General features: G+C 45.2%; 3 protein-coding genes and 1 long non-coding RNA gene across 10 annotated transcripts in view; 2 read left to right on the forward strand and 2 right to left on the reverse strand.

The window, feature by feature from the left end:
* The first annotated feature begins 21,540 nt into the window (after positions 1-21,540).
* CUNH11orf53 (chromosome unknown C11orf53 homolog) lies at positions 21,541-70,548 on the forward strand. Of its 3 annotated transcripts, none has more exons than XM_045077546.1 (9): positions 21,541-21,629; positions 24,787-24,884; positions 27,278-27,451; positions 33,439-34,285; positions 37,121-37,233; positions 47,053-47,162; positions 65,734-65,776; positions 68,249-68,553; positions 69,758-70,548. In XM_045077546.1, the coding sequence occupies exons 5-9, from the start codon at positions 37,224-37,226 to the stop codon at positions 70,157-70,159; spliced, it is 870 nt and encodes a 289-aa protein (XP_044933481.1). In that variant the 5' UTR covers positions 21,541-21,629; positions 24,787-24,884; positions 27,278-27,451; positions 33,439-34,285; positions 37,121-37,223; the 3' UTR covers positions 70,160-70,548. The 3 variants fall into 3 exon arrangements, with proteins under 3 accessions (XP_044933481.1, XP_012910266.1, XP_012910267.1); XM_013054812.2 differs by having other exon boundaries at positions 34,021-34,285; XM_013054813.2 differs by lacking the exons at positions 21,541-21,629; positions 24,787-24,884; positions 27,278-27,451; positions 33,439-34,285 and having other exon boundaries at positions 36,700-37,233.
* Positions 70,549-79,452: 8,904 nt separating this feature from the next.
* On the reverse strand, positions 79,453-85,710 carry LOC106005543. The gene is made up of 3 exons (XR_001178968.2): positions 85,577-85,710; positions 82,445-83,576; positions 79,453-79,775 (listed from the first exon to the last, which is right to left on the reverse strand). It is a non-coding gene; the product is annotated as an uncharacterized LOC106005543 (long non-coding RNA).
* Positions 79,570-89,404, forward strand: COLCA2 (colorectal cancer associated 2). Of its 4 annotated transcripts, none has more exons than XM_013054815.2 (5): positions 79,570-79,697; positions 81,578-81,672; positions 85,558-85,740; positions 87,119-87,348; positions 88,739-89,404. In XM_013054815.2, exons 1-5 carry the CDS (start codon positions 79,570-79,572, stop codon positions 89,108-89,110), a joined length of 1,008 nt encoding a protein of 335 aa, XP_012910269.1. In that variant the 3' UTR covers positions 89,111-89,404. The 4 variants fall into 4 exon arrangements, with proteins under 4 accessions (XP_012910269.1, XP_004749830.1, XP_044933482.1 ...); XM_004749773.3 differs by having other exon boundaries at positions 79,603-79,697; positions 85,686-85,740; XM_045077547.1 differs by lacking the exon at positions 79,570-79,697 and adding an exon at positions 80,709-81,105 and having other exon boundaries at positions 85,686-85,740.
* Positions 89,405-122,403: 32,999 nt separating this feature from the next.
* POU2AF1 (POU class 2 homeobox associating factor 1) overlaps positions 122,404-143,680 on the reverse strand; it is a 24,605-nt gene continuing 3,328 nt past the window's right edge. The window contains exons 2-6 of one of the 2 annotated variants that reach the window (XM_045077548.1): positions 129,781-129,902; positions 128,449-128,579; positions 127,950-127,992; positions 127,601-127,866; positions 122,404-124,484 (exon numbers count right to left, since the gene is read on the reverse strand). In XM_045077548.1, the coding sequence (XP_044933483.1) occupies positions 124,170-124,484; positions 127,601-127,866; positions 127,950-127,992; positions 128,449-128,579; positions 129,781-129,859 (834 nt within the window). In that variant the 5' untranslated portion in view covers positions 129,860-129,902 and the 3' untranslated portion in view covers positions 122,404-124,169. The remainder of the gene's footprint in view (positions 124,485-127,600; positions 127,867-127,949; positions 127,993-128,448; positions 128,580-129,780; positions 129,903-143,680) is intronic. The other variant, XM_004749777.3, reaches the window with a different exon arrangement.

Genomic DNA, 143,680 nt, shown 5'->3' on the forward strand with positions numbered 1-143,680 from the left:
GCTTCCTGCAAGCTGCAGATCACACTTTCATCAAGGAAACATATTTGCATCATATAGGTTTGTTTGCCAACTTTCTTATAAAATAAGCAGGGCTCAGCAGCACAGAAGACCTGCTCTTCGCATTTCCCCTTTCCTGTGCAACACTTAGCAGGTATCTTCTTAATTGTTCTACAGCCTCCCGACCAGCAGAACCTGGCTGGCCTGCAGGTTTAATGCCGTGCTTGACATACTGCCTTTTGGGACATGTGGAGCAGCCAAGAGGACCCCAAGATGAAGGGTATAAAGCTTGACCCCAGGTAACGTGACCACACGTCTCTTTGGCTTTCAGGGTCCCCACAGTGAGGCCCACTATGTTTTCATAAGGTCCTCATCTCACGAAGCGACAAATTGACCCGCTTTTCCTTCTTATCCATAACTTCATCACACACCAAGAAGTGTCCTGTAGCACTTTCTCAGGCAGCCTCGTGTATAGATCGGTGAATGTCCCCATTTTTTCCTGGATGGACTGCAGTGGTGATGCATTAATGTTGAACTCACAGGCACCCACTTATGCCTGGATGAAGCTTATCTAACACATATGTGTCGTCTGTTGGGCACGTCACATCCCTGTGGCACTTAGGAACACGGGAGAGCACTTCAGCACTCTTCTTCGGGCCATTTATAAACCACGTTACTAATTTATAAACCAAGTTACTAATGAGATACGCACAAAAATGCAAAAAATTGCATGGCACTAAATAGACTGAGAAAAGGAACTTGTTTATAGTATGAAAGCTGAAACCTGAAACAAGAGGGCAGACTCCTCCTTGCTTGACCTCAGCTGGGAGGTGCGTGTGTCAAGTGGTTTGAATTTTTCTCCACTCTGAACATGTCGAAGAATGACCCGATAAGAATCAGTATTGGTTATGGGATTAGAAGTAAAAGTGAGTGGGGGGATTTGCAAACAAGAAATCCCAAACAGGAAGAACTACAGGACTGTGGGGATGAGGTCCAGATGAGGGACCTACAAGTTTGCCCTATAGTTAGTAGCACATGCTAACCCTATGGTTAGCAGTCAATAAATTCGTATTCTCTGACTGGTAAGATGAGGTCTCACCTCAGAAAGGAGGTAAATTCGGGGTGCCTGGGTGGCTCAGTGGGTTAAGTCTCATTTCGAGACTTAAATGAGACAATTCAGGGTGCCTGGGCGACTCAGTCAACGAAGCGCCTGCCTTTAGTTCAGGTCATGAGCCCAGGGTCCTGAGATGGATTCCTACATCAGGCTCCTTGCTTGGATGGGGGGAGGGGGGGCCTTCTCCCTCTGCCTGCTGCTCCCCCTGCTTGCACTTGCTTGCTCTCTCTCTCTCTCAAATAAATGAAATATTTTTTAAAAAATATAAAAAATAAATGAAATAATCCATATAGGAAGTTCAGCACAATGCCCTACAGTTAGTAGCACATGCTAACCCTATGGTTAGCAGTCAATAAATTCATATTCTCTGACTGGTAAGATGAGGTCTCACCTCAGAAAGGAGGTAAATTCGGGGTGCCTGGGTGGCTCAGTGGGTTAAGCTGCTGCCTTCAGCTCAGGTCATAATCTCGGGGTCCTGGGATCGAGCCCCACATCAGGCTCCTTTCTCAGTGGGGAGCCTGCTTCTCTCTCTGCCCTGCTTGCCTCTCTGCCTGCATCTCTCTCTCTCTCTCTGTCAAATAAATAAATAAATAAATCTTAAAAAAAAAAAAAAAAAAAAGAAAGGAGGTAAATTTGGAGCTGGCCCCTGAAAGATAGAGATGGTCAAACATAGATGCGCAGAGAGTCGGGACATTAAAAAGTCGGGAACTTGGCAATGAAGAATTTGAAAAGACAGGTCAATTGATAGAGTCCCTGACGTTCCAGGCTGAGGAATCTGACTGTAATTCTCCATTCAGCGAAGCTGCCCTGTTATTCTTTGATCAGGAAAATAGTGACGAGAGCTGAATTTCCAGACGAATAAGCTGGTGATGTGTACAAAATGAATGGTGGGTTGAGAGCAGCAACCAAGTAACCATTCAGAAAGAGAGCATCGTTGATGGCATTGAACTAGTCGTAATGTGATTTTAGAGAAATTTAATAGGAATTTTTTTTTAAAGGAAGAAGGGAGCTGCTTCGAAGTGATATGTTTGCTTGAACTTCTTGATGAATAAAATTACTTGAGGTTCTCATTAATAACACAAATTCCTGGCACCCAACCCATCTCTATGAAATCAGAACTTCCAAGATGGTGGTCTGGGGAAGCCATCTATCTTCCAGGCATTTCCTGTTAGTCTTCTATCAGCAAGTTTGGGAAACATCGTCTCCAAGCTGTGGTAACTGATAACAGCTGCTCTTTCTGCTCTAGGTGGGATCAACACCCCCCTTCCAACCCTAGATGTCATCCACAAGGGCATATTTGAGACAGAGACTAAATGCCCAGTTCCCGCCATCACCACCGTTGACTGGTTTTGTCAAGCAAGTCTCTCTACATCCTAAAGAAAGAAGCATAACGAACTATCATGGAGTCGACCATCCAGTGAGGTGTGCAAATGGTTTCATGAGTAAGTCCACCTCTGAGAGGAATTTTATTAAAAAACAGAGACAACGGACTGTATTAATTTGAAATAAGTTTTGTACTTTCTAAACTCTGAGGACAAACTCCTTAATTTATAATTCTTTTTAAAATTTGATTTGTATAAGTTTATGAATAGTATGAACTCCAACTTCTAATTCTAAAGCAGGAATATAAAGCATTTTCTATGCTTACACTTAAGTAAACAGGTATGAAGAAAGTAAAAGTCTGTCTGAAATGATTTGGAGTCTACTAATAATCTATGAAGATCTTTTTTATGATCCTTGACTTAACCAATTATATGGAACATGAAAAGAACAAAAAGAACAGATGAAAATTTTCTATTAGTAGATATTACATATGGTTAGAAAGTCACCAGAATCCAGTGTATTTTTATGGATATTATTACCACATTAGTTGAATAGATTACACTATACTTAAGAAGGCTGTGGAAAATAGACCAGAGATTCAAAACTACTTTGAGGACTAAATTAGAATTAATATATCTTTTTAAAGTTTTCCCTGATATTATTCATGTACTATTTATTCCTCCCCCAAAAAATGTTAAAAGTCACATATCATTAGTACCTCAAAATTTAAAGATAATCTAGTCTAATCTCATGTTCTAATTAAGGAAAATGGGACCCAGACAAATTAAATGACCCATGATTACATAATTAGTTAATCCGGAGTAAGAATTTTAGTCTACTGCACCACCTTGCCTATTAGCAAAAGGGAAGAAATCCTGATTGCCACTATACACAATCCCATTTGTATCTTAAGATAAAATGAGTTAAAAATAAATAGACAATGTCTTATAATAATTAATAACAGCCATCACTATAATGAATGAATGAGAGACAACAATGGATGTTTGTGTTCAAAACTTAGCAATATCACGGACCACTGATCAAAACTTTGTTTTGTGAGCAATATTACAATCAAATATATTCTCCGTGCATGAGTTTTTAGAGACTATCAATCACAGATCCCTGGTACTCACAGACTCCTAGAGGGTCCAAAATCCAAATAAAGAAATACCCCCAGAAATTCCCCATACCTACAGGATACTGACACATTCTCAGCCACCAGTTAAGGACTGTGGTCTGCATGAAAGATCTGTGCACAGCCCGCAGGGAAGCTGGAGGTCTCACACATCCCTGAGACAACATCTGGCAAGCTATGGGTATCTGGAGTCTCCACTGAGAGGTCCCAGTCCATCTTCTGGAGTTAGCGGCCAGTGGCACACACATACCCACCCCATAAATCTATTTCCCATCATTAGTTTACATGGAAACTAGCAGTCTCACTGTAGCAAACGCTTAACAGTGTCCAGGACTGGAGTTCGGCTGTTCACAATGGATCAGCATCTAAGACGCAACGGAGAGCACTGAAGAGGAAGGAATTGAAAATGTGCAGGCAGAGCACTGAAGAGGAAGGAATTGAAAATGTGCAGGCAGAGCAGATCAACAACAAGGCCTGGCAGGTCACCGTCAGATGCTGGCTGAGTCTTACCCACTGTCCCAGCAGTATGTTGTCCCAGCACCTCACATGGGAACGGGAAGGCCCGTGACACCAAACCCTGCAACACGAGAGCGCATCCTGCCCCGAGGAAGTACAAGACAGAACAGGGGCCTTTCCTGCCCCATGCCAGGGGTGGTTGACAGCACTCGTGGCTAGGATGAACCAGCAGGATCTGGGCCTAACTGGGGTGGAAGCCTATGCAGGATGAACAAAACCAGCTGTAATCACAGGGGCTCTAATAGGTGTGGCAGAGTTAACTAAGAGTGACCAGACACATGGTGCTGGTGAGACACCCCCTAGGGATCTGCAGAAATACTTGAGAGAAGGGTTTTTAATTTTTTTTAATTTTTTTTTTTTTTTGACAGACAGAGATCACAAGTAGGCAGAGAGGCAGGCAGAGAGGGGGCGGGGGGAATAGGCTCCCTGCTGAGCAGAGAGCCTGATGTGGGGCTCGATCCCAGGACCCTGAGATCATGACCTGTGATGAAGGCAGAGGCCTCAACCCACTGAGCCATCCAGGTGGCCCAAGAGAATGGTTTTTAACATCAGCAAGGACTCAGCCTGAGTGTGTGTGTGTGTATGTGTGTGTGTAAATTGTAAGTGAGCAATCACAAATCCTCTCTGCTCTCTTGGTTCTTTCTTTGGTCCAAACTCTTCCTCCTGGTTCCATTCTTGCCAGCCTCCTAGTCCAAGACACATAAGAGTCTTGAGCCAGTATTCTGGACTTGAATCCCAACTCTGACAAGCAGTGCTGTGACACTTCTGCAATTGTGTTAACTTTCTGTGCTTCATTATTCCAGCATTAATGTCAGTATGATCCCATTCATAAACACCCACCCTGAAGACTTGGGGCATTCAAGAAATAGATGTGATACAAAAGCTAGAGTCAGAGTCACATATGTGCAAAGAAGAAAGAGCCATTTTGCAGAAATTGAGAAGAGTGATGTTGGTGGAGCCGGGGAGGTGCGGGGGGAGAGGAGGCTGACTGCGCCTCTTACCCTTGGTTCAGGGAGGTACTCCTGTATCTTTTCAGTGATGTTCGAACGTGCCTAGGCTGACCACATGGCATTCTGATTCTTGGAAGCTGTCTCAATCTGTTTGGCCCACTGTAACAGGAGTATTATGGACTGGGCGGTTTAAACAATAAACTATTATTTCTCATAGTTCTGGAAGCTGGGAAGTCCAAGACCAAGGTGCCAGCAGATTCCGTGTCTGGTGAGGGCCCACTGCCTGGTTCATAGATGGCCGTCTGCCCACTGTGCCCTCACATGGATTTGACGGACCTCTCCGGGGTCTCTTTTATAAGCTCACTAACCCCATTCAGGTGTGTTCCACTCTCATGACCTGATCACCTCCCAAAGGCCCCACCCCTAATACCATCATATTGGAGGTTAACTTTCAACATATCAATTGTGGAAGGACACCAAAGTCATAGTACCGAGCAAACCCCACATGGGAGCAGACAGGTTAGTGCCTCTCCAAGGGTCATCTTTAAACAAGTTGTGACCACAGACAAGACCAGAAGCCAGACCGCAGATGTCCCAACTTCTCACACTGTTGCTACTCAAATAGTATGAAGTTGGAAGTTCCAGATTATCTCAGGGGGCCAGTAGGTAAAAGTCATATTGTTCTCTAGTTCAGACTGAAGAGCCTCTGGACGGTCTTCAGGGTGACCCTGTACATCATCAGACCAAATTACCCAAGCCCTTCCATTCGTTTGTATTTTTTTTTTTAAGATTTTTATTTATTTATTTATTTTACAGACAGAGATCACAAGTAGGCAGACAGGCAGGCAGAGAGAGAGGAGGAAACAGGCTCCCTGCTGAGCAGAGAGCCCGATGCCGGGCTTGATCCCAGGACCCTAGGATCATGACCTGAGCCAAAGGCAGAGGCTTTAACCCACTGAGCCACCCAGGCACCCCTTTTCCTTTGTATTTTAAAGCTGGCTCTTAATGATCTGTTTTAAAGTGTATTGTAAATAGCTACAACCAAAATTACCACATTTCAGAATTCTTATTTTTAATCTATATTTAGCTTTAAGCTAAAAAAAATCTATAGATGAGAAAAAATATCAAAGCAAGTGTGATGACACATTGTTCCTATTTTGGCTTCCCAGGGTAACATCAGGATGCTGTTACTGGAAATGGGAGGGTTTCTTCAAAGGCAATATCCTGCTGTGCCCTTTACCGGCTGTGTGTCAGGGAAGGGGGGGCATGCATGTGTGCATATGTGTGTGCACATGAGCATGTGTATGCATGTTTGTATGTGGGCGTGTGTATACATATTTACATGAGTGTGTGCGTGTGTGTTTATGAGCATGTGTGTGTGCATGCATGTGTGTATGAATTACATGTGTGGGTATGTGAGCATGTGTGCACACATGTGTGCACACGAGCATGTATATGCATAGTGTGTGTGATCGTGTGTGTGCATACGTGTGTACATGTGTGTGCTCAAAAGCATGAATGTGTGTACAGGAGCATGCATGGGTGCATACATGTGTGTGCATGAGGCTCAGAGGCAGTGTTCTGGGTTCTAATCCACATAGGCCTATGACTTTGGGCAATTGTTTTAACTTTTCTGTGCCTCAATTTTCTCATCCATAAAAAGCGGATACCAATACTTTACCTACTTCATAGTTTTGTCAAGATAAAATGATATGAGACCATTAGAACCATGCTTAGTACTGAATAAATACTCAAAAATTCTAAGTGTTATTGTTATTAATCATACCCTTTATTTGTCAGAAAATAGTTTCTTCTTTGACTGAATCCCAGATAAACGCCTCAATTTCAGGTTGAAACTGCTCTGTTTATTCGTGAAATCCTGGCTCAGTAAACCCAGATTTAACATAAGATTTTCTGGTATTAAGCCCTGCTTTAAGGATCTGTTAGCTCCTAGGGGGTCATCATCTCAGGGATGCCCTCACTTTTAAGATTTTACAGGTTGGCCTCTGCCTCATGTAAGCCCCAGCATTCCAGATTATCTACCTTTTCTCTCAAGAGCTTTACCTTCTCTTCTTCTGACACCCCACAAGCTACTTTACATCTTCATCATCCTAGAGACTCCCCTCTCTCCTAGAAAAGATTCTCTCTGCTTCTACAAGGAGTAAGTCAGCACATTCCAGGTTCATGCCCCAGTTTTACAACCTATTCTAGCTTATCCTCCCTCTTGCTAGGACAGAGTATTCATGAGGTCCCACTCTGATAATGACCAGGCCTATTATCTTGGGTTACACTTCAATCCACACAGTTTATTGGGAAATTTGAAGACATGATGTCACATGCAAGAATGGACTGTTCGGGAAACAGCAGAAGTTTTGGCATGACTGGGGCATAGCCTGTGTGGGAAGGGTGATAGGAAGAGCTGAAGATGGGGAAAGGTCTTAGTGGATCAGGTCAAGGAGCTCAACATTTGTCTGATTGTCACTAAGGAGGCATGGAAGAATGTTAAGCAGGATGGAGTCATCATCACATCCGCATTTGAGAACTAGAACTCTGATTGGAACAGAGAAGAGGGATAAGAACAAAAGTGACCACATATATGGAGGACAGGTGAAAGACAATTTTCAGAACCACCTTTGAGAAACGGTAAGGAAGTGGCTTTAAGGATAGAGAAGAGGGACAGCTGTGAGAAGTTGGATACACTCAACAGTATTTGAATTTTAAGATTCTGAAGGTGATGAGTGGGAGGAATATGTCTAAGATGACTCTAAAGCTTCTGGCTTCAGCGACTAGAATAGAGATGACATGCCTTTGACTAAAGTGAGCAATATGGGAGAAAAACAAATGACATGAAAACAAGTTCAGTTTTAGATGATCACAGACATCTAAGTGAACATGTCTACTAGGCACTTTGAAGTTCAGGTCTGGCATTCAAGAGAAAGATCTGGAGATACAAATTAATATAATATGCCAATATAGATATTGGCATAAAGATAGAAGTTTGAACCCCTGGGAGTAATGAGATCAACCCAATACATAATCAAATAGGGCAGATAGCATAAGAAAAGAAGGTAGTCAAATATGGAACCCTAAGGAAGACCAGTAGTTCAGGAATGCGCAAAAAAAAATATGGATACTGGGAGAGAATGCCAGAATGGTTGGAAGACAATCAAGAGAGAATAGTAGCTTGGAAGTTTAAGAGATGAACAAGTTCAGGAAGGAGCTGGTCAGAAGTGTGAAATGCTACCAGTCAAGTAAAATGAGTAGAGCAAACACTAGAGGGAGAAATGGCCATGGGATTTGGAAATTACATGAGAAAACTGGAAACCTTAGATGGTGAGTCTCAATAGTGATCCTCTCTTGAAGTGGGGAGTGGGTGGGTGTTTGGATTCTCAGTTGTTTGAGTTAATTTCAACATTAGCTTGTTATGGATGACATTTGATAATTAGAGACTTTAGAATGTGTGTGTGTGTGTGTGTGTGTGTGTGTGTGTGTGTGTAAAATGTCACAGAGCAAAAACCTTAACTTCAATATCTGCTGTGATGCCAGGCAAGTCCCAGCCCTGGAAGGAGTCCAGTGAGCTCAGGATTTAGTTGGATTGGTGCTAACATAAGGTCTTCAGAGTCAAAAATTCTAAATATAAGGAATAATGACTACCTCTAACAAAAAAAAAAATGTGGGTGTTATACTAGATGAACTCACTCTGAAAGGAGAGAAATTGGAACACCACAGCAAGAAGATTGTCCATTTTTAGTATGAAACAAAGGCACATGTTTAAAAGGTGAGAAGTAGAGTGGAATATACCAAGAGCAAGTCAAATACAAGACCTCAACAGCCTGGAGACAAATAATAAATTTGTGTGCATGGCTCCAGGAGCAGTGCCCTGAACATCAATGGACAGGAGACTTATTCTTTATATCTAGATGGCAATAACCAGAAGAGACAACATCTAGGACACCAAAATCAATGAGAGTAAAAATCACATGAGACAAGCGTTGTTGAAAATGAGGACTAGAAAGTCAGTTACAATGGAGTTACAGTGATACACTGTGAACTAAAAAGATCTCTGATAGGGCACCTGGGTGGCTCAGTGGGTTAAGCTGCTGCCTTCGGCTCAGGTCATGATCTCGGGGTCCTGGGATCGAGTCCCACATCGGGCTCTCTGCTCAGCAGGGAGCCTGCTTCCCTCTATCTCCCTCTCTGCCTGCCTCTCCATCTGCTTGTGATCTCTCTCTGTCAAATAAATAAATAAAATCTTAAAAAAAAAAAAAAGATCTCTGATAAAACTGTGACTCTCCCCTCATGGACTGTGAGAGGAGCAAGTGATTTTTGTGGCGACGACTGTGATTTAGATATACTATGAATATAACTGTCTTCATTAACTCAGCATCAGGCTGCTGTTATCCAGGCAAATGTGTGTCATCTGTATAAATATATACTCCTCCATTCAGCGAACTTGAGCCACGCGAGGAGCTGAGTGCTATGGGACAGACTCTGAGTTCTATGAGGCACAAAGGATAATCTGTGTTACCTGCCTTACTATTCTAAGAACAGTGCCCTGTATATAGCCTCTGATGTCAAGGGGCTAAGATTTGGTCAGAAGTAAAGTCTGTGTGGATGCAAAGAGAGAGGTAGAAGGAAGTATAATTGGTGGCTCAGATTTTCATTGGAGAGATAAGAATTGGACAATGCTTATCCAAGGGGTGCTCAGGTGGCTCAGTGGGTTAAGTGTCAGACTCTTGACTTCGGCTCAGGTCATGATCTCAAGGTTGTGAGATGCAGCCTGTGTTAGACTGCATAGAGCGTGTAGCCTGCTTAAGGCTCACTCACTCTCTCTCTCTCTCTCTCATTCTCTCTCTCTCTCTCTCCCTCTCCTGCTCTTCTTCCCTCTCTTTAATAAAAAAAGGAAAGAAAGTGTTGCATAATGCATGAAAAGAGAGAACATTGAATAAAAAGAGAGGACATCATAAAGCACGTGCTGTACCTGCCACATAGTAAACACTCAATAAATGATTGCTATTCCTAACATTAGACAGTGGGTTCATTTTAGGCAACCCCTCTGAAAATAAGGTATTTTGGGGAAATCCTAAAGCTTTCAGATAGATTTGTAACCAGTCACGAATTTGGCTTTGCATACAGTTTCAACCTCCCTAATAGAGGATAATGTAGTCTCTTCAGATGAGCAGAGTGTTTTTAAGACAGATGGTTTAGATCAGTTGCCTTATTATTCAAAAGTCTGCCCCTCAACAGGAATCCAGAGAAGTTTAAACTGAAGATGAGTGGTCATTCTCAGCTAGAGTCATCCCCCACCTTGAGAAATACCTCTTCCCTTATGTTTTGGTTACACTTTCCTTTGATGGACAAATAGCTCCAGCTGTTTCAACCCTTCAAGTGCCTCAAGCCGTTCTGGGCAGACTTTGTATCCCACTCTTCCTATGGAGACAAGGGGATCTGCATTCAGCCCCTGAGGAGTAGAAAGGACCCACGTTTTCCCTCTGATCTTAGCCTAATTATTTTTGTAAATATAAGTACTACCCCTTAGACTGTCCTCTGTGGCTCTAGTTCACCCAGCACAAGGAAACACCCTGGATTTGAGTACTGAGTACAGTCCCAAAAAGAAAAAAATCGGGAATTTTAACACACTAGTTGTTGAATATGCAAGTGTTCTCAGGTGAATAGAGGAAAGTTTGCCAATAGCTGGGGCTTTTTCTATATTCATACTGACAAACATTCCAGCGTATGATCAAATCATTAATGTCAATTTCGTTTTATTTTCTTTCACACACAGTGTTCTGGGTTTTTAAGGTAGTTATGCTTTTTTTTAGCCTTCTGGCCTTGGTTTGTATAAGATCAGGACCAGTTTGTAACCCAAAAAGCAAGTGAGAATTGATTCCCTCCTCAGTGAAGGACAGTATGTTTCGAACATCATAATAAAGACAGATCTGATGCGACAAACAGCAAGACAAAACTACCTTCGAATGAAAAGCCAGTCACTGCAGTTCTCATCCTATGGAATGTGGTAGCCTCCATTTTGTAGTTAGATCCTTATATTTCATTCACCCATTTGATGATTAAGATGAAAGACTCAGATTGAAAAATATATTGTCCATTAGCCATGAACCTGATAGATAGACCTTGGTTCCTTTTATTCAGGTGGAACTATGTGCTGTCTCCTAAGATGTCCAACAGCTCGTACCAACTGTGTCTGCGACATCCCTGGAGAAAAGTGCATTTTTCTTGCCAACAGCAGTTCTACTGGAGCCAGTTTTCTGGCTTGGGTAAAAATAGCTGTTTTCATCAGTCGTCACACTTCCTGCTCAGCTTTTTTATACATACAATTTCTACAAATGGAAATAATGTGGGGACGTGGGGCTTTCAATGTTATGAAATTCATAGGCTGCATCTGTATTGAAGTAGAGTTTATGGCAGAAATTGTAAGGGAATAAAAAAGAGCAAGGACTTTTCAAAAATGTCAAAAAGACTGCCAATTGCAGATGCTTCCCCTGATTGGGGAAGAGACCAGCTCTCACAGGTGCAATGAGATATGTACATCCTGCTCATCACCACCTTGTGATCTCCATCAACAGACATCACTGTTAGGGAAAGAATATGTAGAAATAAAGTATTTTGAGTTCTGATAGCTGCTTTGAGACAGCTAATGAGAATAAAAACAAAAGTGAGAACTCTAAGATGTGGTAAGATGTGGTTACTCAGGGTTATTCCCTCACCCCCCCCCCCAGGGAAAATACTTCTATACTGAGGATGTTTCTCCTTGGTACATCCCATAAAGTTACCAAGATGTCATTGTTTTTAGATAACCTTTTTATTGAGATATGATTTAAATATAGAGCAATGCATGAACCTTAATTGTACAGTTGAAAGAGTTTTGTTGTTTTAATTGAATACATACAGTATTACATTAGTTTCAGGTGTACAACATGGTAATTCAATATTAATGTATATTATGAAATGCTCACCATTATAAGTGTGGTTACCATATGTCACCATACAAAATTATTGCAATATTATCGACTAAATTCCCTTGCTGTACTTTACCTCTCTGTGACTTATTTCTTTTATACCAGAAATGTGTAACTCTTAATCCCTTTCCCCTATTTTACCCATCCCCACCCCCACTCCAATCACCAGTTTATTCCCTATGAGTCGGTTTCTGTTTCGTTTTTTTTTCCTTGCTTTGTTTTCTTTTTTAGATTCCACATATAACTGAAATCATATGGTATTTATCTTTTTTTCTTCTGACTTATTTCACTTAGCATAATAACCTCTAGGTCCATCATTGTTGCAAATGGCAAGATTTCATTATTTTTTATGGCTGTTTTTCACAATGGCTGCATCAATCTACATTCTCACAGCAGCCCACGTGGAGGTTCCCTTTTCCTCACCAACATGTGTTGTTTCTTACCTTTTGTATACTAGCCAGTCAGACAGATATGAAGAAGCATCTCATTGTAGTTTTGATTTGCATTCCCCTGATGATGAGTGATGTTGAGCATCTTTTCATGGAGTCAAGATGTCCTTTTTTAATGTCCTAAAATTACCTAGATATATAATAAAGGTAATAAAGGCAGTTCACACATTTCTGAAACATAGACTTCCTTTACTATCTAGTTTACTTGTCAACCTTTGGCTTAAAACAACAACAACAACACCTGAACAGTTCAGGACGAAATGATCAGACTAGTTGTGTATTTAACAAAAACATATTTCACCCCCAGTTCATGAGGCTAGATGTTAAAATCATGGGACATCAGAGCTGGGGAGGACCTCAGAAGGTTTGAAAAGACTGAAGGTTTGAGAAGCACAGTTGATTCCGACATGCATCTGAGTTTGAGAAAGTGTTCCAAATTAGATCTCAAATTTTTTTTAAATTTTTTATTTTTGATAAACATATATTTTTATCCCCAGGGGTACAGGTCTGTGTAGATCTCAAATTTTAATGGGCAAATAAATTACTTGAGGATCTTGTTGAGGTACAGATTCTGACTCAGTAGGTATGGACTAAGGCCAAAATTCTGTATTTCTAACAAATACCGAGGTGAAGCTGATGTTATCCATAATCACAGAGTGTTATCCATGATCACACTCTGAGCAGTGGAGTCTTGGAGATCTCCCAGCCTAGAGGTTGCCAAACTGTGTTCTCAGAACTCTAGGACTCTGTAGAGAGTGCTGGGCAATTCTGCAATCTCAGATTGCATTTGCTAGATGAGGCTCATCTAAGCTCGAATCTCTCATCCATTCTCCACCATCACAATTCGCATCTCTCATCTGTTCTCGATCATCACCTCTTCCAATTTAAATTGTCTTTTAATGTCATTGTCTTTGACTGACTTTAAAATGTGTAAATATTATAAATGTGAACAGAAAATATATAGAGACATAGTTTACATACAACATTTTGTTTGACAAGAACGCACACTGCTAAAAAGTACTTCTCTGGTTCCTTCCATTATACAGATAAGGAAACTAAGACCCAGAGGAGACAACTGACCTCATGGAAATCACGTCACACTTAAATATAGCCAACACAATTCCCTGTCTCAGCACCTAGTTTCCTTGTATAATTTAAGAAAGACCCATCTAACGAGGCCAAAGCAGTGGGAATGCAATCTGAGTTGCATGTCTGCCTGTTTATATGCCAGTGTTTATGCCAAGGAAGCAAAGAAACTCGGGAATGCCGACATAGCCCTTGGGCATGCTGGGTACAGTTTGAAGGATGGTTCCAACCAGGGCTGTGTTGAAAATGGAAGGAAAACATAGATATGCATCTATTCTTTGGAATTCGTGTTTTTGTATTCTTTGGGTAAATACCAGTAGCATGATTACTGGACCATTTGGTAATTTTATTTTTTATTTCTTAAGGAACCATCATACTATTTTCCACAATGGCTCCAACAGTTTGCATTCCCATCAACAGTGCAAGAGGATTCCTTTCTCTCCGTGAGCTCTCCAACACCTGTTGTTTCTTATGTTTTTGATACTAGCCATTCTGACAAGTGTGAAGTGTTATCTCATTGTGGTTTGATTTGCATTTCCCTGATGATGAGTGATGTTGAGCATCTTTTCATGTGCCTATTGGCCATCTGGATGTCTTCTTTGAAAAAATGTCTATTCGAGTACTCTACCCATTTTTTAATTGAATGACTTAGAGGATTTTGGTGTTGAGTTGTATAAATTCTTTATACATTTTAGATGCTGACCCTTTATCAGATATGTTGTCTGCAAATATCTTCTCCCATTCAGTAGGCTGCCTTTTAGTTTTGTTGATAGTTTTCTTCACTGTGCAGAAGCTTTTTATTTTGATGTAGTCCTGACATTTTATTTTTGCTTTTGTTTTCCTTGCTTCCAGAGACACATCTAGAAAAAATGTTGTTATAGCCTATGTCAGAGAAACTAATGCCTGCACTCTCTTCTAGGATCTTTATGATTTCATGTCTCACATTTAGGCCCTTAATCCATCGTGAGTTTATTTTTGTGTATGGTGTAAGAATGTGGTCCAATTTCATTCTCTTGTGGTAGCTGTCCAGTTTTTCCAACACGGTTTGTTGAAGATACTATCTTTTCCCCATGGCATATTCTTGCCTCTTGTCAAAGATTAACTGTCCCTAAAGATGGGTTTATTTCTGGACTTTCTTTTCTGTCCTATTATCTATGTGTCTATTTTTTTTCTAGTAACACACTGTTTTGATTACTAAAGCTTTGTGGTATAACTTGAAATCTGAAATTGTGGTATCTCAAGTTTTGTTTTTCTTTTTCAAGATTGCTTTGGCTATTCAAGGTCTTTTGTGGATCCGTACAAGTTTTAAGATTATTCTTGTTCTGTGAAAATGCTCTTGGTGTTTTGATAGGGATTGCATTAAATCTGTAGATTGTTTTGGATCGTATAGGCAAAGAATATAAAAACACTAATTGGAAAAGATATGCCACCCCCATGTTTTTTGCAGCATTATTTACAATAGCCAAATTCTGGAAACTGCCCTAGTGTCTACTTGGGTAGATGAATGAATAAAAGGATAAAAAATTATATATACATGTATATAATTTTAAAAAGAAAATAGAAGGAAAACCAAGAGTGACTCCTCCAGAGTTCTGTGACCAAGAAGGAATTTGCGGAAGCAGAGGCCTGACTGCTCAGAGGGCTGTAGAGACCACACCTTTGGCTTGGAACCAGACTAGACTTGGGGGTAAGGCCTTGATTATTCAGACATGGAAACAATAAAGACAGTACTCCAGTTCTCATCTGGTGAACATACTAAAGGTGAATCCAATTTAAAACCACAGGTGCCATTAAAGATCTGATTGTTGCATTCACTTGTGCAAGTTTGCCATGATTACATATCATAACTTTATATTCTTTTATCCTAGGATCTACTTAGAGTTTTTGCATTCTAAGTGGCTGACTGTGAGTGAGCTATAGCACAAGGATCCCTGGGGACAGGCAGCACATGGCTAGTGAAGTGAAATGCAAAGGCACAAATTAAGGGGATAGAATTCTAGGAAAGTCCCCTGTCATTTGTCTGATAGCAAAAAGAATCATTTGGAGAACTTTCTATTTGGGAGCTCCGTAGAGGTTTTCATTGTTCTTACAATGCTAAACATTAAACCTAATGAAAGATATCTTAAGGTCAAAGCATGTGATATAGATAGGTAGATAGAGATAGAGAGATGGAACATATATGTAACACATATGTGTGTGTTTCTTTTTTATTTATCAGTTTCCCCAGAAGGAAGCAGATGGCACGCTCAAACAGGATAACCGAGGAGACTTTAGTGAAGGACTATCCACAAAGAAGGCCACAGGGTCGAGAGAAACCAGGATTAGTGAGGACCTTGGAGCTGGCAATAGCAGAGAGCTGCCCCTAGGTCTGATCAGGGAAGGAGAACACGCCTTTATAGAAATTCAGTGAGACCTACAGCTGAAGACGAGGGCTTCCCAGGGCAACAGCAGCCTTGACCTCTGGTCGAGCCAGTGCCAACCCACAGCCCAGCGACAGGGGCTTCCACGGGAATAAATACCTTGATCTTTTTTTTCTTCCACCCAACTTTCTGTTGCGCATTACTGGTACTCTCATTGGCCGAACATGATGCCAAAGGACAAGGGAGCTTAGTTGATTCAGCCCAGGGAGGCAGCCTCTTCGGACACAGAGTGAGGCAGTAAGTGAATCTGGAGCACCCAGAGACCTTGCTGTTATGTCTGGACACCTGGTCATCACTGTGCCCCTCCCCTTCCCTGGCACATACCCCCCCACCCCTTTGTCTCCGTGCTGGAGTACCCTGTTGCCACCTCTTCTGTGGATCTACATCCTCTCAACCTTAAAGGCTCTGGCTATACAGGTGATTTGCACAGTAAACCTTCCGTCTTGGGTACAACTGTGATGTCCCCTCAAATGACAGTAGGGTTTGGGAAGGCCAGGACCATGACCGTCTCTAGCAGAGAAGGCCTATTTCCAGCAACTTCCTCAACAAAAACCATCATGTGACCCTCATGGCCCAGGGCTGATCCGTTGCAGACAATCAGCATACCATGGAATCAGAGAGAAGGGCAGCATGCCCATGAGAACCCACAGCTGCCTGTTACATTTTTTGTCCCACCTGCTTGTCTCTTATGCCCCCCCGCCCCAACGCCAGTCCCAGGATCCTTGACCATGATGGTATCATTCCAGCCTGCATAGGGACTTATAGTCTCTACAATGCATTAACACTTGTCAATTAGCTGCCGTCATTTAAAATTCAGGAGATGCCACGTAATCTTGGTGTACTGTTTTTTTTAGAAAATGGAACAGTTTGGCAACACTGATTCCCAGTCTCTCGTGATGACAGCCAGCTGGAGCAGCACAGTGATGCTCCTTCAGAATGAGCACATGCTGTCCAGTCCATTCATTATACTCCCCATCTAGCCTGCCTTCCTCCCTGACAGTAGCTGACCTTTCCTCCAATTATGCAAGTTTGCAAGCCCTGCTTTATGGGCATCTCACTGCTATAATTCCCCCTTCTACTCCAAGCCTTCCACCTAATCCTTTATGATTAATTCTATAAAGCCCTCACCCTACTATAAACAAGCTCATCTCTTCCCTCAGCCCCATTTCACAATATCTCTTCCATTCCCTTCTATTGTGGGTTGAATTTTGTTCCCCCAAAAGATATGTTGTAGTCTGAATCCCCACATATGTGAATGTGACCTTATTTGGAAATAGGGTCTCTGCAAAGATAATTATACTAAGATGAGGTCATACTGGATTAGGGTGGCCCTTATAAGGAGAGAGAGGTTTGAAGACATGGAGGATACACAGAGAAGGTCATATGCAGTTGGAGGCAGAGACTGGAGTTATGGTGCCGTGAGCCAGGGAATGCCAAGGATTGCCCATAACCGCCAAAAGCTAAAAGAAGCCAGGAAGATTCTTCTGGAGCCTTCAGGGGGATCAGGGCCTTGCTGACACATTCATTCATACTTCTCGCCTCCAGAACTTAGAAGGAATAAATTTCTGTTGTTTTAAGCCACTGTGTTCATAGTACAGTTGACCCTTAAGCAACACAGGTTTGATCTGCTCGGATCCACTTACACGTGGATGATTTTCATGAACTATAAGATAGTACTATAAATGTATTTTCTCTTCTTTATGGTTTTCTTAACATTTTCTTTAGCTTAATTTATTGTAAGAATACAGTATATAATACATGTGATATAACAAAGTATGTGTTAATCTGCTGTTTGTGTTATTAGTAAGTCTCTGGTCAACAGTAGGCTATTAGTAGTTGAGTTATGGAGAAGCTCAAGTGTTATCCACATATTTTCGACTGCATGGGGGTGGGAATCAGTGCTCCCCCAAGTTGTTCAAGGTCAAGTGTGTTTTGTTGTGGCAGCCCTAAGAATCCATTACTCCTCTTCCTAACTGGAGGTGGGATTTCCTCTTGAGATTCTCACAAGGGTGCTTCAAGGATTGACATTCTCTTGGTGCCAGGGGTCTGAAGGTAAATAATGTGAAAGTATTTCTTGCTCCTTGGTCTCAGACTTTAACCAGAGAAGACTGCTGGAAGCACTAGGGCACTGTGAGAAGACCAGAAAGTAGGTTCTCTGCACAGATACATTTCGGTGTAGAACTTAAGCTTGAAAGCAAACATTCATGAGAGCTACAGTTCTGCTCTGTCTTCAGCATTTCTATAGTGCTGACATAGAGTCAACATCTACTGAATTTTTGTTGAATGAATGAATGGGTCTTAGCAATTAAGGCCTTTGAAAAGCATGCCATTCTGGCTAAGTCTCTAGGCCTTGCATACTGACCAACTTGACCCAAAAGTGTGAGCTAGATGCATGGTTACTCCAGTTGAAAAATGTCATTTCTTTGAAACATTGTAAATGAAAAAACAGTTTCATGATAGAAATATAGGAAAATTGAAGGGTAGAACTGAAGATTAATTGGACTAAGACCTACAGTTCTCAAATGATGGTTCTCTAATTTCTTATAATAGTTTTTATTAAACCAATGTTTGAATATTTAAATAAATATTTAAATACACATTTAAGTATTTAAATAGATGCAGTTACAAAAAATGTGTTATCTGAGTCTGGGGAAAGGCAGCAGACATTCAAGACAAGAGGCCACATGGTGACAGGCAAAATGTGAGAACAAGATGTGCCTTTCCATCACCTGATGTGACATGGGGCACTGGGCCAAATGGGTTCCAGTCTTAACTCCTTGTCTAAAGTCAATCTTGGCAAATTGGAAGTCTCCACTAATTACCAAGAAATTACGAGTACTCTATTGATTTAGAAGGTTTGTGATTTGGCTATTTTTCAAATGCCTACAATTGCTTTGCTGTTACAAATTTGACACAACACAACAGCAGAAACTTTATTTTTTCACCAGCACCAAATTTTGGTAAAATGTATAAAATTTGATTTTCTTATAAACATCAAGTACTCCTAGTAACAGATGTTCCCCAAATACAGACCTTCAATTGTAGATTAATGTGTGTAAAGTAAACACACTCTACTTTAAGCAGTATTCGAAGACAAACAATCTCTGGGTCACTCAGAACTGATGTTTGCATAGAATGTAATCCCAGTGGAAAGCCATGCTTAAATAATAAAAATATTTTCCTGTGAAGTTTCTGATAAAGGCTCAACTCAAAACAAAATAACTCATATTTATATAGCTAAAACAGAAATACTTTTTAAATTCTTTTTGGGGGAGCATCTTAGTGAATTTTATTTCTAAATTCCAAATTCCTTTTGTGAACCCTCTCTAAAAGCAGAGATTATCAATTGCTTCTGACTGAGGCTCTGGGTGTAGATAGCTGGGTCTCTTAGGGGATAGAAAGCATAGGAAGTGTTGGCTCAGCAAAGGCACCATATTTAAGGTCCCACACATGAGGAAGAGCAACAGGCCTAGACACTCTCCCAGGAGCTGGGGAGGACCATCAGGGGAGGATCATCCCACTACACAGGCTTCTACCCTCCTCTAAAAGATCCTGCCATGTTTCATACCTGTTATCCCCCAAATCTCATCTCCATCCTGTTCCCTCTATGACTAATTCTAACCAAATTCTTTAGCCCAGTCCTTGGATCTTCCAGTCAACAATCAGCAAACTCCCCTGTGTCTTCCACTTCTTTTCTTGCCTTAAATGAGAACCTGGCTGTGTCCTAATGAAACTGTCTGGCCCCCAGCCCTCTCAGCCCTCCAGAAGTAGACCCACGTTCCTCTGGTGGCTGGTGCCCCCCGTGACCTGGTGCCCCCTCTCAGACCACTTTTCCCATATCCTTGGTTTTGAGACGTTCCTGACACCTTCTCCCTCTCCTCACTGTTAACGTCTCCCCAACTCGTAGTCACTTCCTCATTTTTTGAAGAATTCGACTTCTAGCCATGGAAACCTTTGCCACCCCCCACCGCAGCTCATTATCATTCCCTGTTGTCTCATATGAGCTTTAAGACACGGAGGAGGCAAGAATATACGGTCAGCTGTTCAATGTGACTAATAGTCAAACAAATGCAAACAAAACCCATCAGTTTCAACACTGTGGGGTTGGCAACATTTTTGATATGATGAGCCTGCTACTGTTGAGTGTGTTGAAGATGAGGATACAGGACAATCTTCGCACACTGAGGAGACCATACATTGGTGCAGCCACAGTAGGAGTCATTTTGTACTAAAAGCCAGGTTGGAGATCAACAAACCCAGAAATAATGCCTCTAGATACATGTGCATGGAAACAAACATTGCAAAGTTGATTTCATTATTGTTTACACCAATATGACAACCCAAATGCCATCAACAGATGGATAGAGGGTTAACTCAGCGTATTCGTACACTGGAATAGTACATAGCGGTTAAAATACACACACAAAACAATCAACACAGAAATTTGGGTGGAGGTTATCTCTGCGGTAAGAAACGAGATAGTGTGGCTGGGGAAGCATACAAATGGGTCTTTATCTATACCTATTATATTTTATTCATTATATTAAAAAAGAGGAGAGAAACATGAAACAGTTTAACCTGAGGAACAAGCAAATTTTTTTAAATGAGAGAAAATGTCCATCAATTCCTCTTGGCAACAAGATTGAAGACCTTAGATGACTTAAGAATTTAGAATAATAGCTCAGCAATACAAATGCTTTCCACAGAGGAAGAAAGAAAGATGTTTGGCTCTTATTCAGCTAATTGTATCAGTGTTAGACATCTAAGCTTAAAATCTGCATGAAATTAATTCATGTGAGGAATCCCTTATTCTTGGGTATTTAATATTGATCGCAATTACCAAAGAGCAGTCAAACCCCCACCACACTTTGTACTATATGGAAACAATCTTATGCAAGTACAAATCTCTGAAAGGGTTCAGGGGGAAAAAAAGTAATTTGTTTCTACACCTGGCCTTACTTAAGGAGAGCAATGCTTTATTTATTCAACATCATTGTGAAATGAAGTGTTTCAAATAATTTTACGCCTTTAAGTGCCAAGACTTTTTTTTTGTTCTTAATCATTTTAACCACTTGGATTGAAATCACTTTTAGAAAGCTGTTACACATGGGGATGATTTTTCTCCCCTTTTTTAATACAGAAGACAGAATATGCTTAAGGTTTTCATGTTAACCTAGGGTCAAGATCAGTTAGGCTTCCTAATCCCATTTTGTCATATAATCCCAGAGCCCCCTTGTCCACCATTGTCTCCCAGAAATATACATGGTAGTGGCCCTTGGGGATGCCCCATGGTGGGAGCGTGTTTTCTCCAGAAAATTGCTCATGTTCATAAGCACTGAAGCCATGACTTTGGTTATCTTCCCAGTGCCTGAGTCACATCTATTCATAAACACACAGATATCAATACCCCTTGATGCCCAGGATGCTTCTGACTTATCTTGTCCATATTTCATAATTATCATCACCAAAATCAATAGCAGCCATCTGTGTGTAAGGACGGTTGATCCCGGCAGTAAATGACTATAGGGCTGAGGGTCTGAGTTGTTGTATCTGTTTGAAGCTCATGTCCTCCTTTTCTTGCAGGGTGTCAGCCTCCAGCAACGGCCTCTCACCCCCCTTTCCTAAGTTGCTGATTTTCATCCATCCAGGACTAAGAAATTAGGTAATGTATTCTAAAAGAACAAAGCCAATCCTGACAGGGTAGAGTCTTTCCTCTGAGGGAAGTGTGCAAGCCTGGGTGTGTGTGTGTCTATTTCTCACTGCATGTTATCATTTTGTCTCTGATATTGAAGTGAGAGAAGAGATAGAAAATACCTTTAAAGTACTTGTTCTATTCAGAGTAAGACATAACCAATGTTAGAGCCACGATTTGGGAAAATTACAAGGCCTGAGGAATGGCTGGTAATTAAAAGGCTATAATGTTACTAAGAAAATCTGAAGTATATACTTTTAAAGAGAACAAAACAGAACCATTATTTGGAACTCCTCACATTGTATTTGCGTTATATCTATAAAACATTAAGAAAAGGAAATTCCTTCCTAAGTGTGACACCAGTAACATAATTCCTTCCTAAGTGTGGCACCAGTAACACCATAACATTTATAATTTTTTATACTTGATGATACATTTCAAGTATTTACATGTTAGAAATACTTGCAGTGTTTGAGCATACATGATTTGACCCATGCTAACCCAAGTGCATGAAATAACTATTTAAATGCTATACGAGTTCTAATGTATTTATGTGTTGGACACATGTGTTCAATAGGCCCATTTAGTGGGATTTCACTGAAACTCAACTTTATTTTTATCTCCCCAAGGCCCTTTGAAACTATTCAGTGAATGAAGTTTTGCCCCTGCACTAGATAAAAACTCAGCAGGTCACCTGAGTTTTGTATTCATTCTAAGGTAACAGACACTGCCATAGTCACTTTAACAAAATACAGTCAAATTTCAAAAGTAAGAGTCCAGGTCAGGACATTAACCAATACTCAATCTCCACTCAAGCTTACACGTGTACCTTATACTCATCTAGTCCCTCCTAAGGACAGGTACTGTGATTCCACCTAAAAAATGAAAAGCTACAATAATCAAAACAGCATGGTGCTAGTGAAGGAACAAGAACATAAAGATCAGAACAGAATGGCAAGTCCAGAAATAGACCCAAACAAATGTAGTCAACTGATCTCTGAAATACAAGCAGCAGTTCAATAGAAAGAGAATAGTCTTTTCAACAAATGGCACTGGGACCATTAGATGTACATGCAGGCGCGCGCACGCACAAACACACACACATGTACACACACCCACTCACACATGCACAAGGCTTGCACAGACCTTTTATCTTTTACTCAGACCTAGACACAGACCTCCCGTCTTTTACAAAAATTGACTCAAGAATAGACCTAAACGTAAAATGGCAAAATACAGAATTTCTGGAAGAAAACAGTAGAAAATCTAGATGACCCTGAGTTTGGCAATGAATTTTTAAATACTGAATCCAAAGCAAAAATCCATGAAAGAAGAACTGGATGATAAGTTAGAACTTACTAAACCTAAAAACTTTTGCTCTGTGAAAGACACTCTTAAGAGAATGAAAAGAGAAGCCAAAGATTGTGGAAAACAAATCTCTGCAAACACTATCAGATAAAAACTTTGTGTTCAAAATAGAAAAAAAAAAATTCTTAAAACTCAGCAATAAGAAAACAAACAATCCAAGTAAAAAATGGGCAAAATATCTGAGCAGACACCTTACCAAAGAAGACATATGGATAAAAAATAAGCATAGGAGTTCAACTTTCTTTGTCATGAGGAAATTGCAAATTAAAATAATGAGATTTAACCAAACATCTATTAAAATGGCTAAAATCCAAAAAACTGACAATACCAATTGCTGACAAGGATGCAGAACAATAACAACACTTATTCATTGTTGGTGATAATGCAAAATTGTAGAGCCACATGGGAAGACAGTTTGGCAGTTTCTTAGAAAGCTAAATATAGTTTTTTTTCATACACTTTACATATTTACCCAACTGATAGGAGAAATGTACGTCTACACAAAGATCTGCACACAAATGTTTATAGCACTTTTTTTTAAGATTTTATTTATTTTTTTGACAGACAAAGATCACAAATAGGCAGAAAAGCAGGCAGAGAGAGAGGGAGGAAGCAGGCTCCCTGCTGAGCAGAGAGCCCGATGTGGGGCTCGATCCCAGGACCCTGGGATCATGACCTGAGCCGAAGGCAGAGGCTTAACCCACTGAGCCACCCAGGTGCCCCGTTTATAGCACTTTCATTTATAATTGTAAAAATCGAAAGTAACCAAGATGTCCTTCCATAGGTAAATGGATAACTAAACTTTGTAACATCTATACAATGGAATACTATTCAATGATAAGAAAAAATGAGCTATCAAGACACAAAAAGACATGGGAGAATCTTAAATGCATATAACTAAGTGAAAGAAGCCAGTGTGAAAAGGTTATATTCTGCCTGACTCCAGTTACATATTTTTTTCTCATATCTCATTCTGGTAAACAGCATTTTGTATCTTAATGCCTTCGTAGAAACTTCAATGTTAATGTCCTGCTATCAATGTATGTAAGAACTTTATTCATAGGCCAAGAAATATTTATCCATAAGATAATTCTAAACATAAACCTCCTAACTTTATATGTTTACATGAGCCAGATTACAGTTGACCCTTGAACAACCCAGGTTTGATCTGTATCCACCACGTATCCACTTACACGCAGATTTTTTATGGTACGGTATTATAAATCTATTTTCCTTATGATTTTCTTAACATTTTCTTTACTGTAGCTTCACTTATTGTAAAAATGTCATATATAATACATGTAACAAAATAGGTGTTAATTGACTGTTTATGTTATTGGTAAGGCTTCTGGTCCACAGTAGGTGATTAGTGGTTAAATTTGGGAGGAGTCAAATTTATACCAAATTCTCTGCTGGGCAGGGGTCGATGCCTCTAACCCCATGTTGTTCAAGGGTCAACTGTAAAAGCTCCTCAAGGGCTGTAATCACATCTTCTACTACTTTGTAGCATACATACATACACAAACACATTCTTGCATGAAGAAATGTCCTTTTTATCCCCAAATCGACTCAATAAATCCTGGTACCTGACTTGTTGATGATATTTCTGTGTATACTTAATTCTGCAAAAGCAATCAAGCCTGAGTCTGTCATTGGGACACATAATTTGAAGCCAGAGCTTGAATTTCTGAGTTGCCAGCTAAATCACGGGTTGATTACTTGAAAAGCTGGCATTGGCTAATACAACTTTCATTAACAGAAAGACCCAGATCAGACAGTCAACGCTGAAGATCAACAGGATGACCAATGCCACAGTCAGAGTCAAGTGAACGTGCAAAGAACTATCATAAGACCCAGGTAAGATATTATCTATAAAATATAATCTGTAACATTACCATTTTTAGTTGAGAGTTTAGCCCCTCTAGAATTAGCAGACATGGAACTTAAAACTCAGGTGAAATGCATTATTTTTACTCACAAGCTAGCAAACCAGCTCAGCTCATCTTGAAGTATCCATAAGATAATTCTAAACATAAACCTGTTTATGTTTAGTGGAACTTCAGTCTTGGTTTCCTTGGGTCAAAGGGAGCTCCAACAGGTTCTAAACAGTTCCTCTTCCGTGGGGGATGAAGTTTTCCCTTTATAACCCCTTCTCTCACAAGGTGTCCCAAATTCTTCACCTTCTGTTCACAAGGCTTGCAGGATGCAGGACTGTGGGACCACCGGCTGTGCATAAGCAGTGGGCGGATTCATGGATGACAAGGACCAACCATTGGCTCCCTCCAGAATGCTCCCCAAACCTGGGTGTCTTCCCCTCCCCCTTTCAAACACGTCTAACTCTCTAATCTGCCTAGTCCCTCCACCTCCTCTTCCCTTTCCTCTGCCTCCAGGCTTACTTTGCCTTTTGGGGGTGGAAACTCTAGCTAAATATAAGTTTGCAGGGGAGTCTCCTCTTCCTGAAATAGGCCAGCAGCTCTTTTAATCTTTGTTTCTGCTTCTGTGTGGGAGGGGGAGGGGAAGACAGCCCCCCTGGGCACCAGTGAGAGAGCAGAGGGAAAAAGATATACTGAATTTATATCAGAAAACACAGATTTAACACTGTGAGATCTAGCTCTGCCATAAATGCTTTCCGACTAGTGTCCTTTCCTTTTCCCAAAGTCCGCTGTCCCTAGTCACCTCCAGTGCTGTGTCCTTAAACAGCAAAATGGGTTGAAAACAAACCGTGACAGTGTGAAAATATTTCACCAAGGCAGACAGCAGAGCCTAACAGCCAGAGCAAAGGTCTCGGCCTAACAGGGGTATTTAGTAAGTTAGGCTAAGTTGAGGTTATGGTCAGGGGCAATGAGAAGGGGAATCTTAGTCTAGCAAAACTCGAGTCAAAACTGATGGCCAGGGGCGCCTGGGTGGCTCAGTGGTTAAGCCGCTGCCTTCAGCTCAGGTCATGATCTCGGTGTCCTGGGATCGAGCCCCGCATCGGGCTCTCTGCTCAGCAGGGAGCCTGCTTCCTCCTCTCTCTGCCTGCCTCTCTGCCTACTTGTGATCTCTGTCTGTCAAATAAATAAATAAAATCTTTAAAAAAAAAAAAAAAAAAAAAACTGATGGCCAATGACCAGGCAAGGAAAGCCTCATAGGCTGAGAGAAGGCGTGCTGAGTGTCCAGGCAAAAGTGATGATCAACACAAGGTAGGTGCCTTTTTCCTGACTTGGTCGCGAGGGTTAAGGGATGGTTACTCAAGTTTTGTAGCAATCATTAGTCCTAAGAGAACGAATTGAAACTCTAGATCCTGAGTATTTGGACTGAACCAATCCAAATGGATGTAGATTCTAGAATAACTCCAGAGATGTTCTGATAATGTAAGCCTGCTCTGAGGAATGTTTAATTGACATGAGTTTCAGAAGCTTGGTGGGTGCTGAGCCTACTCTAACAAGAGAAGTTCAGGCCAATAATCCCTTTTTTTTTTTTTTTAATTGCAGTACCGTTGACACACAATCAATAATCCTTAATCCTAACCCTCAACTCTTACCTTAAAGTGTGTAGAAATCTATTAAGACCTGGAGACTGTCTTCCCCTCCCCAACCAAGTGGCCTTTTATAATTTGCTTTTGATTAAGATATTGATGCTAGGAAAACTTTGTGTCTTATAACAGAAACTTTTGTCGTTTACTGCTAATAAAGGAATCTCTAAATATTTGTCTTAGAGATGCCTCTATCTCTTTTAGGACAAACCATTTCTAAAGGGCTTGTAATTAGTATATTACTCTGTCTCCTCAACTCTAACCTCAAACTGATTTGCATATCACATCTCCGCCCATCAGCATGGTTTTAACCTGAGACCCAAGGTGAGGGCCTGGGAAACACTAAGCCGCCTTCTCGGGCCCTCCAGGGCATGGCCTCTCCAGTATGCTGGCAGGAGGGAGGCAGAGAAAGGGGTCTGTCATTGAACTGGTCTCCGTGCTTCCTCTCCTCAAAGGCTGTTCCTTTTCTTGGGGTGACACCCACTAGCTGTAGACACCCCCCATGTGGTTGGTCTTCAAACCCCTGCTCTTCAAAAAGCCCATGTGGGAGCTCTGGCTGCTCTGACTAGGGAGACCCGACCCTACCTCCACCTCTTCCCCCCGCCTCTTTCTCCCTCATCCCCACCCCTGCCACCCACAGCTTGCACATGCAGAGGACGAGCAGACCCTGTCACAATGCCATGCACCCCTCTCAGAGGCAGCTCTTTTAAGTGACGCAAGCACGCTTGCCTTCCAGGGTGTTCTCCAGGCCCACAGGAGGCACGTGTGTCCTCACCACGGCCATACGTCTCAACACCCGCATCTCCCAATCCGCTGTTCCAGTGAGATCAGATGGGACCAGCCAGTGCATATCAGCAAGTCACCCGCTTGGAGACCAGGATGCCCACCTCCCCTTCTCCAGCTCCTACAGGTAATTTCCTGGGCACCTCCGTGTCACTGGGCTTGAGGAGGGGAGTGGCATACAAGTCCTCCTTCCCTTGCCCAGAGAACAGAGAGGAAATCACTTCTCAACACAAATACTGCCCAGCTATGGCTTCTGTTCTCTCTTTCTTCACTTCTTAGTGTTCTTGTATAGATGTGGGTACAGGAGGTGGGGGGTGCAGGGCAAGTGGCTGTTGGTGGAGGGACTATTCATTGCTTCCTAGTAAGCCTAGAGGAGATGGCTTCCAGGGGCTTCCAGGAGTTGGTGGCTCTCTCCACAATGGCGGATAGTTCTCACCTATTGTTGTCAGCTATGGGCCCTAGTTCCCATGCGGGGTATCAGCAAAAAGATCGCTCACAGACTTCAGCAGCCTTCAACAGAAAAATGCACAGGCTTTAAAACAAAAAACAAACAAACAAAACACACACAATATTTTCAGCACAGAATCCAAGGCACAAATCTGTCTGTCAAGGATGAGAGGGACAGTGCATCTTTTTCGTGTAAGCGCAGAAATCCTCTCTTACCTGAACAGTCATTGTCTTGCGAGCCAGTCAGGAAGGAAGGACTGTGTGCCCAGCTGAAGAAGCCGAACAGCTGCTATGCGATGGAACAGACCCCCAGGGCTTCAGGACCCTCCCGTGCCTCCTCTGATACCTGAGGGAGGTCATGCTCAGAATTCCTGAGCCCATGGAGAATTCAATCTTTCCTCAAACTCCAGTCCCCACTTAAACCCAAATTCGGTGGATAAGCCACTAATTGGATGACAAATCCGAAGGACATAAAACACAGACAATTCAGATAAGTCTGAGGTAAGGAGAATCATTATCAATAGAGAACAGGATATTCCCTCTGTGATTTTCAGAGTAGACCCCTGAGGCGATGTGGGTCTTATCTTACAGTCCGACAGAGAGAAGAAAGGGCTGGTGTGTCAGAGGCCGGTCCTCTCCCTTTGCAGCTCCACATCCCCACGGTCACCCAAAGCGCGAATGACACTGATGATGGCTTTGCTTTCCCTGCTGTTCACTAGGAGCAGAGGGCGGCTAGAAGACACACACTCCAGGAATGGTGTCCCAACAGCTAGAAAACACATTAGCCGGTATGTGGCCGAAAGAGCCATTGAATAAATGTTTTTAAAGAAACTGACTTCAAAAATTTTATATCAACCAGAGGGCCCAAAAATGTGAAGGAAAATACCAACCTAGATACACAACAGTCACAGAGAGAAGTGCCCAGGGCTGGCTGACAGGGGCAGGAGGACCATCCTTGAGCTGGAGCCGTGGCCCATGGTCTGGGCGCTCTGCCTCCAAGGGCACAGACAACCAGAAGCTCAAGAGCAAACGAGCAGGCTCACTGTCTTCCACCAGCCCGGCGCTCAGAGGTAGGGCTCGCCCAGCCCTGGGAGTGGGAGGCTCACCAAAGTCCCCTCTTGGAGAAAAGACTAGAAAAGATCTCTCACCAGAGCCAGCAAGTTGGCAGATCGAAGCTACCAAAAACTGATGTTTGCTTGGTTTGATCTAGTACCTAACCAGACAGTGTTAATAAAGAAAAGCTACAGTACCGCAGTGTCACAGTCCTGCAGCAGGTCGCTCTCTTTATCCCCATTTTATAGATGAGCAGACTGAGGCAGGGAGAAGTTACGTGACTTGCCTGTGTTTCCATTGTTTATAAGTGGAGTCAGGTCTAAATCTGATCCAATAAATGTAGAGCCCGTGCTCTTAACCACTTGGTTTTGCTGTCTCTCCTGAACAAGGGAAGAGTTCCCACCCTGGGGACCACCCAAAGAAAGAGGGCTCCTCCTGAATATGATATTTCCTACTCCCATTAGCCCCAAAGGGCAGGTGGAATGAGTGGAGGGGTAAAGACGGAGAAGTTGGGAAATGGTCTCCTTCTTCCAGGCAGTCGTGGAAGGAATATATGGGTTGACTTCCAGGGTTTTCAGGAAGAAAAGAATAGCATTCCTTCCATCTCCCCGCAGTTGCCCACCCCTCCACCCCCCAAAATCCTTGCTCATAAACCCAGCTAGAGCCAGCCCTTCGGTGAGTGACTGATAGGGTTGAAGCACCACCTAGTGGCGTAAACTGAAAATACCCACAAAGGATGTCCCTTGAGAACCAGAGGCAAGGAGGGAAACTGTGATCTGTCCCAGGAAGGAAAAGGGAACTAGAAAGCAAAAACTACCACCGCTCAAAGACTTTCTGCCTTCCCTGTAGCCCATAGCCACACATCATTAAAAGGCAATGTTTTGCCAACCTGTGCAAGGGTTTACCCAGCATATTGGGAAAAAAGAAAGAGCTAGAATCCAGGAGACCTAAACCCCAGACCTTGGCCATTTACTGTCCAACAAATGGGAAAACCGAGTCTTCTAAGATCTCTCCCCAAGACCGTGGCCCCCTGCATATCTGTGGGTCGCATTCAGCATCTGGGGGAGACTCAGTAGAGAGGTTAGTGACAACGAAGGAGCTGGGAAAGAAAGGGAACATGGGAAAGAGAAGGTTCTTTCTTCTCAAAGAAGAGCTTCTGCCGAGTTTATGCAGAAAGCTCCAAGTCACAGATGGGAGGAAACCTTCAAGTGACAGACGGGAAAGCAGAGGACACTACTGCAGGAGGGACCCTCCTTCCTTGTCATTCCAGGACTTGTTAGTGGGTATCCATCCCTTGTCCCTTACTTCGCACATGTTAAGGAGCCTTCCAAGGGGAACAGACCAAGTGGGAGCACGTTGCCCACATGCCCCTGCAGGAGAGGGTTTGGCAGGTCAGCTCAATGCCCCCAGCAGAGCTCTAGTGTAGATCAGGCTCGTGGAAAGAAGGGACAACTAGGAGGTCCGGTCTGAGGGAACGGGATATAGGGACATCTTCTAGAGTGCTGAGCAGTGTTCATGCCAATTTGGTGCCTGGTACAGCGGAGGCTGATAACTGGTGAAATCAATGGGAAAGGTAGGGCCCTGGCCCAGGAAACCAGCCTGCTGACTGGGCTCCCTCCACCCTGCCTCTAGAAACTTAGGGGATGGAGAAATTCGAAGCAAAGGATCAGACAGGAGAGGTCTGCACAGACCACAGGAAGCAGCCGAATGCAGTGTCTGTCAATGCCAGGTTCAGCCATGGTCCGTCTACACAGATTAGTCCCAAGGCCATTTAGGTTAGCATTGAGCTTGGTATAATAGACTCTTTGACTCATAGGACCTAAGGTTCTGGTACATTTTCTCAGGATGAGCCTCCAAATGATCATTTTAGTCCCTGGGCTTTATTATATATACCTACTCTCAGGTACCCCAGGACAAGCCCAAGACTCACACCTAAGCAGAGGATAATATTTCCCTTATTTGAGCCTTGAAAGTTCTTGCCCTTTGGCACAGCTGAACTGGCATCATCCAACTCTTCACCTTCCTGTTAATCTCTCTGCTGGAGTTCCTGAAGCTCCAGGCTCCCCGACTCCATTCTCTCTCATCTATTTTGGTTCACCTTTATTTTCATCTTTCAGTGTTGTTTCTATCACTTGGGTGAAGCGTGGCTTCTTCACCTGCTGTTCTAAGCTGAGCTCAGGGTTAGTCTCACCAGTGGTCCTGTGGCCTTACTGGTCAGGGATGTCCCCTCAGGAGCCTCTCCCATCTCCATCTAACCCCTCCCACAGCTGCCAGACCACCATCTCTCCCTATTGCAAAGGCTGAGACAACCAAAGAGCTCCCTAAACTCATTCCAACCTGAGAAGTCACCCCAAGGCCATCATCTGTTTGTCCTGCAGAGCTGGTTTGCATGCCCTGAGATCAGCGAATGGATGAGACTTGCTCTGTAGGGGTGGATGGCATCACCTACTTGTATATGTTCCCCCCTGGATTTGTGTGAAAGACTAAAGTGCTGTAGAAAAGATCTTGAATTCCACTGGCTTAAAAATCAAGTTCGCTTCTCTTTCTTGTTACAGTTCAGAAAAGTGGCAAGCCGTTTGCTGCACACAGTCATTTGAGGACTCTTCTAATTTATTTCTTCCCCATGTTTTTGAGAATTCTTACAGATTCAATTAAGTATTTGAGCACTTGCTATTTAAAAGGTGCTGGGTTACATTCTGCAGGAGACACAGTGTGAGCCTCAGAACTCATGATCTAATGAGATGACGAAGCTAGTCAATGAAAAAGTGTGTTCAGAAAAGAGAAACTGTAGAATCTGTAGAATCTGTAGAATTTGTAGAATCTGTAGGAATGAAAGGAGGGAGGAATCACGTTCCAATCAGAGCAACAGGAAATCCTTCACTGAGGAAGCCTACAAGCTTGAGATTAGAAGGACATACAAAATCTCAGGAGATAAAGAAAAAGAGAACAAAATGTCACCAGGGGAAGAACAGGGGGAGACAAAGCTCAAACGTAATGAAACATGGAAAAACCAGGAAGGAGTGAGCATGAGAGTTTAAGGTCCAAACCTAACAAGATTCCAAGGGGGAGGGCAGAGCCCCTGCAGAAGACCAGATGAGGAACCTGTCCTACATTGGTGGGCTATTAGGTATCTTTTGGGATTTGAGGCTGGGATGAATGAGCGTAACTCTGAGGTTGGTTGAAATCGATGGAGTGAAGGGGTAAGCTATGGGTGGAGAAATACCCAGAAAGCCAACACAACAGGCAGGGAGGAAAAAATGGGCTAAAACAGGCTAAAAGTACAGAGAAGAAGCCTGAAGAGAACCCACAAAGGAGGCGGGACTGACAAGACCTGGCAACTGGTTGAACGCACAGGGCACAGTGTCAATGACACACAAAATCGTGGAGGGTCTTATAGTCACCAGTGCTTAGCTTCAGTGAAATAAGATACTTTGTCCAGATAGATGCAAAGACCTTCTCAACACTGCAGGCTATCTATCAGGAACTCCCATGACCCCACCCTTGGATTTACTAATTTGCTAGAAAGGTTCACAGAACCCAGTACGTGCCATTCCTGATTTATTGTAAGGATGCAACTGTGGAACGGTCAGATGGAACAGGTGCATGAGCCAAGGAGTGGGGAGGGTTTGTGCCTGCTCTGCGGTCCCCTCCTCCGGGCACCTCTATGTGTTCACCGGCCCTTCAGCTTCCCGGACCACGTAAGTTAGGGATTTCCATGGAGACATCATTATGAGGGCAAGACGGGTTATTAACTCAGTCTCCAGTCCCTCTCCCCTGCCCAGAGGATGGAGTGTGGAGCTGAAAATTCCAAGCTTCTCATCATGTCTTGGTCTTCCCAGTGACCAGTCCCCATCCTGAGAATATGCAGGAGGCTACCAGGTATCACCTCGAGTAGAGCAAAAGATGTTCCTGTCATCTAGCAAATTCCAAGGGATTTAGGAGCTCTAGGCCAGGAACTGCAGTCAAAGACCAATATTAGAAAAAAGCAAAATGCTCCTAGCACCCCTGTCAGTCAGGAAATAACAAAGGTTTGAGGAACTCTGTGTTAGAACCCAGGGCAGAGACCAAATACATATTTCGCGTTATGTCACAGTACCATTTTTTTTTTCCTCCATTTAAGAAGCATGTGTTGCTAGCACATTTCTCCTCTGTCTCCCAGTAGAAGCCTCCCTGGCCCCTGTAATAAAGGGGCCCCTGGGCTCCTATGCATTATGTCAATGGAGCTCGAACACTGAATCACCTGCTCCCTTCAACCATCCCTCAAAGAAAGGCCAGAGAAATAGGGAAGTCCTGGAATAAAGGGAACAGGGGGTGCCTTGGTCCCCACTCTGGCCTGCCTGCTCCGGGGTCCCTCACACCTGCCACATACACCCACCAGAGCTACCTTATAGCAAATTTATCAGCAAAGTCCCTGCCAAGTTGTCAGGAGCTACCCAACCACACAGCAGGTGCCCAGCCCTGGAGTGAATAAAAAAGCTGATACAGAAACAATGTGGTTGGAATATCTGAGGGGTGTTCCCGATACAAGATAAAGGAGACAAATACTAATCGTGCCTGTGCTATGTGGATTTGTGTTTATTCTACCAAAACATACCCTTGTTTCACCCTCCTTAGCGGGCCACCCCCAGACCATCATCAGACCTCGCTTGGACCCAACAACCTGCTTCTGTCCGTGCCATGTTTCTGAAGCCACCAGCAACTGAAGCAAACACAGAAAAAGCTTATCGCCAACCCACACCCTTCCAGCAACAACCATCCACTCCCATCTGCAAAGACTTGTTTCCTCGGAATAAGAAAACAACCTTTCTGGGAACTTTCTAAAAAGTGTGTTTAATTCTATGTAAACAGTTCTGGAGTTGTATGCAAATACAGCAAGCATCCAAAATAAAGGGTATTTTAAAGCAGAAGCAAGTATCTGTTGCAAAAGAAAGCATTCTAGCTTTTCCAATGACATCTAATATCTGAAATGCCACTGCAGGATTCTGGACATTTCTACATGAACTTTACTCTAGAAAATCATTATGTTGTTGAGTTATGAGTATGGGACCCCCTACAGGGAGATGTTTACAAACTCCAGCGGTGTGTTCAGCTCATGGAAAAAGAGAAGTGTACTCGTAGTGACATTTCTTTACCGTGCAAAATAAGGGGATCCCCTCTGATATACTTTATGTTTTTTGTCTTGCTGCTTGTCCCCAGAAACTATTGTTTCTGATGGATTTTACAACCAGGTTCTGCATGGCCAAGACCTACCATAGCGGCAATCTACCCTTGCAACCAGTCACCGTCTACACAGCTGAGTGCCGTGGGGATATGGAGAAGAAGAGAAAGACGGCCTGGTCGGGGATGAAGGAGGAATATGCAAACCACTAACTGGCATGGAAAGCAGCATGAAATCAGTGCCATTAGAGAGATTCAAGCGAGAAGCACCATGACATGAGCCGTTAAATCCATCTTGGCAAAGGTAGCCTTGGTGTTGAATCTTGAAAAATTTGTAGAATTTCAATCACACAAAGTGAGGGAAGGGTGCTTGGATTTGAGAGAATATACCATGAGCAAAGGTAGACAAATGGAAATGCCGATGACTTATTTGAACACCGACCATTATAGTGAGAGCAGGGGTCCCCAACCTTCAGTATTTATGAAGAATCGCATGGGGGCAGGGAGCTCGCTTAACATGAAGGATGGCCCGGCCTGATCGTCAGATATTCCAACTCAGCAAATCTAGGAGAGACTAGATTTTCTAAGCGTTGCAGGTGATTTTGAGGCAGGTGGCCCAAGATCTTCATGGAGCACTGGGGTAGAGACTGTGAGGAATGCAGACGTGATAGATACAACAAAATGTAGGCCGGACCCGGCTCCTAGGAAGCCTCAAATGCTGTGCTGAGAAGGTTGGGCTCTATCAGCAATGCGTGTTGTAGCCGTGTTTGAAAATGGTTCCATCCTACTCGAAAGGTTTAAAATCTTCCAGTGCAATGTTGACAAGAATCAGCATGCTTGGGGAATTCATTGCAGAAATAGTAGAGTTCACTTAAGAGTGTTTACTTTATTTTACTATGTTACTATGGAGCTATTCAGTTAGAGGAGTAAGAAAGAATGAGTTGGGGTGACCCCTGCCTGGAAAAGAACGCAAATTGCGGGGCTGAAGGATCATGTGGCAATGGCTCTTCCTCGTCTCGTTCACTTAAAGGAGTAAAGGAAACAGGTGCTAGACACTGGGGAATTGAGACAGATTTTGTCCTTTTGGTTTTGTTTTAGAAATAGAGACCCCGAGAGGCGTAATCTGTCCATAAGAGAAGCACAGATACAAAGTTCAGATCTCTGTATTAGAACACTCTAGAAACTCATTTATACTACAGGTTCTCTTCTAAAGGATGTGGTCTCAAACCATGTGGTCTCGGAACTCCTTTACTCTCTTACAAATAATTGAAGACCCTGCTTTTTTAAAGTATGACTTATATCCATATCCATATATATCTATATATATATATATGAATAGTAAATATATATATATATTTATATATCTTATATTGGAAATTTAAGCATTAAGAAAAGATATTTACTATTCATTTAAAGTAACAATAATGAACCATTATATGTTGATGTAAAAAAAACCATTTTAATTAAAAATAACTATGCTTCCCAAACAAACAAATTTATTGAGAAGAGTGGCATTATCTTATGATTTGGCAAATCCCTCCTGAAAGTCTGGCTTCACAGAAAACAGCTAGACTCTCACATATGTTCTTCCATTCATATATACCAAGTCACCTCGCCCCTAGAAAACTCTTCCGTACATTCATGAGAGAATGAGAGAGTAAAAGGCAAAAAAGTTATTAGTTTCTGAAATTGGTTTACACTTCACAGACCTCCTGAGTGCCCTGGACCACTGGGGACCTCCAGATCCTAGTGATCCGAAATGGGGTAAGAGCCTGTGAGGCAGAGCCAGGGCGGAGAGCCACAGGCAATAGCGATTTCAAGCCCTGAAATTGCAAGTCCCAGACCAACCCAGACTGAACTAACTGTTCAGGACTGGGAGACAGAACCAAAGTTAGGTTAAGCAGCAATTCTAGGTCCTTGAAGATGAATAAGGGAAGTGTCAGAAAGTACCTAAAGTTTGCTTGTTTGGGGTTTTGGGGTTTTGTCTTTGGTTTTGCTTTGGTTTTGTTTTGTTTTGTTTTGTTTTTTGTTTTTTTTTTTACTCTAAAGGAGTTCATGACACTGAATATTCCTCAAAAAGACTGTTTTTTAAAAAGATTAATAAGGGGTTTTTTATTTTATTTTTAGAGGGGGAGGAGCAGAGTGAGAGGGAAAGGGAGAATCTTTTTTTTTATTTGAAATCAATTTAATTAACATATCATGGATTCTTAGTTTCTGAGGTAGAACCTGGCGATTCATCGGTCGCATGTAACACCCAGAGCTCATTCCATCAAGTGGCCTCCTTAACGCCCATCACCCAGTGACCCCATTTCCCCACCTACCTCGCCTCCGTCGATCTTCAGTTTCTTTCTTACAGTTAAGACTTTCTTATCGTTTGTCTCCCTTTCTGATTTCATCTTATGAGAGGGAGAATCTCATGCTGGGCAGGGAGCCTTACGTGGGGCTCAATCCCATGACCCTGAGATCATGACCTGAGCCAAACCAAGAGTCAGATGCTCAGCTGACTAAGCCACCCAGGTGTCCCAGTATCTCAGAAACTTCTGAATTAGAATTGGCTGGGGCCGGGCATAGGTATTTTTACCACATCCACTGCTAATTCTGAGGTACTTCCAGGTTTAGGAGCCTCTGGTTTAGATCAGAGGTTTATGTTTTATAGATAACAAGAAGGTTATCCAACTGTATTACAATGTATTCATTTTGTATTCATTTTGATTTTTTTCTTCCTAGAATTCTTTCTATATCTGAAAGATACTTAGCTTTTAAAAATTATATACCCACAATCTGCGAATTACAGGCATAGAACCTATATTTCCTACCAGGATGTAAAAGCTTTCTCATATGCACTATTTTTTTTTAAACCTAGCTCTAAATTAAAGAAATAGAAAATGCCACTGCTATTCACAAAACAAATAATGGATTCCTTGTTTCCATAATAAACTTTTAAGAGAGTCTGTTCCTAATGGAAACTCATTGTTACTAAATAAAAACCTTCTTGGAGAGGAAAAAAGTACCTTATATATAATCTACATCGGGGATGCAAATTGTAGAGAAACAGACACCAGAGGATTTGCATGTAATCAAATCTAAAGCAAGTCATTGCAGAAGCATCACAACCATGTACAGAAGCCTTTCCCATCAGGATCAGGCTTACCTGACCAGAGACCAGGATCCCTTATCACGGAGAACACGACATTCACATACGACATCGCCGCTAAGAAGGAAATTCACCAGAACCATCCAGAATGGAAAGTGGTGAGTCAATGTCAATTATTACAATGTTTAAAAAAATTTCATAGTCCTTGTGTTTATTTTTGACATCACAAAGTCATAACGTGAAGCAAAGAACAAGAACAAATACCCCTAAAATCTGGCTAGAACATGCAGAACTATAAAAACACAGAGCAGAGACTGACAATTTAGGACTCTTGGTAACATTTTCATAATTCTAGTCGCTTTGAATTACTAATTGTTGGGTTCAATTCTACAGAATGTTGTTTTTATAAAACAGAAACTTGGGTATTGCAGCATTCCTTTCCATGATGGTGAAATGTGTGAAATGGAACTTCTGGAAAGCTCTCAATTATAAGGGAAGTGCAGGAGAAGAATATATATAAATGTAGAACCTGAAATACCTTTTATTCATGCATCTTGTTTTAGGTTCTTAGTTTAAGAATGAAGGATTTCCCACGTGCCTGGGATAAGGAAGAGCTTCGGCTGTCATTTCACAAAATTCATAGAATTTCATGTCTATAGATCTTTTCCAATTTGTTCACTTTGAGGATACAGGTTTTAGCATGAACATAGAGTAAAACCCACCCCTTCAGGAACAAATTTGAGATAAAGAAAATGAGAATTTTCAGTGTGAATAAATAATGACCGAATATTTCAAAAATGCCTTGTAAAGGAACTTGAAAGAAAAATTAATATTTTTTAAAATGCCCCAGCTCTTCAAAGTCTGATCTCGAAAAATAAGACGACAGAGCCATCACATAAGAGCCCTGCGGCCTGGAGTGGGTAAATGACAGAAGTGCTAAGTTTTGGATCCAGGTGTGAGACTTCAGGTGGGGGGAGGGTAGCCCTGGTGGGGGTGGGGGGTGCGTTGTGGGTGCCTGCAGCGAGCCAACGAAACCCCCACAGAATCCTAACACACTTAACTAACTTGACCTCACTTTAAAAAGTTTAATCTTTCCAGTGGAAACTTTCATAAATAGTATATATTATTTTCTGCTTAGTAATTAATATTTGCACATTTTATTATTAATCGTGGAACTTGCCTTTCCTGGTATTCTCCTGGAGGTCTCCCATACTGAAACTAGTAGGACATCTACCCCACAGGTCAGAAGTGGAACCACAAACACCAAGCCTCTAGCAGGTGCAGATCGAGCACTTTGTATTCCTATGGGGGCACCTGCCTCCCTTCTCATCCCCAGCAAGGCAGGCTGAGCTGGTCAGCGGGGCAGAGAGGGGTCCTTGGGCGAGAGGGGGGGTAAGCCAACACACCATATTGACACCTGACCATCTGGGACCTCATTCTTGGCCCTTCCCTGACAGGCCAAGACATGGAACAAACATGAACACTGTCCATCAATAACCCGTCATTCAGGATTTTATTCTAATCCGTCTTGAGTGGGAATGTGTGAATCCATACCATGAGGGACTACAATTCAGAGAGACATCACCTATTATCTTACTTTTTCCATTGTCAAATGATGCAACTCAAAACATGAATTGCTCTTTCCTAAAGTTGTGGGAGAGTTTTCGGTTCTATTCTCTTTTTGTTTCAAGCTCTCTCCTTTCCCTTACCGTAGATAGTAAGCACCCTCTTAGGAAATGCAAGGAAGTGTATTTGAATTTAATAACTAGAAACAGTTGATGAATCGCCCACATTTTAAATATTTCAGGGGCGCTTGGGTGGCTCAGTGGTTAAAAGCCTCTGCCTCTGCCTTCGGCTCAGGTCATGATCTCAGGGTACTGGGATCAAGCCCCGCACTGGGCTCTCTGCTCATTGGGGAGCCTGCTTCCTCCTCTCTCTCTCTGCCTGCCTCTCTGCCTACTTGTGATCTCTGTCTGTCAAATAAATAAATAAAATATTTTAAAGAATATTCTATTTCAGAAGATATGGGTTTGCTGTGATGGAGAAAATATTTAATTTTCAAAAGCAATAGAGCAACAGCACTCTTAAGCATACTATGGGCTAAATTCTTTATCAAAATAAACAGTGGAAAGGAGAGGATGTGAATGAGACAGTTCTCTGAGTGTACATAGTCACAATACGGCAGTACAAAATTTTTTCCCAAATTCTAAAGGATAAGTTAATTCTTCTTAATAAATTTGCTTGTGCTTTCTCTCTGGAAACACAGGTCTTTGTTTTCTCAACAACTGATCAGAATGCAAGTTTGTATCTAGAGTATTTGAATAAAAACTCTTAAGCAGCTCCTGGTTTATGCAGGTGTGGGTTCTTCAAATCGACACAATGCACAGGCGGAAAGAAATGTTTGGGGAAAGGAATACTAGTAGAATTTTTAACTCCTCTCTATAAAGGGAGAACAGGACAGGTTAAAGAACTTTCAGATTTCTCAAGGCATAAAGAATACTCTGGGTGATAGTTTAAAGAAATTGTTCCAGGCTCCATTGCTTAATTAAAACGTGCTTGGGATTCATTTTTCGTGCTGTGTCAAATGTAAGGACTTGCTTTTTTTGTAGCTTTGTAGCTCTGCTTCAGAGCAGGACACCGACGTCCCTGTGTCCCCATCTCCTTACCGCCCACACCCTCGTGAAGCCCTAGAGAAAGGATTTCATCCATCCCTCTTATGAAAATGCTATGCCCCACATTCTGAGTATCTCCACCTTTCCAAACCCTATAGTCTTTCTGTGCCTTCATTTTCCTGTAAGTCATTTTATTTACTCCACAAGTATTTATTAAGCATGTACAAGGGGCTGGATTCTTGACAACATCAATAATTCCATTCTCTATGCTGTCTTTCTGCACTTCCGTGATGCTAATGCTCTGATACATTACATACCTCCATTTCTTTTTTTTTTAAGATTTTATTTATTTATTTGACAGATGGAGATTACAAATAGGCAGAGAGAAAGGGGCAGGGGGAAGCAGACTCCCTGCTGAGCACAGAGCCCGATGCGGGGCTTGATCCCAAGACCCCGAGACCATGACATCAGTCAGAGGCAGAGGCTTAACCCACTGAGCCACCCAGGTGCCCCCATACCTCCATTTCCAACCTCTTGTCCCTGCTCCCACCTTCCCAGTCCACCTTCCCCTGGGCATCAGAACTGTAGCGGCTTCCAAGGCTCCCTGCTTGGATGTCTAACTTTCTATTGCCACAAAGTCTTCCTTAGAGAACTTTATTTTTATAATTCTATTTACAGTAGTTTAAAAGGAGTTTCTTAGAAGTGCTGGTCAGAGCCCCTATCTTTTTTTTTTTTTTTAAGATTTTTTATTTATTTTGACAGACAGAAATCACAGGCAGGCAGAGAGGCAGAGAGAGAGGAAAGGAAGCAGGCTCCCTGCTGAGCAGAGAGCACGATGCGGGGCTCGATCCCCGGACCCCGGGATCATGACCTGAGCCGAAGGCAGCGGCTTTAACCCACTGAGCCACCCAGGTGCCCCCAGGGCTCCTATCTTGTCTGTAGGGTATTTGAGTCTGATAACGCCCCCCACAATCTCAACACGTTCGAAACCGAACTCCTATTTCCACATGAAAACTGACTCTCTTCCCTGTCTTGACTTTTTTTCTTAATCCTGGAGGTCATTTTTATTGTGTGTATGGGTGCATGTATGTATGTGTACGTGTATGTGTGTTTTCTTTTGAAAGTTCTCTTAAATCTGTGCTTTCCTGGTCATTTCCACTGTTTCTGGTTAGCCTCTGTTTTACTTTTCCCGTCCTCCCCTTCTTCATCCCCATCCCTTCCTAGGACTTCAGCCCCAGATTAATCTTCTGAAACAGTATTTTAAGCCTTCCCCAAAAGGACAAAGACACAGTACTCTCCTCTTCAAAATGTTTAGTTAAAAAATCATAACTTTCACCCTCTGGTGTTTAATCTTCAGCATGTGCATTAATCTCAACCCCCCACACACAAAAGGATGCTTTCAACAAATAATTACGAGAGCCTACTATACACCAGGTCCCATTCTAGGCATTGGCACTTGAGATGTCTCAGTGAGTGAAAACAAGCAAATATTCCCACCCTCATAGAGCTTACATTCTAGCAAGGAGCAGACAGACAGCAAGCAATGAAACTTAATAAGGAAATTATATAGGTCATTATGAAGTGACAAGTGCTATGTAGAAAGAAAAAGTAAAATGGGGTGAGGGGAATTAGGAATGTTTTATGGGAAAGATGCATCTTTAAATATGTTTGACATTTGAGCCAAGTCAGGAAGGGGGCAAAGGCACGTAGCCCTGTGTATAACTGGGGGCAGAACAATCCAGATGGAGCAGACGGCCAGTGCAAAGGTCCAAAGGCAGAAGCGGTGTGCTTGGTGCGTTTCAGAGACTAGTGGGAGTACCATGAGCAAGGGGAGGTGAGCTCGGCAGGATCACGGATCATTCTAGGGAGTTTGACTTTGACCCTGAGCGAAATAGGGAGTCATTGTATTGTTTTGAGAGGAAAAGTGACACAGTTGTGATTTCCTGTCTGGCTGCTGGGGAGGAGAGTCAGCAGCTTCTGGATCTATTTTGTTGGTAGCCCCATCACGAATTCCTAAAGAATAGTTTGCGAAGCGGGACGGAAAGAGAAAACCCAGGATGATGCTTATAGCTTTGTGACCAAGCACCTAGAAGGGTAGAGATGCCACCAACTGAGAGCAGGGAGGTTTCCAGATAAAGAAAACGTGGAGAGGAGAATAGAGTTCGGGTTTGGACGTGAGGAGTTTTCCATGTCTCCTAGACATCGGAGTGAAGATGAATATCTAAGCCTAAAGTCTGGGCTATAGGATATCGATTTGACATTCATGTACGTGGTAGATGGCATTTAAGCCCATTAACACCATTTATACTTGTTCCTTCCCTTTCCGCATGTGCCTTGTTCCTTCCCACCTCTGCATTTGTTCATGCCATGCCCAATGTCTGCAAGACCTTTGTTCCTGCTCCTAACACATCTACATCCTCCTGCGTCCAACCTGAATCCCATCCGTTCCCACAAAACTGACACCGACCACCCAAAGTGTGCTCTTCCCCTCCCCTCCCCTTTCACATGTGAACATCTCATTTCTCTCCTGAAAATAGGATCTCTTTGAGGACATCTGCTATATGTTCTCATTTATTTTGCATCCCCTGTGGCATTTGGCCCATACTTTGTACCAAGTTGGTGCCAACTGGTACATAAGACTGATTGTTGATGACAAAACTTCAGAAGTTTTGATCTGGTTGTTTGCCGTCTCATAAACTTTATCCCTCTATCAGTTACCATGTGGTTATTTGTTAAACTTATTTAAAATAAGTATATTTCTCCTAGGCTTCTTGGCATGCACACAAAGTATGAATGGATGAATCAGATTGAAATCTTCAACTCAAAAGCCCTTCGGGGGAAAAGTGAAGCCAAGCCTGTCTGGAGACAGACAAGGGATCCGGGCTGGACCTCTTCAGCTCCCCCACCTTTCTCTCTCTCAGACCTGTACCCATGCCCACCGTCAATCACCAGCCGTTCCCACTTTTCACTCCACCAGGAATACCCACGTTAGAGTTGGCCCCCACCTGAACAGGAACCCTATGAAGTCCTCCCTGTTATGTGTACCTGTGGTTCTCAAACTTCAGAAAACACTAGAATCACCTGGAGGGCTTATTAAACTATGGTTTGCTGAGCCCCAGCCCTGACGATTCTGATTGAGTACATCTGGAGTAAGGCGTGAGACTCTGCCCATCTAGCAAGTTCCTAGCAGTGCTGGTGCTACTGGTCCAGGGATCACGCTGTGAGGATACCTGGGGTGCCTTCTCTCTTTGACCTCTCTCTCTGGCTTTGCCACCTGTATTATTCTATTAGTGCTTGAGTCACTCTCCTATCTAGGTTGCTTCCAGGCACACGGGAGCTGTCTCAGCCATGAATCAGGCCACCTGGCCACCACGGATCTCTGGTCTTTATCCTCATCTCAGGGACTGAGAGCCAACCTATGCCCTTGCCGCCAATTTCTTGCTTTATCTTCAGCTTCCTTCCATCAAACTCTCCCCTTTCCTAAATCTTTAATTCCTTCCTCTGACCTGTTCAAATATCCTCAAGTCCCTGCCATCCATAAATTGAGAGACATAAAAATATAAGCAAACCTCTCTGACCCTGTAGCTCTCTCCAATTATCATCCAATACCTGCTTCCCTTTCTCATTCAAGCATCAAGAAGAAATCTCTATCCCTGTCTTGACCCTTGACCTGGCTTCTAGCTACACTTCCAAAGTTTCTCTTGCTAAAGTTGACATCAACCACTGAACTGAAAGCAGTGGAAGTTCTGCTGTCCTTATCTTCCTGGACCACTCGCTCCTGCCTTTCATGCTTTTCCCTTCTTTCTTGAAATCTCTTCCCCTGAATTCTGTGGAAGCCTTATTCCGCTGGGTTTTCCTGGTGCTTCTCCAACTGTTTCTTCTACATTATCTTCTTCATTTCTCTCTTCCTCCTCTGGCAATGCTTCAAATGTGGATGTTGCCCAGGCTTTCATCTGTAACTTCCATCTTTACCGCAGAGCTTCCCCAACCAGTGTGTTGGGAGTTGGCGTTAGAGGAGTTCCCAAGATGTCGATCCGCTGGGGCCTTGGGAACAGCCTGGCCTGCTTCTCCCAGTGTACGAGACACCTAATATTGTTCCTATGTGTGCCATCATGTAACCAACCTTTACTCCCCCAGGTAATTCTATCCTCTTTCCTGGTTTCACTACCAGCACATCATGTTGGCTCCAAAACTTACATACCCAGACCAATTCCATGGGGGAAAATTCGAGAATCACCCTTGAATCTGCCCTTTTCTTTCTCTCCCACACAAAAATAACTTTCAAATGTCTGCTCCTCGCCCTCCTGTCTCCCACTACTCAGAACCCATTATCTCCTGCAGTGGGGAGGGTTCAGTGGCTCAGTCGGTTAAGCATCAGGCTCTTGATTTCAGCTCAGGTCATGATCCCAGGGTCATGAGACTGAGCCCCATATTGAGCTCTGTGCTCAGCATGGAGTTTGCTTAAGATTCTCTCTCTCCCTCATCTCCCATCCCTCCCTCTCTAAAAAAACAAAAAACAAAACAAAGATGACAACAAAAATGAATCTATTATCTCTTGCATGAATTCTTCTAGAACCCTCCTGACTGATCTCCCTGTGGCTTTGTGATTCGTAAATCCACCCCCTACACAGCTGCCAGAAAAGTCTATCTAAAATGCAAATCGAACCACACTAGAGACTTAAAAGCTTCCAGTGACTCATTACCCACAGGATGAAGTCCAAACTCCTTTGCCCACCAGAAACTCCACAACTGAGCCTATTTGTTTCCTCTTTCAGCCTCATTTCCTCCATCACACATCTTGCTTGATTTCTGCCTTCAGGACTTTGCCCCTGAGGTCCTCGATGCCTAGAATGTTCTTGCCCACTTTACCATCAGCCTCCCCAGTCCCTCCCCACCCTCACAGGGAATTGACACGTCTATGTTTTCCAGAATGTCCTAGGCATAATTCTGTTGTTGCCCGAGCACCCTTGCATTGAAATTATCTCCTAAGTTTCTCTCTCCCACTAGATAGCAAATTCTTTCATATCCCCAGTTCGGACGCCATGCCTGACACATAGAAAATACTTCGATAGGGCGCCTGGGTGGCTCAGTGGGTTAAGCCGCTGCCTTCGGCTCAGGTCATGATCTCAGGGTCCTGGGATCAAGTCCCGCATCGGGCTCTCTGCTCAGCAGGGAGCCTGCTTCCCTCTCTCTCTCTCTCTCTCTCTCTCTGCCTGCCTCTCTGCCTACTTGTGATTTCTCTCTGTCAAATAAATAAATAAAATCTTAAAAAAAAAAAAAAGAAAGAAAATACTTCGATAAATCACCAATGGGTAAATGTGGCCTTAGGCTTCTCCAAAAAGGAAAGTATCCCATACATTCTAGAGGCAGCACCTAGATTCCTTCAGAACAAACATAAAGTCCTCAAGCTTTAAACTGGAGGCCAATTTGAAAGAATTGGCCTTTCATTAAAAGATATTTCATTCTTTCATTAAAAGATATTTAGACCAAAATTAGGTCCTGTTGAACTTGGACCCGAGGGACCATTCAAATAACTTTATTTTTGTGAAATCAGGTTTCTATGTGGCTTTATTTGAGCTAAATAATACGTTGCCTTGGAACCTCCATTTTTTTCCCCCTCTTTCATTTTATCCAGGCATCTTGTATAAAATTTGGTAGTTCAGGATATTTTCACATGGCCATCTTAAAAATCTCTCACATGGCTGCAGAGAGATTTTATGGACAAAAAAGCTGGGGCTAAGAGGTTGTGGTCCTCTCCTATCCATGCACAGAGGAACACATGGTCATGGAGGCACTGGCCACTGAGCCAGCAGCCTCCTCCCTCCGATGGGTTCCTCCTTGGGCTGTGTTTCTTTCCTTTCTTCCTGCCTTTTATTCTCTTTGTAGTGAAGTTTGACTCAGAAGTCAAATATATCCTAGAATATCCACAAATTTAACCAGATTTAAGAATTTTTTTGGTAACATGCCCACGCATATACGTGTGACTACCTTTCGCCATACGTACTGATGCTGAATTCTGTACCAGCTGAAATCGCTAGTGGGTACAACAGCTCAGTTAAAATGAACTGAAACCATCCAACCTACTATGGAACCATGATCTCAGAGTTAGAAAGTATCTTCTAGTTCCTGCCGTTCAGCTGCAATTCAGTGCTTGAATGCTTCTGTAGTTGTCCAAACAGAAGGTTCCCCTGTTGTTGCTTGACTGTCCTCCGTGACAAGGAATGCACCATCCCTAAGGGCAGTGTTGCCAATTTCAGAATCTTGGGGGAAATTTCTTCTCTATAGTCTGTTATCTCTCTGTTAATTTCATCACGGTCAAAATAGCAAATGTTCCCAGTTATTAGAGCTACAATCCAACCTAAATCTGGATCCCAACTCCATTGCTTATTAGCAGCTATGAGACAATGGCAAATAATCCAGCCCCAGACCTCAGTCTCTTCATTCATAAAATGGATCAAATGAAATAATATAGGTAAATTAACGAGCATACTAGTATGTTTGCTAAGTACTCAATAAATATTTGTTAAGTCATGAATGTCTCTTCCCTTATCCTTAGGCTAGTTTCAAAGCAGCAACTCTCCGTGTTGAAAGACTGTATTTTCAGGTGCCTGGGTGGCTCAGTGGGTTAAAGCCTCTGCCTTCAGCTCAGGTCATGATCCCAGAGTCTTGGGATCGAGCCACATATCGGGCTTTCTGCTCAGCAGGGGACCTCCTTCCCCCTCTCTCTCTGCCTGCCTTTCTGCCTACTTGTGATCTCTGTCAAATAAATAAATAAAATCTTTTAAAAAGAAAAAGAAAGACTGTATTTTCAATAATAAAAACTGCTTAATTTGGTGCAGTAAACAGAAACAGATGGCTTTCCTCTTAGGAACATAATCTTAACGCAGTCTGGTTGACCAGCACACCCTCATCAGTCTGGTTGACCAGCTCACCCGCATCAGGTAGGAATATGATATGGCAGGAATGCTGTCACTCTGCAAACTGAATCATGCAAATCGAACTTTTGCATCAGGTAGTAAGAAGCATTATTTCAAGGTGCATCCGATTCCTCATCTTGCGACTGAAGCATAAACTGTAAGCCTTCCTGGAATAAATCTTGACAAATCAGGATACAAAAACAGAGACATCTGAAGAGTTGTTGTGTAGAAGGTGGAAGGGGGTGGGGGTGTTCCAGGTAAGTAGAGCTTGGCCAAGTTTCTATCAAAGAAAGTGACTAAGTGACTTCTACTGAAGCCTCTTCAGATTCAAGAAGTCTGTCATTCTTACGAGCAAACCGCACCACAATGATGAGTCCTTGAATACATCCCCTGGGGAGGTTAACCTATCATTTCATCCACCTTTGATCATTGGTTCCATTTGCTTAAGTCCCAGGAGACTACAGCAAACGTGTGTATCAAGGCGTACGAGTGAAGCACACAGTCAAAGATCTACTGGCAGAAAAACGATCCAGGCAGACAAGTAACTCAAGATTCAATGTAAGTCTCGATTTAATTCATTCTAAAGTCTTTGAGAGCCGAAGTCCTCTTTCAAGGTTAGTTATTCCCCTCTCCCTTCTCTAGACACCGGGTCTCCCTTCTCCAGTCTGATGTTAAGTGTCATCGACATGTTATTCTAGATCTGGTAGAGACAGCTTAGAAAAAGCCTCTCTGTAGCATGCAAAATCGGATTAAAACATTCTAATTGCAGACGTCTTCCATCTGAAGCCTACCCTCCATGTCTTCCTGAATAGCTCCGCCCTGCTTCAGATGTTTCAGGAGTTGCACCCAGATCTCCAAAACTGAATCTAGAGTGGGAGTAGTGGTTGGCTACCAAGATGGGTTTGTGATTGCTTAGTCTGTTGATAACATGTAGCCACATGAACGTCATGTGTCGTCGCATGTTGCTGGGTGCAGGACCCAAGAGCAAATATGGCAAGCATGTACAGCATCAAGAACAGGGGCTGGCATAGAAGGCAATGGTTCTTGGGGGCAGGCGGCTCTGCTCAAAATGTGGGCTCAGGCTTCAACACCGCTCCACAATCAAACTGCCGGGATGCATTTCAAGTGAACCAACTCCAGATTCTATTTCCTCCCACCCAAGAACTTTTATTGCACATCTTCTGTCTTCCTTTATTTTGTTTTAAAGTTTTTATTTATTTATTTGACAGACAGAGATCACAGGTAAGAAGAGAGGCAGGCAGAGAGAGGAAGGGAAGCAGGCTCCCTGCTGAACAGAGAGCCCGATGTGGGGCTCGATCCCAGGACCCTAGGATCACGACCTGAGCCGAGGGCAGAGGCTTTAACCCACTGAGCCACCCAGGTGCCCCTGTCTTCCTTTATTTTAAAGCACCTCCTCTCTTCTAGTTCAACAAATGAGTTGATAAAAATACAATTGGAGTAATTTGCTCCTTGTCTGTTTCTAGCGCAGTGTTTCTTCTGTCCGCTCAGAAGTCATGGGGGTGTGCGTTTCAAATATCCATACTAATTTGGTCTCTTGAGGGAGAGAAAGGAGGGGATTCAAACTTATTTTTTTAGATTTTATTTATTTATTTGAGAGAGAGAGCATGAGCAGAGGGGGGAAGGGCAGAGGCAGAGGGAGAAGGAGACTCCCCGCTGAGCAGAGAGCCGTTGCAAGGATTGATCCCAGGACCCTGAGGTCGTGATCCAAGCCAAAGGCAGATGCTTAACCACCTGAGCCACCCAGGCACCTGAGAGAGGGAATTCAGAGGCTATTCCAAAGGAACCACAGCTCTGTGGAAGTAACGTGGATTGGCCACAGCTACAGCCAAAATTGTGAGATCTAAGGACGTTCCAGTCATGGTGTCAATGGGGAAGGCAAGAATCACAGATCAAAGTCGTAGTCAAGGAACAGATATTGTATCTGCCCGGTGTGAGTGAGCTCTCACTCACCCCTTGGCATCATTGTCAATACATCATTCAGTGACAAGGCACAAGGCCAAACACAATTACAGAAAAAGACAAGAAAGAATAGTATTTCTAAATGGGAGCCATAACTATATTCTTCTTTGAAAAATTACCTAACATCTTTTGCTTAAGATCTGTGACTATCACATAATATGTTTTCATTATTTTTTTTGACATTTCACTCTTTCAGAGATGTAACAATATAAACATAATTCATAATAGGCCATATTGTTTAATTTTTTTTTAATTGCAGATTCTAGGTCTCTGTCCCATGTCTTATTAATGTAGAGATTTTGAATGGGAGCCAGAGAATGATCATTTTTAACCTATTCCTTGGGTGATTCCTTTGCACATCTGAGTTTGAGAACTTGACCAGAGAGCGAAGAACAGAGGTTTAAGCCTCACACAGCCAGCGTTCTTATCTCTACCTGGATCACAGTTTGTTGAGCTACTGTTGTGGGCCCAGTGACACTGACAATGTTAAAGTGAAAAAGAGACCAAAATCTGTGTTCAAAAAATACAAGACCGCATAACAAACTCTAGACTAAAGACAAAGGACCAGGCAGCACAGCCATGTGATATGGGGAGTACGGTACTATTTGCATAAAGACAGTTTAAAGTGCACTTCCCTGTGTTGTCACATTGGATGGACACACTAGTCCTGTGAAATTGATATTTACACGGTTTCCCATTTTACAGATGGAAACATTGAGAAGAAGAAGAGGCAGGAAGTGATGGTTCTCAGGTTGCACAGTCAGCAGGTGGCAGGTCTTCTGGCTCCCAATTCAATATTCCTTTAAAAGGGACAGATTGATGCGGACTGTGTAGAACAATCTGTGATTCATGCTGCCTTAGTCCCTTTGGGCGCTATAACAAAATACCACAGATGGGGTGGCTTCTAAGAAGCGAGCATTTATCTCTCACAGCTCTAGAAGCTGGAAGTCCAAGTTCTGGGGGCCAACATGGCCAGATTCTGATGAGGACCCTCTTCTGGGTTGCAGACTGCTGACTTCTGATTACACCCCCACTTGGAGGAAGGGCCTAAGGAGCTCTCTCAGGGCTCTTTCATAAGAGCGCTAATACCATTCATGATGGTTCCCCCTCATGACCTACTCAGCTCCCAGAGTCTCCAGCTCCTAATATCATCATGCTCCGGGTTTGGATTTCAACATGGATTTTGGAAAGACATGAACATTCAGACCGTAGCCCATGCAAACAAGGAAATTAAAACACAGGAAAATATATTGTGTGGAAAGAACTTGCAGAATAAGAAAGGTACAAACCCACCCTAACTATGGTACTCATTCTCGGGAACCAAGTGCATGGGCAACAGGAACTTAACTTTGTCTACAGGTTCATATATATTACCTGAGATCTCAACACTCATGTCTTACTCTCAGCCTTGCTCCAAAGCCCTGTTAAACTCAGGTAATTAAATGCATATTTTCCCAAAATATGGTTATTTGGGCTTACGGTATCTCCATTATAAATTGATTTTACCATCCACCTGTTAACCATTATTCTAGAAGATCTATATATCTCAAGAAGGACACCATATTCCTAGGAAGACCTGTTTCCATCCTTGTGCAAGTGCAACCTGGTGAGCAGAAATCATGGAGAATCAGGTTGCTGGGGGGGCACTCGGGGTTCTAATCACATGGGTAATACTGAACCTCCCTTCTCTTTTTCATGCCAGTGTCCAGGCAACAGTGAGTTGAATGTCTTAAACAAGTTCAGATGGGAAGCAATCCTTAGGCATTTAAACTTTGCTACTGACAGCTCGGGTAATAACAAATGAGAGGCCAGCTTGAGGAGAATGGAGACCCAGAGCTGTATGGTAATACAGCTCTGTCATATAGAGCATTCTAGGCCAAGGGCCCAAATCCTGGAACCTGTACATGTTCCTTTCTATGGCAAAGTCGATGATTCAGCTAAGGAACTTCAGAGGAAGGACCTACCCTAGTTTATCCAAGGAGATACTACCTTGCCTTACGTTGAATGCTAGCACCTGCCCCTCATGAGAGAGGCTTTGAGAGAGAGACATAAATGGCACAGAGGAGAAGACACACAAAACAGCAAGGGGCAGGGAAGTCAGAAGGCAGAGGTTGGAGTCACGCAGACACAAGCCCAGGAATGCGGGCAGCCACAGAAAGCCGGAGGATGCAAAGGGTAGACACTGCCCTTGAGTCCCACAGGGAGCACAGCCCTGCCAACACGGTGACTTGGGCTCCCGGCTCCCAGAACCATACAGATAGATATTTCAGTTTCTTTAAGCCACCCGGATTGTGGCAATGTCTCACAGGAGACCTAGGAAGTCAACACACATATATGATGTAAGTCCCTCCGGATACGTCTTCTTGAGGAAGTATCTACTGATGCCCAAGTTGGTGCTCTACTCTCTGTGACAACACTTTGACAAGCTTACACAGGCTGTGCTAATGCATCTTTACCACACTTTCCTTCCAGAACATCTGTTTTTGATACCATGAAATATTTTTCACATCTTTGCAGTAGGAATCAAAAGGAGAGAAATCCCTTTCACCGAAGAGATTTTCACCAAAGACTGGACTTAAAATCACTTCTGTACATCCTCGCCATGAGCCTGTGGTTTCACACTATTACTGTGGACATCTGGTTTTAAGTCATGGTTTTTCTCTTCCTTTTTCAGTTTTTTCTGTGTTATTCTTTACCATACTACTCGATCTTCAATCAGAATATTTAAAATATGAGCCATTCACCCACAGCTAGTACCAAAAATATATATGTGTATATACCTAATTAGACTTTTGATGTAGATTTTTGTTACATGCTTTTTTTCAATTACATGATTTCAGTTGGGCTTCATAAAAGCAAATCATTGAAAAAGTCTAATAACATCACAAAATTCAGTGAACTCTCGGTTATCTATAGTAAAAAACAAAAAGGGATAACAAGAGGAAGCAATAAGGCTAATAGCCACAATTTTTTCATTTTTCTTTGAAATTGAGTGAATGATTTGCAGGCTCTTGAGCTTTCTAATCAAGTTTTTCTTAAGCTATCATAAAGATTCGTTTAAAATCATTGAGTACACAACAGCTGGCATGAGGGTAGAAATTTTAACTTACAAAGTAGGAAATAGAGATCAGTCTGGAGTAAAAATTATTAGCAGCACAGGGGTTTACAGGGCACTGTGGAGGACATACCGATGAGCCTGGGATCAGCGTCTGTTGTTCAGTTTCTTTGATTGGTTTATGGGCATGCTAATAACTATTGCCCATTCATCAAAATGCTATAGTGAGGAACAATAAGGAATAGACAGGAAAGTTATTTGAGATTAATATTCTACATAAACATGAAGGAAAATACATGAAGTTTTCTAGGTTGTTTGGGAAGGCCTGAACTGAAGAACATGTTAAGACGAGACAGCCCAAGTGGGAAATATGTTTGGATTATATCAGTCTTAAATTATAAATATTATATACACGTACAGACCGAAAGTTAGCTGTTTCCGTTGTCATGATTCTTTTACATCAACCTCGATTGTTTGCTTTCCAAGTCATAACGACTTTCCTCTTCTCTATTTTCCTAAATCATTACACTTAAATTAGCTGCTGAAATCTCCATGCCAAGAACACATAAAATAGAGCCATATTGTCAGCTGGGTTGTCTTGGTTAATAATATTTCCTAATTATTTCTGGAAGGAAAACATTGTAAACACAGAAAGAAGCATGACAACAGTAACTATTGATGGAAGAATCTGGAGGAACAGCAGGTAAATGGGTGCCATATAGTGCATTTATGGCCTAGAGTAATTGAAAGTGTTTGATCTTTTGTTGAGAGATGGCGAAACTCTGTAAGGCAGATGTGTGTTGCCTAGCTCCGTCCGTAACTGTCTGCCTCTCTATCAACACTGCTGGCTACAGGTCTGTTTGTTACATACCCAGCTGCTGTTTTGCAGCTCCAATCAACAGGCACACGTCAGTCACCACCGAGTGCAAACACGGTGATGTCCGTATCTGCAATTTGCATTTGGATTTCTCGTGAAGCGTTTAAAAGAAGTAAGGCAATTGGCAACTGTATATTATAGCAACTCAAGGTGCTCTGATTCCTCTGAAGCTTTGAAAAACACATGCAAGACATCTTTTCTGCACTAAAAGTAAAGGCTCCTTTCTCAGTCTGTTTTAACCCTTCCTTCTGGCTCGAAGTGATCATGGGCAGCTCCTTTCTTCTCACTGGGCCTCAGAGCCCTTGTGAATAGAAGCAGAGAGTTGGGTTCTTCCCATCTCAGGGCTCAGTTTGCCTTGATAGCTTTTCCTGACCTCAGAACATGTTCCACCCACTGCCAACCCTATCCCCAACTTCCAAGGCCAAGCTGAAGCCCTCTCTGTTCTGAGAAAGATGAGTCACCTTTCCGCTAGTTCAAATAGAACTTTGCAGATTGAGTTTTCAAGGGAAACGAGGAGCAGAGAAATCACAGAAAGCACGAGGCCGATTATGGAGAGCACAAATGTTCTGACACTAACTTAATGTCTAGTCGAAGATGGTATCGGTGGCACCACAGAGATGACTTCGAAGCCTGGGTCTCCTCCTGTCACCTCAGTTCTCTCTGGGATAGATAAGAATTCTTACTAATGATAGTTATCATTTATCGTTAGGCTCTGATAGAGGGACTTAAGAGTTTTCATTTATATACTTTACAACATATGCCATTTGTCAACAGGAAGCACAACGGACTTGAGAGGGTTGTTAAGAGGACTTGAGAGAATCCATTGTGCTATCTGAAAAATAGCTATTTTTCAAATGAGGAAAATAAATATCAGGTAGAAAGCAGTGGAGTGTAGATTTGACCCAGGTTTGCTGGATTGACTTTGTTTTGCCTTCTTAATTTACATCTCTGGTCCAAGGAAGGACTAGCACTGGAATAACCACTTTGTCTCAGGCCCTCCACTCAGTGCTCTTGTGACCCTTCAGGTTCCAGGCATGATGGTGAGTCATGACCTTTGACCTCATCCCTTCTGTCCCTGCAGTGGTTCTTGTAGGTTGTTTACAGGATGCCACACCCAGTCTCAGTTAGAACCATTACCCTCTGTGTCTGTGATGCCCAGACATCCTTAGAAGAACTAGACACTATCAGACTCATATGTCTTGATGTCCTTCTAGAACCTATCTCTAGCTCTGTCCTAGAACTTGCTTCCAGACTGTCGTTCCTCTCTGTCATTCCGCACCACTCCTGGACCTCTGATCTCTTGGGCTCACCATGGCACCTGGCCTCTCTATCAAAAGAGGAAAACACTTCCTGAACCAGAGTCATACCACACCACACTGACCTTGCAGACTCTTCTCTGCTGCTCTCCTAGAGATCTCAAGGATCTACCTCACCCAGCCTACTGCTCACTGCCCTTTTCCTCTTGCCTGTAGCTTCCTCTCCTGTGCCTTTTGATAAAGTATGTTTTCATTTTTTAATATTACCTAACTACCTGAGAAGCTGGTATCCCATGGCTCACTCCATGGGAATGGATATAGAACGTCACTTCGCCCTTAAGAAGGCAGAGAGAATATCGGCTCCCTTTCAAGGGCTGGAAGAGACAGAACCCTGAGCCCAGAGAATGCAGAGTTTATCAGGTCAGGTGACCTGCTATCTCTGTTGATTCACCTCTTATATGCTCTCCTAGTCTCCATGGTGTCCAGCATTCTCTCATAACTTCACATACTATCAGACTCATATGTATATTCCTGATACATATAACAGCCACTAAGGAAAGGAAGAGTAATTTCCTTATGCTCTTAACTTCTCATGAAATATTGGGAAAAGATGAAACAAGGTAGACCACCAATGGTCTCATTTCCTAGACACTAAGCCAATTTTTAGTGTTCGATGCTAATTCTGATGCTAATGCGGATATCAAAAGCAGTCTTTACTGATTTTAATCAAGATATTACCCCCCCAAAACCTGCTGAAACTTGGACAATGTATAGGTTGTGCTACTTCTCTTTGGTATTCTAATGGTGGTAACTTAATAATGAAGAGGCTAAAAGAAGAAGACTATAAAATGATTATCCATGCTTTAAATTTAGGGAGTCAGCCATACCTTCCTTTTTCAAGGAAGAAATCCCAGCCGTTGTAGCCATGACTGTCTTGTCAAATCGAAGAACAAAGCACTTGTAAGTGAAATTGAATCCACAGTTAGAAGAAGGATAAGATTTGGGTAGTGGTCCCAAGCTCTGAAGATATACGAGTGCAAAAATGCCTGTACAACCATTACAAGAAATACCCACGCTCTTCTCTGATTTCTTAAAATTTGCTATAAAGATCACTTTTTGCCTCAACTCTCATAAACTGAACCCACCCTACCATGTGATATGGCTTTATGATGATTTTCCTGGTTGCCTGGACTCAACAGATGGTCATCGATTGACCCAGTGTGTGTCTTCCTGCTTTGCTAGTGTTTTGTTTTTCTTATTTTTTCAGAAGTAACTGTCCCTCTGTGTTTGATTGCTAAATCTCTTAGGAAAACTGTTATTTTTCTTTAATAAGTACATGTTACTTTTTTTTCTGAATTGCCGGCAGAAGGATCCTACTTATTTGTAATGTTTTCAAGGGAATCAGTGTCTACCCTGGGAGTGTCTCCCCCACATCTTTTGCTCCCTCTTATATTTCAGGGCTTTGCATATCCTTTTTAAGGTTGCCAGCTAACCCCCTTTATGAGCCCAGAAAGAATTAAAAAAGAAAAAAAAAATGTTTTCTGAGCAGGCAATGCCTTGTCAACTCAAAATGCCCATGTTTGAATACAGAGGTACATATTATGTCCTTGGCATTCATTTGAATGGACGCTTTATCTATGCCTTTCAAAATCGCCCATTGTCTGACTTTAATTAGCCCACTATCCTGCCTTGTTTATAGAATTGAACCACATTTCCAGGGCTTTCCAAGTTCCCCACCCAACCACCTGCTCTTTCACAATTCCAGAAAATTTTTAAAATAATAATAATAAAGGCGAACCTTTTGCAAGCAACTTATTTTTTCAGCTGTTCTAGTAGTTCTGTAGGTTTTTTTTTTTTTTTTTTTTTTTAATACCACGAAATCTAAAATATTTCCTGGTGGTGAATTCTTTCCCGCAGCTTGCAAAAATCATCGAGCTCTGCGGTTAAACAGCCACGGCGAGTCCACGTGGCCAGGCTGAACTTTCTGCATATTCTGTTACAGCTGTAGTACACAGGACCATTTGTCCCCAAGTAGCTAGTGGCTCCTGTTGTCCTTACATGTATTTCTGTATTTTTTACAGAAATACAAATAACATTCCAAAGGCACACCCCGGGTAAAAGAAATTCATTTCACTTTGTAACTTAGGCAACAGAAATCACTTTCTCACAGAGACAGCCTGGACGTCATTTCATGCCAAGCAGGAGAGTTTTAACCATAAAATGTCAAGAAACTGTCAGAAAGTTGGAATTCTGTAATTGTGTTAGCTTTCCAAAGGACATAAAATACTTTATACACCAGAAATGTAAGACACTTGGAATCATAGTTTGTTGTTTTTTTTTTAATTTTGAGATTTACCATAAAGATATGCCCTAAATTCTATTTTTTTAACTTTTATTAAGGAGCTGTTTTAATTACCAAAGAATGCATAGTAAAATTGCATAGTAAAATGCTTACTCATCCCCTCGTCCTACTTTCCCAGGGTCACAACACTGAGTTCCATGTACAATCTTCCAGAATTTCGCTATGACATTTTATTAAAAAGAAATTATGTTGTTGTACCAACAAGTCAATGAACATCAAAATCTATGTTCAATATTTACCCGTACTATTACAAACATGCATAAATTCACATTCTCGTGGTAAATTCCCTTTCCCCAAGAGAGAGTCTAAAGACTTGAGGTCTTCAGTTTTAGCTCTATACATTTGAGGGCTGTAAGCAAATGATTTAACCCTTTTATGTCTCTGTTTCATATCAACTGTGTAGTACTTACTTTGCCAGAGGCTGGTGATAATGAAAACCAAGGGCACAGAACCAGATGAGCGATGTCTTTGTGAGATAAATCCTGGGCAATCTAGGGCTTTGCAGACAAAAGGCAAATGTTTTCAAGCATAGATGTGTCAATATTCCTTCCTCACAAATGCTTATTGGACCTATACAATATACTATTAAACCATTTCAGAATGTAGGGGTTTTCTCTTTATAAATAGTATAATCTGAGGGAGACATACCAGTCCCCTCTTCACACGCAAGCATCAGCAGGGACGTTGGTGATAAAGAAGAAAAGACAGAGAAAGAGCCCTGGGAATTGGTACATCTGGAACAGGTAGCCCCCAGCCCTTAGCAGCACTCACACAGCAAGTGTCAGCCCTTGGCAGGCTCTAAAACAAAGCCACCTCGAATTTGATATAAATGTTACATGCTGACCTCCTGACACTCTGCCCCAAGGACAGCCCATCAGACCCCCTCATCACTGGATCTCTGTTCAGTTGCAACAGCCCCTACACTCATCCATCATATCCATTCCTGACCCACCATATTTAGCACCAGATTCAATTTGCTAGAATGCCAATACAACTGTGTCCACACGGCTAATGAGTTTCTAAAAGACCATTGCCTGCTATAGGGCAAAGTCCAAGCTCCTCAGCATGGCTCATAAAAACCCTTTATAACCCGGCTCCTACACCCTCCACCACTTCTCCTCAGCCTTCTGTCTGCATGCTTCCTGCCATTTTCATGTCCATGACACACTGGCCACACATTCCAGCCTTTGCTTTTCTCCTCAAATACAATGGCCCATATCCTGTCTGCTTCCTGATTTCCTCTCATCCTTCAAAACCAGACTCATATCTCTCCCACAATATAGTGTGTTCAGCCGCCTTCCCCCAGTCCCTCCTCGCACCTGGGAGTCTCCTTTCTCTTGCCTGCATTCCTTCATCCTTCAGTGTCCATTTTAAGCCCTCTATACCTCAGTTTCCCCCCTTGTCTGACTTCCAGAGTGTGTAGAGCATGGGCCACACTCTAGTGCATGGGTGCATGGACTCCAGTATCTCCAGGACTCCAGTATGATATGCTCAGTTGCCTCCCCCCAGGCAGCAACTCACTGCACCCCACCCCCACTATACGATCTAGCCTGCGCCTCCACCATACGATCTAGCCTGCACTGGAGTTCATGAGCTCTGCACTGTGAGAGACTTTGTCCTGGGTGCGTCTGCACCAGTTACTTGCTGCTGCGTGAGAACCCACCCTAACCTTAGTAGGTGACAATAACTATTACCTATATTTCTCACAGTTCTGTGGGCTGGCTGGATGTTTGGCTGATGGTTTCCCCGTGGCTCAGTCATAAAATGGCCCTTAGCTGGAGGTTCATCCATGCTGGGAGTCCAAGATGGCCTCCTTCACATGTCTGGCAGTTGGTACTCGCCGTCAGAAGGAGCACTGGAATTCACTTCCACAGTCACTCATCCTCCAGAATTTGAGACTGACTTCCTTAAGAGATGATAAGGCGGGTGAACAGATGATAAGAGATTTCAAGCAGGAGAAGGTGAATGTTACACGTCCTCTTGAGGCCTAGACTCTGAAGTACACACCACATCACTTCTGTTACATTCTGTTAGAGCAAGTGACAAAACCATCCTAGACTCAGGAGGTAGAGGGACAGACTCCACTTCTGGGTGGGAGAGGCTGCAAGCATGGTGGCCATAGTTAATCTACCACAGACGTCTTGTCTCCCAAAGTAGATCCCAATCTAAGCTCTGGAGTTGCATTTCGTCTCGAACTTGCAACACTCAGCCCCACGCCTCGCCCATCAGAGGTGCCCAGGAAGTGACGTAACTTGCTTGTTACATCACTGAGGAGCAGAAATTCGGTAGTCAGAGACTCTGGGTTGAAATCTGATTCTGGAATTTACTAGAAGGGCAATATTGAGCATAGTACTTAACTTCTCTGATGCTTGGCTTTGGTTTCCTTGTTCATAAACCTGATATGATAATATCTAGTTTATAATAAGATAACCTCATATAAAGGACCTGACACATGGTAGATAGATGCTTCCAACTGTAGTTCCTATTCATCATGAACTGTTTTTCTTATTTATGGTTAAATTACTATGCAGCTCAGATAAGTGGCCCATAAATCAAAACCTGCCTCAAACATTGCAAAATGAATAAAATTTGGCATTGTTCATTCATAGTATAAGATTTCACACCAGTCAGAATGTCCCTGCTCCTACCACATACTTTAACATTAACAGAGGCATCTGATTCTCCATGCCCATTTTCTTCTGGAAAAAGGTATTCCAACCTAACATGGATAACCATGGACTCACTGTGTTACCTCCAGCATTGACTTCATATTCATTTCAAAGTTGAAGGAAAACTACATGACCTATGGTGGGTCTAAATCCAGATCTTAAAACCTGATTTTAGGGGCGCCGGTGTGACTCATTGGTTAAACGTCTGAACTCTTGGTTTTTGGCTCAGGTCATGATCTCGCACTCGTGGGACCCAGACCCGCATCAGGCTCTGCACTCAGTGTGTAGTCTGCTTCAGACTCTTTCTTCTTTCCCTTCTGCTCATTCCCTCTCTCTCTCTCTCTCTCTCTCAAATAAATATATAAATCTAAAACAAGCAAACATGGCTCTAGAATGTTGAGTATAGTATCACCAGCTTGACCCATCTCTCGACCATAGGTGTAATGACAATGAGATATTAAATATATAAAGTGCTACGGATTCCTTTAAAAGGGAGCCCAGCTATTCATAAGGGTCTATGATTGTTATTTTAGCATTAGTAGCAAAAATTAAAGAGACGCTTTCTAAACTATGTCATTAGAATTTAAAAATACACCATATACCAGGATGAAAAACCTTACACCAGTCAGGATCTTTTCCTTAGTACATTACAAGATATTTCTTTAAATAGGCTGGCACCCAAAATATTATAGGGTCATAAAAATGATGATAAATATAGTCAAGGTGAAACTCCTAATCTTATCACTTTACTACCTTGGTGACCCATTAGTTCAAATTAACTCATTTTCATGGAGGGGCTTTGGGGCAGCTGTGAGGCTGCTGTGTAAGCTACAGGAAGTTGCAGACTGGCAAATTTCATTCAAATATAAACCTCTGAATTTGGCTACCTGGCATTGCAGGATCCTGTTGTTTGCAGTATGCAAAATAAAAATTATATACCATCTTGCTTGGTCAAAAGTTATGGGTTCTTCAATATTATTCCTGAAGGATTCATAGAATAAGAAGTAAATGTATGAACATAATATATTGGACAAGGAAGAAAGGAATGTAAGTTTTCCCTTCGTATGTGCAATGACAATTAGTGACATGCTAAAGACTCATATTTTAGGCTCTTCTCTCTCAACCTATAAAATCTGAGAATGAGATGGAATGAGCACCAGCTCTGAAATCTTTCCAGTGAAGTCCTTCCCAGTCCCTACCCAGGGCCTTTAGAACTCAATTCTTTGTTGTTCTTTGAGGCAAACTGACATGATGCATTATCACTGCCTTTTATATTTACCCCCCTTAATATTTCCCAGGCCACCAGAGAGAGGGCAGGTCGCGTTAGAGCTAATAATTTGATGAAAATATTTTATGTCATAATTATAGTAATGGGTCATAGGAGTCTATCAAAGTTTGTCAAAGTTTATCAAATTGTATGTTTAAAATTTGGGAATTTAATTATATGTAAATTGTACCTCAATAAAGCTGATCCCCCAAAATAGTATATTCATAAATATGTGTGTGTGTGTGTGTGTGTGTGTGTGTGACAGGAGAGTATCAATCTCACTAAGTCTTCTTGTCCCTAAGTCTCACGTATACCAAAAAAAATGTTAAACTATATATGATATGTTCATATTTTTGTTTTTGAGATATTAAAATGCATGGGAGACAGCATGGTGCTTTAGTTAAGAAATGAGTTCTGAAATTCCAAAGATGCTTATTGGATCTCACCCACCACTATCACTGTCAGGTCCACCTACTAAATAACATGGGTTATTTCTCTGTTCTCTAGTCCTTCATCATTAAGATGAGAATAATATTACCTATCTTTGGGGATTGTGGTGATTATTAAATGAAATAATATGTATAATACATGTGGGCGTGTGGTTAACAGTTTGCTTATGAAATAACAAGTATGGGTTTATGAATTATTTCTATTATAATTTAAATCCCTATGAGAGAATTCAGAAATTATGAGAAAATAGAATCTTATGCTAGAAATATATCTACATATAGTTGCAATATTTAGCTATTCAATTGTTTTGGTCAGACTAGATGGTCTGGAGGTAGGAAAATCTCATCCACAACAAAACTGGGTACTGCATAAAACACATTTTAATCAGTTGTTGACCTGGCAGGAAATAAGGGAAATCTCTGAAGCAAGAGGGACACTGGGGGAGAAGTGTTGGCATGGGAGTCTGGAGAAAAGTTTGATCAGAAATTAAGCCATTGAGTGATGAGAAGGTGATCACACCAAAAAGGCAAGTTCCCCTGAGAACGGGTGTCCAAATCAGCCTTATGCATGAACTGGTCCTTGAACAGTAACCAAGTTTGGGGAGCTGAACTTGGGACTCCAGGATCAACCTGGGGAAACTGGAAGGGAACTGGCTCCCTAGAAATATAAACATAAATCTTCTAGGGGAAGCAGTCTCAAATTAGGACCCCAGATTTTTACAGATTAAGGTTCATCAGATATAAACTTCAACCAAAGACCACCAAATGCATAAGGAAGCAAACCATTATGAGTGAGAGTCAGCATAAACAGTAAACAAATTAAAATTCCTAGAACTTTTAGATAGTAGAATTACCAAATACAAAATATACAGTAACTTAATAAATAGGAAACAGTCAACTAGAGACTATCAAAAATTGCCAATCAGGTTTTTTAAAAATCAAATGGAATTTATAGAAACGAAAAAATATGTATTCATTGACCATTTTTAAATGCAGTGTATGAGTAAACAACCAACTAACTACATTGAAGAAAGAGTTAGTGAACTGGATATAGATCTGAAGAAGTCTGTAGCCATTTATAGCAAAATACAGAACAGAGACTCATGGATATAGAGAAAAATATTGGGAAGTTTGGGATGAAGAGGATAAAGGTAAAAGGTTTAACATATATCTAAACAGAGTGCTGGAAGGAGAGAATCGTGATGATATAGACAAGGCTATATCTAAAGAGAGGTAAGTTGAAAATTTGTAGAGATAAAATGAGGTTAATTTGAAGAAAACTGAAGACAAAGGGAGTATATTAAAAAGTCGAGATTTTAAAAAATGGGTAGAAGACCTGATTGGAATCTTTTTTCCAAAGAAAATACTACAGATGGCCATTAGACACATGAAAAGATTCTCAACATCACTTATCATCAGAGAAATGTAAATCAAAACCACAATGAGATACCAGCTCACACCTGTCAGAATGGCTACAATCAAAAACACAAAACAACAAGTGTTGGCGAGGATGTGGAGAGAAGGGAACCGTCGTGCACCATTGGTGGGAATGCAAGCTGGTGCAGCCCCTGTGAAAGACAGTATGGAGCTTCCTCAAAAAGTTAAAAATAGAGCTACCCTATGGTCCAGTAATTCCATGACTGGGTCTTTATCCAAAGAATACAAAAACACTAGTTCAGAGACATACATGCTAGAATAGCCAGTTTATGACAGGATTATTTACAGTAGTCAACTTATGGAAGCATCCCAAGAGTCCTTCGGTAGATGAATGGATAAAGAAGATGTGGTGTATATATATACAGTGGACTATTACTCAGCTGTAAGAGGATAAAATCTTGCCATTTCCAGCAACATGGATGGAGCTAGAGGGTATAAAGTAACAAACAGACTCTTAAATACTGAGAACAAACGGGTGGTTGCCATGGGGGAATGGGTAAAATGGGTAAAGAAGATTAAGAGGTACAAACCTCCAGCAACAAAATAAATATCACAGCGATGGAAAGCACAGTACAGGAAACACGGTCAACAATCTCGTAGTTACATTGTATGATGACAGATGGTGACTGCACTCACCACAGTTGAGCACTGAGGGATGTACAGAACTGACAAATCACCAGATTGTACATCTAACCAGTAATAACATCGTGTGTCAACTACACCTCTGTAACAATTTTCTTAAAAAAGCAGTCAGAAAGGGAAAAAAAATTGTCCAAAGTGTAACTGCAAGGTCAACAGCAATCTTGGAAGCCGAAAGACAGTGAGGGGGTACCTTTGAAATAGGGAAAGAGGGAGCCCCTGGGTGGCTCAGTGGGTTAAGGCTCTGCCTTTGGCTCAGGTCATGATCTCAGGGTCCTGGGATTGAGTCCCGCATCGGGCTCTCTGCTCAGTGGGGAGCCTGCTTCCCCTTCTCTCTCTGCCTGCCTCTCTGTCTACTTGTGATCTCTGTCCGTCAAATAAATAAATAAAATCTTAATTAAAAATATTTTAAAAAAAGAAATGGGGAAAGAGGAATAGCTATAAAGTTACAATTGTGGACCTAGCAGTATTATCTTTCAAGTATAAAAGAAAAAGACATGATGTTTTCAGACAAATGGAAACTAAAACATTTTACCACCAACATCACCTACAGGAAAGGAATTTTCTGAAGGATTACTTTAAGAAGATGGAAAATGAATCTTTAAAAAAAAAGTTTTGAAGAAGAGTAAGCAAGAAAATGATAAACATATGAGTAAATCTAATACAGACTTACTTCATAAGATGGTGACAATTATGACATCTAACTTGGGAAGATATAATATAAAGAAATGAGCTAAAATATAAGAGAACACATTCTCATGTAGGTTAGGAGATGCATAGTGAAGGTTAACGTTCTAAGGATTTCGTCAGTGTAAAGACTGAATGCCAGTTTAGTGCTATGAACTGAATGTCTGTGTCCCCTCAGAATTCATGATAGGGATGCCTGAGTGGTTCAGTTGGTCGACCTTCAGCTCAGGTCATGATCCCGGGGTCCTGGGATCGAGCGTCACATGGGGCTCCCTGCTCAGTGGGAAGCCTGCTTCTCCTTCTTCCTCTGCCTGCTGGTCAGCCTGCTTGTGCTCTGTAAGTCAACAAATAAAATCTCAAAAAAACAAACAAACAATCAACAACAAAAAAACACCCTTCTTTAAAAAAAAAAAAAAAAAAAAGCATTCATGTGTAAAGCCCTAAGGCCCATGGTGTTTGGAAATAGGGCCTTTGGGAGTGAATTAGGTTGTGAGGGTGGAGCCCTGGTGAATGGGATTAGTGCCCTCCAAGGAGAAGACACATGAGAGAGATGATCTCTCTTTCTCCCACATGAAGACAGAATGAGAAGCCAGCCATGTGTAAAGCAGGAAGAGGGTCCCCACCCAGACCCCGACCACACAGGCACCTTTCCAGCCTCCCGCACTGGGAGAAATGTTTCCTGTTCAAGCCACCCAGTCTACAGCATCTGGCATAGCAGCTCAAACTGATGAAGACATTTAGGGAAATAATGGGCTCTCTTCAAATATTTGAAGAGCCATATATGGAAGAAGGGATGAACCCAATTGTGTATGGACCAAAAAAGATGAGAAAGAAGAAGGTGATTCTTTTCTGCCTGCTTTGTGACAGTCAGAAGTGCCCAGAGAAGAAGTGGGCTTTCAGAGTGGGCACTGGGCTCCGCAGCCCTGGAAGCTAGCTGCACCCAGTGTTAATAAAGTGGGCTTTGGATTTTGGCCCCGGTGGGAGGTTGCACGAAGCTCTCTATAAAATCTCTTCCAAGGGGCGCCTGGGTGGCTCAATGGGTTAAGCCTCTGCCTTCAGCTCAGGTCATGATCTCAGGGTCCTGGGATCGAGTCCCACATCAGGCTCTCTGCTCAGTGGGGAGCTTGCTTCCTCCTCTCTCTCTGCGTGCCTCTCTGCCTACCTCTCTGCCTACTTGTGTTCTCTGTCAAATAAATAAATTAAATGTTTAAAAAAAAAATCTCTTCCAACTTTTAAGAATCTATAGCTCTGTGAGGGTCAGGAGCGCAGATCCAAAGAACCAGATGTTGAGGACTCTTAATTTCTGCAACAGCTTTTTTCCCTATACCACTTTGTTCCTGGGCATCATGGAGCTAGAATTTGCAACTGTGTATTTTAGGACTCAGCACACCTGGATACCCTTCCTCCAGAGGTCAGCTTCGGCAACATCCCCCCTTCCCCGCCCCAGGATGTGTTCCCTACCCCACTGATCCCAGCTTAGGTGCCCTGCTCACTCCGTCTTTCCCCAACCCCAACACTTCCCACACGACACTGCTGTGACTGCCTCATCATCAGTAACTTGACAGTTACAGTAGGTTTCCTAGGGCTGCAGTAACAAGTGCCCCAAATGGAGGGTGGGGCTCTTAAAGTGATGGAAAGGTATTGTTGCACCATCTGGAGGTTAGAAGTCCAAAATCAAGGTGTCAGCAGGGCCAGATCTCTCTGAAGTCTCCAGGGGGACATACCACCCCCCTCTTCCAGCTGCCCGTGGTTGCTGGTTCGTAACTGGAGGTCGTATCCCTCAGGCCTCTGCTGCTATCTCCACGTAGCCTTCTACCTTCTGTGTCTGTGCCTCTGTGTGTCTTTCTCCTCTGCTTAGAAGGACACCAGTCATGTTGGATTTAGGGTCCCCCCCAATTCAGTATGACCTCATCTTAATGTGGTTATATTTTCAAAGGTCCTGTATGTATATAAATCACTTGATCTACATTTGATATTGCCATGAACAATAAAAAACAGAAGACAGATTAGTCTTCTAGTCTTCACCTAGCCTGTGCTTTTTGGCATGTTTACCAGACTCTAACTTTGGTTTCTCTCATCTCTTGTAAAACTTGGTTCCCTGATACTTGAATTTTTTTTTAAGATTTATTTATTTGAGAGAGTGAGCGAGCACGCTAGCAGGAGGAGATGCAGACGGAGTGGGAGAATCCCGAGCAGATTCCCCCTGCCCTCCGCCAAGTGCCTGAGATCAGGACCTGAATGGAATTCAAGAGCTGGACCCTCAGCTGAGCCCCCCAGGCACCTCCGGACACTTGAATTCTGATTCCCACTTGCCCTCCCAATTTAACCCCCAAATAATCTTAGTATCAGAAAATAAAGCAAATAAAATGTATCCCTAATCTTTTTTTTTTTTTAATTCAAACTTAACAACTAAAGAAAACACTTGCATTCTCTTTGCCTTTTGCCTTCCAGAGCGGTGCCAGCAACCCCCAGTCTCCGTTCACTCAGATGCCCGGTGAGTACTTGAGCTCAAGGAGCAGGTGGTTAATTTCCGTTTGCGTTCAAGTCAGGCTCTGGGGTTTCCGTTCTTTTATAACTGCCTTATGGCACTTTGGAAATTTTACTTTTTCAAACTAGGCATTTTTAAAATGTAAAATCAGTGAAGACAGACTTAATTCAGCCATTCCTGAATTCAGAGTTCATTCTGTCTTGAAGGCAGCCTTTCCATTCCTTGCCCAGCAGAAGCTTACTGAGCAGAAACAATAACCATTAGGCCCTTGATACAATTTTAAAATGTATAAAATTCCAGCACCGTGATCTGACAGATTGTGCACCTGCTTTAAAACAGGAGAGAGGCGGGTGGGCAGATGGAGGAACTACCATTTATTGGGTGCTCTCTAGAGGTCAGGCGCTTAGGTAAGCATCTGGTCTTCATTTCAGGGCATATGTCTCATTACGTCCTCCCGCAGGGATGGGAAAGGGGCATTCTCGTTCTTAGTGACAGGGTTGGGGACTCCCATGAACATGCGTGCACACTCACACACATACACACACATACTCCTTTCAGAAGTGGCCCAGGTTTTCTCAGCAATCTCCGTAAGCTTCAGAGCTGGGTAAGAAGAGGAATGAGAACCACAGGAGATGCCGCTTATCTGACTGTCTCGTTTTGTGTTTCCCAATCATGGTTACCATCCCTGGAATCTGCTCCCTTCTATAGAAGGACATTTTTGCAGCTTTTCTTACTATCTCAAATTATCCTTCCCCTTTAAGGAGAAAAAATATATATGCTGAAGAGAGCACAGGGTTTTTTGTTTTGTTTTGGTTTGGTTTTTTCTTGGTGGTTGTTTTTATTCGGAAATTGGCAGCGAAGACGTGAGATCCTGGAAGCCTCATTTACCTATTCTTCATTCTCTCCTCAGCCTTAATGAGTCCCATGGATATAAATTCATGACACGAAACAGAATTTTTTCTATTGATGTTAATTTTCCACGTGCACATGTTTTTTTCTTCTGTGAAACTATGCTTATGATGAAATCCCTAACCGCAGCTTTCCAATTCACGAGCAGATTAGAAGTTTGGGCTTAGGGAATTTAAGAGGAGAGTAGAGGAGTAGAATTTGATGTAAGTTTCTACACGGAGTTTTGATTTCCTCTGAGTGAATGAATAGATTTACATATAATTGCTGAACCCGGTATTATCCTCCTGGATTTGCAGCAAATGTACGAGACACAAGCTCTGCCCCATGGAGGTGGCAGGTGGTTTAGAAAGAGGGCCGTAACTCCGGTGCGGGAGTAGTGAGCACAACACCCAGTACCACACCGCGTGGCAAGGGCCAAAGAGTCGTGCGGGTAGAGTGATGTGTGACTATGTCCCAGCAACCTGGGAGAAGGGTCTTCTCTCCCTGTGGACGAGAGAGCAGAGTGGGCGGGGACAGAGTCCACAAGTGGCCCGCTCTGTTTGGGGGAAGGTCAGAAAGGCACCCGTATCCTCTCCCAGCTCAGCCTTTCTGTGATCTCGGGGTGCAGATCCCAGCGAATCAGACCACATCCACCACCAGCTGGAATAATCAAACCATCCACTTGACCGAGCTAGAGTCTATGTCCCTGAACATGTTCTAAATGGTCATGAGTTTCCTGCTACAGCCGAGCCGCTGGGCTGGAAGAATGCGGCAAACACCTCTCCCTTTATGGGACAATTCCACTGGCCTTGCCATAAACGAGATTCTTCTTAGCTTCCGCTCCTTCCCCTGTTTTCACCAAGGGAACTTTTTCGTGCGAGGTATTCTTTTCCCCAACTCTCCCAGGGCCCAGGTGAACTGAGTCAGGGACTCGGCATGGACACAAGAGGGCAGCAAATAACATGAGACTCTTCGAAGCCAGAAAACACATTTTTTGAAGTCCTCCGATTCGGTGGCACAGATGCTCACCATCCCAAAGCAGGTGAGCCATCATGCTGCCTGCCGGGTACAAGACACATGTCAGAAGGTCAGTACACAAAGGAGTAGGAGCTACTCTGATGTGGCGTGGGGTTACAGCACCACCGGGTTACAACACCACCAGGTTACAGACTCCCAGAAGCAGCCTGTTGTTAACAGTCCTGTGATATGGGGACAGAGCTCAGACACTGAGAAAAAGACGTTTTCTTTTCCCTTTAGGGCCAGACTTTTCCTAGAGCAGTAACTGGAACACAGGAAATGCACAGTGTGTTGAGTGAGTGAGTGAGAAGAGTTTCCGCACCGCGCCCAATGAACTGCTCTCTGAAGGCAAAGTGAAGCTGAAACACATTGGTTATTTGGGCTGGACGGGTTAGAAGAGGCAATGCAGCAATATTTAATGCTTTTCAAGACCTCTCTCTGTTTCAGTGTTTGCCCTGGTATCCGGCCCACATTAGAAAGACCATTTCCCTCGTGGAGAGTCTCAGCGGCCACAGATAGGCCCAGACTTCCCATGGGGACATTTTTGACCGTTTGTTTTCCGTTTGGCAACAGGTTCACCGGTAACGTCGGGTTACTACGGGGTCAGAAGATCGTTCCTCTCTGAGTCGGACTTCCACAACACCAGACAGCTCGCAAACGAGGTCTGCAGCTCAGGCCCAGCGGCCAAGCCCTTTGCCTGCGAGGCCCCCACGGGGCAGAGCCACCCGGGCCTCCTGGATTCCTACTTCCCGGAGCCCTACGGAGACCACCGGCCCCCCGGCCTGACCCCCAGCACCGGCTCTCTGTTTGGCGCCTCGCCCCTGCCGCCGCTCCTGCCGCCACCCTTCGCCGGGGACCCCAGCACGCACTTCGTGCTTGTGAGTATGCCCGTGGTTCACGGTTTGGGAGCAAGGCGAGGCCCATTATCGCGCATCTGGCCAGTCCCTGCGCCTAGGAACAGGGTGGAAGCAAGCTCTGGCTCGTCCTGCGCACCCCTGAGGCTGCTGGGCCAGGACACGCTCCGAGGGGCCTCCCTCAAAGGTCCACACCCACCGTGATGGCGAGCGGGTCCATCCTGGGGCTCGGGAGGGGACGACCACATGGCAGGATCTCTACCCACTTTGTTAGTACTTTGCTAATCTTGCCAGATGTTCGCCCATCCTCCTCCCGCACACAAGGAAAGAGCACTGAGGTCCCATCTCCCACAGACCAGGCTGTACCCCGTCAGGGTGGTACATCAGGCCGTTTTCCCTCCCAGGCCCCAGGCCACCCCTCCCATGATCTTTCTACCCTGTAGAATCTTGTTCTTCCTCAATCCTAACAAAGAGGGAAGTTCATAGAGATGTGAAGAATACTAACACCCATCTTAGAGAAAGCTCTAAAGTCTTCAACTACAGAAATGAATCTCTAAAAAATGGGACTAAATGGGGCAAGGGGGGTGGTAATTAACACGATCATCAAATACCTGCTCTAGCCAGGAACTTCCATGTGCCTCTGTTCATGGAACACTTGCAACAACTCCGGATAGACTTACTGAAGCCCCATTTTACAGATGAACAAAGTGAGATACTCAAAGTCAGGAACGGAGTAATGGGCACAGTCAGGGACGGAACCCAAACCTTTCTAGCTCCAAGCCTATGGAAGCTCCTACCTCTTGGTAGGAGCAAAAGCCCACCACATGGTTCAGAGCCCCCCTCCCTCGTGGAGGAGGGCCTCCCCAGGGTGGAAAGGGCATTAGGAGCCCATGTATTGTGAGGCTCTAAAGGAATGCAAGACATGGAATGTTGGAAATGGTAAAATGCTGTATAAATGTTCATTCTGTTGTTCTCTCATTTTACTCATTTAATGTTGTTTTCTGGGGAAAGCGACTGTAATAGATCTAGGGGGTCCAATGAGTCAGTCACTGCTGGTGTCAAACCCCAGAGGGAAGAACTGCCTGGTAAGGAGGCCGGAACAGCAGAGAGGGGACACTGAGTCTGCCCTGGAAGCCGCGTCTGCTGGCAGCCAGTGTTGGTGAGGAAATCTGTCAGCATCCGAGTGTCCCCTGGTGACTAACCCCAGGCACCTTTCCATTCTCCTCAGAGGGACTCGTGGGAGCAAACAGTGCCCGATGGTCTCAGCCAGCCCGACCCCGTGCCCACCGACACCCTGCAGACCCTGTCACCCAGCGTGAGTTGCCTCTCCCAGCTGGAGTCGGGGAGCACCACCCCGCACAGGAGCTCCAGCTGGGGGGCCCCCCTGGCCGGGGCTCAGCCCTACTCACTGCACGCACTAGAGGATCTGTACCACGTGCCGGGGTACCCCACACCACCCCCCTATCCCTTCACCCCTCTCGTGACCATGTCCAACGACCTACCCCACAAGGTGGTGCCCCTCTCCCCGGATGAGGGAGCAGACACAGCCCGCCTTCAGGACCCTTCTTCATGGACCAAGGAAGACGGGAGCATGGCGTGGGGGTCGTACGAATGCCGTAGAGCTTACTGAGGCATGTGCCACGGGACTCCGGCTGTGCTGTTCTCTGAGCTGGCTTCTGGATTTCGCAGATCGTTTTCAGGGTCTTTGCAGCTCATTTGGAACTGGATGTCCAGAACAGGCCCTCGTGCCACCCTTTGTAGAGGGACCACGGCATTTATTCGTGATCCTCCCTCCCACAGCCCCACTGAGATACAGCCTCACGTTAATTCAGGATATCAGGGACTATATTCTAGTGAGACACAGGCTACACGTGTGGCGTTGGAACTGTAGTAACCCATCACATTTCCGAATTTCTGTTACCTTTGAATATCATCATTAGCACTCATATTTTTCTCAAATTACATTAAAAAGTTTGTGCAGATCATGAAATAAACTGTTCAGTTTTTCTTAATTATGAATTAAGTGTGTTCTATACTAAGAGAGAAAGCATAGGACATAATACAGATTAGGGCACATATAACAAAACTCATTTTATGCCATGTGATTTTTAAAGAGGAAAGTATTGGGGCACCTGGGTGGCTCAGTCAGTTGAGCAACTAACTCTTGATTTTGGCTCAGGTCGTGATCTCAAGGTCGTGGAATCGAGCCCCACATCAGGCTCTGTACTCAGTTCTCTCCCTCTTCCTCTGCCCCTCCCCGCTTTCTAAATAAATAAATGATAAATAATAAATAATCTTCTTTTTAAGAATTTTAAAAAGAAAAATATTATATACATTTCTTCCTTAGTGACTTGTGAAGGCCCTGTAAAAATATAGCACCACATACAAATGTTTTATTGTCTTTAAAACAGGATGAGAGCAGGAGACTATGGCTTCATAGATACATAGCTTTGATTCTGCCCTAAAGTCTGGGATGTCCAAAAATGAGTCTCATCCAAAAAATGATATGAGCCCAAAACTTTCTTTAATCTGCAGTAGCCTTAATCAAGCTAGACATTGTTTCTCTGGTGGAAAAAACTATAGTCATCAGAGTGGATTCATAAAATGGACATCCTGTAATCAAGTAAGAATAAATAAGGAAAATAGTGAGAGCAGAACTGGGCTGCTGGCAAGAAACAACAGACCACAAAACACCAAGATGTACAGGGGTCTTGGAGAAGGACATCTGGCCAGGTGTGCACCAGCAGCATGATACACAACACATACCATTTGAAGGAAGACCTTGCTGATGGCTCATTGGTCCAAAATGTTCAGCTCTTACCATATATAAATGAAGAAATACATCTGACGCCTCCTTCTGTCTCATGTAAGTTTGATCAGGGTACATTGCTTCACCAGTTGGGTTCACAAAGTAATTCCCATCAAGCCGTGGGCCTGGCTGCAGGCCAAGCCAGTCATAAAAGCCTCACACACACTTTGACTTTGCAAAGTGTGAGTCGAGGCCCACAGGTCCCACTCCCACTCCTTCTACTACTTTCCTGACACCTTCCTTTCTATATTCTCTTATCACATTTTCCTGGCCCCTCTGGTGCCTCTTGGCCCAACACCTTTTTCTTCCATCTCTTGGGGGCCCTTTGCTCTCATTTCCACCGGTTGTCCTAAGCCACTCAATACAGTTTCCATCACACCCTCTGTTAGTGTCCCATGCTCTACCATCAAACAAGGACATTGATTCACATTTAGAAGTGACTGATACTCTACCTTCTCCGTGCCTTCATGTCTATTTTCTGGTTAAGCAATTACACTTCCAACTTATGGAGTGCCTACAGAAATGCTTGGGTACGGAGCCTCCCACGAGAAAGCATCCCTGACGGAGCAGATCAGGAAGGAGCACTGACAGTCCCCACATGCTGGACTGCCCTCTCCTGGGTCCCCTGCCCTACTTCCTCCCTCCCGCCACACGGTGTCACAGCCTGATCTTTACTTTTCTCCATATTAGCTCTTCACTAGAAAGGGGCAACTCCTACTGTGGCCAACAAAGTTGCTCTTTCTTAAGTCCAGTGAGACTTGAGGCCTCAGTCCTGGTCCTGGGATCTTCGGCAGAGCCATTGGTCATCCAGGTCCCTGCACCTGAAAGAAGATATCAAGAGCCATTTCTCTACATGGGTTGCATACACTTCATAATAGTTGCAGCCACCTGCTGCTGATCGTTGTTACAGAGTAGCACACAGCACAATACCAGCTGGTAGACCATCAAAATGTCTTTATTGGCTTTAACTTGGGTTTGGTCGTAAAGCTAAATGTTAGACATGCTCACTTCCCTTGGTCTGCACTTGTCTTCTCACAGATTATGTTCATCTCACAACCTAAGGACGCGCTGGCCCTCAGGTAAGGAAAGCTTAGCAGCCATTCCCTCATTTCCTGGAGGGAAATGCAGGAAATGCACTGCAATGCACATTCTTCTTAAAGCATCTCAGCCCTTTCATGATGCTTCGCAAAACTGATTTACAAGAAAGGAGACATACACGGGCCCGTACGGCATCTAGTACCCATTTCAGCTACCTGGTCTAAAGGGGATAGAGGTGTGGGAGGTGATGTTTGTAATTCCAAGCAGTAAATGATTTTTAGGCATTCTAGTTAGTTTGACAATGTGTTTCTATATTATTACATATATTTCAATTTGGTTCTGGTTTACTGTTCTGGGGATTGACAATACTTTGTCAAAAAGTGAAACCAAGCTACAAAATTATGACACGGAACTGAATCCCATTATTCTATCCCATTTCCCACTCGAGTGTGCTCTCCGTCCCTCTGCACCTCGGAGACTTACTGCATCTGGGCACAATAATCCACAATGTCAGCATCAGAAAAAAATATATATATATCCTCTCTCCCTCTGCTTCTTTAAACTTGCTATCCTCAAGCTCATAACTTTGCTGGGTAAAGCAGGGAAAATCAGAGAACTCAGGTTCAAAACACTATCTCTTTTAGGTCCTTTAAGGTTGAAAGTAAGCAGAGATGATGATGGCAAGTTCAAGTCACCCAAGAAAGCTAGCTAGATAATAATGTCAAGAAGAACCAGAAAGTGAATTTTCTCCCTGCAAAAACTGTGATACACAGTCCTCCCCAAAATCACTGGAAATGGACATTAACAGCGTGTAGTTGAGAATGTTTGTGTTCCTCTTGTAATGGTATGCAAACCCCAAAGAATGAAAGAAAACCACATCTTTACTTTGTTTGTTTTATAAATGCTCTTACATGAGCAGTATGATTTGCTACAGCTCAGTTAATAATGGGATATAATGGTACTCTTGTGGGAGGTCAGGAAATACTCTAGTACTCTGAAGTACTAGCATTCTCAACATGAAACCCCAAAAAGGGAGAATTCCTAACCCTTAAAGTAAAATACACATGTACCCACATACAGATGTGTACACACACACTCACGCACACACATAAATATGTATTACTATTTGAGCACCTGGGTAGCTCAGTCAGTTAAGCGTCTGCCTTTGGCTCAGGATCCCGGTGTCCTAGGATCCCGGTGTCCTAGGATAGAGCCCTGCATCTGGCTTCCTGCTTCTCCCTCTACCCTTCCTCCTGCTCGGGTTTGTGCTCTCTCAATCTCACCCTCCCTTTCTCTCTCACACACAAAAATAAAATCTTTTTGAAAAGGAGTATTACTAGCATCTTTGTGCTCCTTTCTTTAATATGTCAATCTAAATAATATATTCACAAGAAATAAAACATCAGTAACCCTTAAAAAACTGAAATGACTACAATGGCTGGATCCAAGGTTAAAGTCGCCTTAACATTAGAGCAATTCTACCAACCCTACACCAAAATCATACTTTCTTTAGGTCCTATCTTTGGGTTCTGTCTCAAGTATCCTTTGTGTTAAAAAAACAAAACAAAAAAAAAAAAAAAACAAAAAAAAAAAACTACACTGTTCCTTTACGGGCCATATTCAGTAAGTACTGACTCTAGAGAGCCTAAATGCGAAATCAGCCACTGTAGCTAAAAAGTGAGTCTCTGACCAGACTCATCCAGTCAGGACTTAGGAATGGCTCAGCCCTGGGTCCCCAGAGCCCAGCTTAGAGCCCAGCATGTTCCAGGTGCTCAGCAAAATCTTTGTTAAATTGAACTTAAAATTATACCACAAAAAAGATTCACTCTTTAGACCTTGACTCTATGGGTGACATCTCTCTGGGACTGATACGTGGGAAAACCCTACCACGTTTAGTGTTTCACATTAGACATCGTCTCTGCAAAAGCTGATAGTAGCAGTGGTAATATATTTAAGATGATTGGCTTAGTATTTTTAAATATCTCCAAAAAGGAATACTACTGAACTTCGACGTAGGTTATATATAACCATATAAAAATGGTTATATATTCATTTAGTAGCTACATGTACTATAATAGGTTGTTAAGAAATCTTACAAATAAAAGATATTCAAAGTTGGGTGTTATCTCTGCTGGAATTAAGACAAATAGGACAAATAGATACGGAGCCAGAATCCCTGAAGGTCAGGTTAAAGAAATAATAAGGAAATCTTCTAATATTATCTGTAAGTGATAACATGATGTTATCTTTGATCTTTGCTACAGAAATGTCCTCTGCTCTTAACCTCTGATAAATAAGATGTGTGGGTTTGCAATTGGCACTATCATTGTTAGCGTATTACAGGCCAAAAGAGGAGGACAGTAAAAAATCTTCACAAGTTCCAAAGGGAAGAAAATGTGGACAAAACAAATAATATTTAAGAAGGAACTCTTCTGCATTAGGAAAACTGATAAATATCCCTACTGACCTTCTTCCTAATGAAATATCTTGAGTGGAATCATCCAAAAGTTTAATGCTCAATAAATTAAGTTAGTCTTAAATGAAAGGTCACTTTCTTTTCTTTTCTTTCTTAACCTTGGTAATATATTCATATTCATATATTCATATTCATAGGCTTTTATCACAGGCATCTTTATATATTTTTATATATCTCAAATATTGCACAAGAAAATGTCTTAAGTTCAAGATGAACTTGTCAAGCAGTATCTGACAGTATTTTCCTTATTTGAATGATAAATTATCAAATGCTTCTTCCCTACAGAAGCTTCTTGAGGGAAAGTAAAAACTTCAGATGTTTTATGGGACGAGACTGAGTTACCACAAATCATTAAACAACCTCCAGCTGTGAGTCTTCCTGGTCATTTTCCTACAGACTAAACTTCACTCTGGGCCCAGGAAGGACTTGCTTCTGCCATGTTTCTGGAACTTGATATTCCCCTCAAGGTTTGGTAACACTGTCCTAAAGTCAAAATGACAATGGAACTTTGCATTAATAAAGAGAATTTTAGAGCCGTAGTCAAATTTGGAGGAAATAAACTCCCCCTTTCTCCTTAGACTGAAAATCTTTTCATATAAATGAAATCTTCTACTTCAGGGGAGAAAACACAATGCTCTGCGGTGTCACTTGCATGGAAAGCCTGCCCCCAAAATTCAGTTAAATATTCCATTTAAAACTTTCAAAATAAATGTATTCTCTTCCCATTATTCTGGGTGCTCGGTAACTCTAAGAAGGTCAGTGACAAACTAGAGAGTTTCTGAGCTCAGTGCTTCAGAGACCTGGAAAACTATAATAAGTGAGAAATTAGAGAAACTACAGATAATAAGCTTCAAAAAGAAATGGCTCAGGGCAGAGGCGGAGCTTGGGCAAGACCTCTTTAGGCTCAGCACGGGGCCTGGCCAGAGCAGGTGATCTGTATATGCTGTTAAAAGAGTGAATCAGTGAATGAACCAGACAAACCCACAGTGGAGAAAGAGTGGAATGGAAGGGGGAAGACAGGTATCCCAAGTTATTTACAGAGCAGTTGATGGCAGAAGCCAGGATGCTTGATATCATGCTCAATACATAGTAGTTGCACAATTAATACCTCATTGGGTTTTGACTCAATCAGTGATCATTATATTTAAATGGCAGAATGGGGTCCGTTATAAAGACAGAGCTCCCATTTCCTCCATGTATGTCCCCCATGGGCCAGGAGCTCAGCCAAGCAGTGGAGGGAGCCAGAGGCTAGAATGTTGCGAGAAGAATCGAAGTCTCTCTCACACCTCAAAGGTCCCTTTCAACATCCAAACATCAGGACCCTGTGTTATGTTTTGAAGCAAGTGAGCCTGTTCAGACCTGTTGAAAGCTCATAATATTTTTCTTTTTTCTTTTATTAAAACCCCAGATTGATTATCAGGATTTCAGGGCAGATACCTTGGAGGTGACAATGTCCTCAGCGAGAGGGAAGAGTCCCTAGTCTGAGAAGCACAAACTGTAATTAATTACCTTAACGAGCAGTTCACCCTCTCCTCCAGCCGGGCTCCCCTTCAGGGGTTCTGGTGCCCCCGTCTCTACAGAATCCTTCCACGTCAGTACACCGCCCTGCCTGGGTCTCCTCGCACGCCCTGACAGAAACACCAAGAACACTTCGAAACACTTCCACATGCACCGTGGGGGCAAGTGTGCTTGCCTGTCTCACAGAATTTTTCCAGTGCTGGTCACAACTCATTCGTGGCTCAGCAAATGATCTTCCTGACTCCCAGCATAGATTTCTCACAAATATATTTTTCACAAATAGAATGAAATGGAAAAGATAGGATAGAGTATGTCAGAATACCTCGTATACGTAGATGTACATTGTTGCATGAGGAATTTGTTAAATAAGCATGTGAATGTTGTTACATAGTATGTGAACATATAAAATGGATTTATTATCGTGGGTTGAAGTCCAAAAAGTTTGCAAGCCTCTGTTATAAAGGATCAGGAAGACAACACTGAGAGTTAAGAGAGAGAGAGTGTTAGCCTCAGATTTACCAGAGTTTGAGACCCAATCCTGCCATTTATGTGCTCAAGAATCTTGGGCGCATCGCTTAACCCTCAGAGCCTCATCTGTGAAATGCGGAGACTGTACAAGACAGCGCCTCATGTCCAATAAACACTCACTAAATGACATCTTTTAAAAAAAATAGTCTCCTGGGAGGACCATCCAACTCCATGGGGTCCTGGGGTAGACCTGGTTGCTCCAGGCCTCGTGACCCACGGGGATCTGGAGGTAAGACTGATGGGACTTTCTAGAAAGGACTCTCCCTTTCACCCACAAGTGTGATGATTGGATCTTAAATATCTGTGCTGGGGTTTTGCAATTATACAAATTATAGCAACCCAAACTCCTTTATATAGAGGTAAAAACTGGGAGACGCGTTTCTCAAAACAGAGCTGAGGCATGAGGAAACCCAGTTTTCTGAAATTGCTGGCTAGTGCTGGCGCTCGAACATCCCTCCCAACACAGAAACCCCCAGAAAGGCTGCCATGGTTCAGGCAGAGGCTTCTTAAGGAAGGGGCAGCGTTCCTCACGGTGTCTACAGACCCTGTGACTTCCAAGGATCTCCTGTCTTGCGGCCGTCAACCTCTGGCTGCCTTCAGCAAATACCGCGTAGCTGAACCTCAGCCTCAGCCTCAGCGATGTCGCCGAGGGAACTCAGCGGCCTCCTAGCACCGCTGCCCATCTCCAAGCAAAACGAGAGGTTAGTGAGGAAAGGAAGCCCGAAAACATGAGAAAGCTCCCCAGAATAGACTCGGGGCCAGGGAGAAAAACAGCAATGCAGGCAAGAAATGGAGGAAGGCAGTGACAAAAAGTGAGAAAGAAAAAAGGAAGGAAGAGGGGACGGGAGGAAGCGAGGAAGGAAGTTGGAAAAAAGTAAATAGGAAGTCCAAAAGGAAGATCTTAAAAAGCAAACCAAAAATAGGTGGAAAACAAAAAGGAGGAAGGCAAAAGAGAAAAGAAACAATGAACGAAGCTTTGAGGACAAGAGCCCCTCCCCCGTCCCCAGGTTTGTTCGCTCTTCCATCAGAAGGAGCAGTGCCCAGACTGGGCCCGGCAGGGAGACAAGAAACAGGAGCTCTCTGAACAACCAGGGTCCTTCCCCTCCTCACGAGTCTGGTCCCCAGGCCCGACGCCCAACAGGGAGACACGATCCAGGCTCAAAGGCCTCTGTGGAAAGAGACTGCAGAGGCTGACAGAGTCCAGAGGGACTAGAGACAGACACACCCCATCCTGCCCTCCAGGGCCAGGTGCCATCTCAAGTGCTCCCAGCCCAGATCCCCTGCCAAGCCTAGCTCCTCCCCATCCCAGACTCCCGGTGCCTTGTCACCTCGGAGACCCCCATTCCTACCGTCCAGTGGACACACTCAAGGGAATACAGATTATTTTTCTGGTGGCCTACGGGGCTCAGCCCCACTCCTGGCATTGCAGAGAACTCAGGGAACAGGGCGCATAACGATCGCCTGGACTGGCATCCTGGGAGTGTCTTGGCTTATTTGCAGAGGGAACCCCCTCCTGACTCTCTGTCTTCTGGGGCTTCTCTCTTCCCCCCAGGGGCTAGAAGGGGATCTGGCCTGGCACTGACTTCCTCTCTGGACACCACTCCTGTTTCCCTGAGCTTCCAAATCACACACAAGAGACACAACACGTGCTTGGAGAACACGTGTTCTTGGTTAATGACTTAACCCAGCACAGTTAAGTCATTTGGGAGGGGCTCAGCTTCCCCAGCCTGGCAGCCGTCTGGAATCTCCCACCTCTCATGCAGAGTGTGAAGACCTGAACACAAAGCCATGTCCTTTCAGCTAAAATGAGGAAGAACCAAGATCAAGGTTTCTCAACCCATACTCGTGCAGCAAAAAGGGCAGGGATGGCTCGAGCCAGAGCGAGAGGAGAGCGGGGGGGCTTCCCAGGGCAAGAAACGCCAGCCTCAGAAAATCTCAAGGGTGAGGCTGCACAGACATCCCAGCTCCTGGTGGACAAGCAAAGGGTCTTACTGGGCAGGCATTCTGTTTTGAACCAGCAGGGTCTGGGGCCTAGTCAGAGAGCTGGCCAAAGGCAAGCGAGCAAGCCGCTGGTGGCCAGGCGGGGCCAGGAGGAGATGAGGCACGAGGCAGAGGCCTCTGCGGGGCCTGCGGCCTGCAACCTGGGGCCAGAGGGACTCCCTGCTGTGTGGTACCTACTGGCTGCCAAGGTCACTCCCCAAAACCTGAGATTTTCCCTTAAATTGAAGACTAGGGATCCAGGAATCAGTCTGGTGGGCCAGCCTGGCTCCAGGGGTCAAGAAGGGCCCCCTAAATCACTCAGGGCTCCCAGAGCTGCCTTTGAGGCAGAAATACAGAGCATCTTTGAGGACTCCTGTTCTGTCTGTGGAAAGGTGGGCAAAATGTTTAAAATACAATAAAAGCAAGGCCCGGGACACAAAGGGGTCTCAATCCCTGTTTCTTTGGGCTGTCTGTGGGGTGTCTGTGTGCAGGATTTCTGCAGAAGATAGTCCATTTTGTTAAGCCTTTGAATATTCAAATTGAAAGTATCGCGCAATCATTGATTGTCAAATCATGGGTTTCTAGAGGTTTTAAATACTTGGCATGAGGGGGGAAAAACTCAAACCTATACCCGAAGGTATAAAACATTAATTCTGTTTGTCTCCTGCTCCGGGAATCTGGGTGCAGCTGGATGCTTTGTGAAACTTTAAAAATGTTGCATCTCTGCTTCTCTCCCTGCACAGGGGCCCTGGGAGGCGCCGAGTGCCTGGAGCTCCAGCACCCAGCCAGCGCCCCAGCTGCTGCTGACCACGATGTCGGGTAACTGGGCTGCTTCTCCTGGGGTCGGGTCACGCGAGCCAGGGGCCTTGCGATCCGGGTGCCTTTCCACAGCTTTTCCTGCATAGAACAGAGAGGCACAAAGTCAGGTATTGCCAAGTAGGAGCCGGGGATCCCGAGAGGGCACGGGCCACGCTGTGGCCGCTCCCAGCTCGGGGCCTGCTCCCCAGGGCAGAGGCCCAGAGGCCGGCCTGGCCTCTGTGGACGTCCGCGTACCCCGATCCCCCAGCCGCCCTTCCCCTTGGCCACGGTTGTGACCCTGAGATGTGGCGCTGCGGACTCGGTGTGCCCAGAAGCGGCGGCGGGGGGAGCTAGAGGCTCACGGTGAGCCCGGGATGCGGGCCGCACGCACCGCGGGCAGCGCAGGGGTGGGCGGTGGCAGCCCCTCTGTGGCCCCGGGGCCGCGCCCCCTGCCCTCCGAGCCGCGAGCCGCTCGGGGAGCGCGGGTGGGAGAGACGGCACCGCCAAGAGGGCGCGGAGCCCAGGCCCGGCGGGCCAGGCGCGGGGCTCCCCGGGTCTGCGCGCCGAACAGCGCCGCCTCCTTTCCCCCGCAGACCCCCTCGCTCCCCCGACCCGGCGCGGGGGCTCCCTGCTGCCCGGCTGCGCTCTCCGCAGTGGCCAGGCGCGGCGCTGGCGGCCCTGCACTGGGGCCAGGCGCGGGGGCAGCCCGCGCGGCCGCGGGGAGCCGCGGGGCCCGGCCCCTCCCGCCCGATCGCCCCGGCGCTCACTCCAGGGTCGAGGTCAGGGCCGGAGCCGCCGGCGCGCCCGCGGCCACCCCAGATGGCGAGAGCTCGCCGGCCCGGCCTCGCGTGGCCCAGCAGCCCGCCGAGTCTCACCTGCTCACTGCGGCTCCGCCGGGTCGGCCCGGGGCTGCGGCCGCCCGCTCCCGGCGCGCCCGGACTCCCTCCCCGCCGACCCTCCGGCGCCGCTCGGCCTCCCCGCGAGCCGGTCAGTGCGGCCGAGCCCCGCCAGCCCCGAGGGCGGCCTCCCCGTCGGCTGCACCGTCCCCGGAGGCTCGGCGCGCCGCCGAGAGCCGCCTGCACCAGAAAGGGAGGGGGTGGGGAGCGGCGGGAAGGGAGAGCAGGAGCGGGGGCCCGAGGAGGGAGGAGGAAAAAGATGGAGAGCGGGAAAGGCGGAGAAAGGGGGCGACGGTGACAGGCAGAAGAGAAGTTCGGAGGGTGGGAGTGCCCCGGGCATGGTCCCTTCCCTGTGGTCGGTCTAGCAAGTTCCTCAGCGGCCCGAGGACAGGGCTCTCCAACGCGCACCTCCACCCACCCTGTCCGCCGCTCTCCCCGGGGCTGGCTTCCAGACCAAGGGCATGTAGAGGTTAGAACCTCCCCAGAAGCCTGCTTGGCCTGGTGAAGCCGGGACGCAGAGCTTCTTCCGCAAGGTGGGGGCATCACGGTGGGGTGGGGTGGGCTATCAGGGGCTCCTGCTTGCCCCGTGGGCCCCTTCCGGGCCCGTAATACCCGCTCCCACAAGGCAGGCTGGTCCCAGAGCCCGTGGTTCCCCTAATTGAGCCAAGGTGGTGAGCTTCCCTAGGCTGCTGTCCACATTCCGGAGCAGAAAAACCTGTGTGCTATTGGTCTAGCGATAGGGCCTAGCTGGGATGGGTGGCCCCACAGATACCCATAGGTTCTGCTCCCACTAAGGCCCTGAAACCTGCCCAGCTTCTCCTCATCCTTTGAAGTTGGAGAAATGTGGGGTTCCTTCCCACCTGTCTTTCAGCATTCTCTTTGCATTCTTCAAACCTAGAAACCTGGTCTCCTGCGTCATAGCCTATAACGAGGACCCCTCCCCCACATCCCAGTCTGACATCCAAACCTACCGTCGGACCACTGACTCAGTCGCTTTTCCCCCAGAAAAACCGAAGGTGTATCAAGGTGTCCGGGTCAAGATCACGGTGAAGGAGCTGCTGCAGCAGAGAAGGGCGTACCAGGCGGCCTCAGGGGGAACCGTAAGCATCAACCCTTCCCCGGGCTCCCCACCTTGCCTTCGGCCTCATTTAATCCTGTGTCTGGAAAGGTGTTGGAGGCCACACTAAGCGCAGTCACCATCCCCAGTCCTGGCCTTCCTCAGCGTCTTTATAACTTTTCTGCCCCTTACCCCCCCACCCCCCCCACTGGAAGCCCCAAAGAACAGGTAGAGAATGTCATGGGGTTCAGGATTTGGCAGGGAGCTCGTCCCTCACTGATCATAGTTGACTATAAACAGCTTGTTGGCCTGGTGCTGGGAGAGGAGCCCCCCGCAGCTAATGAGGTTGTTATGCTGGTAGGCAGACAGTGTGTGGGCCCTCACACGTGAAAAGAGAGTCTCTCGTGCAAAGAAAGTTTCTCCGTTATGTCATTTTAGCGAGCCCTTCAAGGAGACAATCTCTGTGCAAATGCCCCCTGCTTCTCATTCATATGAAACCCCGCCTCTGAGGTCATTTATCTGTAAGTCACCAGGCATAGAAGGTTCCCAGCAGAAATGGGCCATGTGTCTACAGAAGAGACAGCTCGGGGTATAAAATCACCTCCTTCGAATGAAGCCTTAAGCTGGTCCCCGTTATCGGGAGGTGATGTGGGCAGTCCTAAGGGTGCCCTGCCACTTTTTGTACTTTCTCAAGCAGACGGAGCTGCCACGAGTGCTCAGGGCAGCAGTGCTCAGGGCAGCAGCAGAACCAAATAAACTAGGCGGGGTTCTCCTCCAATAGAGGGTAATTCATTGCTGAAAGCCCTTGATCGTACCTCTGCCGGTGGGTTGCTTGTGCGCCTGCAGGATACGACAGCGGAGCCCGTACCACCAGTGTTAGGACCCGTCCCGTCTCCAGCTTATTGGCGTCCTCCCTGCAGTGGTTTTGGAGCCTGGTGCTGTTTGTGCACGATATTCGACTTTCTGAAATGAGTCTTTGTGGGAAGAGGCCAATGATACAGGGGTGGGGAGCACAGGTTCTAGAACCAGTGGCCTGGGTTTAGATCTCAGCTCCTCTGTGGTACGTGTGGATCCTGGAGCAATTACTCGGGGTCATCACCTGTGTCCACATCTTTCAGCTGGAGACGATAGGATTTTAGGAGGGTTAGATGAATTATGGCATATAAAGCACTTGTCCAAGTGCTTTCCATTTAGCAAGTACTCCATAAATGAGAGCTGTCAGTATCATGATTTGTGAAAAGCAACTAAAATTACAACCAAGAACCGAAAACCAGCTCCCCAGTCATGTCCATTCACTCCCTTTGCCCAGAGTTTCAAGTTCAGGTGCAAGCGTGCTGTGGTTCAGCCTGTACAACACAACTTTTACATTCATTGGAGAAATTAGTACGTAACTTTAGCTAACATAAAGCTTCCTTCCATTTGCAGAAGGTTTGTGCAGTGGTTAAAAGACAGCACTTTTGCACACTCCTTATTTCATTTAGTTCTTATAACAACCAGGTGAGGTAGACAGATGGGGATCTGCATGCTTCTAGTCCAGCTGAAGTTCAAAGTCTTAGAGTCACTTTAAAGGCAGAGCTAAAAACATGGCCAGGTTCTTCTTAACTCTTCGTGTAAAAACAAAAACCCATTCCCACCTATTGGTTCCCTAAATTCATCCTTCTGGTAGTCTCAACCATTAATTCCTTCAGTTCAGAGATGGTTATAAAATTAGTAAAACCAGGAACAAGAGAACTGGGAAACGTCTCTGATGCCAAAAAAAAAAAAAAAAAAAAAAAACACAGGATGTTCATAACAAAGTATAATCTTTCATTAAGGAGCCAAAGCTGCTCAAAAGTAAATGGTAGAATTCTGCTTCGATGCACCTGGAGAAGTCCCACTTGGGCATGATGATTTTATGGCTGTTGGCCTCTCGCAGGTTGGTTTCGCCACTGTCCCCCTGCGAGCTAACTGCAGGAATGAAAGCAAAGGATAAAACGTTTCACTTGTGTATCTGACCAGTATCCATTTCCTGGAGCTGTGTGATTTATCTAAGTTTTTTTTCTGAGAGCTATCAGCCCCTCCCCACCACCCCCAAGAACTAATAAAGCAGTCCTTCTGAACCAATGCCTTTTGGGGACACCTACAGCAAGGCTCACCCTTCTCGGCTTCCTGGAAGATTATATCAGCCCAAGTGCCCTCACAGGCGCAGGGAAGTAACACTGATGATTGAATCATGAGAACCAGCTATAAAACCCCTCACTCGGAACCATCAGAAGGATCTGGGATTCTAGGAAAGCGGTAAGGGTATACGCGCCAGGCAAGGACAGCGGCTGTCAGGGGACGGTGTATGCCTGCTTCCCGGTAGAGACCCCTTGGTATAGCAGAGATGATCTCCAATTTGTTCAATGATCAAAGGACACCTCTAAGGAAGCTTCAAGGCAAGGAGAGGGTTAATGATATCAGCTATATAAAGCAGGAAAGTATTTATCTTAATTTGTTATAGTCACAGCTGTACCCACCATTTGAAATCTTGAAGTCAATCATGAAGGGAAGTCATAGATTGAAGCGAATGGCAGGTGACAGACAGTGCCAGGAGAAAGGTGTGCATGTCAGATTTTTAAATTTGATTTAAAAAAATAACTTATTTCGGCCAGATCAGTTTGTAAACAACCCTATACACACACACACACTCTTTTACCTTTAGGAGAAAGGGAAACTTGAGTTAGTATTTATGAAAGGATATACGTTACCCTTCTTTAACCATTCCCCCTTTTTTTTTTTTTTTTAGCAGCCTGGATGTGTTTTTATAAATTGTAGAGTGGATTTTTGTGCTGTTTTGAAACCTAAGAGAAAGGTGCCTTTCTTTGTATTCTTGGGGTGAAGGAGAAAGTGAACCCATGACTGGAGAGATAATATCGAGCAGGAGACTGTAAACAGACCTGAGGGAGATAACGCGGGTAGGCAGACACACAGACCATTCCCGGAGAGGAATGGGGTTAATGTGAGCTCAGCCATAAAGCAGATTTTTTAAAAACCCACTCCTTCCAAGTCCTTCAGCTCAAGGTGCAGCCAAATATTTGCATAAAGAGCTGGTGAAGGATTCCAGCTTCCTGGTTCATGACATTACGGCATGGATCATTTTCAAAATTAACACCACCTCCTGCTTCAGCAGCGGCCGACAGCCCCAGAGGCACGGTGTATGGGAGTAAATATGCCTGTAATCCGAGAGAGAGAGGTGCGGTGAACTTGGCTTCCCAGCACAGAGTACGGAGCAGTGCTGGTCCCTTTAAACTTTAAAGGCACCATCTGAAATTTTTTTTTAAAGTCCTAAATTACTCAGTACAATTACCAGTTCAATTGGAAGGTACAGGCTGCTTTACTTTAAATAGTTAAAAGGGATAATCTCTTAAATTTCACTAAATCTCAGGTATTCGGGTAGAATAGTAAAAAAAAGCAACTCATACAGAGTTGAAAGACTGAGCATTACCTAGAATGTAGATAGGCTTCAGCTCACGGACGACAGCCTTAAGGACATATTTTCTATCGTTAACATTTCATAGCTAGTAAGCATGTGTGCCTACTTTTAGCTACCCGGGATTAGCAAAGTTAGGAATTGTGTCCTTTTGGGAGAACAAATTCCTAGGCTAAGCCTCCAGAGAGTATATGAAGATTTTGAAGAGAAGGATGGACTAAGTCACAGAGGGTTGGGATTAAATAAGTTTAGCTCTTATTACTTTTAAATTAAATTGTCTAATAGAAAGGCTGTTTACTGGGCATACTGGAACTATTCCATTCCTCTGCAATGTACAAATCATTTGAATTCATTTTTATCTACACTTAAATTTAAAATTTAAGTGGGAAAATCTATTGGGGGGGAAAAACCCAAGCAAACATAAAAACTGAATGGAAATAAAGTTGGTTGTATGTAATGACAACCACCTTTTTTTAGAAAAAAGAATCTGGCTTACCTTAGAGCAGAAGGCACCAAAGTACATGGACATGGGAACTGTTCATGGGAAAATGTCTTCACTTTCTCCTGAGAGCACTGAGTCCACGGTCATGTTCTTGCTTTGGCAGCTGCCAGGAGGCAACGGCGTCCACCTTTCAGACCCAGCCCCGCCATCTTCAGCAGGTCAGTACAACGCGTGTCACGGTTCCCTCAAAACCTCTTTCAAAAGTCCATCTCAGAAACGTCTCTCAGTGCTTGGTTCAGGGGTAAAGGTAGACTCCACCATTTAATTGGAATCCAACCAATCAGAAGGGGAACGGGGCATAGTGAGTCCAGGTCAAGCCCAGCAAGACAACAAGGGCACACTTTTGTCCTTCTTTCCCGAAATGTCTATTTGCTGCTACCTATGCTGTCCCGAGAGTTAGTTCTCTACATTTGCTCCAGTTTCTCATTGCCCAGTCACTGAACTTGACTAACAGATCGGAATTGTGTTCAGAAGCTTGTTGTCCTTTTTATGGGACTGTTAGATGGAATACAGGACACCCTCGGGTTCTCGAATAATGCCTTTGCTCCTGTTGATTTAGTGTGTAGCCACCGGCCGGGGCTTCCCTCCCCTTCCTCCCTCTCTCCCCGGGAAGCAACTCAAACAACTGCACATTTTCTCAGCCCCGTTCGAGTAACTGTATTACCTACGCCAGCCAGGAGGTAGGTGTTTCAGGAGCTCGCACACAACGAAACCTGTGCTTGTGGTGCTCACCCCTGAACGTGCCACTTTCTCTTAACCTTAAGGAACCTTGAGACTTCAAGGTTCAAGTGTTCTAGTGTCATCTAATGGATACACTCTAAACCTGTCTTCTCTGAGCCTTTAAGGCTGGCGATCAGAAATCGAACCTATTTACAATAAAACAGAAGAGGAGTCTCGTTTTCAGCATTCTGCATGATGGCTAGCTCACTTATTTTAGCTCCGTTAGCATGTGAAAATATTTCCTAAGGACACATCTTTGCTTTTTGTATTTTATAGCAAGCACTACTGATTCACTTTACATTCTTGGCTTCTATTTTTATCATTTGCATTGTCATTTGTATCACTTCTCCAAATTTAAGTTACTGAGAAAGTATGAAAAGGTTAGCAAAGCTACAAACCTAAATCAAGAGACTTGTTTCCCATGACCTCAGATGTTTTCCTAAAGCCTTCCTTCTGAGAGGTGAGAATTATTTGAACCACAGATGGGATGTCGATGCCTTATAGTCCAAGAAAGTAGAGTCTTGAGCCATTATTTGACTGTGACAATTAGACACAGGTTGGACTGTCATTCTTTTATTTGTGCCCTCGTCATATTTATAGCCACTTTCCACATTATTAACCAGATTTGAGCAACTGGGACTCAAATTCACTAGAGCAACAAAAAAACATCCAATTGCCTGCCTGTTTACTTCTCTAGAACTTCTTAAGCCCCTAACATGGTAAAATATTCAGAATGCAGTATTCTATTCAAAGTCGTAAGTGTAACTTTTAAACAAACAAACAAACAAAATCTCTCTTTTTCCCTTTCTCTTCTAGGGCTGTATTTGGAGTCTGAACCGGTTTCTTCCACATCCAATTCCTTTCAACCCCGAGAATTTTCCAGTTGTGTTTCCTGTGAAGAAAATATGAGCTGTATCGACCAGGTGTTTGAGTCCTACCTTCAGACAGAGACACACCTGGACCCCTTGCTCAATCCCACGCAGAGCACATCACCCTATTTCCCTGACAGCTTCCAAGCTGCCCCTTTCTGCTTTAACCAGAGCCTGGTAATTTATCTCTGTTCTTTGCAAAACCTGATTGTTGCCTCCTCCGGGGTAGTAAGGCTTTGTAAAGAGGGTTTCATCATCTCATGAGAAATCACACAGACCCTGTCAACTAAGAAGTCATCCAGGAAACAGCCCAGAAGCCACTTAAAACTCAGTGGGGGTCGGAGTAACCACACATGGCACAGGGCAAACCTTTGGGTACACACGATTATGATCTCCCAAGGCAGCTACACCCGAGTAAAGTGGTGTGAGCCCTTAAAAAGGTTTCCTGGCAATATTCATTGAATGTTTTCAAACTGTAGTGAAGGCATCTGTGAATTGGAAATCATTGACTTAAGTGATGGTCCTTGGATCTTCGAGTTCTAGAAAAGGACATTAAGGCTTTGTCAACATAGTACCAAACTGTCATCCCGATAACGGATTTTTATTTCATTTTGGCACTGAGCTGGTCCCACTAACTGGTGTTTTGGGTCTGGTATAGTCATGAGAACTCATCTGAGTCTGAGACTGCTAATAAAAAAAGAAGTCCTCTTACTTCAGAGAATTTGGATTCTCTATTCTTGGTGAACCTCACGTGTTTGAAAATGTGGTATCATTTAAACGCAGTAAGATTTCCATTAGTAAACACCAGTTGTTTGAGATGTCTTTTAGATACTCCTGTAGTTTTTTAAACCATAAAAAGTAAGTTGTTTTTTTTTAAATGTACATAATTTTTTCTTTTGGTTTGTCAAAAGTCCACGTAGGTATCAGACTAAATTTTTAGGATATGAGAAATTAACTCCAAGAAAATACACACCAGACCCCAGTCACCCAGCTCCCTTTTGGCTTCCAAAGAAGGCTTTCTCTGTAATAATTGTAGACCAGCTTAAGAGAAAGCGGAGGTACATTTCTCCTCTGGGGATAAGACTTCAGTGAGAGTAGTTGTACGTCTTGGAGTCTGCCAGACACGGGCACACTGAAGAGCCCAGTGGTACCTGAGTCTGGTTCTCTTTCCTCTCCACAGTTAAAGGTGTGGAGGAACATCCAAGGTGCCACCTGCAACTTCTACTGTGGCCCACAGCAAGATTTGACGTGCAGGTGACTTGAAGCAGAATGGGGTTTTGTGGTTTAAGAACAAAGCGTCCTCTAAAGTAGGGTTACAACAAAGGAAGCCAGTGAAGCAAGGCGATTTATTGTTGGGGAAGAAAAAGGCAAATATAGACTAAGGTGTCCTGAAATCATGCAGTCAGCAAATAAAATTACTTCTGCAGCCCTGGGTTGGGCTGGGTGTTTTGTTGTGTTGCACTGTCCCCTCCCTACTGTTCTTACTCTTGAGTTAATAAATCCTCTCTATTCAGCTTTTTGAATCCTGTCTAACTAATCAAGCTCTTTGTTCCCTGGCTTTTTCTAGACCCCAGGATCGTCTTTGGATTCCTCCACTCTGTCTGGTTCCTTAGACTACAGTTACTCACTGGCTCAGCTACCTGCGTGTGCCCCGGAGAATTACAATTCTTCCCCTTCTCTGGACCCCAGAAACTGTGGCTATTCCTCAGAAGAGTACTCCTACTCACACTTGCCCTCGTACACTCAGTACGACTGCTTCCCCTCTGCCGGCCCCTCGGTCTGCTACTGCGCGTCCTGTGAGGCAGAACACGTGGACACCCTCAGAGCAGCGGAGTGCTTTTCCTACCCCAGCACAGACTATGTGAACTTGGCCCCCTCCGCAGCTGTGGCCAGCGAGTTCTATAAAAGGGGAACAAACTGGGACATCTGCTATAGTTAATAGCAATTACATTACATTGGAACATGGCGTGAGTATCTCGGTACTTCGGCCACACCAAATGACAACTCGAAATGCAGCCTGTTAACAAAGTATCACAAAGCCCCGTTCCTGTGTCACATTTCCAATGTTCTGATGCTCGCTTAGGCATTAGTACCAAGTCGTCAGATCTGGTCTTCGTGCCACTCCTACTTTTTATGCTGACAGTTAAAATTGTTGTAGGGAGTGTTCAGTTTTCCTTTTCTATGTAACGAACAAATTCTAATTTTTTTAACTAATAAATTTTGTATTATTAAACGTTGGCTTATTTTTTTTTTAATTTTCTGATGAGAGTTTCCTGTTGCTTTGACTAATGCCAATTAATTCTGGAAATCACCAGTTACTTCTCAATATTTTAATCTCACTAGTTCATGAATTTTAAATTACTTTAATTTGGCGAGTTGCCTGGGCTGTCATAGGGACGGAGGGTAGACACAGCTGTGATGGCCGAAAGCAAGAGGCAGCCTCACCTCCAAACGAGGGTGTACATCTTGGAGCCACATCAGAGAAAGACATTTATGAATCATTAGCTTCTTGTATCTAACATTAGTCAACGAAATATTAATATGTCCAAAAGTCACATCTTGCCTACAGCAATATTAACCCATAGATCATTCTTTTTCATGTCCAAAGTGTTGTTTTGTAAACTTTCTGGGCAAATACTTGATCTTTTTTTCTCTTGAGAACCGCCATGCTGTTGTTGATGGACCACAAAGTCTGGAATTCGTTATTACCTCAGATTTCCAAACTTCCACGGTAACACCTTAAACACACGCTGTTACTCGTTTTTGACAGGTTGGTTGAGACCGTCGACCACATTGTTCGTGACTGAATTTCAGAGTTGACTGCCTCTGATGAATCCATTTGAACGAGCCCAACCATCGTTCAGGGTAAAGAAGAGTTACTTAAGTCAAGCATGTCAGAGTATACTGTTCCATCCTGTTTGCTGAGAGCATGGAAGCAGAGGACCTAATCCCTGCAGTGAGTCCCTGCAGTCAGGGGGGCGTTTTCCGTGTCCCAAGCTTCCACACGATGGCGGCCATACTGGTACCATTGGTCCCGGCCATGGCTACCATTTTCCGAGCCCTCCCTGAGCACCAGAGTTGCCTTCAGGTTTTCTCAGTTCTCTCTCCTCTCACACAAGCTCCACAACAAAACTGATGGCAAAATCAGGAGTCTGAGACTCAGAGAAGTCAAGTCACCCACCCGATGTTACCCAGTCAGGAAGTACCCAGGCTTGGGTCTGAAGAACACTGGAGTTGTGCTTTGTACTCACTCTCTGGAGGTGAAAATTCTGAGCCGTCGTTGGTGGAAGACTGCTCTGGAACCTGTGAAATCACCCCCCACCCCATGAAACTCCCAATTCCTCCTACAAACACAGGTGTGTCCCCCACACAACCAGTCAGAGCTCTCCTGAAGGGCTGACTGTCCACAGATATGAAGGTGCCAAGCACGAGAGCTGAGGCCCCCACTCTGGGGACTGAGGGAGAGAAGCTGACAAACCACCACCTCTGTGGGCCTTGTTCTGTCAGGAAGCAGATAGGCTTTCAAAATGACATGCCTAATTGTCACCTCCCTGGGGACTCCACGAAGGCTCGGGCAAACAGAACAAGTTGCAACCTGCCTCCTGGGATAGTTGTGCCCAGGAAATAAAACAATCGCTGCCTTTCTGAGATGCCAATAAAATGAAATTTTTTTTTAAGAGTTTCCAACTAAATGGAAACGGGCCTGGCATCGAGAAACATCTGTTGGGACAGACAGAAACCGCGGCATACCATCTGCCCAACCCCACCCCAGCTGTCCCAAGGGACAAAGAGCAGAGAACCCAAAGATGACCAAGGGTTGACACAAAAAATCCTTTTCCTGTTGCCTGCCTCTCTCTCTCTCTCTCTCTCTCTTTCTTTCTTTCTTCTTTTTCTCTGCTTCTGTCTTGCGCCTTCCGGATCCGGTATCTTGCATATCTCACAGGGACTGCTTGCTCCGAGCTTCTTGTTCTTTCTTTGTATGTCCCTTAGTGTTGGCCTAAATATAGTTTGGAAAAAGATTCAAAAAAGACTGTGACACACGGGCTAACAAAGCTCACGACACCTTAAACTGGTCTTGAAGAACTGGCCAGATATTTGGGCCAACAGGTCGACCGCACACGAAGAGGTGAATGAACACGGCCCGCCAGTCTCCCAGGCACTAGCACTCACACCGAGCAGCTCGGAGCCCTACAGCAGCAGAGAGAGCATCGCCCGCAGTGCTGGCACAAGGCGGAGGGGTTCTCATCACCGTGTACCCAGGAGGCTGCAGAAAATCCATGTACACAGGCACGCCTGTGCCTCAGAATCAGAAAGGAGGATTCAGTTAGTCTGTGTCCAGTAGGATTTCTTTAACTCTTTATTTTGAAATTTTAGGAGATTACAAAAATAATGCATAACCTTTATCCAGCTTCTCTCAGTGGTGACTGGGCCTCGAATAACTATCGTCTAATATCAATACCAGGAGGGTGACATTAGTACGATGCTAACCAGACCATGGATATCATTTTCTTTACAGCATGCATTTATATGTTGTCGATGTCTGGAATTTTCTATGAATAAGCATCAGTATTTTTTAAACTCCCCTCCCCCAGAAGAGCCTAATACACAGCCAGGGCTGAGAACCAGTGGTTTTGTCCAATTGACCCTTATTCCACCGGCGAGGAAACGGAGCCCAGAGTACCTAAGTGACTTGTCCAAGGACACCACTGTCTCTCAGCAGGGAAGGCAGTGAACTTTCTCAGTCCAAAGATCTTTACCGTACGTGCAGTTGTTACAAGTCAACAAAGTGTTATAAAAAAGAACAGATTGTCTTAGGGTTGAAGCAAGAGAGGAAGGGGCATGTGCCTCATTTTTGAGGTCACTTTAAGGGACACACAGAAAACACAACCTTGGGTAGCTCTTCCAACCTCATCAGGTTGTTGACAGGCAATTGTTTCAAAATTCCACAAGAGCATGGGTCTCGGACAATAGTCCACATCCCCCCCACATTCATTATTATCATTAATGGGCTCCGACCTGAAGGGACCGCAGGGTGGTGTCACATGGGCATTCTTCGACTTTCTCTCTGCGTGCCTCCTCCTTTCTTCGTGCTGCAAAGGGACTTGGCATGTTTGGGGACACACACCAGACTTAAAGCCACCTCTTCTCTGTCTCTGTCCTCTGTCCCTGAGCTGGACAGGTGGGAGAGATTGCCTACTTTCTGCGGCCCTTAGTGTCTCCACTTTGAGTGTTTTTTGGCCTGAATATGGCACAAAGATGTTTCCTCCTTTGCCCGCTGCCTGCTCCCACCCGGTGAGCCTCCAACTGCTCCCTGTGTCCCACGCGGCACACTCTGCGAGCAGAAGCAGACGAGCCCTCCCGGAGGTCTTCCTGCGGCTGCTTTCAGTCTCTCTGCTGAGGGTTCTAAGCGCTCCTCGCAGCCGAGCTTTGTGAATGAGAAGATGAAGAGGATGAGGTCTGTCCCCCGACGTTCCTCAGGGGCCAAAGGAAGGAGCAAAGCTACAATGGGCTTGCCTGCCCTTTTCGGACACTTGTCTTCTTTCTCGTGGAAATGACTGGAGAAGCAAGTGCTCCACAGTGAACTGGAGAGGGGCCATCTGCAGAGCACGTAACTGAGCCGTCCCCTCTGGTCTGCCACGGGCAGCCCGAGCCTCGGGCTGCCCGCCAATTCCACGGTGGGGGGAAGGCGCAGCCCCTTCCTGCAGCCCAAAGGGGAGGAGTAGGAGTCCCACATCCCAGACACTGACCCCATCGTCTCCACACAAATCAGGAGAGCCCAGACTTCAGAGCCCTCGAGCCAGACAGACCTGGGTTTGAATCCTGATTCCGCCACTTACTTACTCTGTAATGTTGGACAAGGACCTTAACCTCTTTGGGCTACAATTTAGTGCCCAAAATGCACAAATCACTGGGAATGAAACCTACTCTCGTTTTTGTACTGGGGATAACTGGTGGAATGTTACTCTCCTTGGTCACAAGAGGCTCACACCACAGGCATCATCCAGGGAGTCCAGTGACGTGGCATGGCCAGGCCCTCCAAGACCTTTCCAAATCCTCTAAGTTACTGACACAAGGGCCATCCCGTCTTGGATAGAATGGGGATTCTAGGAACACCGTCAAAGGCACAGATGTCTAAGAAGGGTCATCTTGAACCCTTTGGGAAAGCCTCTCCTGCCTTTCTGGCTTTTATGTTTTCTCTGCACTTTAGGAGAAAACCATGCTTCTGCTGACATCAGTGGGTCACAACTACAGATGGGGTTCCCCAGCTACTTTGGGTCCACCAGACCACCCCGCTGCCCCTGTCTCACTTGGCCCCCCCTCATCAACCAACAGACTGAGTATTGTTAATTCCATTTTATAGACAAGAAAACTGAAATCCAGAGTTGGAGTCAAGTACCCAAATCAGTAAGTGAGAAGACCATAATTCAAGCACAATCCGTCTAATCCCACAGTTTATGTCCTCGTCCCCCAGGGGAGGTCCTAGATGCTCCTAGAGCAGAATTCTCCTGAGTGGGGAGTTTGCACTGCTGGCCCTGTTTCAGGTGTCCAAGACGATGATCTCCATCCATGTTCAGCATTGTCCATCAGCAGAACGAGGACATCTTTGATTCTGGCAACAAAATGCTGAATTGGAAACATGCAGAACGGAAGAGCAACCGAGACTTGGTCAGATTACCGGGGCCTCTATGGGGAAACGGCTCCAGTATAGCTCTGTTTCACATGATTCCTCGGAACTGTTATTTTAAATGTCCTAAAGCGCAATCAGAAGGCCCCTTTAGGAAGCATTCTTGAGAAGAGCCTGGAGTCGCTCTTCCACATTCCAAAGACATTAATTGTGCAGCTACTGTGTGTAAAATGCTGCCCCAGGCTCTCCGCAGGAGGAAAGGCCATGAAGACACCGTCCCTGTCAACAAAACTTCCCAATGCTGTGGGAAATTCTCTTCCAGAAAATAAGCCAGAAGAGACGCAATCATGGAAGTGCCAAACAAAAACATAACAGAAATACAAGTGCCTCGGACTGGCAGGAGAAGCATTTAGTGACAGCCGGCCGTCTTCCTTCTTCCCCGCGGTGATTGCGCGCAGGTGGCTAAAGGCGTTTGTTGAGCTCTGCACTTTCAAGGACCTCTTCCAGGGAAGTGACTCGGGAAAGGCCAAGACTGAGAACAGGGGAAGCTCAGTGGGCGAGATACTTGAAATGTGCCCTGGGATTTGGTTTCAGCTCGATTTACTATTGGAAGGAGGCGTAGAAGACAGGACCAGCCATCCAGGGCGGCGACAAGCAGCCATCAGCTGTGGAAGGTACCCCAGCGGCAGCTTGAGCCACAGCCAAGGAGAACAGCCCAGAGGTGGGGGGAGGACAGCGGGGTCCCTGCCTTGATCTCCGCAGCATGGGCACAGGCCACAAAGGACACGGCCTCACTGAGAACGAGGCTGACACCTGCCTCTAGAAAGTCCCTGCATGTGCCCGGTGGGGTGCGAGTTCAGACATGGTCCCTAGCCTCGCGGAGCCCACAGTTTTGTCAAGGAGGCAAGTTGTCAAGGGTAGGGACCAAAATCAATGCCTAGAAAGGGGGAGAGCTGGGGACAGAGAAGCTAGAAAAAAGGGAAATAGAGGAGGCAGAGGAAGTTGAAGAAAGGAAGGGAGAGAGAAAGAGAAAGCGGATGAGGGAAGGGAGGGAAAGAAGAAAAAGGGTACGGAGCCTATTCCGAGAACGGGTTCCGAATACAGACTGGACAGAAAGGGCGGACGTGGGGACGCTGGAGCGCCCGCTGGTGGGTGCACCCTGACGCCTCCAGGGAAAGGAACCCCTCCCACCGCATGAGAAAGGGGGGGGGTGCAGTAGCCCCCTCCTCCGCAGGGGACCTTGACACCGCAGGTGGGGGGACCCAGGTGCACTCAGAGGGACTTGATGCGTTTTGGCAGCTTGTGCTAGGAAGGGCAGGCCCGGTTCCCTGTCCCCTTTTTTTTTTCTTTCTGCTTAAACTTTAATGAGCATATGAATCACCTGAGGGGAGAGCTTGTTAAAAATGATTGTTCATTAAATAGGTTTGGGGTAGGGACTGAGCCACTGCATTTCTGTTTTTCTTGAGGTGTAATTGACACATAACAGACCCATTTCAGGCGTCCAAGGTGATGATTCAGTATTTGTATATGCTGCAGAACAATCACCATGATAAGTCTAGTTAATATCCACAGCACACAGTTACCAAAAAAAAATTTTCTTGGGTGAGAACTGTTAAGATCTACTCTCTTAGCAAATTTCAAATATGGGAGTATCGTTAAACAGAGTCACCATGCCGGGCACTGCGACCCCAGGACTTATTTCTCCTGTAACTAGAAATTTGTACCTTCTGATGGGCCACCTCTCCTTAAAGGAAGGCTTTGAGAAATTCTTTTTGTCCTCTACTCCGTCTACTTGCACCTGTGAAGGTCAGGGGGATGACACCCCTGTCAGGGCTGGAGGGTTGGAACGAAGAGCCAGCCAGCTCCCGAGCCCCAGCTGGATGCTTCCGAGAGTGCCAATCCCACCACCGAGTTTCCAGCTCTGGACCTAATTCATGTGACCGTCCCCACCCTCTCCCCGACCTCCTCTCGCAGAGGGGTGCAGGACTTTCCGTGGCTCTCCGGGCTGGCCGCTGGGCAAGGGAAGAGTAAGCCCAGGTCTCAGACCTCCACGAGGCCTGATTGCAGGAATCTGCCCCTCCTGGTCCCATGCGGTCCACTAGGAGGCCCTTGCTCTCTGGCAGACCTCACCACAATCAGCTTCCAAGTGCTTGTGCGGACAAGTGCAAGGCCAACGGGAGGAAACAGTGCGAAGTTTGGTTTTTAGAAGCCACAGCTTCTCCAGACACACTGACTTTTTTCTCCGTTTGCTGGAGAAAAATTCAATCCACTAGACCACCAAGTGGAAGGGGTCAGTCCGCTTTTTGAAACTCAGAGGAGGACCACGAGTGAACCAGAGCTAGCCGCACCCCCACCCCCGTCTCCCACCCAACCCTGTGTTGTGTGCACCTGACTAGGGCTTTGGGGCTGCAGGCTGGCCAGCCAGGGATTTGGGAATAAAGTTGATTTCAGGCTGAACTGATCAAAATCAAACCCCCAGGCCAGTGAAGACTGTTCTTTAGAGACTCTCCCTAAAGCCAGACCCACCCTCCCAAAAAATGTCTCCATAAAAACATCACACAGTCCCTTGAGGGTTTTTTGTTTTGTTTTGTTTTGTTTTGGGCAATAACTGTCCAGAGAAGTTTTACAACCCTCTGAAATCGTCAAGGCACCCTCTCTGCTCCATGGCAGGAGACCAGGGGTGCCTCATATAATTAGTCAACTTCTCATAAAACGTTGGACTTTTGGCCTGAGATTGTTCTCAGAGATACACTATGCAAATATCCAGCTGGTATCACCTGAGAACAGGAATTTAGTTTGGAAAAACACAGTGATTAGGAAGCCCAAGGATGGGCCCAGGGTCTCCACTGGCCCAGAACATCTTCGCGAGGGTCCCAGGGGTCCTGGCTGAGGTTTGCAACACAGGAGGCTCCATCCCAATGTGACACTTTGTTCTCACGCTGGGTTTCTTGGAAGTGATCTTGGGCAAGTGCCCTAAGCGGACTGAGTTCCTTTGCTCGCTGAGATAATAATGCTAATGACGCCAACCTAACCACGCTCCTACAAATGCCAAGGGGAAAGGAGGGGTCAAGGGACGCAGGCCTCCTAGCGTGAATAAGGCTCAAAGAGTGGGGAGGGGCGTCTGGGTTGCTCAGTGGGTTAAGGCCTCTGTCTCTGGATCAGGTCATGATCTCAGCGTCCTGGGATGGAGCCCCGCATCCGATTCTCTGCTCACTGGGGAGCCTGCTTCCTCCTCTCTCTCTGCCTGCCTCTCTGCCTGCTTGTGATCTCTCTCTGTCAAGTGGATAAATAAAATCTTAAAAAAAAAAAAAAAACGAATGGGGAAGGAACCTGCCCAACATCCCACAGTGGCGAGTTGCATTTAAATTCAGGGGGGCCACACACACTGAGTTCTCTCCACTAAGCCCTGGATACGATGGGCAAGAATCACCCGCTGGCATCTTCACTTGTTGGTTGCTACGGTTCCCAGCTGGGTTGTATGTGTGAGCTAAACCCCCCCTCGAGCCCCATGTCTGCCCAGCGGTGACCTCTCAGGGGTGAAGCTGCGTCACAGACACACGGCCTGTCTGAGCAATTCGGTAAAGCACAGAATTTCCACCTGTTCAGACTCGGCACACAGTGCTTTGGGCAGCTGCGGACCTGGAGTTGGGGCTCCTCCAAGCGTGAACGAGGCAGATAGCATCAAGCCCCCAGCACACTCTCTTACTCATCTCTGCATCCTCCTCTCTGAGCACTGTTTGAGAGCTCAGAACTCTCACTCTTCGAGAAGCAACTGAAACCACTGAAAATGGTGATTATTAATTTTACGGAGCATGTGGCAACTAGGTCAGGCTCTAGAATATTTGATACTCAAATGAAACTAAAGGTCAATAACTTTTATCCGTCCCATTTTATGGTAAGGAACAGGAGGCCTCAGGAGTCGAGGTGACGTGCCCAAGGACATACAGCGGGGGAAGATGGGCAGGATTCAAATCCAGGTCCTCTTACAGCAGAACCAGGTTTGTCCCAGGAGGCCCAAAGCCCTGTCGGTGCTACAGAGCAAGCAGCCGCCAAGGCATCACCCTGAGCACGCCAGCCACCCCTGCAGCCAGGCCAAATTCTCAAAAATGCAAACTCGAAGGATGGGCAGTATGCAAATGTGTACACAGCTCCAAGTGGATCAGCTCTGACTGAGACACCCCAGGTGGCCACTTGGCCGTGGAATGTGTCCAGCCTGATAAGAAGGCAAATGCCTGGCACCTTGTGGGCCCAGGGCACGAGTAAGGTTTCGCCGCTGGGCTGTGGCAAGGCAAGAGTCACCCGTGGTCTCCACCTGCCCGGACAGGTTGGCACTGATGCCCACAGCCGTCAGGCATGACAAGACCAGTGGTGGGTCCCCAGGGGGCCTCCTTGAGCCTTAGGCAGCATTCTCAAGGGCTTCCTAGTGAGGAACACTTCCACAGCCCAGAAGGCAGCAAACCAAGCCTCCACCTCTCTGAACCCCACCCCTCCTTCAAGGTCAGCTCAAGCCTGCCCTCCATGGTACAGACTCCAGTGCCAACCAGCCACTTCTGGCCATGTACCCTCGGACAGGTTATTCCATGCCTCTGAGCCTCGGTGCCTTTTTATGAATAAAGCAGGAGTGAACATGTTCACCTCCCAGGGCTCTGATAGGGACAGAGCAGTCCAGCCCTATGGAGCCTGGCGCATAGTAAGTGCTCAGTAAAGGAGAAGTGTTTCCTCCCTTCTCCTGGGGACACTTCTTCCCTGCATTTCCATTCCTCTCATCACCTTACCGTTCTGTCACACACTGGCTGGGCTCTGTCATCTTTCTCCAGTCCTAGGTAAGTCTTGTCTCTCCCAGACTGCCTTAGAGCCAAAAACAAAAAAACCCGCAAAAAGAAAAAAAAAAAAAAACACAAAAACACACACACAAAAAACGAAAAGAAGCAACCAAAACCAACCTTTCTCTTATGTCTGCGCCCACAGTACTACCCACCATTTTCCTAGTCAGTAACACATCCGACAAAGGATTAAGCACTCCATGAGAGTCTGTAAGTACAGTGTACTATACTGTGTGGTGGGAATTTCATCCTGGCAAAGTGAAACAGGCGCTCTTCTATTCCATCTTACAGGTAACTGAGTTATCTGTAGGTTCGGGACGTTTAAATGAAACGCCCAGAGTCACAAGGACAGAAAGAGGGAAAAATCAGGATGTGAATCCAGAGCACATGCTCTTAACTATTATCTTAATGAAAATTAGGTACAGTCTATTCTGTTGGACCAGAGTGTCCCACAAAGAAACCCACAGGAATGGAAGGAAAAATAGACCAAAGGAAGAACTAAAATGAGTTCTAGGGGAGCCCCAGAGTTGCCTGGCATTTTCCTCTCTGGTCCAAGATGGACCCAACTATCAACCAAGCAACAGCCCCCAACCCACTCGTGGTAAACTCACACACAGAAAACAAAGTGTCATATCCAAAAGCAGTGGGGAAAAATCCTCTTACTTAGAATTTTCTCTTTGTTTTCTTCTATTTTTTTTTAAAGATTTTATTTATTTATTTGACAGAGATCACAAGTAGGCATAGAGGCACAGAGGCAGGCAGAGAGAGAGAGGAGGAAGCAGGCTCCCTGCCAAGCAGAGAGCCCGATGCGGGACTCGATCCCAGGACCCTGAGATCATGACCTGAGCCGAAGACAGCGGCTTAACCCACTGAGCCACCCAGGCGCCCCTCTTTGTTTTCTTCTTTAACTCCTAAAAGGACCTAACTGCCTAAAGGGACCACAGGATGGAGGAGACTCAAATGATTTCTACAGGGAAAAAATAATCTTGCTTTTTAGTGATCAGCTTTATGGCAGGAGCTGCCAAGGAAGTGCAGGCTCTGGAGTGTTAATTCCACCTGTCTGTTACACCTCAAATTAAAACCATTTGCATATTGGCTAGAGGGCTTTGGAATTCAGAAATTCGTGTGCTGTGACTTGAAAGCCAAAATAAATCAATCAAAGCCAGCCAGGACATGTTCCCAGGGGAGAGAACTGAAATGCACAAGAATCCATCCACCCCAGCGGGTACGGGGTGACTTCCCTGCACAGGGACTGTCACCGCTGGCTGAGTCTCAGCCAAGTCTGGCATCCCCTCTCCAGAGTGCTGGACGGGGACCCTGGCCTGGCTTTGTCAGTCACTCTATGCCCAAGCTCTAAGCATGGGGCCAGTAGAAGGGGCTTTGGGTCCTCGTCGATGCTTGTAGGCTCAGGGACAATGGCAGATAAGGTAGATAAGGTAGCTGCAGGACCAACGTCTTCCTCAGACAAGGAGTGATTCCAAGGTGAGACAGGAGGAATGCACTCTTGTTCTAGACCACGACCTCTGACATATGGGAGCACCTTTAACTGAACCAGCAAGCAGCTCCAAGATCTGTAATATTATCCCTGTTTTATAGATGAAGGAACTGAGTCTTAGAGAAGTAAAGCAATTTGACCAGCATCACGAAGTTAGTAATCGGAGTCAGGATTTGCACTCAGGGCTGCCAGCCCTAGGGCTCACTTCCTTGCACTGGGTCATTTGCCCCGCAGGGGCCAGCGCGAGCAGCCTGCAGAGACGTGAGTGGGGGCCTTATCTGCACATACCACAACCCAGCGGCTCGGTTGCCCCCTCCTGGGTGGAAAGTCAGATGGGATGATAACTGGGGCTGAAGGTCAAGTGAGATGGTCCCAGGGATCACTGTCTGACCGGTTCCACCTCTTCACGAGGGTGCTTGGCACCTGGCAGCAGAGACAGGGGCTGGGTGCAGGCCAAGGCCACAGTCTGACAAAGGACAGGCTCCTAAAGGCCCCCAGAGCCCCCCAGCCCCTATCTGCCTGCTGGCTACAGGGCCCCGGGCTTTACAGGTCAGCCCCAAGCCCTGTTCTCTCTCTCCAGCTCCTGGCCTGTCCAGGGCTCAGCCCCAGTCTGGCTTGGCGACACACAGAGGCCTGCAGGAGCACCCCCCATGGTCGTCAGTCCCCTGCCACCCTCCAACACACATATAGTACGTGCTCCTCTGGCTCAAAATCCATTTCGGGGACAGAGGGATCAGATTCAAAGGGTGATAGCTGCGGCCACGTGCCTCATTTTTAATAACAAGACAGCAAAGAGAAAGAATCATCAGCTACAGAGCATCTCCTCTCTGCCAGCCATCATGCACATACATGCCTTTTTTGAACCTCTCGAAAATTCAACAGGGGAACAAATACAGTAACAGCCTCCCCGTACCCAAGGCCACAGACGATAGCAGTTAGGGGCATAGGCTCTGAAGAAGAGTTTGCTTAGGTCGAAGTTTTGGCTCCACTGACGTCTGCCCTTGGGCCAGTTACTGCACCCCTCTGTGCCTCAGTTTCCACTCTCATCCGTCCTTCCCTGGTCTCCAGCCCGCTGGCCCATGCTGTGGATTTTGGATCTGCCAGCTCCCTTCATCACATGAGACAATTCCTTACAATAAATCCTGCCCCTACCCCACCTCCTTCTGGAAAGCATGAGCCCTTCTGCTTCCTCTCGAGCTGGGGACAGCCAACACGGGTACCATCGACCCAGCCCAGAGTTCACTCCTCAGAAGAGCTGGCCCAGCCCTGGCACTTGGGGTCAAGCATTGCTCTCATGGTTGTATTTATCTTGGTTGTCACAAAGGCCTTTATCTCCCTGACTTCCAGCCCAATAACCAGGGTGCCACCTGGTAGGGACATCATGGCTGGGGGGCTTGCTCTCACACCAAGATCCCGTGGGCTGTTTCTGGAGTCTTGTATATCAGTCCATTATCCTTCTCTACAAAATTTCCCGAGTCACCGAGATACTCGGTCACTTTCCCAAGGCTCCACGGCCAGTGGATTTCAACCCAGATTTGTCTCCAGGGACCACTTCCTACTTCTACTTATTGTGAGCATTAAATTAGGTAATAAACCAATAACACATATAAAGGGATTAATAAGCACTACATATGGCACATTTTAACTGTTCCTAAGCACTGGCTTCTCTCATGGGCATTTTTGTCATCCAGCTTTTACAAAGGATGGAGACTTAAAGCTTTCCATGGTTTTCCCAATGTTACTCATATCAAGTGAGGGTCAGAGCCAAGACTGTGCCATGTTGATAGGAAAGTGAAACCCACCAAATGAAAGCATGACCACTACACTGGCAGTCCCTCGATGGCCTGCACATTTGCCACACAAAATGTGAAAGAAGTTAGGGTTAAAAAGCTATTTCAAAGTATTTCAAAGGCAAAAAGAACAAAAAAGTATTTCAAAGGCCAAAGTTGACAACTCAAAAGCACAGGAGCATTTCTTGTAAATGTCTAGTTGGCATAAAAAGATGATGAATGTCCATGCTATATGGCCTTCCCCCTCTCCGAGGCTGGCCTGTCAAGGTTGAGGTCATGGCTTGTGACTTCTAGCTCTGCTCTGACATTGGCTGGTCATTCACAGCCCGTCATCCAGTCTTCTGCCTCCAGGAGATGGCGCCTGGGTCCAGACCAGGTGTGAGCTTGCTGTACTTAAGGATTTTCCAGGAAAGACCGCTCTGAGTGCCCCCAGTCATCATTTCTTTCCCATGTAGCTAATGATCATTGTCATCCATTCTTCACAGGTACATGACCATACGCTATGAGCTTTTCATATATCCTCTCAATTAATCCTCACAACAGCCCTCTGAACTAGTGAGATTGTTGGCTCCATTTTGCAGATGTGAACACTGAGACTCAGAGTGGCTGTCATCTCCCCAGCTTTGAGGCTGTGAAGCCACAGCGCTATCACTTATGGCCTGCTGCCCATTTGGGCTGTTTCCACTAAAGCCCATTTTCTCTTGCACTATCCTCCTGGAGAGATGGTACTTTTCCCCAACATGGGTGTAACCATGTTAAAAAACAATTTATTGGTGCGACCACTTTGGAGAATCATTTGTCAGTATCAACTAAAGTTTTAAATTTGCATACTTTAGCACACAGCTGTTCTCCTTTGTCTGCCATAGAAAAATACTCAACAAAAGCACACCAGGAGCCACGTCCACGGATTTGGGATAAAACATCGCGATGATGGAAATTCGGCAACAACGTAAATAAATGTTCACCAACTGTGGAATGACAAACAACACAGAAACCAGACAACAAAGGCATGTATCCGTAATAGGAAATTCTAGGCAGTGGCAGACAGCAGTGAACGAATCCGCCCTGCTTACCTGGAAAGAGGGTCAAGACATGAAGTGAAGGAGGGTCCAAAATGCTGGTTATGAGCCCGAGCAATGCTGACGATTTCTATGCATGTACTCACGTGACTATGAGTAGGAAAAGCCCTGATATTACATGAGCCACACTGAGAATAATGACCACTTGAGGAGGGGAAAGTGACAAAATCTAGGGGATATTGAACGAATGGGATTCCTGCCTTATCTGAGCAGTTTTAACTTGTTCACAAGAATTCTGTATTCCTGAGCTACTTGTGCAATTATAGTAAATTGAAAATAAAGTTGCTATAAATATTCACATGAGGAACAGTAGCATATAGTGTTAAAGGCTGCAGTGTAGACTCAGACAGACCCTAGCTTCCAGGAGGACTTGACCACTCGTAGCTGTGTGGCCTTCAGTAAGTTTACTGAACTTCTCTCTGTCTCATTAGCCTCATCTATAAGATGAAACTGGTAATAGCACGTCGCTCAGAGCTGTAGTGAGGAAATCAATGATGTAAAGGAGAAAGCACTTTACGCCCAGAGCCTACAAGCTCAGTCATTATTGGCAGCTCGTGTTGCTCCTGAAGACCTGTGTGACTTGTGCCATGGAGCTGCGGGGGTCTCCTGGGGAGCATTAGACGTCCCAACACCACTGCAGGATTTCTACCAGGGAGCTCTGGACAGCTCATTCTGCAACCCCCCTCCCCAACACACACACACACACGGAGTGAAGACACAGAAGGGCAAGGGATAGCCGACAGGGGAGCTGGGTGGAGAATGGGAGTGACAGTTCTTGTCCGTTGAGATTAGAGGATGTTCATGGAAGCAGGTCCTGGGACTTGGGACTCATCGACCATCCTATCCCTGGCATGGCTGAGCCCCTCAGCTCTTAGGGCAAGAGATTCCCCAGCGGGGAGACCAAATCCCTAGTATAAGTCATTTGGAAATAGAAAGGAGGAGAAATGCTTTCTGTAAGTCCCCCACTCAGCTGACCCGGGGAGAGCTGGCTGAGCAGGGAAGCGGGACAGGGCAGACCCGGATAAAAATGGGGGGCGGCGGGGAGGTCCAGTGAAGAGGATGGTAGGGACGTCTCCTAGAAAGGAAGGGCTAGAGCTGCAGGCTCTATCCCGCCCAGCCCAGCCCAGCGCAGCGCAGCCCAGCTCAGGCCAGACACAGACTGGTTCTGGGAAAGAGGCTGCTTCATCTCCATCCAAATCCCCATGACTGCCTTTGGGAAAATCAGCTCGGTCATCTTGCCCTTAAAGCGAGGGCACTCTCCTTGGCACTTAGCCAGGGTTCACAAACACAGGTCCCCAGCGTTGCTTTACACAGCCAATCCTGTGTGGCCTGGCTGAATGCTGGTGATAGTGCTACTGCCTTATCTCGACTCCGCGCCGCCCTGGTCCCCAAGGAGCCGTGCAGGGTGGAATTCGCCTCCACTCTGAACACCAAGAACTCTTTTATGAGCCCATCTCTGCAAAGAAACTGCTCTCAAATACATAAAATCCAAATGTGTACACGGACAAAATCAGTTTTCCGACCGTTAAACCCTAAATAAAAGGTCTCCTTCAGCCATCTGGGTCTGGGAAGTGAAGGACAGGAATGTCACCTGCGGAACTTAATAAATCACTCATTAACTTTCTCTGCCACGGGTGACCTGGGGTGGGGGAGGGGTCGTGAAGGGTCTGACAGGCGGGATCCCTGTTCCCTGTGCATGAGGCTGCTGACCATGCAGCCTGCCCCACCCAGGGGCCCGGGGCCCGGGGCCTGCTGGGTCTGACCCAGGGTCAGAGCGCCAGACCGGAAGTGACGTTTTGAGGGGGCAAAGGTTATCTTTGATCTGGGCTTGTCAAGTCCAGCCAGGGCAAGCAGACTATTCCAGAACCTGGGCCTCTTCGCCGTGTCTCCCTGGAACAGCCCAGACCCCTGTTTAGGACTCCTGCCTCTCCCTACCCAGCCCGCTGCAGGGGCGAGATCTCCCTGCGATGATCTCCCGGGAGATGAAGAGGGGCGAGCCCATGGATCCCATCGATCCCCGCCCTCGGTCTCCTGTGGACGGAGACCGTCGGGCGCCCCCTCACAAGGAGGCTAAGGAGGGTGGGCGCTCGTAACCCCCCCAAGCGGGGGCCCTGCTCTGCAGGGGTGAGCCAGAGGGCGCTCTCCCACCTCACCCACGCCCAGCCCCCCAGAGAGGTGCGTCCAACCGGAAGCACGAACGCGCGCGACGGAGTGTTCAGTCGCGCGGCGTCCTGAGACGCTTCCGGTCGCAGCGCGGATTCACGGCAGTCCCCCGCCCGCTTCGCCCCTCCGCCCCTCCGCGGGCGGCAGGTCGCTTAGGGATGGAGTCCGGGGTGCAGTGAGAGAGGGGACGTGGGTCTCTAGAACCCTGAAGATGGAATTCGGTTCCCGGGAGAATGTTTCTGGTGATCCCATGAGAGGAGCCCATGGGCGACAGAGAGGGAGTTCTGAGAGACGGGGTTTTCCTCACACTTCTCGGTGCCGGCAGTCACTCAAGACACCAGGCCCCAGGCTAAGAGCTTTGCGCATATTGCATCATCTCCTCTAATCTTCGTGGCAATCCTTTCAGAACCGCCTTTACAGATGGGGGAGCTAGGGCGGAGAGGCACCAAGCCACTGGCCCTTGGTCACATGGCTACGAAGGGACAGAATCTGGATTTGAAACTGGATCCACCCGGCCCCATAGAACCTGGTCTCAGCCAACCAGCCGGCACGACTGCGGCGGTTACGAGAATATGAAACGAGTGAAGAACCGTGAAGTTCTTAGAGCAGAGCCTAGAACAGAGTGCGCACGTGCGAGCGCTTATTAATTAACAACAAGTCTTGTGGGACCACGGGAGAAGATGACCTTGAGCATCCGTGTGGCCAGGACAGAGCCACAAGTGCAGGAGTCATGGGACTGGAGCCAAGAGCCTCCCAGCTCTCTCTGCCCGGTTCAGACTCCCGCCTGTACCCCCAGCCCGACGTGGGGAGGAGGAGGTGAGAGTCGCTCCCAGCACCATCCCCACCCCTGACACAGGAAGTTCCACTTATACTTTACTGTCCCTGGGGCTGGAAAGGGCAAGAGTGATCTCCCACCAGGGCTCCCAGCAATGGCGCCATCAGCCCCCCCACCCCGAGCCTGGGACGTTACTACAGCTGGAGTTCGTTTGCATCGGGATTGCAGCTCCCTTCGGGAGCTAAGTCTGCATTATGCAAATGACTTGTGCCAGGACTCTCCAGAAATTACCGAGCCACGGGGGATTTGCCTGACTGCTTCACCCTTTCCATCCAGCTCCAGACTGAAAACAGATACCGTTGGTCAATGCACAGTTTCAGGACTTGACAAGCCAGGTGAGCAGAGGAGGACCGCTCAGGACGGGTGTAACGGGTGCACACTCATCCCCTCCGTTTGCATGGTTTGCCCTGCAGCTGCTTTGAAGGCCAAACTCTGCCTTCCTACACCTCTTGAAAGGGAATGTTTTTCCTCCAGGGGACCCTTGGGGATCACCTCCATTTGGAGGATTCCTACAGTGGGCCCTAGGTGCTCAGAGTCATTTACTCTGACTGACAAGGCTGGGGCAGTCCTCAGAGAGGGTGGTATTTGAACTGGGCATGGGAAGTGAGTCAACAGAGAGAAAGGGCATGTCAAGGACACAGAAGCAGAAGGGTCTACAGTTTAAGAACAGCAAGTAACCGAAGTGAAGTGGACTGGGAGGCAAACAAAGGTAGAGTGCATTTTTTATTATAGAAATCACTGTAAAGCTAGGAATATTTAAAAGAATCACAAGCTCATGTCCATGAGTTATATAATTCACCACTTGTGCAAATTACTAACAAACAAACAAACAATTGTCTACATTCCCTAGGCAGATTTCCTTCACCAGGCAGGCATGTGGGCATTGGAGGTTTCAAAGCAAAAGATGAGGTCGGCACAAACTCAAGCTCATAACTGGTATTTGCATAGCCGAGCTCCCCAGTCCAGCTGGAGCAGACAAGCCCCAGGAGGACCAACAGCTTGGCCACCTGTGGCTTAGTTTGCCAGGTGAGAAGTAAGGAAAGGCTCCTTCAGAGAAGGTCAGGCTCCGCCTATGAGGGGCAACTAGAGACATCAGCTTTTCTGATGGCTTCCACAAGGAGGAGTCAGAGAATCTTAGAGCAGGCAAGAGACCAAGCAGAGAGCATCTGATCCCTCCCTCTATCTCCAGGCCAAGCTGTACTACATATAACAAAATGCAAACACACAGACACTCCTCAAATGTATCTTGGAACCGTGAGGCTCACAGCCCAGACCGCCTCTGAGGCCCAGAGATCTTAATGATTCTATTCACCGTATGGTGACCACATCTCACTGCCTTTATAACCAAAAGCTTTTTCTTTAGAGTCAGCCTGGAGTCTTGGAGAGGAACTGTGGGCATCCGTGTTAGATGTTAGAAAATGGACCACGTCCTCAGTATTTGCCCTTGCTTATCACCAGGCATGCCACACTGGATTTTTCCAATTCTCCTTCCACTTCTTCTACGAGAAAAGCATGTCATAGCAGCCAAGAGTCAGGAATCCAGTTCTGTTTCTACTCACTGACCACCATTGCTCTTAGGAAAGTCACTTAATTCCTGCCGACTCAGTTTCATCTCTGTAAAATGCAGGTAACAGCATCATTTTCCCTGTAAGACTGCTGTGGAGATCAAAGGAGAACGTAAAAGCTGAATCCGCTCAGAAATAAGGCAGTATAAATATAAAATGCTATAGTATTAGTTCTCCTTACAAAGGAGGGTAAATACTGAGCAAACAGTAAGCACAAAGGGGCTGAAGTGGTTATATTAACATGAAATAAAGTAGACTTCAAAACAAACAGTATGACCAGAGACAAAGAGGGATGTTTTATAATGATAAAAGAATCTTTTTACAAAGAAGGCATGACAACCATAGATGTGTGTGCGCCTAATAACAGAAATTCAAAATACACGAAACAAAAGTCAACAGGACTAAACACAGAAATAAATAAATTCACAGTCATGCAGATTTCAACACCCCCTCTTGCAGCAGTTGATAAAATTGGGCAAAAATAACCAGTAAAAACATAGAAGACCTAAACAATACTATCAGCTACCTTAACTGAAATAACATGTGTAGAATACAACAACCAACAATTAAGAATTTGATTCTTTCCCCCCAGAGAACATGGTATGTTCACCAAGAAAGACCAAATGGTGGTCCATAAAACAAGTCTTAATACATTTGAAAAGATTGTACTCTCACAGATTATATTCTCTCACAATAGAGTTAAAAGGCAAACCAGTAATATTATGATATCTGGAAAATGCCAAAATACTTGGACAGCAAACAGAACATATCCACATACACATGGGCCAAGGAAGAAATCACAAGGAAAATTAGGAAATATCCCTGATTTAATCGTAATGAAAATGCAATTTATAAAAATTTGCAAAACACAGCTAAGGTAGTGTTAAAGGAAAATTTATAGAGAAATATATATATATTTAAAAAGGTATTAAAAGAAAACTCAATGACTTTAGGATATGCCTCTAAAATATAGATTAAATATAATTCTCAACCTGGAGTGATTTTATTCCCTAGGGGTTATTTGGCAATGTCTGGAGACATTTTTGGTGTCACAGCTGGGTGAGGGAGAGCTGTTAGCATCTAATGGACAGATGTTAGTTTTGGCCTTAACCATCCTGCAAAACATCAAACAGCTTCCCACCACAAAGAATTATCTAGTCAAAAATGTCAATGGTGCCAGAGTTGAGAAACCTCAATTAAATATGGCATCAAAAACATTCCCACAAAGAAAGCTATAGGCCCAGGTAATTTCACTGGTAAATTGTAGTACACATTTCAGGTGAAATGAACACCAATCTTACACAAACTATAATAGATTATGGAAAGAAAACACTTCCCAGTTCATGTTCTGGGGCTAGCATAACCTGATATCAAACCTGATAAAGAGAGTGCATAAAAACTACAGGCCAATAGCCCTCATAAATATAGACAAAGACTTTTACTAAAAAAGTTACATTTTGGCGAGATTTATTCCAAGGATACAAGGTTAATTTAAATTTCAAAGAAACCTACCCACATAATTCACCATATTGACAGAATGAAGAAGACTGGATGATAATTCAGTGGATCATATGGACACTGGGGAGGGTATGTGCTGTGGTGAGTGCTGTGAAGTGTGTAAGCCTAAGGATTCACAGACCTATAACCCTGGGGCTAATAATACATTATATGTTAATTTTTTTAAAAAAAGTCATATGACAAATTCAGCACCATTGTGATTTTTTTTTTAACTCAGAAAATTAGAAATGGGGGCGCCTGGGTGGCTCAGTGGGTTAAAGCCTCGCTTTCAGCTCAGGTCATGATCCCAGGGTCCTGGGATCGAGCCCCGCATCAGGCTCTCTGCTCAGTGGGGAGCCTGCTTCCTCCTCTCTCTGAATGCCTCTCTGCCTACTTGTGATCTCTGTCTGTCAAATAAATAAATAAAATCTTTAAAAAAAAAAAAGAAAATTAGAAATGAAAGGTTATTTCTTTAAACTTTCCTCAATCTTTCCTCAATCAAAGGGCATCCATTAAAAACCTACAACCAGGGCGCCTGGGTGGCTCAGTGGGTTGAGCCCCTGCCTTGGGCTCGGGTCATGATCTCAGGGTGCTGGGATTGGGTCCCGCGTCGGGCTCTCTGCTCAGCGGGGAGCCTGCTTCTCTCTCTCTCTCTCTCCCTGCCTCTCTGTCTACTTGTGATCTCTCTGTCAAATAAATAAATAAATAAATCTTAAAAAAAAAAACCCTACAACCAATATCATACATAATGGTAAATATTGAATGGTTTCTAAGATACTCAATTAATTTCAACAAAAATGTCAGACAGGGACGCCTGGGTGGCTCAGTTGGTTAAGCAGCTGCCTTCGGCTCAGGTCATGATCCCATCGTCCTGGGATCGAGTCCCACATCGGGCTCCTAGCTCAGCCGGGAGCCTGCTTCTCCCTCTGCCTCTGCCTGCCATTCTGTCTGCCTGTGCTCGCTCTCTCCCCCTCTCTCTCTGATAAATAAATAAAATTAAAAAAAAAAAAATGTCAGACAAATCTGGTGGAAAAAAGAAAGGCTTTTCAACAAATGGTATTAGAAAAAAACCTTGATTCCTATCTTATACCCCACCAAAAAATGGATCTTAGATTTCAATATAAAGCATTAAACTACCAAGCTTCCAGAAGAAAATAGGATATCTTAACAGCTTGTGATGGCGGAGGGTTAGGCAAAAATTTCTTAGATAAGACACAGAAATAAATACCCATAAAAGAAAATTCTGAGGGGTGCGTGGGTGGCTCATTGGGTTAAAGCCTCTGCCTTTGGCTAAGGTCATGATCCCAGGGTCCTGGGATGGAAACCCCACACGGTATGGGGCTCTCTCAGAGAGCCTGCTTCCTCCTCTCTCTGTGTGCCTCTCTGCTTACTTGTGATCTCTGTCTGTCAAATAAATAAATAAATAAATAGTCTTTAAAAAAAAATTCTGCATCAAATTTAAGAGCTTATACTCATCAAAAGTTAGTAATAGAAAAATTAATACAGAAGTTACAGCTGGGAGAAAATATTCACAAAATATATATCGGGCAAAAGAATTGTATTCAGAATACATAAAGATCCTATAATTTAGTAAGAAGACAAATACCTTTTGAAAAATGAGCAAAAGATTTGAACAGACATTTCACAAAGGAAGATGAACAACAAATACATGTCAGACAGTGCCCAACATCATTACTTATTAAAGAAATGCAATTTTTTTCAAGATTTTATTCATTTATTTGACAGACAGAGATCAGAAGTAGGCAGAGATGCAGGCAGAGAGAGGGGAACGCAGGCTCCCCGCTGAGCAGAGAGCCCAATGCAGGGCTCAATCCCAGGACCCTGAGATCATGACCTGAGCTGAAAGCAGAGGCTTAACCCACTGAGCCACCCAGGAGCCCCAAGAAATGCAAATTAAGACCAAAGAGAAGTACACCAAATATTAGCAAGGATGTGGGATAAAATGGCACAACCACTTTAGAAAAAGATCTGGCAGCTTTCTTATGAAACTAAACATATACATACTGTATGATACAGTAGTTTCATTCTTGGGTACTTACCCAAAATCAATAAGAGCGTATGTGTACACACACAGACATACACAAAGTAAACCAACTTGTACAAGAATATTTTTAGCCAGTGTATTCTTAAGAGGCAGAAACTGGAAAGAGCCCAGGGGTCAATCAATAGGGAAATGGATAAACAAATTGTGGTATGTTCTTGCAATGGAATACTAACTACTCCGTAATTCAAAGAAACAAGCTGCATACATGTGCAACAATGTAGATAAATGTAAGCGCATCCTGCTGAGTGACTGGAGAGTTACCCAAGGGAGCCTCCGCTGTGTGACCCCGCTCATATGAATTCTGCAACATGCAACACTAATCTATGCCGAAAAATGATTGGTGGTTTCCTCCCGGGAAGTGGCAGCAGAGACAGGCAGGAGGGAATTGGGGAGTGATAATAACGTTTTTTATCTTGATAGAGATTCTGATGAGTCCGCGTCACGGCACTGAACTTTTCCAGAATAATGTACCACGTTTCCGGTAAGTCTTTGCATATATTTTAATTTTAAATACTGGGTTCACCAGTATGATTAGGGTTATGACAACTACATTCTTTAAGTACATGAAAGATACTCTCACGTCAGACCTAAAACTGATGATAAGCAACTGCTGTAAACAGCAAGGTAAATTATTTTGTAGCCAGGAGTTTCTGTTTTAATATCAGCTAGAAGAAAGCTAATTTACCTTTAAATTTTGTTTACGAAGTATGCTTAGCATACCTGTGAGCTGTATTAAAATGCTAAGTGTGAGATGAAAGATGGTCTTCTCACCTTCTACTCAGGAGGAATGAACATTTATGAAAGGCTTCTGATAGAAATGTCAGACATTACGATGGGTACTTAATTATATTATTACATATATTATACCCATTCCAACCTAGTTTTGTCTGCTCTAGACTGTTCTTTTGACTATGTACCACTGCCTCACATGAGATTACAGTGGCTTTCCATGTGTGAAAAAGAGTTTCTTATTCCATTTCGAAAGTGCATCTAATCAGAACACAGCCCTGAATGCAGAGACTCAGAACTTGAGTTGTTGCTGAGTCACCGAGGTGAGCTGGCAGGTTAGCTCAAAAGCCCCTTCAGCATCATGGGAATCTCCTCTCTGCCTCCTTGTCTTCAAGTTCATAGACCAGCGCCAGTGTTCCCCCCGGGGTCAAGAGGGCCAACTACTGCAACTCGAAAAAAATCTTTATCCTGACTTGCTTCCCTAAGCAGAAAGACAGAAATACAAGTCTGCCATGGCGAGTGGGCAGTGTTACTGTGTGTTTCCCCAAAGCCCTTGTGCTCTTTCTGGGCTTTTCCGTTTAGTAAAATGGCATGTAGATTTCTGTTTCAAAGGGGAAATGTGGATATGTAAGTCCAAAACAAAACAGAATCCCCTTCACCAAAAGGGAAATCCCTCTTTTGAATGATCTCATAAAAACGCCATACCGACCACGTCTTTCTTCCCTCTGAAATGCATTTTTAAAAATCAAATCTACAGGATAGGGTACTCATAATTTGTAAGAACTGAATTCTATGTTGAAATTGACCAAGGTGTTTAATACATTTAATTTCAGCCTCTTAGATATTCTGATTTATGTTAACTATGCCAGGAAACAAAAAAGAAAGGCAAGAAATTCTTGATTTATCAAGTTACTCACTACAATACTGTGATTTAAAAAAAAACAAACAAACAGAAATTCAGCCTTCATCCTATCCACAGCACAGTGCTCCCCAAACCCTTGGAATTTCCTGAGTGAGGGGGATAAGGTGTTTTTTGTTTTGTTAATGAAGCGATTTAGGAACGCTCCCTAGGTAACCTGAGGAGGGGCTTGTTGAGGGAGGAACTGACCTGTGATTGGCCGCTAGAACCTCCTGAAAGGGAAGAGGGCAGGAATTTGGATTGATCACCGGGACGGATGATTTTGTCGATCAGTGACTCTTTAAGGAGCCTCCACAAAAAGACAAAAGCGTGGGGGCGCCTTCGGTTAAAGCGTCTGTCTGGGGCTCCTGTCAGATCTCCGGGTCCTGGGATCTCGCCCCTCCCCCATCAGTCTTCTTGCTCCTTGGGGGCCTTGTTCTCCCTTTGCACTCCCCTAAATAATTCTTTTTAAAAAGGTGGGGTTCGGAGAGCTTCTGGATTGCTGAACACTTGCAGGTTTGGGGAGAAGGGTGAGCCCCCCCATTTGTTTTGTGCACCTCTTCCAACTGCCGGTTAAGTTAAATACGCTGGACTCCAAACTAGAGCCCCTGGGGTCAGAATTTAGGACTGGCATCTGAAGTGGGTGGGGGAGCATTCTTGTGGGACTGAGCCCTCAACCAGTGGGATCCAAGCTATCTCCAGGTAGATAGTGTCAAACTTGAGTAACGGGATCGAGCCCTCTAGAGCACCTGCTGAATGGGTGAAAACTCTATCAAAACGAATGCAAAAACGAGCATAATGAACATGAACCATCATAGCGTCCTTCGCTTTGGGAAAGCACCACGCAGAAGCTTGTGTAGAGGGCTTGCGGCCACAACCTACTAATCTTCAGAATTCCTCACCCTAAGAAATGATACTCCCCTAGACTGAGAGAGGAAACAAAACAAGATTCGGAAGGCTCCGAATCTTGACGGCAACTTTGACATTCAAGACCCCTGAGAAACAGCGTCTGCGCGCCCCATGTTGCCCCTCCACGGACACACCCCTCGGACTTAGGTCAGTTGAAGGACGAAGTTTCGTGGAGCCAACAGAAGTACGAAAGGGTAAGTATTCTGGCTTGGGTCTGTGTAACCCGTGAAATATATTTAGTTCTGTAAGTCTGCATCCATTCATTTATCTATCTATATCGTGTATGTACCACACATCCAAAATGGTGTTTATCTCATTTCGTAGCAAAAAGCCACAGGGTTTGGATAGTAGCACAGAGACAAGATGGGACGGGGAGGGAGACAAACCATAAGAGACTCTTAATCTCAGGAAACCAACTGAGGGTTGCTGGGGGGTGGGGAGAGCAGTAGGAAGAGAGTGGTGGGGTTATGGACACTGGGGAGGTTATTTGCTAAGGTGAGTGCTGTGAAGTGTGTAAGCCTGACAGTTCACAGACCTGTACCCCCGGGGCAAATAGTACATTATGTGTTAATTTTTAAAAAGTACCCAGGTGAGATAGATGGAGAAGGCTCCAAACATTCTACTCTTGCCTTTATGTTTCATTCTTGCATTTGCTTAGGGGGTCTACAAACAGAGAAAGTCTCCGGCTGTCAAATAATTGACATTTAAGATGGCCTTAGCTGCTCTCATTGGAGCCTTTCCACTCGAGAAGGCTGCTGTACTGGTAAGACCTTTGGGCTTTCCCTATCTAATGAAGAGCTTATGCAGTACGACCCGTAACACTGCCTGGTTTGGTAGAAACCCGGCTCCGATTAAATAGAAGAGCATAGGGGCGCCCGGGTGGCTCAGTGGTTAAGCATCTGCCTTCCGTTCATGTCATGACCCCAGGGTCTGGGGATCGAGCCCCCTGCTCAGCGGGAAGCCTGCTTCTCCCTCTCCCACTCGCCCTGCTTGTGTTCCCTCTGTCAAATAAAATCTTTAAAAAATAAGAATAAATAAATAGAAGAGCGTTGGTCCTAGGTGTCACACACACGTTGCAGCTGAGATCTGCTTTTCAGCATTCAGACAAGAGAATTAACCCCAAACCACTGGAGGGTAAAAGCTAGATGAGCCACGGTTCTCAGGTCTGGCGCCATGTTGGAATCACCTGGAGAGCTTTAAAAACTCCTGAGGTCTGGTGCCCACTTCGAACAATTGTTTGAGTTAGGCAGAGTCTCAGTCTGATGCAGGGATTTTTAAACCCCCTCAGGTGGTTCTAATGTGAAGTCTCAGAAATGATATGTATTTTTTAAAAATATAATCATACTAAATTTTCTGTTCTTTTGTGGTTAATGAGTTGACTGCCCAAAATAAGTTACCTGCAGATTTATTTTATTTTTTTTATTTTAAGATTTTATTTATTTATTTGACAGAGAGAGACCACAAGTAGGCAGAGAGGCAGGCAGAGAGAGGAAGGGAAGCAGCTCCCTGCTGAGCAGAGAGCCCAATGCGGGGCTTGATCCCAGGACCCTGAGATCATAACCTGAGCCAAAGGCAGACGTTCAACCAACTGTGCCACCCAGGTGCCCCTCCATGAATTTTTTCAATTCTTCTTTAATTTCCTGGCTGACCCATTCATTTTTTAGTAGGATGCTCTTTGGCCACCACGTATTTGCGTTCTTTCCAACTTTCTTATGATTGAATTCTAGCTTCAGAGCATTGTGGTCTGAAAATATGCAGCGAATGATCCCCGTCTTTTGGTACCAGTTGAGACCTGATTTGTAACCCAGGGCGTGATCTATTCTGGAGAATGTTCCATGGGCACTAAAGAAGAACGTATATTCTATTGCTTTGGGATAAAATGTTCTGAATATATCTGTGATGTCCATCTGGTCCAGTGTGTCATTTAAAGTCTTATCTCCTTGTTGATCTTTTGCTTGGATTATCTTGTCCATTTCAGTGAGGGAGTGTTAAAGTCCCCTACTATTATTGATTGTATTATTGTTGATGAGTTTCTTTGATTTTGTTATTCATTGGCTTATGTAGTTGGCTGCTCCCATGTTAGGGCATAGATAATTTAAATTGTTAGATCTTCTTGTTGGACAGACCCTTTAAGTATGATATAGTGTCCTTCCTCATCTCTTCTTATAGTCTTTGGCTTCAAATCTAATTTGTCTGATATAAGGATTGCCATCCAAGCTTTCTTTAATGTCCATTAGCATGGTAAATGGTTTTCCACCCTTCACTTTAAATCTGGAGGTGTCTTTCGGTCTAAAATGAGTTTCTTGCAGACAGCATATCGATGGGTATTGTTTTTGGGTTTTTACCCATTCTGATACCCTATGTCTTTTGATTGGGGCATTTAGCCCATTTACATTCAGGGTGACAATTGAAAGATATGAATTTAGTGCCATTATATTGTTGGTAAGATGGCTTTTACCATATATTGTCTCTGTTCCTTTCTGGCCTGTTACTTTTAGACTCTCTCTTTGCTTAGAGGACCCCTTTCGATATTTCCTGTAGGGCTAGTTTGGTGTTTGCAAAGTCTTTGTTTTTGTTTGTCCTAGAAGCTTCTTCTCTCTCCATTTTCAGTGATAGCCTAGCTGGATATAGTATTCTTGGCTGCATATTTTTCTCATTTAATACTCTGAATATATCATGCCAATCCTTTCTGGCCTACCAGGCCTCTGTGGATAAGTCCGCTGCCAATCTAATACTTCTGCCATTATATGTTACAGACCTCTTGTCCCGAGCTGCTTTCAGGATTTTCTCTTTGTCACTGAGACTTGTAAGGTTTACTGTTACATGATGGGGTGTTGACTTATTTATGATTTGGGGGGATTCTCTGTGCCTCCTGGATTTTGATGCTTGGTCCCTTCTGCAAATTAGGAAACTCTCTACTATAATTTGGTCCAGTATACCTTATTCCTCTTTCTTTCTTCTTCTTCTGGGATCCCAATTATTCTAATATTGTTTCATCTTACGGTATCACTTACCTCTCGAACTCTGCCCTCGTGGTTCAGTAGTTGTTTGTCTCTCTCTTTCTCAGCTTCTTTATTCTCCATCCTTTGGTCTTCTATATCACTAATTCTCTCTTCTGCCTCATTTATCCTGCAGTAACAGCCTCCATTTTTTATTGCACCTCATTAATAGCTTTTCTAATTTCAACTTAGTTAAATTTTAGTTGTTTTATTTCTCCAGAAAGGGATTTTATTTCTCCAGAATGGGATTCTCCATGCTTTTTTCAAGCCCAGCTAGCACCTTGATAATTGTCATTCTGACATATTAACAATGTCGGTATTGATTAGGTCCCTAGACATCAGTACTGCCTCTTGGTTTGTTTTTGTTTTTGTTTTTGAGGTGAGTATTTCTGCCTTGTCATTGTATCCAGATATATGTATATATAGTCTAGATGTTATATATACATATATATAGAGAGAGAATATATATAGAATATAAATAGAAGATGTGTGTGTGTGTGTGTATATATGTACATAGAATAGATGAATGAGAGAAAAAAATACTAAAAGGGTAGAACAACCCCAGAAACCAAATCAGAAGAGACCCAAAACCAGGGGAAGAAGAAAGGAGAAAAAAAATTATTAAAATATATATATGTGTGTGTATGTTAGACTGGTTAGACTAGTGAATAGGACAGAGCCACACACTTGATTTTGTGTGTATTTCGGTCTGTTGGAAGAAACTGCCTCCCAAAATTTTAAAGAAGGAAAAAAAAAAAAAATATATATATATATATATATATATACATATATATATATCCCAATGAAGGGATAGAATATGACTATAAAGATGAAAATTTAAAAAGATTCTAAAACAGGAATTGATAAGATAAGAAGTTGATTGAAAAAAGAGAAAAGAATGTTATCAGGCTGGAGACTAGAACAAAGCCATATGCTAGATTTAGGGTATATTTTTATCTGTTAGAAGAAACTGTATCTGAAAATTTTAAAGAAAGAAAAACCTATATATATACAAAAAATAAGGTTAAATGCAATGAAGGAATAGAATATGACTATAACAATGAAAATTTTAAAAGATTTTTTAAAAGGTATTGATAAGATAACAGTTAAAAAACATTAAAATAGAGGAAATTTTTTAAAAAATAGAATAAGAAAATAAATTTTAAAAATTTAACTTTGAAAGACTAAAGAATCATGGGGGGAAAGCCATGAATTCTATTCCCCTAGTGCTGGAGTTCTGTAGTTCTCATTAATCTGTGAACTTGGTCTTGGCTGGATGTTCTTGTTGATGTTCTGGGAGCGAGGCCTGTTGCAGTGATTCTCAAATGTCTTTGCTGGAGGTGGAATTGCACCGCCCTTGCCAGGGGCCGGGCTAAGTAATTTGCGCAGTTTTGGTCTCGGAAGCTTTTGTTCCCTGATTGCTTTCCATATGGCTTTGGAGGACAGGAATGAAGATGGCGGCTGCCCAGTCTCCACCCTGGGGGCGCAGAGAGCTCAGGATCCCCCTCCTCAGTGCGCCCTCAGAGAAAAGCCATCAGTCCCTCCCGTCTCCCTGGTCTCCGGTGGCGCTCCAAGCTCACCTGGCCTGTGACGGAGCATTTCTGTCTCTGCCGCTGGCCCTGTTTGGAGTCTCCAAACCCAGCGGATTCCTACAGTACCCTCCCGTGTGGCTTCTCCCAGAGGAGGAAGGTGAGTCTCCCCAGATCTGCTACTTGTGGGTTCCCTGTTCCAAGACCAATGGCCTGACTGTGCCTCGGATCATGGTTTAAGGTAACCCCGAGCTGAGAACCCCTTCTTGGCTCCATCTCTGCAGCTGGCTTCCCTTATCCGATACCTGGGAGCTCTGCCACCCTCAGACACCCCCAGTCTTTCTGTGACCCCTGCAGGTCCTGAGACCACACTATCCCCATGAGAGTATTCCATCTGCTCCCCCCACTTAGCCTCTGCAGTGACGTCCCTCAGTGAATCAGACTTCTAAAAGTTCCAATTCTGTGCTCTGCTGCTCTACCGCTTGCCGGGAGCCAGCCCCTCCGCCGCATCTCTCTTCCCATATGTCCCCTCGGATTCACTTCTCCGCATGTCCTACCTTCCAGAAAGTGGTTGCTTTTCTGTTCCTAGAAATGCTGCTCCTCTTCTCTTCCATCTCCTGTTGACTTTGTTGGTGTTCAGAATGGTATGATAACTGATGAGGGAACAGGAGGCTGGCTGAGGACAAAGCAAAAGCTGGCACCTTGCACCCCCTCTCCACCCGCTCCCCTCAGTAATGTGTGTGACATTCCTCAGGCACCCCTGGCTGCCCTAAAAGAAAAACAAATAGTTAACTTGCTGAAATCACAATCCTGCAAGACAGGAGTCTCCCTCAGTTTACAAATGGTCCCAGTGCTAAATCTCACTAACAAGGACGCTTGATATGAGGAATGTGACATTCCACCAGGAAACTCCCAATTGTCTTCATGTTAGTACCTCATTAGAGGGAAAGACGGCCTTGGCTTGATAATGACCAGGCCTTCAATATCCTGACAGTCTCTTTACCCTGATAGTCCTTCTGAACACTCCCTTTGTCCTCACCTACCCAACTCCTGTGTATATAATCAGCTACTCCTCAGGATAGCGGGGCAGCAGCTCTTTCTGCCCATGGGTCCTGTCCCCATCCTTTAATAAACCACCATTTTACACCAAAAATGTCTCAAGAATTCTTTCTTGGTTATTGGCTCTGGACCTCACCCCACCAAACCTCATTTAGGTTCTAAAACTTCATCAATAACTATCTCGATGAACTCCTGGGACATGATGATATTTAATCTCCTGCTCCTCCGCCATCTTGCCCCTCCCCCTTCACTTCTTTTTATTAAGTACAAGCAGATTGTTTGAGCTTGTTTAAGAACTTTCCAGATAAAGATTTGAGTAGCTTTATTTCCGTGTGTTAAAAATACGAAAAGGCAATTATCTTCAATGAGTTTGTCCGTCTAGTTAATGTCAACTAAGATGGCGTTTCACTCTTCAGATTAAAAGTAAAACTGCGGTGCTTCGGTGGCTCAGTCGTTATGCATCTGCCTTTGGCTCGGATCATGATCCCAGAGTCCTGGGATTGAGCCCTGCATGGGGCCCTGTGCTCAGCGGGGAGCCTGCTTCTCCCTCTCCCTCTGCCTGCCATTCCCCTGGCTTGTGCTCTCTCTCTCTCTCAGTATCTTGCTCACTCTTTGTCAGTTAAATAAATAAAATCTTAAAAAAACAAAAATAAAAAAATATTTTGCAAAACCAAAGGAAGGAGTTAAGAAATGATTTTTGTAATTCATTTATCACAGCCAACAATATACTATTTTTATTTGGATCTCAGGATCTTTGCACAGTATCTTTTTCAGTTATGACATCCACTCAAAGTACTTAAGTCAGTTGAACTTAGACCCAGATCTTCAAATTCGAGTATCGCAAAGATGTAAAAAATCAATTTAGACATATTCAACAGTACTTCTCCTTCTAAATATAGTTAATGAGGTTAAAAGAACTTTTATACCTATAATAAATGAAAATAATTAAAATATTATCTATTTTATATTTACTTCATGTTTAAAATTTCTGTTATTGTGACCATTTTATAGCAGATACTCATAGACTAATGGAGAGATATAATTGATCAATAACTATATATACATGAGTAGGAATGGACATGCATACCAAAAAGAGATCACTGGTCTTGTCAACTACTTCAGAGTAGACATTTACAACAATTCATGATGACTACCTAACCCAGAGTTGCAACTCAACGTGGATTCAGTGAGTGAGTAAATGAAGAACCCCTTTATCAGTGTTGTCATGTATTGTAGGATTGCCCTTCTTAAGGCTGAATAATTCCCACTGTATGTATATGCCGGTTCTCTTTCTCCAGAACATTATGCTAAATGAAATGAGCCAGTCACAGAAGGACAAACACTGTAGGATTCTACTTATAGGTTTTTTTTTTTTTCCTATATTAGTCAAACTCCTAGAAGCAAAGAATAGAATGGTGGTTGCCAACGGTTAGGCAGAGGGGGTAAAGGGAGTTGCTAATCAGTGGGTATAAATTTAAGTTATGCAAGATGAGTAAGTTCTAGAGATCTGTTCTGTAACATTGTGCCTGTAGATTACAATACTGTATGATACGCTTGGAAGTATGTTGAGTGTTCTTAATGAAATTAATTTAATGAAAAATTTTAAAGCCCTTCCACAGAAACCATAGTGGTACATGGAAGAACTAACAAATAGATTAAGAACACCAGCTTCTGAAAGTTTCTACACAAGCATTCGGGGGGAAAAAGGCATCTGAGACGCATCACATGTCTGTGAGTCTAAGAAAGGAGGCTTCACTGTAATCCACTGTCTCATCCATATCCATATTCCTTCAACGGAATGTCATTAATTCAATTCAGTGAGGAACTACTGAGTGCCTCAGATCTGACTCACAAAGGAAGTTACTACAAAATAAGTTATCTATGATTCCTGATTTTACGAAATTCCTGTTTAAAAAAAAAAAATCATGTTTAGCTTTAGAATAAGTCTCTCACTTCCACTTAGAGGAAGGATCAGAGAATTTGAGCCTCTTGGGGATGTTATTTGGTAGGTGACCAGCTTCTTTGTCCTAGCACATACTCATCCTCTCCTTGTTGTCTCTTTCCGGCTAGAAATGGGCAGCTTCGTGGAACACCGTCTGGCAGCGCTCCCAAGACCAAGCTAGACTCATCTTCCGTACTGCAGATCAAGTGGCTCACACTTCAATCATGAAAGCTGGTAAGAAATGCAAAGTGCATTTTTAAAAGATCCTCCTTGGTAAAACTGGGGGGGGGACCCTAAAAGTACCCTACTTTCATGTCTTTTTTCTGGATTATGATCTACTCAGAGAGTAAGAAAGAAGACAACCATGAAGATAATCTAAAGTGAGCTAAGTAGCTAGATGTACTATTATCCCCCCAAATTTGGAAACAAGATACTTGGCAAAATAAAGTAGACTACTGGGGCACCTGGGTGGCTCAGTAAGTTAAGCGTCTGTCTTCAGCTCAGGTCATGATCTCAGGGTCCTGGGATCAAGCTCCGCATCAGGCTCCTTTCACAGTGGGGAGTCTGCTTCTCCGTCTGCCCCTAGTCCCACACCCAGCTTGTGCATTCTCTCTCTCCCTCAAATAAAATATATTTTTTTAAAAAAGCAAACTATTTACAAAAAAAAAAAAAAAAAGGAATGAACATTGAAGGTAGTGAACTCAGAAGTTGTTAGTAACTCAGAAAATCACAGGAAAGGAGATCTTTCCAAACTGTTACTCACTGCAAGGACTCACGTCAGAGGGGACGGCCAGGTTTCTTGAATTTCCATTTCACTGTGATGACTGGCCCTGCGAGACAGCTTCCTTTGGGCATAGGGCTCTGCACCATGTCCCAGGCCCCTAGGTTCTGACGGAAACACCAGTGGTTGAGCTGCCCTCTGGACACCCAGCATCATGGGACTTTACACATGTAACAGGAATAGCACCAAGGGCAATAGTTTTAGAAGTTTTCCTTCATTGCCTCAGATCCCTGCTGTCCTGGAGACCCAGCCTCCTGGCCGCATGTGTTCTGCCCCAGGAACCGAACAGTGGGCAAGTGGGGCCGGTTCCATCTTCCCTTGCCGTAAATCAAGTTGCAAAGTCAACAAGACTCCTGTAGGCTCCTGCCTACACTACCCTTGCCTGACGTGGGACTGAAAGCTAAGAGGGATTATTTTGATAAGAAATAATACACTCCAGCAAAGAAAAGTCTGAGTGAATCTTTATTAAAATGTTTCCATCTTAGCAGGAAAAACCAGAAAGAAACCTAGAGAAACTATTACAACCAAGACCTTGTACCCCAAGCTAAGGAGGGAAAAAAAAGTCATCATATAAATCTTAGCAAATACTTAAAGTATTTTATTTCTATGCTAGTTTGTCCCACCTGAGACTCCCTCATGGAGATCACTTCTGTTATCTCAAACTCTCAAACAATAAGCTGAAAAATCTTGGATAGTGTTTTCTCTAGGAAACGAAATGGGCCTGAGGCCTCCTCTTCTTTGTCTACTCAACATCACTACTAACAAAGATGTAAATTTGGTATTGAAAATTTTAACCTTTTAAATCTAAATATTAAGTCCAAATACAAACAATTCAAGATATTTGTAATAGGATTTTAAAAGGCAGATGCTGAGAAATGTGGGTCCCAATAATCCCAAAGCAGAAAAAATATCCAATAAAAGGCAACTTTCTGGAGTTTTTACTGAAGATGGGAAAGGAAATGTGCCCATGAAGCCATCATTTCTGAGAAAAGTTTGTCACTTGGACATGGACTCCACCAACTAGCGTGTTTGCCTGACACTCACACTGGTATTGGCAGATGGATGTGCTGGATCTCAAAGCACAGCACCCGTCAGCAGCCCTGTAGCCCCAGCGACACCTGTGCCCAAGCACCTGCAGATCTGCAATTCCCCAGCAAAACAATAAAAATCTAAATGAAACCTAGCGGTTCTTCCAGCTGAGGCTCTAGAAGGCCCCAGGAAGGACGGTGCTTAGGAAGGAGGCCAAGGCTCCACATTGTGGTGGCTTATGGAGTTTTTTTTTTAGACACACAAGAAGCACAGTGAGGCAGCAAGGACGCAGTCACCCCTGGGCTTTGGTGGGTCTTGGCTCCCCACCCAGCAAGCACCATAGAGGGTCTGCCCATAGGAGGAGGCAGTCAGACCTGTGCATCCTGGTTACAGGAGCCCAGCTTTCCTTGCAGGTGTCCTCAAGGACAGCAGCAAAACTGTCCATTAAACCAATATTTTTGTTGAGTTTATTCTACTTAATAACCAGTAATCTGGGACTAAATGGGTCCTCAGCCTCTTCTTTCAACCCAACCCAGCCCTGCCCTCCACCCCCATATACACACACCTTATTCCCCTCCCTCCTCTGTCCCTTGACCCAGCCCCGACCCACTCTGACGTTCCCTTTTCTCTCAGGACCACCACCCCTCCACCTCCCTGAGCCCCAGGCCTTGAGACTCTGCTGCCTGAGACTGTAAGTCTGGCCGGCCCTGAAAACCACAAACGAAGGAGCAACTGTGGGAATGGACAGCTCAAGGACTCTGGCGGGGGTCTGCCCGTGGAGGTATGGTAGGACACCCCTTACACCTCAGTGTGACAGAGGGCAGGGCAGGGCTTCACAGGCCTGAGGACAGCTCAGCCAGGCTGCTGCTTGCTCCAGTGAATGAGGCCAAAAAAAAAAAAAAAAAAAAGCACCTGGGTCATAGGTTTGCAACAGTGGCATCAATATCATCACTAAAATCCCTATAATTCCTTCTCCAAAAGGAACAGAAATGGATAAAGAAATGAGGAAGGATAGAAGGGAGGGATGGAGGGAGAGAGGAAGGGAAAAGGAAGAAAGGAAGGAAGGGAAGGTCTCTCACTCTAGTTGGGGGTGCCAAGGACTGTCATAACGTGACCATTCCAAACAGATGTGAATCCTGTTCCCTGATTTGAATCCTGTTTTAAATCCCAGCATCAGGAGTATACCCTAAAAGCCCTCCACGGAGAGCGTGTGGTTGAGTGCGTAGGCGTCACCATCCTCTTCCTCCAAAAGCAGCTTGTCGATGGTCAGGGAATTCATGGCTCTCCTGGGGTCCTCCATGTCCTGAAGGACTGGCTCGGGGATGGAGATGGGCAGCTGTACGAACTGGGGCCCAGGCAGGGCTGGGGCCGGAGGCTGGTACTGCAGGGTCGAGGTGGGCAGCGTGGACAGGGGCTGAGGCCACGGGAAATAGGTGAGAGGTGCCTGGTGCTCCGGGCCGTCCAGCTGGGGCCCCACTGTGGGCGCAGCTGCACTTCTTGTCTGTGACGGGGAAGACACAGGACCGAGGGTTAGCAAAGTGGGGGCACCCACTTATCCTTGTCTGTCTTTGTCCTCATGTGGGTGTCTCCATGCCCCTTGCCTGCTGTCTCCCTCCAGGGGCTCTGTCTCCACCCGCTCAGAGTCTCCCCCAAGGGAGAAGCCACACACAGTTCAGCTGGGTCCCTGACTCTGTCCCTCACTAGCTATGTCCTTGCTCATGCTACCTCCCCAAGCATCCATTTTCTCCTCTGTAAAGAGAGTTATGAATAAGACTGATGCCATAGGGCTGAGCTGATTAGAGACACTTTTCCAGATTTTATTGAATACACATTCCATCCCAACTTCAGGTATACTAAAAATGTGGGTGGGGGGACATGTACATCTTAAAAATCGGTGAAAACGAGCCTGTCCTATGGCATAGTAGCTGCGTCCCAAAAGTGGTCACTGTCCTGCCTAGGCACAAAGACAGTCCTGGCCCCATACAGCAGCTCTGCTATCCTGGAGTCCACCTGGGCCAACACAGCTCCACGCCCCTCCTTTGTGCTAGACCTGGGTGCTGGGGAAGCACCACTCCGGTAGTAGACAAGACTTTCCTTAGAGCTTCTAGCACCTTCTATGTCCTCATCCTCCTCCGTCTCTGAGCTGGGCACCCCCTGGTTATCCCAGGGCCATCTTCTCAGGTGCCCTGCAAATAGTGCCTCTCCCCTGTGCAGCAACCTGAGGTCAAGCCTGCATGAGAGGCAGGGCCTGGATTCCTACTGTCTCCTACAGCTGAGGAAGCAGGTGGAAGAGGAAGGTCCCTGCATGAAATGATGTGAGCGAGGCCCAGATCTCCCCCTGCTGCCCCTAGTTCCCACTGTCCAGTTGCCGCTGTGTTCTGAGAACAAACCATTAGAGTTCATTTTAATGGGATGAGCTTATTTCAGTTTCCTGGGAATCTTGTGACAATGCAGATTTTGGTCCAGGAGGTCTGGAATAGGGCCTGGGACTCTGCATGTCCAGTCAGATTCTTGGTGAATCCAGTGTGGCTGGTCCACGGGCTGCGGTGTGAGTAGCAAGTCTCTAGCAAGTCTCTAGGGTGTTTTCCTAGAGAATGCTGGAGCTGGAAAGCATCTCCAAGGCCTTCCAGCCTCCTGACAAAGCCTTACTGTTTCCAGTACTTCAAAAATGCACAGGGCAATCCTTTTTTTGAGTCATAAACCCATGCAGGTCACTGCAGCAGCACGGTTTCTTGGCTCAGAGATGGAATTCCGTCAACCCAGTGCTGCACAAGGTCTTATCTCCTGCTCATCACGAGTGCTGACTGGTAGCTTGAACCAGCTTTGATGAATTCGTTTACAAAGCAGTAAAACAAATAAATTATTTCTTAATAAATAGAGATACGTAGAGCCTTTCACAGTTGGATTTGGGGCTAATGAAAGATAAATAATGAAATCCTTGAGATCCTTGGGACTGAAATGACTGGGACCAGTTAGATGGCGCCTACCACCCCCACCCAAGGCTCCTGATATGGAAATGAGTTGCTTGGGAACTGTGTTGAATTCACTCCTTCCTAACCAGCATCATGTAGGCCCTACAACTGGTTTACTGAGTAGCCAGGGGGCATGGGGTAGGAGGGCTTCTGGGGGCCCTTGCCTGGATGGTGATGAAAAGGCAGGAGCGTCAGAATGATGCTGAGCCCTTGAAGGAGATGGGTGGGAGGCAGGGAACCCAAGCAAGCTCCCGTGTCAATGTGGGCTTTGCAGCTACTCCTGAGTCTGCCTGCCCCAGTCTTCCCTGAACTGAAGCTGGATACAGCTGTCTTCTCCTCTCAACACTTGGGGGATTCCCATTCCTTTGATCAAACAGGTACCCCTCATGTAAAAGTATCTCTCGTGCTTTCTTCATTCCTTTCCCATCTGGCACTTGGAGGCTGCCCTCGGTTAATGTTGCTGCCTGACCTTAGCCAATCATAGTAACATTTATGGAATGTTATCTGTATGCCAGGGATGATGCTAAGTCCTCCATAAGTATCATCCCAGTTGATCCTGACATCAGCCCTCTTGTTAGTATTCCCAACTCACAGATGAGGACACCAAGGCTCAGAGAAATTAAGTCACTCAGTCTCGGGTCTCATAGCTCCTAAGTGAAGGCACAGTGATACGAACCCAGGCAATCTGTAGCTAGAGGAAGCACTCAAAACGTTGCCCTGCGGGTGGGTCCGACTTCATCAGCAGTAGTTTTCTTTGGGGTCCCTGGGTGTCTCAGTTGGTTGAGCATCCAACTCAGTTTTGGCTCAGGTCTTGACCTCAGGGTCATAAGATCAAGCCCCACTGAGCTCTGTGCTCCGCGAGGAGTCTGCTTGAGGACTCTCTCTCTCCCTATACCCTTCCTTCCACTCACATGCGCAATCTCTCTCTGTCTCTAAAAATCATTTTTTTTCCCCGAAGATTTTATTTATTTATTTGAGAGAGAGGGACACAGTGAGAGAGGGAACATAGCAGGGGGAATGGGAGAGGGAAAAGGGAAAAGCAGGCTTCCCGCCAAGTAGGGAACCCGATGCAGGGCTCAATCCCAGAACCCTGTGATCATGACCTGAGCCGAAGGCAGACGCTTAGCGTCTGAGCCACCCAGGAGCCCCCCTAAAAATAATCTTTAAAAAAAGTAGTTTTCTGAAAAGTTGTATCACCTGTTACTTAGCCTCAAGCTCACCTGGAAAATCACATTGCTGAGTGAACAATTGCCCCCCCCCCCGCAAGCTACCTGAATAGAAAGAGAACGTGGACTCTAGTCCACGGCCCCATGCACACCTCCCTGATACCGCATTCACTGAAAACTTGAACTTCTAACCAAGACTTGCTGCTTTGGGGGCAGGAGAGGAGATAAAGGGCAGAATAGCTGGAGAACACCCCAACCCTGCAGTGCCTGAGGGACGACGGGGTGGCCCTGAGCTTTCTTTGTGGCAGCTCTTGTAGGCCACTGGGAACAGGAGCTGGCCTCCCTGCAGGGCGGGGTGGGCTTGACGACCCCATTATCCTGCAGGTCAGTAGCAGGAATGATTGGGGTCAGGAAGTCAGCCCGTGTTCCACGGGGGCCCTTAGCCTGGGTTGGTGCAGCTCTGCGCTTGTCAGACGTACCGTGACATTGGTGATGAGTGGCTGGGACGCGTAGGTCAGCACGGAGGAGGGCCCCACCACCGTGTAGCTCGGGCACATGGGCTGCACGTACATGTCCGCTGAGTAGGGGCAGCTGACAGCTTCGTGGGACACGTATTCCGTGTAGGGTGTCCACGGGGCCAGGGGTTGAAGGGTTGCCGGGGCAGGCTGGGAGAGCCAGCCGGCACACAGGGCCCCCTCCTCGGTCACCGTGGAAGCAGAGACCTCCATGTCAAGGCAGGAAGGACCTGTGAGAAGAAGGAAATAGCAGAGCTGCAGGTGTCACCCGGATGGGCCTGTGGGGCGTCCCCAGGGCTGCGGGAGCGCTTACCCACTGTGGTGTAGGTCGCCAGGGGCTGATGGGGCAGCACCACCTAGAGGGAGAAGGGAAGACACCGATCAGAGCTCAGCTATCTCCAACCCGCCCTCCTCGGAAAACTTGCCTCGAGGAGCAAAACCCACCCACCAATCCCCCATACTTCGGGGGATTCGTGTTTCCATTTAGCAAGAACCTGTGCACTTAGGGAACTGGCAGGGTCCTCTTACCGTGGGAAGCCACCAGCTCAGGCCAGGACTGTGAGAGTTCTCCCCCCCCACCCCCCCGCTGAGCCAGCCAGCCCCTCCCTTTCTTCCTACTTTTACGGGGATCCCTGATTCGTTCCACCCCGGGTCTGTTCTTCATCAGCCACACCATGGTAATGTGTCAGCTGCCTGGCCTCAGAGAGCATCCCATAGCGCCGGGAAACACGCTCCCATCCCCATCCCACCCTGTGGGGCACGAAGCCGCACACGCGTGTGCACACACACACTGGCCGCAGTGGCCCGCTCACCGCCGTAGGTGTGACAGCCGCCCCACTGCTGGCGTGGCCACGTTTCCTCCGGAGCAGTTCCTTCACCGGCTCCTTCACGCGGACGCCCTGGTATGGCCGGGGCGGGGCTGGGGCTTGTTCTGGTGCTGTGGCTGTGAAAAGCAATGTCACTGGTGCTCATGTCCCTCTGGGGCAAACCCCCACCCTAGGGCGCCCGCTGCCCTCAGCTGTGCCTGAACACAGAGGACCCGCCAGACTTCCTGGATAGTTTCCCCCAGTATCACCCCTCCTCCTGCCCCAAACCTTCTATGGCTCCTTTTCATCCCACCGATTAAGGCCTGCAAACTTCATGTGCAATGGAAAGTCCTGGGCTGTGTTAGCTCAACCCATTTTCTAACCAGTTTGCACACGAAGTGCTACATACACCCTGACTCTGGCCGGACATGAACCCCGACTTCTCTTCGTGTTCCTTGTGTTCTCATGTCCTCGTCTTTTTTTTTTTTTAAGATTTTATTTATCTGATAGACAGAGACCACAAGTAGGCAGAGAGGCAGGCAGAGAGAGAGGGGGAAGCAGACTCCCTGCTGAGTAGAGGATCTGATGTGGGGCTCAATCTGAGGACCCTGAGATCATGACCTGAGCCAAAGGCAGAGGCTTAACCCACTGAGCCACCCAGGCGCCCCTCATATCCTCGTCTTTACTTGAGATTTCCCATGGTCAGGATTCCTGCTTACACTTCTCAGCTTCCTGACCAGTCCTGGCTGAAGACCTAGCACAACCCTCCTGGGTGCCCACGGCTGCCCACAGAAGTGGCTTCCTCCTCCAACCTCTTAGACCCGTGTGGAGGTCTGCATAGGGGGCTCTAGAGGCTGGCCTAAGAGCAGACACTCTGAGTCCCTATGGTACAGGCCTTGAGGTCTGCCCCCGCCCCGTTCTAGCTGTGTGACTCCATCAAGTTACTAACCCTCTCTGCAATTTCCTATAAAGGAATGTCATAAGGAGTCACTGGCCTAGTAAATGGGAAGCATAGTAGGTGTTTAGTATAAAATCAGGTGCAGAGTGAGCATTTAATAAGTTTGCAGTCTGCTGTATAATAACGAGTAACCCTTTGGTTGTAAATTTCTTATGCCCCTAACTAGATTATGAACTTGTCAAGGTGAGCTATTATACCTTCTTTCTCGATAACCTCCCAGGTAGCATGTCCATAGCAATCTCAGTAAGGTCTTTGTTGATTAGCAGGTTGGATGGTGATTTGAAATGTGCTGCCCTTTAGAATGTGCCCAGACCTTTAGAATGGGCTATGGTAAATGGTTCCTGGGGTTCTCTGTAGCCCACAGGCCAGAGGACACATACCCGATGCTGAGCCACATACTTGGGACCAGAAGGTGTCCAGCCTTGCGGCTGTGAGAAGTTTCGCTGTGCCTTTTGTCATCAAAGCTGGGAGGCCAAAGCACTGGGCCGGAACAGGGCACCTCCTGGCCGGGGAGAGCAAGCCAGCAGCGGTCATGGCTGGGCAGTGACCGTCTACCCACCCAGACGGCCCACAGTCTAGGGCCCCAGGCCTTTAAAGGGCAGGCTTGGGTCAGCCAAGAAGAGTGAGTACCACTGGCCCAGGGGACTCACACAGGGAGTCCCTTATCATCCAGCGATAAGGGCCCCAAGGACCTGGGCTCTGATCAAAAGCCTGAAAGCCTGGGTACCTATTAAACCCGGAACCACAGTGCGGCTCTGGCTGAACTTTGCTCAGTAAATACCCAGCTGATAAGAACCCAGGCCTGACCCAGCACCAGACCCCCAGCCATGCTCCAGGCACACACACAGCCTGACCTGGAAGCCTAGCAGGCAGAGACAGGCAGCAGGAGGAGGGAAAGAGGGTGTGCAGAGCCCTAGAGAAACACGATGCAGAGAACCCCTGACTCAGATGCGTGCAAGGCAGCTTCCTGACCTGGACGAGCAGCAGACCTGACCGGGAAGGCATGCACAATGCGGTTGGTTACCCAGGCTTCCAGAGAGTTCTCATTCTGGGGGATGTTGACGTGGCCTCGGAATCTATATTTTCAAAGTCCTTCAGATTCTGAAGCTTTGCTGCGTTAGAACCACTGATGATTCATCCCCGATCTCATACAAGAATCCCCCTCTAACATCCTAATAGATTGATTATCCATCCTCTTCTTGATTTCCCCCATTGTAAGGGATCTCTACCGATACTCATTCATTCTCTCAACTATCCTAGGGCACTAAGAACACATTATTGAACGGCACCACAGTGGGCCCTGCCTGCATGCCTCTTGCCTCTACTGGGGGAGACAGCAATGGAACAGTTGTGAGGGTGCTTGAAATGGACACGGACGCCGGAATGTGGAGCTGAGAGACCCAGCCTGGGGCCAGAGCCCCAGGACCACCTGTGAGCAGGTATTCCTACAAGCAGCATTAACTATGGACTCGAGAGCCTAAAATAGCCTGTATTCAAATCAGGCTGTCATTTACAGATAGAGAGGTCTCAGATGATTTTTTAATACCCCTGGGCCTCGCTCATTCATGTCCTACAGTGGTGGCGCGGACTCACTGCCATAACACAGGGGGTGCTCCCAAAGCCACGTCCACCTGTGTTACAGATTCTCGACTTTCCCTGCCCCCAGCCACTTCCGCCTTCCTCTGGGGAGTGACACCATCTGGAAGCTCTTCTGTGGACTTGACCTGCCACATGGTAACAAACACCATTCTTCCTTGCATTTGCCTTCTGATGGCGCTCACCATTCATAATCTGTCTGCGGCCTTCTCATCTGCACAGGGAGGATCCTAAAGGTACGTGCCGGTTAGAGTAAATGCTTAACACAGAGCTTGCACTGAGGACGCATTAAATAAATGCGAGCTAGTATTATCATTCATGTTGGTAGTAGTATCCCTGTCCAGCATCTGGAGACAGATACCAGGTCTCCTGTAGAGTCTGAATGAACATCCCATCCTTCCTGCTATTTCTTAATGACATGTTCTGAATCCTTGTAACTCTCTTTCTTGGTGCCTCACCCCTGCACATGTTCCATGTGCCACTTCCCCTCCTGATTGTGGATGCCCAGCGTTGGCCCCAGAGCCCACCCAGGTGGGGCCTGATGGCCCAGAGAACAGGGCGACCTGCCCTCCCACACTCTGCTCACTCATTCTCAGTCGTGCACAGCCACATCGGCGTCTTTCACACCTGTATCTCTCCAGCTGTGTGCCTGCGATTGGGGCACAGCCTGAGGCCGTACTTGGGAGAAACTCGGGAACAGGGTTATATGGGGGTCTCCGCAGTGTGGTCACACTGCTGATTCAGCTGGGGGACAAGAAAGGCTCGATCCCAAAGGCAAGCACCTCAGACCAGCTCAAAGACAAGTACGAGGCTAACCCCCTCTGATTTGCATGTACACTTCTGGGGAAGGGCCACAGGACTCCCGAGCCCACTCCCTCCCATGAAGTGGATACATCAAACACTCGGCTGCCAAGGGCCCAGCTGGGCATTTCCAGGATCCTGTCAAGTGTCAGCTTCCTGCCTCCTGTTGTTTTCGAATCAATGAACAAAGAGGGCTTGGGGGAGGTGCTGTAAGCAGAGGGTATCGGCCTCTGATGTCTGGACTTCCTCAGAACCCACAGTGTCAACAGGTGTGCCCAGCACAACAGCCATATGGAGACTAGTTTCTAAGTCCCCACCTCTTCCTGCTGCAGTCACAAAACTCCCACAGCTCTCAAGGATCTCCTGCCTCCCCACCTGTGAGTGCACAACCCGCCATCAGGGAATCCTGCAGCTGACAGCAAGTGTGCAGGCCAGAGCAAGGGTGCTTCCGACAGTGTCTTTGCAAAGTGGCCATAACCCATTAGAATCAGAAGCCTCAGGACAATTCCCAAAGGACCCCCATGGCCAAGTGTATTTGCAAAGCCAAAACTTGGAATCAGTGCCTTGCACACCGACCTTTGGGAAGCAACAATAAACGTTTCTAATTCTACAGTAAACACTGTATTCCCTACCACCACCAGTCCACAGATACACATTTGGAATAGGAAAAGAACTTTATCTGAAATGATGATTGCTTTGCCTCGGGGCTTCTGGATCCCTGAGCTGAGCTAGCTTACAGAAAACTAAACTAGGATATTTCAAAGAAAAATTTTAAGATTCTTAAAATAACTTCTCAAAGTAATAATAAGAGGCAAAGAAAATAAACCAGAAGGTCAAAGTGGTAATACACGCGCAGAGAGGATGAAAGCCCAGTGTCCCAGAGCAGAGTTGACCAGAGGTTTTAACAGCCCCTCATCAAACTGCAGTACCAGGTAGCATGTCCTCCAAGACTGATGCCTCCTCACCATTTCTTCTGTGGTATGAGGGTCGTTAAGTCTCCCGGGAGCATCCAAGTGTCCGCCAAGTGTCCGCCACTGAGAAAAAGTCTTTCCACCTAAACATGAGCCTTGCTAGGAATCTCCTTTATCACAGTGAGAAGTTCAGCCACATTACCTTCCCACCACTGGAAGTCAGTCACCAGTGGAGTTTGGGTGAAAAACAACAACAAAAAAGACTCGTTTACAGAAAAACCTATAAATTTGGCCCCAGTGAGGGCTTCCCTTTTCCAAAACGAGCGACGAAAAAATCTGAAGGTATAAAAAGTCAGCAGAAGACATTTCAGTTCCCCCTGCCACACACCCAGACATGCTCCACATCACAAAAATAAGAGTCCAACAGCTGTTGTTCTTCTGGAGAGCACAGACCATGACAGACCAAGCCAACTGGTCACTCTGCTTTTGCGTCTTTGCACCGAGCTGAGGGAATGCATGGATTCTACTGATTTAAATAAACGTGGCCCTCCAGTTCCTTGAAGAAGATATAACAGATATCACCGAGCACATATGCAAAATTGTCTGCACTTGTTTATTTAATGACCCCATGCAAACCACATTCACACCACAGTGAGGGAGCTACTCAGCTAAGGACGTATGTCCCTCCTAATGGCTCCTAGTGGAGCCAACACTCGGGCATTTTCACTGTAACTTCTCCAGGCAGCTTTCAGAGAGCCTCTTCAGATGGGTGTTACCTAGAACAGCCTCCAAGATCCTCTGGAAAGAAGACCCTTCTCCCAGTCGCTGTCCTTTTGCAGATTTCCCATGAACCACCAGGGCCTGGCAGTAAGTTGAACACCAGTTAAGATTTCTGCTCTAGGGGCGCCTGGGTGGCTCAGTGAGTTAAGCCTCTGCCTCCGGCTTAGGTCATGATCTCAGAGTCCTGGGGTCAAGCCCCGCATTGGGCTCTCTGCTCAGCAGGGAGCCTGCTTCCTCTCTCTCTGCCTGCCTCTCCACCTACTTGTGATCTCTGTCTGTCAAATAAATAAAATAAAATAAAATAAAATAAAATCCCTGCTCTAAAGGCTAGTTGGGATTCAGGGTACAACCTGCATTTCTCTCCTCAGGGACCCAAGAAGAGGCACCCATGTCACCCATCTTGACAATCTAGCTCACTGAAAGGGCTTTCCATTTATAACTGACTGGGTGAGCTCAAGCCTGAAGCCACACAAGACCATTTTGAAAGACAAAACCTTCCTATAGCCCAGAAGGACACATGACACACTGTGGATTCCTCCACGTAACCACAGTAATTATTATTCTCTTTTGCTGCTGAAACTTCAGTATTATTAAAAAAAAAAAAAAGACTCTAAGGAGAAAAACAATTTTCTCTTTACGTGTAGCAAAACCAAAAACAAATAATTGAACAATAGGAATTCAAGCCTAGGGCTAACAAACTTGTCCTAGCTTCTAACTGAAAGCAAAGTCATAAAAGTTGCTGACACTTTTCACTTTAATGTAAAGAAATCTGTTTGTGTTCTCGGCCCAAGAAAGTTGAGGGCTCCTGGGAAAGTTTAGCTCAGGTCGGCCAAAGGATTATCCACATCCTTAACTGAAAAACTGATGTGAGCATTTGTCTTCTGCTAAAGATCTCAGAGTTTTCCAATTTGTTCTTTGCATTTGTGGACAATGGCTGATTTTTTTTCCAGACAGGAAGAAAGAACTTGGGCTTTGGCCAAAGACCGGACTTGACACGCTACAGAAAGGTTCTCCCATCCAATTTACACTAGATTGCAGTTTACTTTTTTTTTTTTTTTTTAATGGAGGCCAACAAAGAGATCTCATATGCATGTAAATGCAGGCTTTCCATCCAGTAATGTTTGAGCTGCAAAGGCTCTGCGGCCAGGAAGTATCACCACATCACTCATATATTCTAACAATCTGGATAACACGCAGGGCAGAGTGGAAAAAGATAGATCAACAAAAAAGTGCCTTTAAATGTGTTCAGAGGAATGGTGCCTGGGTGACTTGTCGGTTAAAGGTCTGATTCTTATTTTTGGTTCGTGTTGTGATCTCATGGGTCCTGAGATCGAGCCCCTGGACATCTCCATGCTCAGCAGGAAGTCTGCTTGAAGATTCCCTCCTCTGCCAATCTCCCCTCTTGTGCACGCACACTGGTGCATGCACACTCTCTCTATCAAATAAATAAATCTTAAAAAAAGATAAGGGTGTTCAGAAGATACAAGAAAGTGGAACCTCAACTGAATTACAACTTGATGTTGCTTGTAACATTGCTGGGGCAGCCAAAAAGGAACAAGCCATGGGGTCTTGATATGTAGACTGGTATGTCCATCAGGAGAGCTCCAAGATGGCGGGTGATCCCAGACTTTCTGGTCTGATCAGAGAAGAGAAGGGGAAAGTAGTGACATTTCCCCTCTTTGGCCCCATCCTAAGAGGCACATTCCTGTCAGCCCCAAGGAGCTCAGTGTCAACCATCATTTGATCAATCATCATTTGATTAGAACCATCAAGTGACTGACCTGCCATGATCCCAAGTGGTCACTGGGAATGGATAGAGAAGCGCTACAGACCTGGGTGGGCCTGAAGGAAACAGCCTGAGAAAGAAGAGCTAGGGGAGGATCCTAAAGTACATCTGATGTGACCACAGAGGCTTGTTCAGTCTTAGAACCACAGAGCCCCAGAGCACAGGGTCTAGGAGCCAAGTGATCCCTGTTTAAGGGAAGTCCCAGCTGGCCTGGAATGGCCACCCAGGGTGGTCACACACTCCTCTCGGATTATGTTGGGCTTAAATAGCCAATTTGCTTATACCCCACTTGCATCCACCAAGTTTCCACTCCACAGCCTCAGGATTGCCTGGATTAATTGAGTGAGGTCAGCCAAAAGACCACTAGAACCAGAGCCTTCAGACTGTCTTCATGGGTGCTGCTGCCGAGACAGCCTTCCCCCCAGGAGCTCTCAGTGCATTCCGCACCATGTGTCCAACTCCCTCCAGACTTCCTGCAGAGTGAGCAGGGCACACAAGGCTCTTGGATTCCTCTCTGCACTCCCAGGGACAGTGTCCGTGTTCTGCCTCTTCTTCGTGAAGACTCAGGCACAGTGAATGCATGCACGCTGAAGGTCCCCGTGTTTCCCTGGTCACAACCTTAACCCCTAGGAACTCAGTTTTGCACAGTTTTCTATGACTGACCTGAATGATTTCGTCTGAGGCCTCGCCACAACTTCTGAAATTGGCAGGGGAGGTCTTCACCCTCCTTTCCACCGATGAGGAGCACGATGCCCAGAGACGTTAAGTGGCTTACCCAAGTCCATACTCGTAAACAGGTATATCATCAGCTAAACCCAAGACCTCTGATTCCAAGCTCAGTTCCTCACCACCTGCTTGACGGCCTGGGCAAGTCCCTTTGTTTCTCTGGATAACCCCAGAGGTCAGTCAACAAATGTCCCCTGCCCCATTCTGACCCTCATTCCTCATGTCAGAGTCCGGGCTTGGACCACCCTGATCCTGTCTCCGCTGACTGCCAGTTTCCCCAAGAAATAGTATTTCCCATCCGAGAGAGGAAAAAGAAGTCACTGAGAAGGTTACCAGCAGTCTGCTCACATGAGTGACGAGAACTGAGAGACCTGAGCAATTCCCCGCAAAGTTTTATTTTTGGTACTTTTGACTGAAATGACAGTGGATAGGTCCACCTGAGAAACCAGCTGCATCTGCCCTTCTCTTACAGAAACTGGGGTCACTGGAGCAGAAAAGGCTCCCATCTGAGATACACTGACTCCCAGACGAGGGGACAAGACTCAGAGAGCCCTGGCAGAACGTGCCCTGAACAAATACTGGGTAAGCAGAGTCAACCAGGTCCCTGCCATCGTGGAGCTCACCGTCTAATCGAATGGGAGGTAGACATTAATTAAATAAATGCATCAGCAGACCTAGAATCACAAACTGTGACAGAGCTCTATCTGCCTCATAGCTCAAGGGTCCTGGCGGGTTGGGCTGATTTCCACCTCCACTTGATTCAGTGAGACTTACATGAGTAGCAAGCAGGGGTTCCCCAGTCTGTGGGGGCTTCATAAAGAGGAGAGTGCACGAGGCACGGTCACCCCACCCCCAATGCAGGGAGTCTGGTCTGGGGGAGGCTCAACCCACACCGTGAATATAAGTGTTGCCCAACACATACAAAGGTTGTTCAGGATGTTCAGGGTTCACTCCCAGCCTAGGGACCCTAAATGAACCCCAAAGTTGTTTCACCAGCTGGTCCTTTCCTATCTTGGCCAATTAGCCCACTAGAGGAAGACCAGCCCTAGGAACTCCAAATCCAAGATGGAAATTGGCTGTCACCAGGAGTTCTATACTGTCTCAAATCTAACTTCCTGAGATTCATATTTGTCGGAGCGTTTGAGTCAGGCTACAACTGCTCTCAGGGAAGTAAGAACCTACCTCCATCTAAGGGTGGACTTATTTCAACTGGGAGTGGGGAGAAGCATCTAATGGAACCCTAAAATCATTGGCATTGAAAAGTGGTATGATGTTGTTGGGACTCAAGCAGACCTAGTTTGGAAAGCCTACTATGTAGCTTATCACTGTGTGACCCCTGGCAAATCGCTTAGCATGTATGTGCCTCAGTTTCCCTGTTTACTAAATGAGAGTAATGATATCCATCTCACAGGATGATCGTGAGGATTTTTTTTTTAAAACTAACATAGTTAAGCACTTAGTACATAACAGGTACTCAGCAAACAGGTGTATTTCCTAGGATCTCAGCCTATCATTCATCAGAGAAGTAGCTAGCCCTGGTGGGGTTCTAACTCACCCTTGTCCTGCTATATCCTGATACTGAATTCCCTATCAGCAAACCCAGAGCCTTCTGCTGCCAGCTAGGCCTGTCTCAGCCTTCTTTCATTGTGCTCTTAGAAGTCATCCCTCAGGCCTGGGCCTGGTGTCCCCAAGCAGCAGGACAGCCATGTTTAGGAAACAGGGGGCCCATGTTGGTGCAGAGAAACTAGTCAAGGACCTCATTTGCAAACAAGACAAGCCTGGACAGGAGACATCAGAATCCTAGCACTGGTGTCTTACGGAGATATCATGAACTGAACAGAAGGACTTCTTTCTTTAGAAGCCAGCAGAGGAGTAGGCTTGGGGCAGAGTTAAGTTTTTAAAGGGCAACTCCAAGAAGGAGAAACTTTGAGATTTTTGAGAGGCAGAGTAAGATGGCATGCCTTTGTCCCTGACCTCAGATGTAGCCCCTCAGGGGACTTTTATGTATCTCCCAAAGGACAGGGATAGAGCGATGACTGAGGCCATAGTCATGGTACTTCTCCAAAGGCCTAGAAACCTAAGAGCACATATCCCATATGGGATGGAACATGGCAGTATACACAGGAAGGCTCTTTGGCAGTGAGGGAGGGAATTTTTATCGCCCATCCGAGTAAGGCAGAATTCTGGCTGATATATTGGGCATTGGCTTTACTTTATCAGGAGCAACAGGGATCAGAATGGGGAAAGAGACAGACTACACTAAGAGCAAAAGACCTTATTGGGGGTGAGCCCACCCTAAGGTGCCCACCCAAATTCTATAGCAAGTTAGCACCAGGGTGAGGACACTGAGCAGAGGAGATAGAATATCTTTCCTTATTAGATTAAGACCCAGAGCCTGAATCTAGAATTGCCAGTCTGATCGAGAACAGGAAAAACCTATGGTTAGGCAGCTGAAGGAGAAGAAACGCACTTGTTTGTTCCTTGATTTAAACAATATCTAGTTTGGGATTTCATACCAAAGAGATTCTTAGTAAAGAAATCAACTTTTCCTGGTACCAATTCCTCGGAGGAAGGAGAAGACCCAGCACCAGCTCTATATTCAGGGTCAGATCTAAGTGCTCCAGCCCCAAGGTTTGTGGCGACCTGGGCATAGACTATGAGTGAAGTCAGCCCTCGTAAGTGATTCATGATGTGAGATAAGCTGCCAATCAAGATGAGCTTTTTTGCCAAGTCTCTGCGTACTAGCCAATGGTCTCAGGATGTGGGGACATTTCCCCATGAAGGACCGTGAAGAAGTTATCAGATTAGCAAGCCTGGGAAAGGAGTCACCAGGTCAATCTTTGAGGAACATACTCCTTTCTTTGTTCACAAGATACTGACATAGACTAAAAACATGACCTTCACAGCTTCGTAGCTTTATGGAGCCCAATACGACATGCTTCACAGTGACTCACTTTGCTCCAGGAGTGTGGTCTTGACCCCAGAAGCACTTAAACCAAGGACCTGTGACCGGCTATCAGGGATCTGGCTGAAGGAGTAGAGGACTGGCCCGAGTCACGGTTGTCAAGCTGTGATCTAAAAACCCTGGAATACAGTGGAGGCACCTGTACTTGCCAATAAAGAGAAGGAAGCAGGGGAGTCTGGATGTCAGTGAGCAATCAGAGCTTCAGAATCCTCCCAAAACTCTTCCATTTTTATTTTCGTATTGGAGTTCTACAGCAGGTTTGGCTTGAATAAAGACATTTGTGTCAAAAAATATTGTAAACACGAGCCTAGACATCCTTGGGTTTCCTTCCCAATGCTCGTATGTTATGTCCTAACATGCCTCTTCGTCTCCCAAGATCTAAGCAAGAAGTCTATCATTTATTCTTGAGTGTCTATATCCAATGCCATATGCTCCGGGAGACCGTCCCTGATTCCATCTTCCCCTTCCTCCCACTGAAGATAATGTATGTCACTGCTTGATTTCTCTACTAAGAATAATTCCATTATCAGGTCATTGCACACATGCATGGGACAACAAAGGGATGATCGATTTTCTTTCTATGTCTTTCTCTCCTGAATCAGTGTTGCCTTCATCCAGCATTAAAACTTGCTCCTGCTTTCAACTCTCCTTCCTCCCTTTTTTTCCTCTTTTCTGTCTCCCCAACATTTAGCAGTCCTAGGGAAGTGGTAGAAATCTTTGTACACTTTCTATCTTCCTGTTAAATCTAAGAGTCTTTCTAGAGGATTAAAAAGTAATTCAGCTTTTCTTAAGGGTGGTCCAATCCTTTTTGGTCCCAACACCTGGTCTAAGAATGACTCTGGTTTATCATTCTTTGGCTGCCGGTGCTTCCCAGAAAGTGATACTAATGAAACCATTACTAAGAAAGGCAGCACATTGCTGTTTCAGTTTTCAGTATCATTTGTGCTATTTCTTACAAAATTCAAGGGTCAGTCTCCTGACAGCTAGATTATAAACCTCAAGTCCAATCTTGTGAATTAAAAGAAAACAAACACAGTTTGTCAGTCAGTACAAGCCTGCTGCCTTATGAGGCGTGGTAGAAAATGGCCCAGGTTCCCGGTTTGGTCCCAGAATGGCCATCTCAGCCATCAGCCTTAGCCCTGATCACGAACCCCACCACAAGTTACAAGACTGGAAATGTGTGCCGTGCTGTTTCACAAGAAATGCAGAACTCAGAGGCCACACGAATCACCATCTATAATTAGCTGCATAAGTTTTATTCTCAGAGGTAGAGAGAGAGAGAGAGCGGGAAAATAAGAATAGTAACTAATATTTATTATTGAGCCTTGACTTCATGCGAAGAGCAGTAGTAAATACCTACCATAGCCCCATGAAGCAAAGAAATAAGAACCGTGGTCCTGTTACATATTTAGGAAGTGGCAGCAGAGTGAGACAGAAGGGCTTGTCGGGACCCTGTGACCAGTGAGGCCTGGGTCTAGGATTCAGACTTGGATCCGCCTCCCCCAGAGGCTAAGCTTTAAACCACTAACAGCACAGAGAGAACAGAGACGTCACTTTCTGGTTCCAAATAAACCCCTGTTCTCTATATGTTGCTTTCCACACCACACCACTCACATGCACACACCTGGGCACATGTGTGAAGGGATAGTCTGACTCTTCCAAAGTCTAGACGCTTTAGAAGGAAGGAAGCACCACGGAGGCAGAAGCCTTGAGGGGTCCCAGCTCAGGCTGCCAGATGGGCTGGGTTTGGGGGGAAAGAGTCTAGATTGCTCTCTCGCCTTCAGGCCCTCCCACTACAGCTGAAAAATCTGTGAAAGAGCCCAGTAGAAGAGGTATAGACGCAGAGACCTTATTCCTTGCAGTAAGCAACGTGAAATGTCAGACCAAGTCTGCGAAGGAGGCCCCGGAACCCACCACCTGGCCGCTTCGTTATTGCCGTTGGGTTTCTGCTCCTTTACCTGCCGTGGAAGGCCTGTGCCTTCACCCAGAGCACCCTCCCATCCCTCGGGGTGAGCCAAGGCCCACAGCAGAGACACGGCACAGCTTTGTAAGACGATATTCAGGCTGACTTACTAACCTAATCTTCAAGCTTCCATCTTGCCATCTGTGAAATGGAGCTTAGCCCAGAACCTACCTCGTGGAGTTTCTGTGAGGATTAAAGGAGAGAATCCATCCCAAGTGTGGTACACACTGGCAGCTGCCACACCCCGCATCAGCCCTCACCTCTCTTACTACCGCGCCCCACGGTACGGGGGTGGATGTCCGTGTGCCCACGACACAATGACATGATCCTCCCTTGTAGATCCAAGCGGCCGTTAGGTGTCGGCAGTCGTGGTGGGGTGGCAGGAGGTGTGACCTCCTTGCCTTTCTTTGCTCTTCTTCTTCCTTGTCCAAAACATGGATGTGGTCGCTGGAGCTAAAGTGGCAGCTGCGAGACAACTTGGAGAGCAAGATCCCCGTGCCTAGGACAGCCGACCAGAAAGACAGAAGTCTGCATGCAGTCCCACCCGGCTTACTGGAGACTTCAGTGTGAGAGAATGTGCACCGCTGTCTTGTTTAAATCCATCTTGTTTCAGGTCTCTTCACTAGCAACCAAATGCTGTTAAACCGATGCAACAGATCACTCGGTGCCCTGTGGAGTGCCAAGTGAGTGCTCATGCCCCACAGCTGGGATTGTCCCCGTGGAAAGGATAGAAAGGGCTGGGTGCATAGGTAAACCATTCAAAGGTATATTAGAAGCCCTTCCCTGCAACTTCTAGGTCAGTAGTTCTCACCTTGGCTGCTCATTCAGATTGCCTAGGAAGACTGGAAAATCTAATGCCCAGGGCATTTTAATGAGAACCTCTGGGTTGGGACCTGGACTTTTGTATTTTTTGAATTTCTCAGAGGACTCCGACCTGTCGCCACGGTTGAAAAGCACTGCTCTGTGCAGTGGGAGGAATGCTTTCTGTTAGACTAAAGACTAGTGTTTGAAACTTGGATTTATTTTGTATAAGCCTTCATGAAAGCTCAGCAGTTATAGCTGGAAAAGAACTTGGGTCAAGTTCAATCTCCCTGCCTCTTAGCCACGTAAAGGCATCCCTTTTTACAGCCAGGATGCTGAGACCCAGAGTGGCTAGGTGGTTTGCTGGGAGCCCCGCACCTAATAACATTGGAAAGTAAACTCCATATCTCCTGCCTCCAACAACAATGTTTTGTCCGTAGCATTACACAACCAGGACAAGAAGTTTCCAGTAAAGGCCTCTCCATCCCTGGCAGGCCCGCTCGTATCGAACAATTGTTCTACAAAAATGAGAAAACTAGAACATCGATAAGTATTTCATAATTGTGAAACTTACATTGGTAATCAGCCAACTTTGGATGGATCAAAGTCAGAAATTGGTGGACATAGTAGGAAAATAAACTTCTTTAGAAAGAAGTCAGAGTGGGGGGAAAGAACCTCATACCTTTATTTTGTAATGGAAAGGTTTAAAAGCAAAAATCCACAGAACTTCTAAACAAATTAAATGAGCAGATTTTTAGCCAGTAAGTGTAGACCACCTTAGTTCTTCTTTGTTCCTCACCACAGAACGGATTTGCAGATATGAACTGGAAGAAAGACTTCCAAACCTCTGACTTGCGGAGAAAAACAAAGTCGGAGATAAGAAAAAAACAAAGTTGGCATTTTCCTTTAATAAATACAAGGAGAAGGACGTAAAGGGTCCACCTTGAAAATTACTGCTCTTTTACCAACTAATCTGTGTGCCTGGTAGATGTTTGTCCCTTATTTCACTTTCTTCTGGGCTTATGAGTCTGTGTCTGTCCTTTAGACTTGACTTGTTCTTATCAGCAAGAACCACTGAGTCAGTAAATAAACTTGGTGAAAAGTAAAGATGCTTACAAAGGGGACAAAGGTTGTGACACACAACAGAAATGTGAGCAGTGCTCCACAAAACCTGTATTACTTTTTCCTGAGTTTCTGCAATAGATGCGGTTTCAGATATTACAGGGTTATTACAGGTTTTCCTTAGGTTTAACTGGTTTTTTAGCTTCCCTACAGAAATCGGCTATTCAGTGGAACCCTGGAGTAAATCCAGAGTTCTACATTCATGAGAATTTTGAGACCCTAATTTGTCTGTCTGGGAACCTCTACTCCATTGACATCTGGGAGCAAAGGCACATCTGTGCTGTGAGAGTTCAACAGTTACTGTTTCGTGTTCCTGTCGTGCCTCCCTCCCTGCACACTGGAGCCACATCTACAGGACATCAAGACAAGCGGCCAATTCAGAGAAAAATCAGTCAGCCCGCCTTTCATGATCACATTACGTCTTTCCCTTACACAAATAACAACAATAAAAAGCAAAGTGTGATTCATTCATTTTCTAACAAATGTTAGAAATGTGTTGAGTTTATTGTACACAGTTTCATAGCTATTACAGAAGAAGTCCATCAGATCAAATTTTGGCTTTATGCAAATCATTTAATCAATGGACTGCAGGTTTTATCTCCCACTGGTGTTGGCCCTGTGCACAGGATACAGAGAAACCTAAGGAAATAGCATGTAAAGTATGACCCAAATCATTTATCCCAGAGGACCGCAAACTTTTTCCTCTAATGGACCAGATAGTGAATATTCTTGGCTTTGTAGTCCATATATATATTCTCTGTAGCACCTACTCAGTGCTTCTGACATAGGAAAACCAGCCCTGGGCAATATTCAAACAAAGAGAGATGGC

This window comes from Mustela putorius, unplaced genomic scaffold (assembly GCF_011764305.1).
Source record: "Mustela putorius furo isolate JIRA1106 unplaced genomic scaffold, ASM1176430v1.1 tig00000198_pilon_pilon_pilon, whole genome shotgun sequence".
NCBI classification, from domain to species: domain Eukaryota; kingdom Metazoa; phylum Chordata; class Mammalia; order Carnivora; family Mustelidae; genus Mustela; species Mustela putorius.

Bases quoted from the DNA above. Each gene is read 5' to 3' on its own strand.
- CUNH11orf53 (XM_045077546.1), top strand. The intron at 47,163-65,733 runs GTAAGTCTCGAT...TTTGCCTTCCAG, and splicing joins CAAGTAACTCAAGATTCAAT to AGCGGTGCCAGCAACCCCCA. The intron at 68,554-69,757 runs GTGAGTATGCCC...CATTCTCCTCAG, and splicing joins CCAGCACGCACTTCGTGCTT to AGGGACTCGTGGGAGCAAAC.
- COLCA2 (XM_013054815.2), top strand. From the start codon at position 79,570: ATGCTTTGTGAAACTTTAAAAATGTTGCATCTCTGCTTCTCTCCCTGC. The intron at 79,698-81,577 runs GTAACTGGGCTG...CTTTTCCCCCAG, and splicing joins GCTGCTGACCACGATGTCGG to AAAAACCGAAGGTGTATCAA. The intron at 85,741-87,118 runs GTCAGTACAACG...TTTCTCTTCTAG, and splicing joins AGCCCCGCCATCTTCAGCAG to GGCTGTATTTGGAGTCTGAA.